Below are 144,179 nucleotides of genomic sequence, written 5' to 3'. Positions count from 1 at the left end.
TTTGGATGGAGTAATAAAATGTAATGGGTATAGTGGTTGGTGGGGCATTGAGCTAAGCGACAAAGTGACCCCTAAAAAAAGGGGCTTGGATTCTCCAAAATCATGCCAGAATCGTTTTTGTGCCTTTTTCTAATTGAAGGTATCCTGCACGTGATTTTTATGCAATAAAAATAGGAATACTATTAGATATCATGATTCATGATAACTTGCACAAGGCTTATGCTTATCTTAACCTCCTCAAATTAAATTATTTATTTATTGACATTAAACTAAACCCGCAGCCTCCTGGTGGACTTTTTTAATATAGCCGCCATGCGGGACCAAGATTGTGTTGTCGTTTTCAGTCGAACCATTTCCTTCTGGTGCAAGTTTAGAAGCACTATTAAATTAATGAGATTCTTTCAACAATTATAGATGCACCTTCTTTTCTTTTACTCCTTTATTCTGTCTCAAAATAATTTTCATCTTTAGGTTATTTTATATAACTTAAAAAATTATAAATTTTATTATCCATTATTAATATTATAAAAAATATAAGTAAATAAAAAAATTAATATTATATTAAAAACTAAAATAATAATTATTTTAAAATAGATTTTTTCTCTAACTAAATAATTATAATGAGATTGAGGGAGTAAATTTCTTGCAACCACCACATTAATAATAGATGGTAGAATTGCAAAGTAACTATATGAAACATTTTTATTAATTAAATTATAATAAGATTATAAAAGTTATTTTACTATAAAATTATCTGTTGTTTGTAATTATGTAAAAAGCACAGTTTGTGTGTATTTTATTTCGTATATAGTATTAAATAGTATAATAATAAATTACCAAATCTTAGTTTCTTCTAACTAGTTCAAAACTTCAAATCATGACAAAACTAATGCACAGATTTTGACGTGTAACTATATGTAGTAGTATCTACTGTCTTCAATTAAGTCGTATATTTTTCTCTTTAGATGGCCAAACATCAGATTTTTTTAGCCATATAAACTTGAATATTTGTCTTCATTAGAAATAAGTAAGAACATAAACTACCATAACAACAAATAATCGCATTTCATATCTTTCAAGCTTATGAGAAAAATATTTTTCTCTTGAGTATTTTATGATCATGTCACGATTTTAATTTGCTTTTTTGGCTGGATGTTAGCTTGGAAAATTTTCCAAACCAAAATAAATATGATTTTAGTTTTCATCTTTATTAGTGTAAGATTTTTTATTCCTATATGATGGGATGTTACAAAGTACAAATTATTTTTTATTAAATAAGGATCTGATTGTGATATTTTAATAAAAAATATATTTTGATCAAATTATTTTTTCTTATACGTAGAAATTAAATATTAGTATTAGAAAGTTTATACTTTATAATAATTCACGTACCATACCTAATTAATTGATCTATACTCAACTAATTGAATTAAATCTTTTCTATATTTAAAATATGTTTTAAAACATTATAGTAATTACTTCAATTTGTTAAAAAATAAAATAAAAAAATCAAAATAATTTACTGATTGAAGTAGTAACTTTTAAAAAATTGCATCTTACTTGAGTGATGAATGTGTTTGCTAGCTGATTTCTTAACTATTTGCCCCTTTTTCTTTTCCCTATACACGTTGTTGGCCTTTGTTAAACATTCAAAGTCCAGAGGATTTGATCTAGTTAACTACTGTTGACCATGGACTTTCCCTTCTTTCTTTACTCTGTTCTATACAATTTAAAGCCGTGGTAATGATAATAGTTGACTGTTGACCTTGTCATAATATGACCAAACAACGCTTATAATTTATTTTTATATATGCACTTATATTTCTCTGAACTCATATATAAATAAAAAATAATTAATTTTATATTAATTACAAAATTTAATTGATATTAATTATTTAATTTTTCTAATCTCAAATAAAGAATTAGATTATTTTTAAATTATCTTTCATTAAAATTTATTATCATAAATAAAAATGAATCATTTAAAAATAAAATTAGATGTAAATAAAAAATGTATTAAGAATAATAACATTAAATATAATAATTATTTAGTTCCAACAAAAAACATCACTTTTATATATATATATATATATATATATATATATATAGTGGGAGTATCACTTAAATAGTTTCATACATATATTATTTGCTTCATTTTATCCCTTTTTATATGATTGTTTTGTATTTTTGTGAGAGGACAAATTAGTACGTGTACGTGTTAGTGTACTTCTTCTTCATTCCTTATATACATTATTATATATATGTGTGTGTGAAAGAGATGACAATTTATTTTTAACTTCAGCAAAATCTTATTAAATCATGTTAACATTCTCATCTTTCAAAAAATTATTTAAAGAAAAATATTAAATATTTTTAGTTCTTTATTCAAGTATTATATAAAACACGTAGCAGGAATAATAGAAGTTCGAGAATCAAACTTAAGCTTTAAAAAGAAAATATATAATTATTATTTTTGGACAAACAAGGTGAAGTAGACATGTTGAATAATAGAATACAGCAATGGGTAGTTTGACTGCGATGTTCAAGGGTCAATATCAAACATTTAAACCAAGAAAAAGAGGTGCTCCATGACGCCACGTAAGAAAGAAACGCCATGCAGGTGGCAACAATTAAAGGAAGGTCAAGATAGTCAACAAATGGCCAATGATTCAAAACCCACGACCACAAGAGAGTACATAGATGAACATGTTAATTTTTTTTTTCAACTACTTAATTAGGACGTTTGATTTTTTGGATGGAACTCTGAAATATATCTACAAACTTTGGTCATTTTGATCTATAATAAGATTAATTCTCGTTTTGAAACTAAATAAATCTTAAAGCTTATCGTTCATCTTTCAAGATATATTATATGAAGATCAAATATAAGTTTTTTCTACAAATTTAGTGCGTGTTGGAATGACCCACAAATTTAGTGTTTGTTATCAACTGCATTAGAGTCACCGAACACCTTAATTGGATTGAAACAAATAAAAAAATAATACTAATAATAAAAAAAAACATGTATTTATTAGAAAAAGAAGGGTATTTTTGTAAGTAAAAGTTCACTTCAGCTTCTATATAAGGGACCAAAAAACTCTACGAATTACAACCACGATAAGCCTTGTGTTGTGTGTGTGCTTGCTTGTGTCCATTTTGGTGGCTGAAGAGAGAAAAGAAAGGCAAAGATGGGTATGCGAGTGGTGGTGATCACAAGAAGGGATTTAATCAACGACAATTATTTGTCCAACAGGAACATCGCTGGCCGTTTGATTCCCAAGAGGGGCCAAGTGAAGTTGGGAATTGTGGTGGGCTTGTTTCATAGAGTCTCCTCCGTCTTCTCCTCCATCACTACACGATGTGTTCATTTGTCTTGATTTTTAAGTTTCTTCAACAATTTTTGTTATCATTATGGAGGAATTGTTGTTGGAGACCCTGAAAGAAAGGATCATCAACAACTCAAGGGGAGGAGGAGTTTCTGTCTGAAGATTGAACTCCTTTTGTTTTGTGAATTACTAAAACAATTGTACATATCTCATAACTAGTTTATTTGTTGATTAATGCTATATAGATAATTTGTGTTAGTTTCTTTCTGAATATCATCCAACCAATAATTTATTGTTCTAAATTATACTCAAGGGTTATTTTGTAATCGAGTAAGGTTTATTCTAACACGAGAAACGTTTTGACCCCAATTCTAGGCCAAACAACCATTTATGGCAATTGAAACTAAAATTTGCTAATCGTGCCACAAACTTTTTCTATATCTGTTCTGATTTTTACCACAAACTAATTCAAACACAGTGAGTCTCCGATCTCCAACTCAATGTGTAACCAATTGCATTGGCAATGAAAGTGAGACTACGTTCATCATAATTAATTGCATTCCCTTATATCATGATGAGCATCAAATAACCACTTAAAAAAAAACCTCATTTACTCTGTTGTCACTACTCCTAAGATCTAAAATCACTAAGAAACCCCAAATCATAGTGCTATTTCATTTGTGACCATCACCATCCATCCATAGTATCTTAACTACAATAAAATCTTGTATCATTACATAAATCTTATGAATTTCAATGAAGGATTTTATTACTAAACTAAAAGCAATAAAACATTAAAATTGCCCACTTGTATTCATGAATTAAATTAATGATTTTTAAGGGTTTAATTTTTTATTTTTGGAGAAGTATTTGCGGGTGTACTTCGATGGGCAATTTTTAGTTTTAACTTAAACAAAAATTATTTTTGGCAGTTACTTTTTTTATTTAATAAATCGTATTTTTTTTTTTGCATTGAATATTTAATTTAATTTTAAATTTAAATATTGAATTTGAAATCTTGACACATTAGTTTATTTTGGTCAAAGTAGCTTATAAGCTGGTAAAAAGATATTTCTTTTTTTTTTGTTCTAAAAAGAGGACATCATTCCTTCTTTTTTTAAAAAAAAAATAAAGATATTTTTCCTTTTTTAGATAAATTAAATCTTGACACATTAGTTTATCATAATCTTAATTGATCTTAAATTGAATTAAAATTTAAATTTTGATGTACTATAGCAATAAACATTTATGTTTTAATTTAAATAATTTATTTTTATGTATTGTTAGTGTAATAAATTACCTACATGCTGTTGACTTAGACAAGTTAAACCTACTCACAAATTTTAATTTAATCATAATTTTATAACTCCGTTTCTCCTTTCTTTTTTTCTATTTCGATTTGTCAATTGTCATCACATTAGATGTCACACCTGATATTTTTTTCTCTATATATTTCTTTCTTCTCTCAATCTCTCTTATCTCTCCACCCAAGGTGGACGTTTATTATTATTCATAAAAGTTGGGTGAAATTTTTTTGTTGAACTAATTGTATGAACTCTGAGCGTTTGTTTGATTGGATGAAAATAGGATGGAGAGAGTAGAAATATAGCTAATGGAAATAATGTTGGCTTTGATATCAGGGAAATAGTGTGGAGTAGTCCAATAATAACTTGTCATTCTATTTCTCAATTATTTCCGTTCACTTCTTTATTTTCTTTTCTTAACTTTTCACATTTTTCTCCAACTAAACTCCTAATATTTCCTCTTTAATTTTTCTACTTATTTTCATTCATTCTATTTCTTTTCATCTTCTTAAACGTACCCTAAAGAAGGCACAGCAATATGCTTAATAACCCAAAAGTACTTTTATATACAGTAGGAAGACGAAACCAGAGAAGATTTAACTCATGGCTTTTAACTGTTCAAACAAAAGCCTTATAGTAAAAATAAAAACACCTTCAACCATTTGGGTTCTTGTTTTCACCTTTAGTTTGCAATTTCTTCCCATCCTTTGTAAAAAAAATTGTGAGGTTATCGGTAAGTCCCTTACAATGAATTCCGAAAGACATTTTTTTCTGTTGAGAGCTCAAAATATGAAGAATAAATTGTCGTAAAATATTTTAACCATGCAACTCATTTTTTTTATCTGTTATTATACAAATTCTCAGCGAATAGAAAGATTAAAAGAATGCAACGGCCAACAACTTAGCCAAAATAATGAGGCAAAAAGATTGACTGGTTTTGCTGCTTCTTTAATGAATGAAAATTTCAACCTATCCTGCTGTTGTCTCTGCCGAAGACTAATGTGGTGGCCCAGTTCACTGCCACGTAAAACCTGTTCCTCCAGCTAAGGACACGTGTAAGATATGCAGAGCGCCATATCATCCAGCTAACAAAACCAGCAAGTGACAACCCCTTTGAATCCTAAAAGTCATATATGTAGCACAAAATCATAAGCTGTTATTTTTGCTTTCCTTAATTTTTTTTTTCTTATATATGATTAAAAAAAATGACGGTTTTGATTTCCTTATATAATAAAAAAACTAACATTTAGATATAAATTAACATTACCTGCCAATTAAAAAAAAAAAAAACCTTGAAAGCTTAGTAAAGGTTAAAGATAGAATTAGAAACATTCCAATGTTGTACCTTTGACTGTCGTAGATCAACCAGTGCTTTGTAGCCACCTACTGATGCCATACTCCCAAGATGCCTATACACAAAAGGCTCTCCAAATGGCATGCCTTTTGCAGAATAAGCCTTGCCTCCATTCTGATTCCCTATTTCGTTGAACAATTCCACAAGAAACTTTCCCTGCCTTTCAGCAACCTGTAATAAACCAAATACATTGGTAAGTTCATGGGACATGAACAGCTCTTGATGCTAGTTTCTTCAGCACAGAGTGGAATATACTTTATGGAAATGTATTGTGACTAGAATACCTAGTTGCTGGTAATTACTATTTTTTATGTGCACAATGCCACATGAACAATTTAACACTAAAATAGCAATAGATATTCTGTGTGTGTTGGGGAATCAGATGAAACCAATGCCAAAAGACTTTCACATGAAAGCTACAACATAGTTGCTTTGGAAAGTGTGATTTTTCCGTTCAACGTGGTTCCAAAGGGTATCCAAACACACCCATAGTAGGCCTCCTGAGCAGCTACCAAGAGGGCACTCAGGAAGAGGTTTATATCATTCCATGCTCGGGAGTAAACATAAATAGATGTCAACTGCAATTGGCAAGTACATCCACTGTACCCTCTTTGGGATTTTTCTCATTGGATACAAGTACATTATAGATCAGCAAAGGTTTAACTTTATTTGGTTGTTTTCTTGATCACTTTATCGATATCATTTAGCAGAAACGAAATAGGTAAAGGCTAACCTGAGCTAGAGCTGGAAGCACAGGTCTTCCAGTGTGTTCAAGAAAACCAGCACAATCTCCAAGGGCAAAGACATCTTCCACCGAGGGAACACGCAGCCAATCATCTACACCAATTCTGTATCAATCAACAACATCAATTAAATGGAGATCACAATTGAGCAACAATGCTTTTTATTTTTAGGCAGCACACATACCTTCCACCTTGAGATTTAGGAAGATCTAGTGTTTTCACAAACTGAGAAGCACCAACCCCTGTGGACCAAACCAAGAGGCCATAAGGAACTTCTGTTCCATCACTCAGAATTATCTTTTTGGGATGCACCTCCTTCACTACACCTCGCATAAGACGGACCCCGGACTGATACAACAAACATTGAATGTATAAGGCTTAAACTTGAAAGTTGAAACCATGAGCTAGTTGCTAATCTAGACAGATTAAAATATATGATCAAAACTCAAGGTTTACCTTTGTTAAGTGCTTTGTTGCATATTGCCGTAGGCTAACATCAAAGGATGACAGTATCTCGTTTGCCTAATCATAAAAAGTCATCATAATGGTTAAGTATACCAATTTTAACCTCAACTCACACAATAGGCTTTCCTATATGGAAGTGAATTCAGCCAGGTCCTAGGTACCTCAATGAGTGTTACGTGAATGTAATCTTTGACATGAGTATAGCGCTCATGAACATCTCTCATGATGAAATCACTCAATTCACCACTAAATTCCACTCCTGTAGGGCCACCTCCAATAACTACACAGTGCAGAAGGCATTTCTTTTCTTCTTCTGATATGCCTGTTACATGAAAACGTTCTTAGCATATAGGATTTAGCAAGAAAATGACAACTGCAGAGTTATTAATACAAACAAAGTGAAACAATTGAAAATATAATGCTGTATAACAACTTTTAATGGCTCCTGCCGAAGAATAATACTAAAAGAAAAAGAAAGCTTAAAAGTGAATTAGAGGAGAAAATAAAGAGAAAACGGAACAGAATATGTGAATGACATATAGATGTGTTGCATTACCGTTTACAAAATTCTGTCAAAATGCAAAACTCCAATGAGAATACTTAAAAATAAACTATGATGGATATGAAATACCCACCTGGGTTTTCAGAAAGCATCAGATTAAGGAGAAGTCTCTTCCTTATTTCTTGAGCATGGTTCACTTCACGAAGAAAAAAAGCATTTTCCTTTACTCCCTTGATGCCAAAAGTTAAAGGCTCAGATCCTGTTGCAATTACAAGCTTGTCATAAGCGACTTTGAATTGGTAAGGCTCTTGAGGCAATCCACCATTGTTAACTGCCTCACAATAGATCTGTTGACATGAAATAAAAATGAGTAGGCATTTCACTAGAAAAACTTCTGCATTCTATAGAAAAACTTGGTACAAACATAGGTTTATATATCTCACATTGAGCATTCCATGACTACATGAATGTCCAAAGAATGTAAAGAAAACATAGGCCAAAGGGTGTATATCATTTCACTCACTTCATGTTTGCCTGTGTCAATGCCAGTGCAAGAAGCTAGAAAGAAGTAGGAGTTAGGGTCCCTTGCTAATGCATCCTGTATTCTGGATACAGGCTCAGTAACAGTTCTGAATTCCAGGGTTCCAACACACGTTGAAGCAAGCAAAGGAGTAAAGACCATGTGATTCCTTGGTGATATGCACACAACATCATAAATTTTGGTGTCTATCCCTTTGAGGAACCGACACGCAGCCCAACCCGTACCAAGAACAACCACCCTAGGCTTTTCACCTGGCTTTGTTGCCTCTAGTCCAGCATATCTTTGCCGATCATTCTCAAACTCATACTCAGATTCCTCTATAACCGTCTGTGTGCTAGCAGAAGGAAACTGATGGTGTGGCGTTCCTGATATTCCCCTCATTGAAAAGTTCATGTAGTTCTGTTCCTTAATTCTTGGAGCATATGAAAACTTTCCATCTGATTCAAAATTTGCATGGGAAGGTATGTTGCATCTGCTTGTGTATCCTCCTACATTGAACGTATCCTTCTCATGAGCATAACTGCCAAAAGCACCTCCTGATCTTCTCAGGTTGGCCCTAGCAATCCTTGCCAATGCCATTGTTAGAGAACAAGTCTTCTACACTTCCTAAACCTTCTGAAAAGATCAAAGTTCAGAGGTTTTAGTGTTTCCAAGTTTGAACAGCAATCAGGGGAAGGATGAAATGTTTTACAAGAAATAACAAGTTATATATACAAATTACGTGCTTCAGAGCATGAGCAGAGACAAAAGGGAGTTGAGGGTTGCAAAGAAACCACAGTTTGACAAGTTGGCAACCATCAATTCCAAGAATATTGGACAACAAAAACAAAAGTTAATGTAGCCTTTCTCATCAGCCATTGGCAGTTACAAAGAGCTCCATAAAGTTAAGAAACTCCCAAAATTGTTGCTGATTTTACATTAATTTCTTTACGCTAGTAACTGGCACATGGAATTTGACATTGACAGACATATGGAATATGATGGACACTAAAAACACGTCAAGATTTACTTTTTGATGATGCCATCAAACACATTTTCTGCAGAAAATGATCTTATTGAACAAAACACTAAGCGAGTTAGAATGTCATATAGATCCTAGAGGCTATGCTGTGAGTGATCATCATAAGCCAGACAACCATGGTTTTCCACTCTTGTAAGCTTATTCCACCCTTTTCTTTTAGAAAAAAAACTCTTACTGCCTGCAGATGACGGAGATTAAGATTGAAAGAATTTGTTGAAACTCTTTTCATGTGAGATTTGAATTCATCAAATGAGTTTGCATTGAAAATAAAGAGAAAAAAAATAAAAAAGAGTTTGCATTGACGAATCAATGCAAATTGATACTTGCCTACTAACAAAACAAAGGCATAGAAAGATCAACAATTTGGTTTGTCATGGCGACAACCCCGTAAAGTAACATCAATGCTCAAAGTCACAAGAAAAGCATGAACAAGGAAATAGAAATAGAAAGAGAAAAAAAAACACATTAGCAGAAACAGCAGCATCTTTCCATAATGATCAGTTTAATACTATGCAATTAAGCTTAAGAACCAAAAAATGATGAACACTTGAAGAAAATCAATATAACATGAGCAAATGAAAATAAAAAGCTAAGAATATTCATGATCCATGCTGTTTAAGAAAAGTAACCTTTGGTTTGGTAATGAAGTTGCTGGAGGCGAAGATTTAAGAATTTTTTTTCACGCTTTGTTGTTGTGTGCAAAATCTCGTATTTAGGTTGTCAGGGTTAAATATGGTACGTGTAGGCAACTTAGTAGTGTAAAGTTTATTAATACCCCATTCGCATGTGACACAGCACGCCGACTTGTGCCCCCAAGAAATTAGGGTACAATTGAGATTCTAGAAGGTCTTAAATCTATTTTTTTAACAAAGTGGTAAATGAAATAATAAATAATTCCAAGTAGAAAAGTGCCAAGGTTCTAGGAAGGGAAACAAGCACATTTTTTTTTTTTTCCTTATTCCTCCAAAAGGGAAGGGAGCGAATGAAACGGCGACGTTAAGTTATGTATGAAGAGAAATAAGACTTTTGCTCATTCCATCTTTGACCATAATGCCATAATTAATTACTAGAAACTTCCATTTCAATGTGTATTAGTAAAGTGGTCAAAGAAGGTGCAACAAATCTGTGGTGTTGAACTTTCATCAACGGTTGATAATGATTTATTCCTCACTGGGCCCCACATACTAGTAGTACTTCGATAGTTTTGGAGGTTCCGTGTCAAATGCAACGATTTCAGCTCTCAAGTCTCTATCTTCCCAAGCTCCTGTTATTGCGGAATCACTTTCCAAAATGTGTGCAGGCGTCAATTGGGCTTTTAGGCCCAAGGATTATTGCAAAGAAAAAAAAAACTTCTAAAGTAGTTGTTATTAAAATAATCTCATTTTTATAATTAAAATTTAAATAAAAACACTCAAATTCTCTTTTTATTGTGTATCGCACTGGTAAAAAAAACTAGTATGTATGTTAACTGGTAAGTGTATTTTACAAAAAAAAAAGACATTTTTGGAAAACAAACTGAAAAGAAAGATGTGTAAACAAAGAGGAAGAGTGAAGATAACAACACTACAATAAATTTATTTCTACATCCCCTGCCTTTTCTAATTTATTTATAAGAATGCCCTTAATTTTTGAAAACTAAATTTTATAAATTATTTTTAGTAATTGTTACAAGTTCTAGAATTTACTTTCTGAAATTTATTTTACTTTCAAAACTTCTTTTTTTTTCTTACATTCTACAAATTGAGTTTCGGGAATTCCCTCAGATCGGATCCAAGGAAGGTAAACTTCATACTCACATCTTTCTCTTTCAATTCTACTACTTGAGGGACCAATTATTTCTTTTACAAAGGTGTTGCCACTTACTGACTTACATGACGTCTAAGCAAAATTATTTAAACAAATTTATAATTTAGAAAGAAGTAATTATCAACGAGAGAAGTAATAACCAATGCATATTAGGGGAAGGGAAAGTATTAATTGGTCCATTAAGAGGTAATGACCCACGTTAATAAGGTTGTTAAAACAAGATTTCTCACCTCAAAAGGAGCCCCATTGCCAATCACATTCACACCACTTCCAATAGGTACAGAATGGTGGCTTCTATAATGGTCCAAAATTAATCTCACTAATCAATAAAGGGGTGGCAATCGTCTAATGTTGAATAATTTGGTGCATTGCATCGGTCGTCATGCTCGGGTACAGAGAAAAATGAAATACACACTTTTAGATATTATTTGATATAAAAAAAAGGATTCAAAAGAAGAAAAAAAAATGGGATGCATTAGGATCAATAATTCTCTTAAAGTAGATAGTAACACAACACAGGAAAAATTAAATATTCATGTCAGAAAGTAGATTTGAGTTTAACTCAATCCTACAAAACCACTCTGTAAGATGAGGATTGTTCTCCACTTATATCATTTATCTCGACATTATCTTTATTCGATATAGGACTTTAATATGTCTCATTTTTTCTCATGGTTATCCGTCATATGGAATTTTTAACACACCCTTCTATCTAGGTGTGACCACAATTCACTCAAAAGGGGAATCATTCCCTTTGGCCTTTTCATATCAAACAAGGAAAGTCCCTTGAAGCTAAGAAAAGCAAGGAGACACAAAAAACAACACTACCCACAAGAGGAAGAGGATATCTCTAGCTGAAGATTATGGAGTTTCTCTAATATTATGTTTTTAGATGAGAAAATAGGAAATACCTTCCAAAGTGCTTCCTGGTGTAGCATTTCTGTAGGCAAATTTGCATGCTAAGCTAATGTTTCAGAAGCATACCTGAATTGTAAATTGTAACCAATCAAATCATAGATGCAAATTCTTTATATTAGTTGTATGTAAGAAGTATTGTAATTGCTAGTAGTATGCTAATATGTCAAAACAAAGGGAGCCCCTGGCTATCCAAATGTACAAGCAAATGTACATATTAATTAATCAGTATTGTGAATTCATTATTGGTTAGGATAAGTATTTCAACTCTATCAATTCACAATGTTTTCAAGGAGCAAAGTTATGATAATGTGGCACAAGAAATTAATATAAATCTGTTTATATACAAATAAAAATATTGACTACCAAGCAATGGAAAGAGTAACCAATTTAATACTAAGAAACCAATCAGAGTATCAGACAAAACTAGAGAGTAAAATGATAAAAAGGTTGGACAGGAAATGTATCATGCTTATACCGATTTGGACAGGCTGTGTAGTTGTGGGCACAATATTCCCAAATTGATACATCATTTGGCCAATTATACTGCAGATAGTGAGTAAAAATCAGCAGTCAGCCTCTTGGCCTATAAATATCTATATTACAAGTCCAAGCAAGCAATAACCATGATGACAAAAGAAAAAACTTCATTTTCTCTATGCTGGGTATCTTTGTCATTTGAATAAATGGATTAAAAAATAGGGAAAAATAAAACTCACTGTAATATTCCTTTGAATGGCTTGTATCATAATAGAAAGATCAGAATCATAGAATGTTTTTAGAGCAGACTGAATAATCAAGTCATCCCACACCTGGACCAAAAATCCAAATCACTGAATTTAGTCTATTTATTGCATTATTGACAGAGACAGATTGCATGGGCATTATGGCCAACATATGAAAACCAAAGAAATATGTAGAAAATGTTAGTGACAACATAAATAAGAAGCAATATCAAAAGTGGGTGCATCTTGTACCTACAGTATGTGAGAACACAATAAGGTTTCTTTAAATTTGGCACCAAATGCTAAGTGTAGGAAATAGAAATCAGTGCAAACTGCAAAAGCATAAATGGAAATAGAGTTGAAATTGAAATTAAAATTCATTCCCTTGTTTTTAAAAATGGATAGAGATCCTGAATCTTTTCCTTGCCCATATGACCTGTTTCTCCCAATCATAATCAAGAAAGCAATAGCATATGAAATCAATAATCATTAATCATATGGAGTTAATATAGGTAAAAAAAATTCTTAGAAACTATGAATCTTTGATAAAGACCATTAAAAAAAAAAAAACAGACATTCTCAGTCAATCACAAACACTGGGAGAAAATGCCTAATACAATTTAGTTACAGAAGGCAACCAGCCTGCATCATGTCACCAACTAGCATAGAATCTGATTCTAGACACCTACATAATGAAGATTTGTTTTCCTTCAGTACCAACGAACTGTTATTGTGTTTCCATCTAGGGCTCCAGTGAAAACAACATGCAGGGGCTGCAAAAGAAAATGGGAATAAAAAACAATTCCTTTATAGCACAAGTTTGGAGAAGAAAAACACATATTGAACCATGTAACTGTAATTTTCACGTAGTACATAGGGAACAATATCATGACTTATTCGCACCAATTCTTGTTTTAAAGTTTCAAGTTCTCATTTCCCAACTTATCTACCCACAGGTAAACTCAAACTCTAGTTTGCTACTCATGCAAATCAAGGATAAAAGATATGAAAATCATATTTACTTTATAAACCAATAATAACTTCTGTTTTTTATAAGATCTTAAATAGGAACTAGGACGAGCAAACCTGATGAATATCCCCAACAAAATGTGACAAGAACATAAGTGCCTCTGCCAAATTATCTGTAATTGATAAAGGCAGAATCAGAAGAGTAAATTAAAGGAACTATCTTCGTATGTGACAAACAAATTAAGAATATCCTCTGTGAATGCATACAGTTAAATTCAGATGAAGTGCTTGCATCAGCTGATTTAAGTTGCATTGTATAGTTGTATATTGCTCCACTAACACACCTATGTTTATGTCTGTAAGAATCATGACAGTCTCCTACAAGAATCATGAAAAAAACACATCAGAGTAATTTGCAAAGTGTGTGGCCATTGAACTGTCTAAGGCCTTGTTTGGAAAATTTCTCAATAAGCATTTATAGGAGAAGAAAGTAAGAAAGTAAAATGAATTAAATTTTTCCCACAAGTTAAAATCAACTTATGCACTTCAACTTTTTTAAGAGCTCTCTCATTTAACTTTTCCAAAAACTGATTTTAACTTATGCACAAGCTAATTTTAACTTAAAAGAAGTTTAATTCATTTTACCTTCTTATTTTCTTCTCATAAACTGTCATTGATAAGTTTATCCAAACAAGACCTGAATACACGACAATTTCATCGAGGCCAATATACCAAACAACCGAACAAACTTACTGAAGTATTCATAGTTACACTTGAAATCCGGCGTGTCAGCATAATGTAAAGCGCTACACCAACGATAGCGGTAAGTATGGCCAACCTCATCAGCCCAAGAGCAAACCGCAGCAAGATCACCTTGAGCAGAATCTGGAAGCATTTGTGATCAGAGACTTTTCACACTAGTGAGTCAAAGAGAACTTTATGATTAGGGTGTTTGTTAATGCCTTATCAAAAGTGATGAATTGTTTGTCAATGGCTTTGAACAAGTTTAAGACTTTTTCATGCTAATTGACAAAACCACGTATTGAAATTGAGATTTTAATCTTAATGAACATGTTGAACCAATCAGATCACTCCCACCACTCATATATGACAACAATTAATATTGGGTTACTTCCACAAGTAATTGTAGGTGATTCATCTTTCTGATTAGTATAATCTATGGCCATCTACCCCAAATGTGGCAGGATCATCTCCTTCCATATATTATAATTATCTCCTCTAAGTTTAAGAATGCTACATTGGATATGAAAAAAAGAAAAAACTAACATATTGAGAAAACGTATAAAGATCAAAACCTTGTGTCAAAATTAAGGCGTACTAATCAAAATTATTTGTTTAACCAATGTAAACATGCCCGGAAAAAATTTGCAACATAAAAATGGTTTGTGAGCTAAGTTTTTTCTAAATCAAGTAAATCATTTTATTATTTTTTAAGCATTCTATATACTTGTCGTATTAATATGTTGATATCATCACTTTTATTCACACGCATTTACTCTTTCTCGTTAAGATGTGATTTAAATAATCCATTATCACGATATTTCATAAAATTATAACTTTGAGATAGGTAGACAAACAAAAAATATATCACAACTCCCATAAAATTTAATAACAAAACTAAGGAGAGTCCTGAAAGATATGAAATATTAAGAATCTTCTTGTTATTCCATTGTTATCAACTTCTTTGAATGTTCTAATTTTCATGATTTATAACTTTGCACAAAAATATAAAAACTATAGTCTCTCTCTCTCTGTATTGCAACTTCTCTAGTCTATTTTTGAAGAAGACAGAGATTGACAATCTTTTTAGATATATAAAAAAATAGTGTTTTTTTTTAATATTAATGCTGCTGCTAAAACGTCTAGGTTTAGTGAATCACAAAAGGAAGACCATGAACAAAAATTAGCTCACATGTGCATAAAAAAAATAGCTCACACTAAAGTATGATGTGAGTTTAATGTCTTAATTATAACCTACAAATCCAAATAGATGAAGTTGGCAATGTCTTGTCACTAAGCAATAATGCACAATAATATTAATCTTAATAGTGTAATCATCAAAGTGTTGGGGGGAAATCTACGATTGAATTGTTGATTTTTTTGTTAAGGAGGTCCCAAATTCCTATTCATTGAAAATAAGCCAGGTGTGATTCATGCTAGTGTAGCCGTGTAGGGTATAAGATACCTATAATGTGAACATGCAAGACAAAAAGTAAGGGTTATAATATTAGTATAATAATCTTTTATAATTTATTTTTCGTCACATTTAATTTATTTCAAATTTGTCTCTCTAATGTATAAAAAAAGTACAAAATTAATGTATAACTATAATGTCAAAAAATAATAATTTAGTTGCAATAGTTAGGTCCGGTTAGGTTGAAAATTTGAAAAGAGAAAATTGGTGATTTCATGGGGATGTTCAATAACGTGTTCCAACAAGAATATGTCCAATAGTCAAATACCGAACAAAAAAAATTATATTTTAGGTAATTATATTATTTTTTAAAGGAAGGACTAAAAATATTATTTATCACAAACAAATTACATATAACAATATTTATGTTTAATTGTACGTTGAACTCATAGTCGCACAAATTTCAAGATGAATCCAACTATCCATTGCAAAGATACAAACTAAATGAAAGGGGCTGGATTTTTTGCTAGCAAATGTTCGCAAACTCAAACAGTTACACAAATATATCATGTGCCTGTAAGATTTTTTAATGTTTCGTTAGATTCTTTGATTAAATAACAAGTACTGAAACTGTCACCAACATAGATGTTATATTTTGAGACTAAAATTATTAATAGAAGAAAAATATAATTTTGTGTCAAGATCAGATTTTATTTCACAAAAGAATGAGTTTCTTGTATGAACAAGAATAAGTAAAATGCAAAAAAATGAACTAAAACTGCACAAAACTCACAGTAATCACTTTTATTCAATCTCTGCAGTATTTTTTTCTTTGGTTACAGAATCTCTCTTATGATCTAGGCTATGCAAGAAGAAGAAATAGAAACACTATTTCAAGTCTAATCAACCTAACCAACTTAAAACTATCTAACCGTTACATTCTATAACAAGATAACAGAAAATAACTAAGTTGGTAAAGTCTAAAAGAATCTAACTAATGATTGTTAATGAACCAACATACAACAATTCTCCACCTTGGTTCAATAACAAAACATTAAAAAAAAAACAGTGGTCGCTGCAGAAACATGATTTAATCACCCTTCAGCTGAATTAAGTCCAAACAATGGAAAAACTTGCTGCTTGGAAGAGCCTTCGTGATCAGTTGAAATCTTCTTGACTATAACTTATCCTTGACCAATAACTTCTCTGACAAAATGCAGCTTAATATCAATGTGCTTTGTCCTCTCATGATGCACAAAATTTCTGGATAAATCAATGGCACTTTGGCTGTCACAGTGTATTGTGATCACTTCATTATGTATCTTCAACTCCTTTGCAATGCCTTCAAGCCACAAAGATTCTTTCACAACTTTTGTAAGAGCAATATACTCAGCTTCAGTGGTTGATAAAGCCATTACCTTTTAAAGGCTAGCTTTCTAACTAATTGCAGTGCTAAAAGCAGTGAACACAAATCCTGTGAGGGATTTCCTTGAATCTAAACAGCCAACATAATCAGAATCTATAAAACCTTCAATAACAGTTGTTCGTCTGCTATTCCTAGCTCCACCATAAACCAGAACTCTTCCAAGTGATCCTTTGATATATCTGAGTATCCATTTCAGGGTTTGCCAATGTGCTTTGCCTGAATTTGCCATGAACCTACTTACTAGGCTCACTACATGAGCTATGTCAGGGTGAGTACATACCATAGCATACATCAGTGACCCTACAACATTAGCATATGGAATACCTTCCATGTAAATTATATCATCATGTGTCTTAGGTGCTTGACTTGTACTGAACTTAAACTGCTGTGACATAGGAGTAGTTACAAGTTTAGAATTTGACATTCCAAACCTTTCAAGAACTTTTTTATGATATAATTCCTGGGACAGATACAACAATTTCCTTTTTCTGTCCCGTTTGATTTCTATTCCTAATATTCTCTTGGCTGCCCCCAAATCCTTCATTTCAAATTCCTTGCTCAGTTCAGATTTCAATTTTTCAACCTCACTCTTGCTGTTACTTGCTATCAAAATATCATCAACATATAATAGCAATATCACAAACTCAGCTTTAGAAGGAAATTTGAAGTAAACACAGTTATCATAGTGACTTCTATGAAACTGCATGTGAGCCATAAATCCAATAAATCTCCTGTTCCACTGCCTGGGGGATTGCTTTAGACCATACAGGGATTTGTTTAATTTGCAAACATAATCCTCTTTACCTTTGACTTCAAACCCCTTGGATTGTTTCATCAATATCACCTCATCAAGCTTCCCATACAAAAATGTTGTCTTCACATCCATTTGTTCTAACACAAGATCAAATTCTGTCACCATAGTCATAAGAATTCTGATTGACCTGTGTTTCACTACAAGAGAGAAAACTTCATTGAAGTCAATTCCCTCCTTTTGAGTGAATCCTTGAGCAACAAGTCTAGCTTTAAATTTGTATGGTTCAATTCCTTGGATGCCTTCCTTTTTCTTGAAGATCCATTTGCAGCTGACCACTCTAGAACCAGGGTTTTTTTAATCAATTCCCATGTATGGTTGTCATGGAGAGACTTAATCTCTTCATTCATGGCACTTAACCATTTTTCTTTCTTCTTACTAGCTAAGATAGCTTTAACAGTTTTTGGATCTTCCTCCAAAACTTCACTGGTAGCTACCAGAGCAAATGCTATTAGACCAGCATATCCATACCTCTTAGGTTGTTTGATTTCCCTTTTGGTTCTATCTCGAGCCAGCACATAGTCAATTTCTTCTTGTTCCTCTTCTTTAGATTTCTCTTCATCAAGAGGCCAATTAACAGCTTGTGTTTCAACATGTTTATCCTCAGTCTCCACCTCAAAATTTAATTTTTCATAATCAGTTTTCATACTCTGATCAGTGTTGGACTGAACCATGCTGGGCTTAGTCTTGTAGGCCATTTCAGCTTCATTGAAGACAACATCACGACTCACTAAACACCTCTTAAAACCAGCATCCAAACACCACAGCTTATACCCTTTCACTCCCTCAGGATATCCTAGAAAAATGCACTTGACAGCTCTAGGTTCCAATTTGTCTTGCTTGATGTGAGCATAGGCAACAAAGCTAAATACCTTTAGCTGTTTTAGACTTGGTGGGTAGCTAGACCAAATCTCCTTAGGGGTTTTGAAATTCAGAGTTGTTGAATGACACTTGTTGATGAGATATACAACAATCATTGCTGCTTCAACCCAAAAAATCTAGGGTAATCTTGCACTCAGCAACATACATCTCATTCTCTCCAAAATGGTCCCGTTGAATCTTTCAGCTAAACCATTTTGTTGAGGGGTGCCCACAACTGTCCTATGCCTTGCAATGCCATTCTCTTTACAAAAATCATTAAAAGGTTCAGAACAGAACTCAAGACCATTATCAGTATGAAGCCTCTTGATCTTTCTGCCTGTTTGGTTTTCCACAAGTGTTTTCCAGCTTTTGAAGTTATCAAAAGCCTCATCTTTTGTTTTATGAATGTAGATCCACAACTTCCTTGAGTAGTCATCCACAATGCTCAAGAAATACCTTGCTTCAGAATGAGAGGGAGTCTTGGTTGGACCCCAAAGATCAGCATGAACATAGTCAAGGGTATCTTTTGTTCTCTGTTGTCTAGCATTGAATTTGGCTCTGTAGGCTTTGCCATAGACACAATGTTCACAAAACTTTAATCTTTCCATTCTGTCCCCACATAGCAGCTCTTGTTTTGCCAATTCAATCAACCCCTTCTCACTTACATGGCCCAACCTCATGTGTCATAACTCAGTTTTTGATAAAACTCTTCCGATTGCAGTGGCTGCAGAGCCAATTACAACTTCACCATCTATAGAATAGAGGCCATTCTCCATAATTCCCCTCATGACAACCATGGAGTCTTTAATTACATTCAGTATTCCTTTTTCACCCTTGAACACATACCCTCTTTTATCAAATTCACCAAGAGAGATTAAATTTCTCTTCAACTCAGGTACATATCTAACCTCTGTGAGAATTCTTTCAGCCCCATCATGAAACTTGAACCTTATAGACCCAATTCCTTCAATTTTGCAAGGCTTGTTATCTCCAAGGAGTACTAACCCATCTACTTGATCAGAAAATTGTTCAAACCATGATCTATTTGGTGTCATATGCCATGAACACCCTGAATCCATTAACCATTTAGTTTCTAGATTCTTTTCAGACACAATCAGTGCCTCTGCAGATTCATAGCCATCATCTTGAACAATTGTAGCATTTCCTAAGTTCTTCTTCCTATTGTTACTGCCACCATTTTTCTGCCTTTCAGGACAAACTTTTCTTGTATGACACTCCTTTTTACAGTGATAACATCTGATTTTGAAGATGTTTCCTTCACCATTCTTCTGATTTTATGGCTTTTGCTTCTTATCAAATTTACTATCTTTCTTGAAGGTCTTGTCAGTTGCCTCTTGCTGTCAACCTTTCACCACTTGTAGAGGACTTTTTTTCCTTTCTTTCATTCAATTCCTTTGAATTCAAAGCAGCCTACACTTCATCAAGAGATATAAAGTCTCTTCCAAACAATAAAGTCTCTTTGAAATGAGAGTAACTCTTAGGCAAAGAGCACAACAATAACAAAGTTTGATCCTTATCATCAATAGTGACATCGATATTTTCAAGATCTAGAATCAGTTTATTAAAAAAATCCAATTGTTCTCCTACTGATCTATCTTTATGCATTTTAAATGAATACAAAGTCTGCTTTAGGTAAAGACGATTAACTAAAGATTTGGTTATGTACAAACCTTCAAGTTTTGACCAAATCCCAGCAACAGTTGTTTCCTTAGAGACTTGCCTCAACACCTTGTCTCCGAGACTGAGGATAATTGCACTGTGTGTCTTCTGCAGTAGTGCTTTCTTATCCCCATCAGCCATCATCTTTTCAAGTTTGGCTTCTCCATCAAGTGCTTCCACCAGACCCTGCTGAACAAGAAGAGCTCTCATCTTCAATCGCTATAGCCCAAAATCATTTTGCCTTGTGAATTTTTCATCCTCATACTTGGCCGAGCCCATTTCTTGAATCGAACTCAAAATCAATCCACGTTCACCGCACCAATTTGTTGTGGCAAAATCAGATTTTACTTTACAAAAAAATGAGTTTCTTGTATGAACAAGAATAAGCAAAATGCAGAAAAATGAACCAAAACTGCACAAAACTCACAACAGCCACTTTTATTCAATCTCTGCAATTTTTTTTCTCTAATTAGAGAATCTCTCTTATGATCTAGGCTATGCAAGAAGAAGAAATAGAAATACTATTTCAAACCTAACCAACTTAAAACTACCTATTTGTTACATGCTATAACATAATAACAAAAAATAACTAAGTTGATAAAATTTAAGAGAACCTACCTAATAGTTATTAATGAATCAACATACAACATATAACAACACAAGTACTAAAATTCTGTTTTTAAAAAAATAGACAAAAGCATATAATTAAATTAACCCTTTTAACCCGGTTGGAGGTAGATGTTGTATTATTAAACTATTAACTACTAATCAGAAAAAGAGGAGGCATTGAGATTTGAGCACTGTGTTGCTCATGAAGTTATTTGTTTTTCAACTGCTACACGTCGATGCCGTAAGCCGTGCACAGCAATAATAATATGTGGGAGCCCACACGCAACCCCTTTCTCTCTCTCCCGTGTACCGTACCGCACTGGATTTATGTCATGCAAGCCATTCCTTTCTTAATACAAACAAACCATAAACAACAACAACGAACCTCACTCGCTACCATTCGATTACAACGTCTTCTGGTTCTTGTAAGCCCCTCTCTCTCTCTCTCTCTCTCTCTCTCTCTCTCTATTTTTCTCCATATTTTGTATTCATATTTCTATATTTTTTTCTCTATTTTCTCTTCACTATTGCTATTGGTTTATGCAATTTTTTCTGGAATTTCGGGTTGCTTATGATTTGGGGCTGATTTTTCACATGGTTTTTTTTCTTCATTCCTATCTGCTGATTTGTATGTTAACATCAATGTTTATGCTCTCTTGTCGTCTTATGTTGTTTGGTTGCTGAGAAATTTTAGGAGAATTTCATAAACCTAGAACTTTTAATGTATTTATTGTTGTTACTGTTAAAACCGCTTTTTACCTTAATTTTCAATATGAAGAGACAAGTTTTCTGCACCCCAGAGTGTATAACCCGTGTTTAGTTCACTATATTGGATTAGTTCTTGTTTATTTGAGAGAAAGTTGAGATTTTTAGAGTTTTTCTTCTGTTGGGTCTCTTAGTCACTGTTTTGTTTTCGTTTTGGTGTTTGGTGTGTTGAAATAATGGTGTCAATTGTCAGATCCCCCTTGTGGTGTTGTGATATTAGCAGTGGTTAACATGCTGAGTTTTGGGTCTTGTGTTTTTCCTTCAGTGAAGAAGAACCCTTCTCTTTGCGCGTGTCCCGTTCTCTTCTCCAATCCTCCTCCATCCCCACTGTGTGATCTGATCCTAAATCCTATAGCCATGACTACCATGGAGGTTAAGCTATGGAATGACAAGCGCGAGAGAGAAATGTATGACAACTTTGGGGAGCTTTATGCCATTATCAAAGCCACTGAGAGGCTTGAGAAGGCCTATGTTAGAGATATAATCTCACCCCAGGAATATGAGTTAGAGTGCCAGAAGCTCATAGCTCATTTCAAAACCTTAGCTTCCACCCTTAAAGACACCGTGCCTAGCATTGAGCGATTTGCAGATACTTACAAGATGGAGTGCCCAGCGGCGATTAACCGTCTTGTGGTTTCCGGTGTTCCTGCTACGGTGGAGCATCGTGCGACTGTGGCTGCCTCTGCTTCCACCTCGGCTGCTATTGTGGCCGAGTGCGTGCAGAATTTTATTACTTCTATGGATTCTTTGAAACTTAACATGGTGGCTGTGGATCAGGTGCACCCGTTGCTCTCGGACCTTTATGCTTCACTCAATAAGTTGACTATCCTGCCACCTGATTTTGAGGGGAAAACAAAAATGAAGGAGTGGATTGCGAGGTTATCCAAGATGGGTGCAGCTGATGAGTTGACTGAACAACAGGCGCGGCAGCTTCACTTTGATCTTGAGTCTTCTTACAATTCCTTTATGGCAGCCCTGCCCAATGCTGGTACATGACTGAGTGGCCAGTGCTTGTACATTAAATCAGAATTTCCTTTTTTTTCATGTTTTTTTTTCTTTGGATACTAATCTGATGATTGGAAAGGAATTTTCTATTTGGTCACAGCTCATACATTTTTAATGCTGGATCCTGGATATTTACAAATGATGGCTATGTGCTGATCATTGAAGCTTTATTTTATATTGTGAATGTGCTTTCAGCTTTGGTTTTCTTACCTGCAGTTGTTTGGTTTGAGTTTCTCTGCCCACCTAGCAAGGGTGAAATCTTACAGAAACTTGATTATTGAGTTTATAGCTGTTTATCTTTGTCCTTTGTACCAATAAATGTGTTTCAGCACCACTCCTACATAGAGTGGTAGATCCTTCAAATAATTGACATAATTAATAGCTTTTGGTGTACAGGATATATGCATATAATCAGAAGCCTATAACTGAGTTGTGCAAGTAGAGTAGAAATGGTGGGGAAACAGGGAAGAGGGAGAAGAAATAGGTGAAAAATGAGACAATGGGTTGGGGTTGTTTGGTTATGTGGAAATAGGTGGGGACCACACCTCTTTATTTCCTCGCTGATATGTGTGGAAATGCTGCCGGGACATATTTTGTGATGGTTCACTAGAAATTGTGCATTTGTAGTGGTGGGTTTTTTGTATTTACCGGTATGAATGATTTTAACACACTTCAATCGAGTGTTTATTGCTAAAATTGGTTGACAATGGATCATTTTATTCTTGGTTTTGTTTTTTTTCCCATTTCTCTTATTTTCACCTATTTTCATTCAAATTCTTGATTTTCACCTATTTGCATTTATTTTTTTTATTTTCTTTCCTTTTTCTATTCACTCTAGTTTTCACCTACGTATTTTCTTACTAAACTCACCTAATGAAATAGTAGATACTAAAGATGCACAAAATTACTGGAAAACCCTCTACGATGCTCTATTTTATTGTAGTCAATACCAAAGATACACACATTTCCATTACCTTGTATATAAACCAGTCAATAACAAGAACACAGGGCACTTTGGTAGCATGGTTTTTCCAAGCATTCAATATCTGAATGATCTCTGCAGTCAAATGTTTGGAAACTTTTTACTGGTTTTCCATACTTATGCTTTGATATCATCTTAATTTAATTGACAAGCATAGGATCATATATATTTCCTTCTTATTTCTTTTTTATTGGTTATTTTAATTGCTGAGAGAGTTAAAGATTATATTAGTAATAGGTTTTCATGACAATAATAAGCTATGGTTGATACACTGGTACAAATGTTGCTCGAGTGGAAAGGTAGGGCTGTATAAAAGATAGTATTCTGCCATAAATTCCAGCCATTATCCACAGTATTTCAGCATGAGACCCGATAAAGTGATGACTTTATATCAAGTTCTGAACTTCTGGTGTTGAAAAGATTCAAGAAAAAGAGTTGGTACATGGTATAATATTAAAAGGAAAACGACAGTTACCTAGAATTTGTTTGAAAAATTGCAAGTCAAAAAGAGTTGGTATATCCTATACCTGTTAATTCATGGTTATTACTTTGTTTACCCCTATGACAAACTCGATTACTTTGTTACTTTCTTTACTTGTGGTATAAAAAATGACACTAGTTAATCCGCTATAACATAAAAATCATAATTTTTCGTCCATTTTCAACAGAAGACGGTTACTAAACTAAGACTTTAACAAAAATTGTTCTCTGTGATGACCAAAAACTGTTAGTAGTGCTAGTGACAATCAATTTATTTTTGGCTAATTAGTAGTAGTATCTAAATGAAGAGAATGATTGCGTATATCATTTTAAGGACACTATCGTTAAGGACCTGAAGCTGAGTATCATTTTACAGAAGAAATTATTTAGGAATTAGGAGTTGGTAAATGCTTGTCAGTTAATTTTGATAATCAAAGCAAAGGTATGACCATGAAGTGTGATAATAGAAAACACATTTTAGTTAACAATGAGGCTCTGCCACAGATCACAGATCTATGTCACAAAGAAAATATGGCTGCAGCCGGTAGAAATGCAGTCATTCAGTATGACATTTATACAGAAGTCTTTCAAGCATTGATGGAACCTTCAGTAAGCCTGCCTAACACAGAAGCTTGAATGACAATAGGCATTGTCACCAAATTAAGGTCAGATCCTTTCAATAAGAATATTGAGTACACATTCATTTTTAGGTTGAATTCAGATTGACTGAATTTCCATTCACTCTTTCAAATTGTAAGCATTAATTACTTTAGTCTACGCATATTCCAACTTTAGTTTCTAATTTTATAATATATCATTCACTTTATTCCTTTTTTACGCAAAATGACAATGAGTTTAAAAGGTCTAATATAAATATTTTTTTTATAAATTCATGGAGTAAAATGATAATTTTGTAAAATTGGAGACTAAAATATTTAACACTTACAATCTCTAAGACTATAACGAGGATTTACTCAATTCACATTTTTTTACCTGTGAAAGGTAAGTGATAGTGATAGTCTTTCAACATGGGTATAATTAACATATAATCACTCATTAAGCATATGGTCAAATGTTAAATTTTCAAGTCAGCTAGGAGATACCCTAAAAATTCCATATAAAAATTCATCTTAAAACATGTTATTTTGGACAACAGTGTAATCTATCATAGGGAGGTGATTAGTAAAAAAGGAATTCAAATAATAATTGCCCTTTATTAATCAATCATGTTATTTTGGACAACAGTGTAATTTATCATGGTAATAATTGCATGGCTTACTAACATAAAAATCTATACGAGCACTTCCCATCCTTTTATATATACTTTTCAGACTCAATATCAATATCAGCAACCAGACCTGAAATAAAATTAAAAATTTTCAAACATGCTAATTAACAGCGAATATCATGGGCAGAACCAGATGCTGGCACAAGTAGCTAGCTTATATGCCTTTTCACATCCACATTTTGCCAAAATACAATTATGGTGACAGTAACTTATAATTACCCCATGCAAGCATCAACCACTGAAAAATCTGAATTCTCCTTGTGTAATGATGGCCACACCAAGTTTTCGATTACGGCCTGACAACATTTAATACGAAGTTAATAATTTTCATCAGCACAATGAAAAAAATAATATTGGTCACAATGTGATAAGTTTGAATGACAATGAATTGAAAGTTTGAAACCTCGTATGATGGCAAGAACAGCATTGGGTACTGTACAAGGATGACCAACTGAATCAAGAAGAGATTTTGCCATGCCATTTCCCGTACCTTGATATAGAATCAATCATTTTATATATAAACATTATGGAAGAGAAAATTAGGAGATTCACATAACAAAATTTGTAGGACCACTCATCATTCACGCGTTTTAATATATATATATAACCTGCAGGAACTACTCCAAGGGGCATCTTTATTGCAGTGTCCCAGTCCTGGCTCTGAAGCAGTCCATTTACAACCCACTAAAAATGTGTGACGCTAGTGAGATTATGAAAGAGAAACACAGAAAATGATGTGTACAAAAGAAACATCAAAACAATCATTAGTAGACAGCCATTACCACAATCATAATGGTACTTGGTACGAACTGTAACCAACAACAACAATGTCTATGAACTAACCTCTACCAAGATCCCATCTCCACTAACACAAACAATCCCATCGTACTTTGAAAAATCAAGTGACTGAACAACTTGCTTTGCGTGGAGCTGATGTTTGGTTTCTGATAAATAATAACAAAAAAATAATAACTTGAATGTATAGATTGCATAATTTTTTTTTATTGTTGTCGTCAATTTCTATCAGAAGGAATTATAATAAAACTATTTGAATTTTGTGATAATTATTATAAAAAAAATTCTTATTGATTTTCAATATAAAAATATATACACTCATTAACATAATAATTATAATAACAACAACAAACTGTTTAATAAGAAGTTATTATTAATTCGGGATCATCATATGTCAAAAAGTTAAAGAATAATTCTAGAGGTGTTGAAATTTATTTGAGGGATTAATTTCTCTTAAAATATATTTTTCATGTATTACAAAATTAAGTTTTTCAATTTTAAAACAAAAATATTAATACTTGGGACCACCTAATAATTTTACTTTAACATATTTTTTTAACACATTCTTTTTAATTCATTTGTTTATTAATTAAAATTTATTCTAAATCACAAAAATGTATGAATGTGACACCTTAGTTTTGAATGAATTTCTAATGTTAAGAAGTGAATGATGGGCATAATTTGTTGCTAGCTACTAGCTAGTACTCCTATTGTAATAATAATAATAAAAAAAGAAAAGGAATGAAGGGATAACCATAACCTTGGACTGTAAGCTGCACTTGTGCGTCTTAGGTCGTCCTGCCCCATTCATATTCTAAATCAGAATTCGCCACACAAAATATTTGACCACACAAGCAACAAAAAAAGATTCCAAATAGATAGTTACATAAAGACATAAACTGGGTTGAATGGTTAAAGGAAAAGAAAAAACAAATCTGATTTCCTTTGGTAACAAAACTAACATTCTAATAAATTAACATTTTTTATAAAAAAAAAAAAATAGCTAGTTACCTAGAGAATCGCTTCTATTTTCATTTTCTATTCTTCCGGGCCTCATGGCTTCTCTTCTTCGGCACTCTCACATGGAACTTGATAACGTTGATAAAGTGATTACTACATATTCGTTCAATTTATTTATTTAGTTTTGTTGTATCCACCCGCTCCATCAATGATGGAATTATGGGTTGCTAACACTACATTTTGTTGATTTCTGCCGGCGAAGTTTGAAAAAACAGAGTATTTTTTGAATTTCGAGTTTTGCAATTACATTGCATGATTTTGATTATTGCATGCTTGAGTGTTTAGGGGTCATATGTTCTTCGGAGGAGGATTCTATGTCTGTGGTAAATTGTTCCGATTGTTGTTGTTCAAGGAGTTTAGCAACTTCTCGAGATGGGGAGTGCTTGGAATTTCGGGTACTAAAATTTTGCAGTGTTGCATGTTCCACTCTAATTCTCAAAGAGGAAGAAGAGTGTTTTTAAGTGGTTTTTTTACAGGTAAGAACTTGATCACGTTATTACAACAGAGTTATGTTCTTTCTTTCTTTTTCTCTTTTATCATTTTTATTTGTTCTTTGTTTAATATAGGATGTGCTATACTGCTATTTTATTTCATAATGACTAATTTTATGTTTAATTTTTTTACAACAAATTCATTGTTATTAAAGAAAATTTAGAATTGAACCACACACAACATTGTCCAAATTGACATGACAAATATAAAAAATGTTTACAGCAAAATATCAGATGATAACATACGCTTGAAACCTATATTGGTGATAAGCCAAGATAGATATGTAAACTACTTGAAAATCATTCTTCTAAAGAGTACAATAAATTTTGTGTTTAATGATTTAGGTTTTCTCTTTTTCTTTTCTTAAAAATAAAGAGTTAACAACATAAGTTCTTGGATGGAAATAATATAATTGTAATATTTTTAATAATTTGAGATTTTTTTTTCATCACATGGTCAATTTCCATATCAATAATTTGTGTTCAGTTACCATTTCCATTAATGTTGGAGTTAAGGATGAAATTACTAGTATGTTGTTAGGAAATATACTAGGATATTCGGATTTTAATTTAAAAAACGACATCCATTCCATTTTTGTAACTCTTTAATTAACTCCAGCAAGTTTTGTCTCAGTATTTGTAACGTTGACACTTTGTGTTACTCTTCCATCTTTCTCTTTTTTTTTTTCTATCTTTTCTTTTGTAACAAAATTTTCAAATTGTTAATTTAGATTTTATTATTTATCTTATCGACAATTAACAACATTTCAAATTATCGGTATTAAATCCTATTTGATTTGGTAAAAAATTTGATTACAAGAGGAATTTGTTTACCCTTATAATTACTTAATTTAAATTAAAATTAAAAACAAAGAAAATTAGAAAATTAAAAACTTGTTTACATGTTGGGCGGTCAAGAGCCAACATGAGAATAAAGTAGGTGTAGCGGAGATGAGGATGTTGACTATGTAGTGAGGAGAGTAGACCAGAAGACAAACAATTCGAGGCAGAGGAAGACCCAAAAAGACAGAGAGGTTATAAAAAAGGATCTCGAAATTAATGGTTTGGATAGAAGTATGGTACTTGATAGAACATTATGGCGGAAGTTGATCCATGTAGCCGACCCCACCTAGTGGGATAAGGCGTTGTTGTTGTTCTCCCTTTCTCCGGTCACCCGCCGGCGACAGAGACAGACAGAAAGGTACCATAATTTTCTATTCATTTCGCTTCATTTGATTGTTCTCTGTTTCATTTTTTGTCCATAGGGGTTGAGACACAGTGCTGCGTGTAGCGTGTTACATAAATAATACGGCAGAGAAAAACGGATTGTGTTGTTGCGACAATCGCAATCGTGCGTGTAAGGCGAATAATGGGTTAAGTGATGGTTAACAAATGCTGATCATATTCATGATCAATTTGTTCTTTTACGTATTTTTGTGGATTTTTTAAATTTATATCACAATTCCTGTTTTATTCGAAACAGATAGGGTGTTTGGGGAAAGGTGCAATGCAAAGCAGGTTTATGAACAAGGGATTAAGGAAGTTGCCCTTTCAGTACTTAGGGGTATTAACTGTGAGAAATCTTCTTTTTCTATGATTCCTGATTCCTGATTGTGTGATATGTATATTTCTGTGTTGGCTTTGAGGGGTTTCTCTTTCTCATTGGTGAAACTGAAACATAATCTTAGCTAGCATTTTTGCTTACGGGCAAACAAGCAGTGGAAAAACACACACCATGTCTGGCATTACTGAATATGCTGTGAGGAATATCTATGAATATATAGAGAAGATACAAGACAATTCAAATCCTGGTTTCACCTTACAGTGAAATGGATGATGATGTTCTTTGATTGTGGTCAAACGTTGACATTTTGTTGTTGCTTTCAGCACAAAGACAGAGAATTTGTTATCAAGTTCTCTGCCATGGAGATCTATAATGAAGCTGTCAGAGACCTTCTCAATGCAGGTGCTACTTCACTAAGAATTCTAGATGGTCCAGAGGTAAATTTAGTGACATAATTTCCCTGTTCTGTTAAAGAGTTTCTTGTTTAGTTGTTTAGAATGGTTGAGCATATGTGCACCTCAAAGAGAAATGGACCGTTGTTGAGAAACTCACAGAAGATACACTGACAGAGAGGAGACAGTTGCAGCAACTCCCCCTTTTGTTTGGCAGTTAGTGTAACAAGTGATCATATGTTCATATTCTTAGAATTTAATTAGAACTTATGTGTATGTTGACATTGTTTATTTTTGTAATGGTTATTATAAAATTCTTGTACAGAGTGATCTCTAATTAGTTGTATATTCTTATTCAACAGGCTTTATTTTTTTTATTTTTTTTCATATATCAGTTTAACTTTGTGAATTGTGAAGGTGTAGTTTGTAATGTTATTATGTAAGTTGGTATGAATATGAAATAAAGGGATTTGTCAGTTTGGATCATATTGCTGCTTAATGTTATTATGTAAGTTGATATGAATATGAAATAAACAAATATTTTCCCCAAAGGAAAAATGTTATCAAACACGTGTTCAAGTTCACTTAATACGTAGTTTTTGGGTTCGATCTCAATATTAATGTGTATGAAATTGATAAGGCTCTTCACTCATTCATATATATAAAGCGATAAATTTAAATTTATATCATTGTGTATCAGTATAACTTACTAAATTCTTTAGTAATTTTAACTTATTAAATAATATAATATGTTTTTAAAAGCATAAGTGTTGACCTTTAGTAAAAACAATAAATTAAATTCAGAAGAAGTAATTTTAGTTAAAATCATATGTAAAATTTAAAATTGTTTTAATTTAATTTAATTTTAATAATTATTTTTAAATGTAAAACTAAGATTTACTATATCACACACTCATATTAATATTTACAAATATTCTGTTAATATTTACATATATTTCTTAAAAATTTGTTGTCAATCTCAAAAGGTTAGTCATTAAGAATAAATAATATCTTCATATTTTATGGAATTCTTTATTCTTTTCATTTACATTATGAGATCATTTTTTATTTAGACATGAAGAGATAACAATTTGAGTGAGAAGTTTTTAATAAGAAGAGAAGAGAGAATAACAATTTGAATGAGAAGTTTTTAACAAGAGAGAAGAGAAAATCAAAAGGAACAAGATGTTACTTAAATTGAGTCACAGGTGAGGAACAAGATGTTACTTAAATTGAGTCACAGGTACTACATGAGTCAGGTATATCAATAAAGAAATAATGATTTTGAAGAAAGAAAATAAAAAGTATAAGGATATCATTTATTCAAGTCACAACAAACAATGTGAGAGTGGTACATAGAAAGAAACAATGATTTTTTTTATAGAAAGAATGTTGAAATCAGAAATTGGTTTAGATAGAAAGAGATAATGTGAGTCCATGGTACCAATAAAGAAACAATGGTTAACAATGAATGTTTTTTTTTTATAGAAATAATATTGAAATCAGATATTGGTTGCATTTATATAGCTAAATCTTTTCCACAAATTAAAAAAAAAATATTGCACCTTCTCATAATAGAGGTGACTCTATAGAAATAATCTATTTTATATTTTATTATATTGTATAACAAAATTAATTTAAATAAAAAATGTAATAGCTTAATAGAAATTCGAATACACAGCACCACAACACCTATGTTTCTATTAGGGTTCTATGGGGTTTAAAAAATTGAGAATCACCAAAAGAAGAGAGAGTTTCTTCAATGTTTGGAAGAATTATTGTGTCACATATATGAAAGTTTTATTCTAAGTTATCCTACCGAGAAATGGTTATTTTTTATTATGTTAATAATTTTTTTACATTAATTCATTATATTAAATTATTCAGAGCATGTAATGTGAAATTATTCTAATTTAACTAAAGTTCTGATAATCAAGATTTTAATGAATTATTCAGAGTTTTTCCACTGAATAGAGGTGCTCTGTTGACGCAAGTTATTTATTTATTATGTTTGAAATTATTTAAGAGGTAATATTTGGTAAGTTTTCTTAGTCAATTAATTGAAATCTGAAAACAGCTGTAGAAGCTCACATGAAATAAGGATGTCAACCTTTTTTCAATCCAAACTTAGGCACTTGGGTTCTTTTGTTCTGAAAAGTAATTTATATCTTCATTTCTTATGAGTTTTCCTTAATTAACTTAATCATGCAATATTAACTAATTTAGAGTAAAATATATAATGATCTTATATGTAAGTACACTTCAATGCATATAGTAATATAAATTGAAAAAGAAACCCTTTAATGAGTAAAATATATAATGATTAATATGAATTTTTCCTTCTGATATATTATTGCACTCTAATGCATATATTAATGTAAATTGAAACAAATATTTCAATTTTAATAAAAAAAATACGATAATAAAATAGAAATACAAACATACATATATAAGAACCCTTGTGTAATAATAATAATAATAATAATAATAATATGAAGCAGTGAAAAGAGAGGGAGTTGGGGAGCCATGACATGTTGTGTAATCTAGGTTTTGTTTGATTGCGGGATGGAAGCGGAGACAGTGCAAGAACAGCGCAAAGGCGCGCAGCTGAAGAAGAGGGCTCTGAAGAACAAAGCTTTGGGCATCACCTTCAACGAGAAAGATCTCAATGACTATGTCACCGGCTTTCACAAGCGCAAGAAGAAGAGAAGAAAGGAAGCCCAGAAGCAACAGAACGAGGCTCTGCGCCGCAAACGCAACGACGAACGCAAAAGGGTACTCTCCTTCACTCTCTCCATTCATATATTATTAGGGTTTCTAGAAATTAGTATTTTTTTTATTTGTTTTTTCTACCATTTCTTCTATTCTTCTTTGTTTAGTTTTGTTATCTGTTTTATTGGGTTCACTTTGTAGAGGAAGTTGGAAAGAGAACATGTTCTTAATGGAGGCGTGCCACCTGATGAAATTGATGAGGGCCAAGAAGAAGTTGAGGAGCAAGTTGAATCTATTGCTGGTACATTTTCTCTACTCTTTGGCTCTGTCTATTGGAATATTTTTCTAAATTGCAGTGTTTGCTTCTTCACTTGTTGATTTGGACTCACTTCTAACTAAGCACTTATAGGAGGAAAAGATTAGAAGGTAAATGAATTAAGCTTTTCTCGTAAAGTTGCTAGGATTAGTTAATACATATGTTAAAACCAGCTTTTTGGTTATGTGTAAGCTTAATGAGAGAACTTTACCCAAGCAGGACCTAAGCCATGCATTCATGTTGTGCTTTAGCCCGTTGTGTTACTGGGACATAATTAACTTATAGTGTGTTTGGATAACATACACGATTTATTTTATCCCACAAAGTCATGGTGATACCATGAATGAGAATGTAGAAGTAACCATTTGTTGCTTTACCTTCACCTTGAGAAATTATTTGATTATTTCTTGGCATGAAGCTAATACAAACACGCTATTAAAAGTTTTGAGTAAAACCTGTCCGAAGTTTCTTTACTTTTGTTATGAATATGAGGCTATTTAGTGGAATTTTAAAATGTTATGTGTGATTGATTTCCTTTGTGCTTTTGGGTTGTGACTCATTTGGTGATTGGAATTACATTCTGTTGTTGAAAGAAATGAAGACATACGAGAATGATGATCTGAAAGTCACTGTTGTAACAAGTGAGATCAACCCTGAAGACGAAAGTTATCCTAGTGAGAGGAAGGAGGCAGCAGTGATCCCTCAATCTGTTGTGTCTGATAAAAGGCAAGGGGTACCCATAAGTAACAAGAAATCTTTCAAGAAGGTTGCAAAACAGAGGTCTCGGCCAAGGCCATCAAGTAAGAGAGATAAAAAGAAAGGAAAGAAGCGAGGCAAGAAGTAATGGCAGCTAAGCATCTTGCGTCTTCAGAACATTCCAAGTCTACAATGAAGAAGGAACTGTGTTTTTGTGGAGGTGCTTGTTAAGTGCAGTAATTTGGCTATACCTAGAAGTGAGAACTCATGCTTGCATATTGCAGGATTTGGACGTGTTTCGTTTAGTTGGTTACCTACCTGGTTCCTACTGTCCATGACAGGATTTTCTTCTTCAGGGCTATTCCTGTCTTCCCATTTTGGGGATCCAAGAGTTAAGAAAGAAACACCTAATTTTTCTCCTTTTCTTTTGGTTAATCGGTAATTCTATTGTGTATTATACATTTACTTCATTCACATATTTAACTTATTACTTTTTCATTTCTTCTCTTTTTATTGTCTCAAATGTTAGTTTCTGATCAAAAGAGAGGGCTTTCAGATTCTTTTTGGAGCGCTATGGTTCATCCTTATATGGAGTTATAATGAATCAAGACCTCTTAAGGTTTTGTTTAGTTAGATTTCTTTATGAACACTTATAATAGAAGATAAGATAAAATGAATTGAGCTTATTGTGTAAGCTAACTTATGCACTTAATTTTTCATTTGACTTCTTCAAAAGTTAAGGGTTTTTTTTTACACATGGAAAAGTTTAAATACTTGTAGAAAGTTTATCTAAACAGGATTTTAACCATGTCAAAGCTTTATTTTACCCGTTACCGTAGGAAAGTTAAATTTGATGAGTTAGGTAATTTATGTACTCTGATAAGCCTAATAGTAAGTTGCAGATGGTTTCAAGATCAGACCTGTTGCCAGTTTGTTTTATTTAAACCTTAACCAGGAATGTTCAAAGCCTTATCGCCCAAAACTTTTAAAAGTTTAGTTGAAAGCTTTTAGAGTATGGCGACTTGATGGCAAATTTGATAAAACTACGTCTACGAGGATGTTATTTTACCTAAATTTAAATATATTTGTCTTCTTAAAGCTTGGTTCTTTCAAAAGTGAGTTGCATCATATGCAAGGGCATGATAGGATCTTTTGACAACCATTGCAGGTTTAAATGAACCTCAATTTGTCTTTAATTTTGCAAGAATGGACTAAGAGAGTTAGCTATTCAGTGAATGTTTATGCCCACTAGGAACCATTTGTTATTAATCGGGAAGTCTTTTTACCTGGGACAAAAATCCAAAAAATAGATAAAGAGAGGCCGACATAAATAAACTCTAAATTTACATTGTAGAAAAAAATGTCATACATACATTAACAAAGAAGAAAAACAGTTAGGAGTCAGGCTTATTTCCATTAGTATAAATTTTGTTTAACCGAAATTAAATTGTTAATATAAACACAGTAAGTAGTATAATTCATCATTCGAACATAATGAAACAATATTGTCAACAACAAAAAAATAATGAAGCAATACTAGTATATTGATTTCGTTTATCATTAGAATTGTCTATCAATATGCATCATACTCTTTCAATTGCATCAAGAGTATACCAATTGGGTATCCAAATATTGCAATTGTAACATTTTGGTCCCTCTTTTAATTCTTAGTTAAATATTTAACATTTCTTGTTAATATGGTATTGATAATGACATGTTAACGATATCATAGTTGACGTGTTGCCTAATACATATGCTAATGTGACTTAATTATAATTTTAGTTACTTAAGTATCACAATCATAAGAACCAAAAGTAAAATTAAATCATATCAGTAATATATAAAATTGCCATATCATTATTTAGTGTCATGTTAATAAAATATGTTATGTGTTAACACAAGAGAAAACAAATAGATTCAAATTGTACAATTATAATATTGAAGAATTCAATTTGTGCAATTGAATTTAATAGACTAAAATAGCTTTAACACTTGAGATTAAAACTATAATTAAGTTTGGATTTTTATATAATATTTCGAAAGAATTAGGATATAGGGGAGGGACCATCCTTGCCCTCCTGCAATCCATCCTACTTTGTTTTAATATAATGGTTCTAATGAACAACTTACCTTTATCATTATATTAAAAGAAATAGAAAATATACCAACAAGAGAAAGACTAGACAAATTAATATTTAGAATTTCATAAAAAGAAATTTCATAGTAGTTAGATAAAGGGTTAATTAGACCAATTTTATGATTATCTTTCTGTACCACCAAAATTTGATAATAGCCTAATTTTATATCAAATTTCGAACATATTGTTGTATCATTTAGTCTTTTTATTAAACCAAATTTATTGGGTAATGGATATTTTATCCATTTTAATTCTTTATTTAGAGGTTTGTAATTTATAATTGATCTTGGAGTCTTTCTTTCTTGTTCTAATTAAAGCATTCAAAACATAAAATTTGAAACAACTCCAAGGGACTTATTTTCTGTAGTTAGTTGTTGGCTTAGATTGATGTTTTTTTTTTTGGTAACTGTAGGGGCTTCAATGGTTTCTATTTGACAAAATGTTTGAAATTCCTTTTTACTATTTGTTAATTTTTCTTTACAAATTTTAATTTGTATTTGAAAGAAGTGCAAACTTGTATTCTAGTGTCTATCCTCATATTATGTATTTGATCGATCGTATGTCATATTTTCATAAAATATCGGGTTTCTATATATTCTTTGCAAATTTTCTTAACCTTTTTAGAAAATGGTTTTGGAAGTGCAGTTATAAATCCTTCTTTTCAAATCGTGCTTACCCTATCCTCTTTGAGGATTAATTTTGAAAAAAGAAAAGAAAAGAATACATATAACCATATCTTATTTATCATTATCCTCCCTACCCTACTATATCTGTTAACAAAATCTCTTCATTTCTATAAAAGCCAATTGACAATTTAATGTGTTGTGACCTTTTATGTGTGTTTGAGTTCGGTATAATTATCACCCATCGCCTTCAAGGCCCGCTCTGTTTTCTAAAAGATTAAAGGATCACACAACACATGCTTGCATGCATGGCCAAATCTTGCATTTCTCATTGCTGTTGCATGCACTCAATTATTAAGTTGATTCCACAAAACTATGAGATATCTTATAGTGGCTCCATATAAGGAATATTATTATCTTCACTCGGGTAGGCATGATCATTCGTACAAACCTCAATCATTCTCATTCTCTCACTGTTAATTTGTCTTGGAACGTTTTTTTACAAGTACCTGTTAATATAATCCACTCAAACAACGATCAATGATTTGTTCTACAACACATGAAAGCAAAATCCAGCTACCACTAATAAATCAACATTGTGAATCTCTTAACTCGTACATAATGAAATAATAAAATAAACGATTCTATAAACTATAATCACGCATCCCATGTTAGTTTAGAGTAAATCACCTCTTGAGGTTTTTTCTTCATTGTTGTTGTTTTATCTTTTATCTTATATATATTGTTAATTACTATTAAGAGTAAAGAAACTATATCCTACGAGATAAATTGATGCTAAATAGTAGCTAACATTAATTATCTGTTTTTTAATTTATTTTTTAGAAATAAGTATTTAAGAAAACTCTTTTACAAACAAAATATATATTTAAACTAATTTAAACACAGATTTTTTAATCGCTGTGCTTCATCTCTTCTGAAACAATTACGTACCATGTTAAAATATTACATAAGAATTAGAAAACAATTTTCTTAAAGTTTATATAAAAAAAACCTGACAATCTCATTATATATTCTTAATATTTCATAACTTAAAAATAAAAATAACCTTATAATTACATAAATAGAATTCCTAAAAGATGCAGAGAAGGAAGTATAAAATTTAAAAATATTTTTTAAATATTATAAAATGATAAATAATCTTAAAAGAATAGCTAAAATGGCCATTGCAGAATAAAAGGTTTATTTAAGAAATATAAGTATAAAAATTATTTTTCTTTAAAAGAAACTATAAACATTCTTTTCTTTTTCATCCATTTTATTTTCACTATATTTTATTTTTATCATTTTCCTTATCTCATCACTTATTATATTTATCACCTTTTCTTTTAATTTTTTTCTTCTTTTTATCTCTTTTTTCTTTCACCATGCTTCACCTAAAGTAGATGTTGAGCATCTTCCACTTTAGAACCCTAGAAAAGAAAAGAGAAAGAAGAAAGAATAAAGAATAAAGAATAAAGGGTGTATCATTTTTGCTGTAAAAAAAAAAGTGTATAATTATTATATTAGTAAAAGCGTAAAACTAAAACCAAACCTAGGACGAGGTAAATAAAACAGAACTACAGAAAGATCTGAATTATGAGATCTTACGGCTGCTACTGCAACACATGGCAGGATCCAAGCAACCAAACTTCACCACGTGGAAGAATCTCAAAACAACAAGAAAGATTCCCCACCGAATGAAAGCCCAACAAAGCGAGAACAAAGGAGAGATTGAAAAGGAGGTTTGGAAGTGACACGTTTGTTTTGAGGCATGCGACAAAATAAGCGTCAGAGTGCAAAATAGCGTTTGTGGCCCCCAAAAAGAAAATTCTGAGACGTTTCCCCGAAGTTTCTCACATTTCGTACTTTTCCAAAGCATGCACGCCCTGTTTGGCTGCTCATAATAAAGCGAAACCAAAAGTGGCGCTAACTAACTCGCATCGTAACATTTTCCCTTTTAGTAGTATTTTATTTGCCGCTTATTTATTTGTTTAGGTTTCTGAGTCAAACAAACAAACTGAATGAAAAATGAACTGTTGAAGCTTACCTGACTGAGAAAACCTACTTACTCGCGTTGTGTGCCGCCGCCGCCGCCGCCGCCGCCGTGCTTTTTTTCTTTTCTTTTTCTTTCGTTTTCTCGGGAACCAAACACGTTTGCCATTGGAACAATGCACGGAAGGGCGCGAGAGAAGCGCGGTTTGGATTCGGCTTCCGCTGAAGAAGGTCAGCCTGATCGGAAACGACCTGCCTTGGCTAGGTAAATGAATGTTAATTGCGTTTTCTTCTTCCGTTTTTGGATTGTTTTGTTCCTCCGTCGTTGCTAGGTCTTGTCGCAGTTGCGGTTTCGTCGCTTTTATTGATATTGCGGAAAATTGTCGATAAATGCGACTGATTTGGCCGTAATTGTGGTCGTGGACACTTGAAAAACCTTCCATTGTGGCTAAAATTCCAGTAACATACTGCTGTTTTTTAAGACCTTGAGGTTTAGTTTAGAATGTTTGCATGAAAATTGATAGGCAAGTAGTGCATTTGTGTGAAAATTGATGGAGAAGAAGAATTCAATTGTCACCTTATCTGATTTTAATTGCTAGGTTGATTGTTTTTAAAAGGAAAAAAAAATATGGGAAATGTGTGGATTTTGCGTGAGTCTGAAATTTGTGAGTAAAAATGGTTCTAACAAACCAATTGTGAAAAAACGTGAATTCAACTTAGTTTGTGTTTCTATAAATGAATATGTAACTAAGAAAGGAATCACTAAGGAGGCAGTTAGCTTAATTTGGTGTCTTAAACTTGGCTATGAATTTGTTTATTGCTTTTATTCATTTATTTATGTTAATTTGCAGTGTAATTGTTGAAGCCCTGAAGGTTGACAGTCTGCAGAAACTTTGCTCGTCACTGGAGCCTATTCTACGCAGAGTTGTAAGAAAATTCAGTTCATTGTGGTATTAATTCTAATATGTTAATCTGATAATTTTGTGAAATTTTTAGTTGATTTATTGGTCAATAGTACCTGAAGTTATCACTTACATATTCTATTGCTCACCTAATCAGCCACATAAACTACAACCTCTGGCTAAAATTTACTGTACTTCAAGCTTGTAGTCCTTGACTTGATCTGAGGCTTAAATAGAATAGGGTAGGAAATTAGTGATCTCGGATTCAAAACTGTAGAAGTTTATGCATTTCTTTTCTTTTTTCTCATTTACCCAACTATGAAAGGAAATGTCCTCTCACATCCTAAAAACAGCTTTCTGTGCTTGTGGGGGTAAGGCTGCTTATACCCATCCCAAGCCTCATTAGGTGGGAGCCTTATGCACTAGGTCACCCATTTTACTCATCCATCAGAGGCTTTCTGGAATAAGTTGTCCTGCAGTGTAGGTTTGAGTGTTATCAAATATAATATAATGAAAAATAGCTTTATAAATAAATTGAATGCATGCTACTTTTACATGAATAATGTTTGATCAAGGACATGTCTTATTTCTTATTTTTATTCTTGCTGCTCAACAGGTTAGTGAAGAAGTTGAGCGTGCTTTGGCAAAACTAGGCCCTGCCAAGCTTAATACTGGCAGGTGTTTTTTTGTTCCCTCTTGTTAAAGAAAATGTTTATTTCAGATGAATGTGCATCACACTTTATTCTCCTGCTCTTTTGCTGCTAATGGTTTCATAGCAATTAGCAAGATTATATCCTGCTATAAGCCTATAACTTGCTTTGCTAGAGTTTGGAATGATGAATTAGACAGATGATCTATGTTAATGGAGATACTGTTACATTTTAAAGTCTAAAATTTAGTGACCCATATCTATTCTGTGCTTAGTGTTAGGTTCAGCTGATATTATTTATCGCCATGAGTTTATAATATCTATAATTGGTCTCTCTAATACTCAATGTAAAATTTAGGTCTTCCCCAAAGCGGATAGAAGGCCCCGATGGCAAAAATTTACAATTGCACTTCAAGACCAGGCTATCCCTTCCCCTCTTTACTGGTGGGAAAGTGGAGGGTGAGCAAGGGACAGCCATACATATTGTTTTGATTGATGCAAATTCTGGCCATATTGTCACATCAGGGCCAGAGTCATGTGTCAGGCTAGATGTTATTGTACTAGAGGGAGATTTCAATAATGAGGATGATGATAATTGGGACGAAGAAGAGTTTGATAGTCATATTGTGAAAGAGCGGGAAGGAAAAAGACCTCTTCTAACTGGTGATCTGCAAGTCACACTGAAGGAGGGTGTAGGAACACTTGGTGAGCTTACATTTACAGACAACTCTAGCTGGATAAGGAGTAGGAAGTTTAGATTGGGGCTGAAAGTTGCCTCAGGTTGTTGTGAGGAAATGCGTATCCGTGAAGCCAAATCAGAACCTTTCACAGTTAAGGATCATCGTGGAGAATGTAAGTTCATAACTTCCTTATATTTGTTATATCTTTCTAGAGAATTGTTGTAATGAAACTTCAATTGAATCGTAGTATACAAGAAACACTACCCGCCTGCCTTGAATGATGAGGTCTGGAGACTGGAGAAGATTGGCAAGGATGGGTCATTTCACAAAAGGCTAAATAAAGCTGGAATATATATGGTTGAAGACTTCTTAAGACTTGTGGTCAGAGACCCTCAGAGATTGCGGAATGTAAGAATCCAGATTTTTGTCCATTTAGGATTTTAATGTCAATTGATCTAATGCTCAATTCCTTTTGGTTTGTATTTGAATCGATGATATATAATTATTTTATGGATACTTCTTATTGTAGATTCTTGGGAGTGGCATGTCAAATAAGATGTGGGATATTCTTGTTGAGCACGCAAAGACTTGTGTTCTCAGTGGAAAACTTTACGTATACTATCCTGAAGATGCAAGAAATGTGGGTGTTGTTTTCAATAATATTTATGAATTAAGTGGCTTAATTGCCAACGACCAATATTACTCAGCTGATTCTCTCTCTGAGAATCAAAAGGTAAGAGCACTATCGTGGAAAATTTTCCATTTGTGGTTGAATTCAGACCATACTGTTGAGTTTCTTCCATAATATGATTAACCCGATTTCTGATGCCGTATAATAAAAGTTCTATTTTTCCTTTCAATCTGGTTATTTGCACCAGTAATGTTGAGAGCATCTAACTAAAAAACATTATACACATAATTGGCTTCCCAATGTTATTAATATAAAAATGTCCTGTGCTTGGCTGCAATATTTTTGCTTAGTTTTGTTTTATTCTTGGAGTCTTTCTTGTGGTCTGAATTTTTTGCTAGCCTTTAACTTTGTTCTCAGGCATATCAACAATTATTGTTGTTCCTGAACCTTTGTGTGAATAAATCAGCTTGGCAGTTGGCTATATACAACTTATATATATACCACTTAATATAGGCTTATAAGTGTTAGGAAGATAAGATGGGGATTTTTTTTCCCCATAAAAGAATAAGTGGAGATTACAAAGATGTTAAAAGTTCTTCAAAACTAAAGGGAAATAAAAGATGAATTTTCTGAAAATTCCAACAATTTCTGTTGTAGGTTTATGTAGACACATTGGTGAAGAAGGCATATGATAATTGGATGCATGTTATTGAGTATGATGGGAAGTCTCTGATAAATGACAACGAGGATAAGGCTTTGGATACCACTCATCCTCAGGCTCCAATGACTTCCCATGAATATTCAAACTCACTTCAGCAGATATCCATCCCAGCTTTGCCACTTCCAGTACATCCTGGCCAGCCTTCAATGGATTCAGGAGTAACAGTTGGAGGTATATATTTCCTATTAAAAAAAATTTTTAGCAACAAAACCAAAAGGTTCTTGCTGTTATTTCTGGTTTAAATTTTTTCTGCCCCCCCCTCCTTTTCATTTTTTTCCAGCAGTTTTTCTTTTCTATATTTTTTTACAATTGTTTTCTTCATTTTGTTCATACACCCAGTACCCATAATATTGATCTCTTCAAAACCCAACTTCTCTCAAAGTGGAAAGATTTAGATATTATAAATTTTTAATGCCTCACATGGTGAAAAATTGAACACATTTGATGTTTGTCAGTAGAAGAGAATGACAGCATCACAGAACAATGCAGTGAGCTGTATACATTCCACATTAATCTTTTTAGACTGTCTTCCCTATGAGAATTTTTTGATTGCTGACCACACATAAATGTCTGCAGGTTATCATGATGGGACAGCTTCTAGATTCTCCTTGCAACCACATCCTAATCTTAATTCTTCCATTCAGTTTGATGATAATGCATTTCCACTACAAAACCAGTTGATGAGTGCTTCACACCATGCCCAACTTCCAAGAAATGAAAATGGGCAGACTATTGGTCCTCCACAATCATCCACGCACGGCTTTGAGCCTGTCAGCATTTCAAATCCTACATACAGAGGAGTTGAAGAGTACTTCCCAGAGGAGGAAATTCGTATTAGAAGTAATGAGATGCTAGAAAATGAAGATATGCAGCATCTACTCCGTATTTTTAACATGGGAGGCCAACCACATCCCACCTTTAATGCTCAGGATGATGGATACCCTAGTTCATCTACATACATTTCTGCAAACCCCATGGGCTACAATTTTGATGATGAACCAAACCGTTCCTCAGGCAAAGCTGTTGTGGGCTGGCTCAAGCTGAAGGCAGCTTTAAGATGGGGTATTTTTATTCGAAAGCAGGCTGCTGAGAGACGGGCACAACTCGTTGAATTGGATGACCCATAGAGATCTTGGGGGGCATTACTGATCTTTAGTGATCTGAACAATAATTTTTCTGGTTATAGCATCCAAGGCTTCTTAGTCTTTCCTGACATTCAGAATTGGTGTCATGCTGAAATCTCATAGCAGGAGCAAGGATATAAAATCTGGACTGAATTATTTGGTGCAGACTTAACTCAAAGATTCAACTGTCCCTTGATCCATAAACAGTTGGGCATAGACTTTACTGCTTTGCTTGTGATGTTTTCACTAAGCATTCCTGTATCCAAGTTGTAAAGTCTCTGATGGTCTACTTGTTTTTAAACTGAAGAGTGCTGTTGCAATGCTGCTTAAACTTGGCAAGCTCCAAGTGAAATTCACGGGGAGCTACTAGGATCGTTACTACATTTATCAGGTTGTATTTAATTCTGTATAGTAAGCTAGCTAGATGATTTTCAACCCAACTGAAGTTTAATGTTTTATAGTTGCTGTGGCATTATAATTAATTTGAACTTTTTATGTGCTTTCAGTACTTCTGTTTGTTTATGATTGTTTCAGCATCTGTATAACTCTGCCTAATGACGTAGTGTTTGATTTGGCAGTGCGTAAAAAAATCGTGTTCATTTTCACGTTTAGTGCAAAGCAACACTGAGCTGCGTCAGTCTTATCATCAATAGTATATATATAAAACTGTACGGCCTTCAAAAAGTTACACGTGTTAAGGAGTGTTTTTTTTACTTTTTCATTTCTTTTGCATTTTAAAAAGTACGTGACACTGTTTTGTGTCTGCAGGCCCTGCAAAACGGGCAAATTGCTCTCATGTATTTTGCGTGGTTTTAGTTGCCTACCGTGGAACCCACCACCAAACCAAACACCCCAATACTCTTTATCAAATATCAACTGAAAAAGATGCTAGATTTGACTTCCTGAATGTATGAATGAATAAATTACAATCATCTTAAATGGAGGATAACACATTGAGTTTACTTTTCAATAGGTGCAAAGATTTTTACAGTGTTAACTAATTAAATATGATCATAACACTATTTTTGAAGTAATTATAAAAACTAAAAATATTACTATTCATGTCAATTCGTAATTTGATGGCTGTAAAAACAAATTACAATGAGAAAACATTCTCTATAAAAAAATTTACAAAAAATGTTAATTCTAATAACATTTCAGTTCATGAGTAGACTCAGCTTCTAGAATGTAGTGGCAGCTAGGCCAGTTTTGGAAGTTGCATGATTACGCGATTGTTTAGAACTATTAAGAAAATATGGAATTATTTAAGGCCGATGTTCGGTACAGAAGAATTAAGTTTAAGATTCAAAAAGACAATTGTGGATGTATGTACCTCCAAAGAAAAAAAAAATAATACGCAATTAAACTTGATAGGAATACAATAAAAAGGGAAATTCTACTCCGAGATCATTTTATACATCAATAATAAAGCAAGTGATGTAATGGGGAAAAAATGAATTCTAAAATTGTTGTGAAAGATTTATGTAACAGTATTTAAAGCAAAATGAAAGTATTACCTCAAACAATTAGCAAATTATTATTAATGGGTACTAAACTCCAGTACTTTCGGTCTTTTACTCTGTTTGATCTTTTTTACTTTTTTGGGCTTAACTGATTACTTCTATCTTAGGAAAAATAATTAAATTAATTACGTGTTCAAGTGAACACTAATAAGGGATATGGACATTCTACAACAATGTTTTTCAAGGACCATTATGAAAATGGCAAATGATTACAACCCCTCAACCACAGCCAAAACAAAAGCAAAAAATGAAAAATAAATTAAATAGCAAACTATTCTACATCCGAGACCTCATCTTCATCTTCCTCCAAAATGTAGACTAGAGCACGCTTTGTTGCAGCAAATACACAAGCCACGCCTCTTGATGCTGTTACCACAGTGCAGACAGAACCAGTTAAATGGCTTTTACTCAAATTAAAACAATAACCAGCACGACAGTAAAACTTAAGAGTTATCTTTAAAGGAGGGGGGACATTCAAAAAGATTATCGTTATATATAGTTCAGAAGTTTATCACTTTGAAAGGCATTTAAGTTGAAGAACCGTTCGATTGATCCTTAAATATAACATGTGGATCCAACCTATATCCATTACCAATTATATTACCTCAACTTTTGTACCTCTTGATATAGACAAATGTTGACAAAAGAGTAATTAGATAAAACCATTGTTCAGAAATTCGATTAATTTTTTACCTTAACCGGAAACCTATTTTGCTAATTTCCTAATTTGGAATTCTTGAATCCACAATATGCATACATGCAGTCATGCCCAATATGCATCACCCATCTTTTCCTTCTTATTCCTATATATTAGTTCATAAACCAAATACAGTGCATGTAATTAAACTCTAGGTGCAGATATCCAAGTATAATCAGTTCATAATTAATGATTAAAATTGTATAAGATCCACTAATCTGATCCTTCCTAGGAACTTTTGCTACGCAAATTCTTCATATACAAGCTTTAATGCATGTAAGTCATAGGTAGAGAGAGAATACTCACCACTAACTGCCAAGGGAGCAATTACAGAATGACGAATGGTGCGAGATTTCTCATCCCCAATATTCAGGTAAGCGACAGAATCCTAAATGAACAACATAATTGCATAATATGACTATAATGGAATATAAAAAATTATAAATAGCTTCCTGAAGGAGACATTTAGGTAATTTACTATATACAAGAATGAGTACTGAGATTAAATGAACATAGGACAACTACCTTTAGTTCTGGTAACCTCCAAACATCTATACAAGCAGATCTTGACATAGAGACATATGGTAGATCACTTACTTGCAGAATCATCATACAACCATCTCCAGCACTTTCTGATGTATTAGTAGCTTTGTTTAGTAACAGGACGATTTGACTATCCTGTTTCAAACATTTTAAAAAAGGGAAAAATCTCAAGATTTGCTAACGTTGAAATTGAAACTATAAAGGCTGTTCGAAATATTTCTAACTTTCTCAAATCTTACCTTGTACAAAGACAGATCCACACATTGATAATCAACAGGAACACATAACAGTACAGCTTCCAAAGAACTATACCCCTTCTTTAGACAGTCTGAGTCATGCATGAATCCTCTGACTATGCATATACAATTTACAATATCTGAGAAACACTCATCAGGTACTTGGAAAGATATGTAATCAATAAACTGGTTTTGACAAGAGTAAGGTGGCACAGAAGCTCTAGAGGGATCCTACAGAAAAAAAAAATAATAATAATAAAGCATTTTAATAGAATTAGTAACCAACTTACATCAAATTAAAATGACTCTAGATATAAGTCAGAAAAAGGTCTCTCACTGACTAGATTAGAATATCAGGAATTAGTAAAAATGTTCATTCCATGAAGTACCTCATAATATGATACTGAAGTGGGAATCCACATGGAAGAAGATGATTTTGGCAAAGATGGAAGAGGAAACAGAGGTAGTATATCCTCACAAAGTATCTTTCTTGATATTGTGGTAAAAGGCATTTCAAAAGCCTCTTTAAAGCTGAAAAAACAGGTCACAATGGAAATCTTGAAAGAAATACAGTGAGATGGCAAGAACAATGTGAAAAAGATATATATGCAATTTACAAGACCTGGCTTCTATTATCTTCTCAGCTGAGGCTAAGCAATAAGTGAAAGCTTTTTGAGGTAAATCAATTTTTGAACAAAAGAAATCTTTTAAGATTTCAATTGAATGAGTCATAATGCTTCAGTGTTCATAGACGCCAACCCTCTCAAAGTAATATAAATGGGAACAATTCCGTATTTCTTTTCAGTATATGGAGCAAGTAATTTTACACAGACTGAAAACAGATAGTTTGTTTGTGACATTTTCTCAAGATTTTTGTAATCTCATTCATAATGACTTACACTATCATCACTAATTTGACTGATGAGTCCAATGGAAGGACAATGCCAACAGAAACAAGGTCTTATCTTTTTTTTATAAAGAGGGAAATACAAGAACAGACAGCAGAAAGCAAAGGAAAACTATGGCCTCACATACAAGTGACCCATTCTATCAGCTTCAAAAATTGACGAAAGAGCTGCTGGGCAGTGAGCTAAAATCTGCAAATCATGATGCAAAGCTGACCTTTGGCCAGACAACAAGGTCTTATCTAAATAGCAAGAATAGAAGGGCAAAAAGAAATACCTTAATTCCATCAGCTGAAATTCTTTAACCAATGTTCTCCTTAGATATTCAGTGTCAGCAAATCCCCCAAACTGAACTAATTCTCTAACTCTCTGCATTGTTTCCCTGAAGAATTTGACAAAATTACATTTAAAATGAGATTAATCTCAGAAATTCAGAATAACATTTATTTTAGGAAAAAATATTTTGAATCAGAGGTTCAAAATCATATTCCTTTACAGGATATGGTTTGAAGAACTTAATTCATATCTGATATCCTAGAAAATAGAAATATCTAGTGTGAAGAGTCAATAACATCCAATTCCAAAGCTCTACAAGCTACAGTAGAGCCTACACTACAATGAAACAAAGATACGATGTGATGTACAGTTCAAACTGACGATAAATTTGGAAAAATATTAAAGAATTGAGTGTGGAAAACAAAACCTACAAATCAATTTCAACTTCATATTCTGTTTCTGATACTTCCAGCAATTGTTTAACTGGATCTTGTTCATAGAGAAACTTCAGGAATACAATAACAAGTTCACTGCCAAAACCAAAAGTTTAATCAGAGACAAATAGCATCTTCTATAATCATTCATAACATTAAGGAATGTTTAGACGAACCTGTTATATGGTAGAAGCTGGTCACTTGGTTCTGACATGAGTAATTTTATACACTTCAATAGCCAGTTGAAGAAGTTTGAGTACTGGTTGAAGAAATGTAAACCAAAAATTAAAAAATAAATGAAATGAATGGACATAATAGTCTTTTATAAAAAAGCATTCCTGTATATTTTCAAACATATTTTTCTGTTCAGACTAGTGAAATCCAAACACATGTGTTCTTACATCATGTCAAAAGAAGCCAATTACAAGTTTATCATTGGATCCTATCCTCAATATTACAATATGATTAACCATTGCATAAGAAATGGTGTCATATTCAGATTAAAAACAACTTCAGACAAAATGAGATAATACGTGCATTTTCATCATTTTAGAAACATGTATTCATCCACCTAAAAAATGTTGCTTCTAACTAGATGGAAATAAGAAGTAATAAAAACTTTGTGAAGACAAGTAATTTTGTCCTTTCACTGGATACCCAAATAGGCACTTGAAAGTTAAACTGGTTTACATGTCTTAGTTAATTTAGGAATATTTCGAAATATTTGCAAGAATATACTAGTAATTGAAATTTAAATTTGATGACTAACTGAAATATTGATATTTGAGTTTTCCCCTTTGTCCATTTCTTTCCTTTGTTTCCCACTAAATTTCTCCTTTTAATTATTTTCTAGAAGTCAGTAAATATACTTTGGTCATAGAACTATATACATCAATGTTTTTAAAACTAGACCAATTTTTGAACTGATGAAGGCCAGTTCACAGTTCATAGGTTGAACCACGGTTGAGTCAGAAATACTTAAAATATATTTTTGATATATATAATATATTAAGTAATAAACTAATATAGAATTATAAAAGAATTAAGTTACATAAAGCATAAAAGGATCATATTATATGTCCTACAACATAAAAAAATCATAATAAATAGTCAAATAATAGCAATACATATTTAAACCTCATACATGAGCCTTTATTTATTTAAAAATGTTTTTGAATAATTTTTAAGAAAATATATATTTTTAAAAAACTGATTTGAACTGGTTTTTTGCCACCAGTTTTTGACAGATTTTTTTTTTGCTTTACAGGTTTTCTTGATTTACAACCGGTAAACTGACTGGTTTCAAGTCATATTGGCTGGCCCAGTTTTAAAAATTATATACAGATTTGTATTATTATTGTAGCTCTCATGAAAGAATATAGTTGATAACAATTTTAAAACTGTGAGTATTAAAATATATAGATATTGATAGCAACAGAGCATACATTGAAAAATAAAGCTACATTCTATAAGATTCATTTCAAACTTATAAAAGGCACACCTGCTGCACAACAGATGAAAGAACCCTCATAAATCGTTCAACTTGTACAAGTAGCATACCAGCCTTTTCTGTTGCATTGTTAATAAGTGATTCATCCAAGCCAATGCCGTGATAGCGTGCACGCCATCTTGAAAGCCCTCTTAGTTCTCCTATTCTGAATCCAATCACTTCTACAGCAGGCTAACAAACATTTAAAATTTCATATGAGAGCTTGCGGTGAAGTTTGTTCAAATACTTTTTGAGTAGATTCAAAAGCAAATGAAGTTCTGATACCATGTCAATAATGGAAGAGTAAAACTTCAGTCGATTACGTGAATGCACATGAATGTTTAATATCTTGTAACAACTTATACAACACACTACCATACACCTTTTGTGAGGCTACACATTTTCTTTTAGAAAGGTTAGAGAATTATATTAAAGTTCCTCTGTGACAACTAAACTGGAACTTAGTTTTAGAACTATAATTGCAATTCTTTCAGAAGACATTGAACTTGAGCTCCTTCAAGCTGGCCACTGGGTGACAGCCTCTGAAGTCCCAAATCATTGTGCTAGGAGCAGGCTTGCCTTCAATGCCTACTTTGTTAACACATGGTAGGAAGGCAAAAATGACCTAGTTCAACACCACTAATGGGATTGGGATTTGGGATTCAACAAAAAGTTATAGAAGAAAGCAAAAAGACCTTAACACGGTCTTCATTGATCTAGGAAAAAAAACTATGACAGGGTCGCAATAAGAAGCTATTTGACATGAACATTAAAAGACCTTAACACGGTCTTCATTGATCTAGGAAAAAAAAACTATGACAGGGTGCAATAAGAAGCTATTTGACATGAACATTTTTAAAATATCTGCTTTCAAACAATAACACATTTCTCCTTATCAGTAAATATTGCTGTACCTGGAGGTGGTCCAAGACAATACGTTGAAGTTCTTTGCCTGCACCGGAGAGAACCTTTGAAATACGCTTAACACCCTGTGTAAAGCAACAAAGTTCAGAATGAAACTACATTCATAAAGAAGGGGAATACAACTAGATAAGGCTGTATACATACCACTTCTCCAAGAGTGTTAACGAGAAATTGATGAACTGGTGGGCTAGTCCTTGCACCACCCAAAAGGCTCAGAAACTCCTCTTGAGGTGACGAATCAAGTCCTAGTAACGGAAGATGGAAACAAATGAATTAAAGGGTAATAACCAAAACAATAAATAAATCCATAACTGTTATTGAGTTACCATGATTTATTATCAGAGTAGACAAAGATCTGAACTTCTCCTGAAATGTGTTCATGGCATCAGACCATTGCCTACACATAACTGATAATGATGTCCGAACAACCTCAGTCAAATCCTCTATGTTAGAAGCTTGTTGAGCTACCTGGTGAAGCTCATTTTTCCTATACAAAGGTAGAAGGAACTAAATTACAGAAATGAGACAGACAGAATGTCCATTGTAAAGCATGGCCACATCAATGTCATTTGGATTCCAAGACATAAAGATTTTACATGTTACAAGAATAAGAATGTAACAGTAGAACATCCCATTTCTGAAAGAATGTTTACCTATTCCAAAATATAGCTGTGTTCAGTGCTAAGCAATGCAGACCATGCTCATTGTTCCCAACCATTTGAATTTCTCCCAAGTCATCACCAACTTTAACAAGGTCTCCTGAGCACGTGACTATCAAACGACAAAGATCTTTTGATAAAGCAACCTAGTCACAAGTAACAACATCAGCTTCCACAAGTACTTACAAGGGAAGAGATGTAATATTAAACCAGTTTTTTGCCTTTATTTATCAGCTTAAACATTTAAGAGTGTCGTTTTATGCATGATATTAGAACCTCTATGATTGAGTGATCTAGAATTTGATCCTAGCTACCCTCATTCTCCTGATAAAAAGGTCAGATTCACCACAAGGAAAGAAGGCTTACACATTATCCACAATTCAAGCACAAAAGGCTCTTGCATTATAGGTCGAATTAAAAATGTAATATAAAGACCATACGTGTTGCTTCACCTAAAGCATAAGCCTTTTGAGGATATGGTCCATGATAGGTGTTAATTAACTTATGCAAGTTGAAGCCTTGAAGGTTCAATACTTTTCTTCACTGATTCATTCATGCTTGATGCATCAAACACATAATGAACATGGAATCTCACTTTCACCACCTACTTGTCTAAAGATTGAGTGAATAGAATTAGATCCACTGATTCATTAATCATTAATCTTTTGGCAGAATTTCAAACGAAGATAAGATAGCTTGCCATCCTTGATGTAGTTCTTCTGCTGCTTTGATTGTATTTTAATTTTCTCTTCTCATATTTCAAAAATTTAAAATACTGACTCACATATTAATTAGTTGACTAGCTAATTTCAAGCATCAAACTGTAGTATAGGGTTTTCCTAACTCCGTTCAAACTAAAGGGAAGTGGATCAGCAAATGAAATTCAGTGTTCAAAATAAAAGAAGGACCTACCTTGTGTATCAAAGCATTTGAAACTCCATTACTCATTTCTGAACCATCACAGAAAGTAGGAAAAGTGAGGTTGTGTATGTTCTGAAACACCAGCCACCATAAGAAGTTTTAATATTTATTGCAAAAAGAAACTAAGAAGCAAATAAAAAATATAGGTAACAAAGAAACAGACAAGGCTAACTTGATATTTATGTTTAGCATTAACTACTTGTCTGTGACAGACAATGACTTACAACTTTCCCTATAGGGAAGATGCCAAATATACTAAAACAAATGTTTCCATCTTTATCTGCACTGCATAGGATGTTGAATCGTTGGTGAGAAGAATTTGACAGCTCCTGAAATGAATCTTCGCTATCATCCATGAAGCCATTATCCCCAGATACCAATCCAGGCATCCGAGGAACTCTTGGAGCAGGAGGAAAGAAACGAGAGGTTCTATCTTCATATTTGGAAGTGTGACCAAAGTCATCCTAGAAGAAAATTTAGGGAGAAGATATTAAAATAGAAGTAGAAAAGAAAAATAAAAGATTCATCCAGTCAAGACACACAGATTCATCATATATAAGAGCCTTCACTGTGTACTGTGTAGTCAAGTCACGTAAATTTATTCACATGTCCTCCCATTTTTTCTCCCTCTCAACACCATCAATTTAAGAAGAACTGATGTGGAATGGTAATTATGTATATTTTCTGTTCAAGATATAATGTGTTATTCTAGTTTGGAACAAACTTTGAATAATCAAGCAGAAATATGAGAAACAATAAACCAAAAGAATGAAATTGGTGTTTAAAATTTTGGCATAATTTACCTCTTGCTTTTTTTAATTTAATTCCACCATACATTTTACACATTCTTCCCATCCAACTTAAATGATATCCATTTAGAGCATGTGAGAATTGAATCTACGAATTAGAAAATGATATCCATAGTTTAACAATGGCTAAGTATCATATCTCACTTGGACTTTGCTAAATAAAGTTACATATAGAAACCATATTTTAGTAGATAACAAGTATCTACAAGACATTCCAATGAATCAAAATTTACCAATCAAACTAAATATCAAGAGTAGCCATCAGACAGGAAGAAGCATACTGTAATTAGCTGACTCTCCTCCTCCCAGTTGAGACATATAATGGCAGCGCAATGTGATTTTAAGCTTCTTAATAGCTTTCCATTCTGCCGTATAGAAAATATCAAGAATTAGTTGTCAGAAAAAAATTAAAAGAAAAATAAACCAGAACTCTATCCACATACAAACAGAGACATATAAACACCATTGAAAAACGAACAGATCTACTTAGGGCCCCTGTTTGTTTTATCTTCAAAATCCTCTCACCATACACATGTTCCAATGCAAAATCTGTGGCTAAGATTAATTTCAAAACATATCCCAATTAAATTAAACAGTTCAAAATCATTAACATCAAAATCAATTCTACCTAACTTTAAAACATACAGACATTTTATCTATCAGGTAAACATTTTCCAAAGATTTTATCCCATCCTCCTAGGAAAACCAAAAAAGTTATTGACCAATGTTGGATTTTTTATTTATAATCCTCCCTCAGATAGAAGAATACCCTATTGCTTACTTGTTAGACTAGCAAATTTCAAAAATCTTATTACCAAAGTAATCTTAAATAAGTAGAAACTTTGATCGACAGTTATGGCCAGTATAGATACCCAATAATGTCACAATGCTAAAAGCACACAGCAAGAGGCTCAACGCTACATGAATTATTATATGTGAAACTAAACATTAGAGTAACTTGTTTAGTCTGGTATGCCTCAAAATAAATAGTCAGTCCAGGAACTCTTAGAAGTTCCAAACATACATTTTTCCCTTTAGATTTCTCATGGTAGCATACCATATGAAATAAAACATTTATTAAAACATAACATAATTAGAAGTGTAGGGAAAAAACAAATCAGGAACAAGTGAACAACTGACTAGAAAGATTAGTTCTGAACAAAGAAACCACTACCCACCTCAACATCATGCAGTGACAATGTCCCGTCATCAAGCCCAACAGCAATTGCTTTTCCATCAGGACGCCAACACAAAGATGTTATGCATCTTCCTACAGGAAAAAAAAATATCCCATTAACACTAGAGCACTGCAATTATAGCAAAATTCAATACACCAGAACAACACATGGCTTATTGTTTCAAGCCATTTCCACAATTTAACTATTTTACACAACATTAAAATAGAATTGTGTTAGTGGTATCAATTGTGGATTGTGAAAAATAGAGGAAAGCCAATAATCCACTATATGATATAGCGGTTAGTGTCGCAGGCATATTGTGGAAGTCACATAACAGTTGATTGGTACGGAGTATCTATTAGCTTAGAAGATTAATTTTCTCGGAGAACCTAATTGGTCCCCTTTAGTGGGTCTCCCAATCACATTTTTTTTTTCATTTACAAGGTTCAAACCCAAGACCTTGCTTAAGGGGACTATGCTCAGTATCACTCCGACCAACGACTTGTTGGTACATAACAGTTGAAATATATGATATATATGAATATATCAATTAAATTATATATGCAGAAAAAATTAAGTTTTTGTGCAAATAAAAGTAAAATACATCAAAATTGGCATTATATTAACTCAAAAGTTCAATTGGCTAGAGACTCGCCAGAGATGACACGAGGATGCAAGACACATGTTGAACAATGATAGCGGCCGCAACAGCGGGCAGAGTCGCAATTGCGAATCAAAGAAATTCACCTATTGCATAGCGCTATAGGGGCTATTTAACAACACTTTATTCATACAAAAATTTATACAACTTTTTTTCTCCCTATTTCTCTCCATCACACCATTAATTGCATCTCATAATTTTCTCTCTCCTCTCTCCCCTTCTCTCTTTTTATTGTATGATTTGTACAAATAACATTTCTCATATATAAATACTGCATATTCAAGTATATAAGCAGTTTTTACCATCAATTCAAAAATAGGTAAAAATCGAGGAGAACTAGTAAGGAGAGAAAGTGAGACCTGGAGTAATGGTCCACAAGCGTTGCCAATTGAAACGATGGAGCAAGATCTTAGAATCGTCAGTCACCATGGCGAGCAAGTCCTTCTCGGGATTCCACTCCGCAATTTTGATCTACGATTCCAAAATTCATTCAGCAAGATATAAATTCAGCATGGATACATAATTTAACAGTAACATGAATGGGAAAGTGAAATTTATTTAAAAGTAAAAAAATAAAAAACCTGAGAAGCGAGGGGTTTATCGAATTGAAGCTGAAAGGGAATCACGCGAGAGGATTCGTCGGTTTCCATGTCTAACAGAAACACTGAGCTTCTCAGAAAGTTCAAAATGCAGAGTGATTCAGCAAAGAAAGAATGGCGTGAGTGCAAGAAAACCCTAAGCAGTGAAGTGAGGGTGGTAAAGGAACGAGAAATGGGAGATTAAATAGTGAAATGACGGAATGGAATAGAAGAGAGGAGAGAAGAATGACAGAAAGTGATTGCGGCCAAACTTCCTTCTGCAACCTCACTATAAATTGCCTTTCACGACCTGGGTGTATTTAGGGAATTAATTCTAGATATATTTTTATATCTTTAATTTTATTAAAGAATTATTTTAAATTAAATAAGTTTTGAATTGAATAAAATTTAATATTAAATTTTATTTATAATAAAATGTCTAAATATAAATCAAATCACTTAAAAAATAATTTTATCAAATTAATTCATTCAAAATTAATTTTACATGAAAGACACACTTCCTCAACAACGATATCTTCAACTTTCTGATAGCTCCAATCGAACCATAACTCCATAAGCACCAATTCTCCCACACATGAACCCTCCACAAGTTCGTGGAATTTGTCGTCGATGTCAAACTCTCTTACCACCTCCTATTCCCCTCCTCGCCATCACCCCTAACCTTAGAAACACCATCCCTAATTTCCATGACATCCTCCAATGCTTCACCTTTGACAACATTTGCAAAATCACGTCAAGTACCTCCCCCTAAAACCACCTTCGTGATGGCCTTCAACGATGGAACCCGAATCAGTAGCAAGAGATTCAACATTGTGTTCCCGATGGTACGTTATAAAAGAAAGGAGAAGATAAAAAGTGGAGAAGGAAGAGAAAAATAAAAATAAATGGATAGAACTGTACAAGTAGCTGATTTCCGCCATAACTTTTTGTATTGCAAGTTTTTTGTGTTCGATGTATAATACAAATAATTTTATATTGTATCTTGTTTTGATGTGTTTATGTATTTGATAAAATAATAAAAATTTTACTATAAAATTTTAGGTGCATTAATAACACATTAACATCGTTGAGACACCTCCATGGAAGTCCGGGTGCAGAGTCTGACGGTGCGAGGCCGTCACGACGACGCGACTTAGCTTCGCTAGAGTTTATCAAACTAAAATTAAAAAAAAAACATAATGAGAAGGAGAAAGATGACGATGAGAACATTTAAATGTAACAATGAAAAGAAAAAAAATAATGATAAAAAAGGAAAAGATGTCCATGTCAACTAACAAGGTATGACTATACTAAATTTAATGAGTTAGAAGTTTGTGAGTATTTATCACAATATCATTCTTTAATTTGTATTATCTCTCAATCATCCTTTGAATCAAATGTTGAATAAATATTTTTATAATATTGAATCCCTAGTTTTTTAGGGAATCAAACTCACTAAATCATAATCATTAATTTTCAAATTGTTAACCGAACTTATATAAAATGTTTTTTAACTAGTGGGAGACATCTCCAACCCTAACTTGCCTTTGTCCGTTGAATAAATAAAAATTATGGATTTTTTTACAAAAACAATAACAATTCTATGTAATGATGAATGAGTAATTTTAAGATTTTATATTTAAAAAATAGGGTTTTAAATATGAGGTTATTTATAACTATTTAGAAATGTTTCTTATTTTAAAATATTTCATTTGTTTCGCTCAATAAAGGTCTTATAAATTTTCAAATTGCGGCCCAAAACGAAACGACTTAAGCATTTATTTGATAGAGGAGAAATAGAGAGAAGGAGGAGAAATAAAAATGAATAGGTTTTAATATTGATATTTTTTTCCTTCATAAAATATTTCAAAATCAAGTCGTATGCATCCTAAGTCCTAACTACACAAATAGCTCATTTTGCAGGATAAGAAAGAAGAAATTAAAGGTTTTGTTCTATTAAATTAAACTCATATCTCACTGGAATTTGGGTTTAGTTCTCATCCGATGTGAAAACTTTGTCAATAATATCTATAATTATTTATTAAGTTTTGAGGTCTGTTGTAATATTGATAGACTCCCGTTATCTAACTAACCAACTAAACTATGTGGTTAGAAAGAAAAATGTAAGCACCACCACTTCCCCCAAAGATTAAATATTGCTTTTCAAACATTCTCACCGCCATAAATACCATTAAAGACTAATCACGTACATTTCCTCCCATGGTCCTGCTGTCATTTTTTCTAGTTACACCCTCAACACTTTGCCTCAAAATCGGTATTAATTTCAACATGTGTTGATTCCAGTAGAATTAAGTTTAAGTTTGAATATAGTAAATCTTACAAAAGATGTCAGCTAGATTCTCAATAAAAAATTAGTCATTAGCATATAAAATTGATAAATACTGTAATGTAAAAGTTATACCATATACCGTCACAACTCACACGACATCAACTTATGGTTGTGATTTTTGTGAGTGTTATATTCTGATTTTATATAGTTGATATATCTATTTATCTTCTAAATGTGAGAGCGGCAATGGCCTGCCACAAACAGCATGCATTGCAAAAATGTATCCATCAATATGCCAACAATATCCAATGTAATATATATGTTGCTGCCTAGAAATTAACATTGAACCGGTTTTCATTTTAAAATCTAATGACTTGCCTCGGAAACTAGTTTTCTAATGCAGATTGAGTTTTCTTAATCTTTCCTATATAAATGGCAACCACAAAATCTAAAGAAGGATCACTGAAAAAAAGGATTGGAAGAGAAAGAAAAATGGCCAAATCTACCATCACCAGTTTTGCTCTGATATTCTCGTCTCTTCTCATTATGGTGCTTATAGCTGAAAGTGGATCAACTCCAACCGGTAAATCTTCAATATATTTCGAGTGTTACAGTGGTTTAATGATAATTTTTAGTATAATGTTCTCATTTCCTATACTGGGCCACACATGATTTATTCATATAGTTTTAATTTTATTTAGAGAACTTTTAATTGTTATGATGTTTATCTGATTGCGAGAGACAGTGAAAGAAGTGTGGTTTTAGAATGTAAGGATGCCATGCAGACTATAATGATGATATACTAATAAACCACTATACAATGTATATTTGCTTAAATTTGCAGTTGCAGACCCAATATGTAACACTGTTCATGGTGTGGAAGAAGCTGAAACTTGCACCAGCATCGTTCAAAGTTTCAATCTAGATGAGCGCCACTTCCTCGATATCAATCCCAATATCAACTGTAACCTTATCTTTGTTGGTCAGTGGGTGTGTGTGGATGGCAAAGTGATTTGAGTTTACGTACCAAGAATCCAAGTATCGATCCAACTTTGATTAAGTATAAGTGAATAAGTGTATGAAGAAATAAGGAGAACCTAATTTTTCCTATTTATATTATTCTATCATCACAATCAGAAGTTGTATGTTTGAATATTTGAAGAATGTATGAATTTGCTCATATCTAGTGCAGTTGTTAAATTGACGTTCGAATTCTAAATTAGTTCCTGATCGATGTTGAAACGATAGCCCGCATCAACTGCAACGGTGCAAGCAAGATTAATTATTAACATATTTTCCCACAACTATTAAACAGATGGAGAATAGAAAAAAGACATAACAAAAGTGATCAAATGCAAAATAAATGAAAAAGAAGGAAACTAAAAGGATGGAAACATAGAAACCATAGACGCACGACATTTCAGCTCATAACTTGTCGCCGGTTAATTTCTATCCTACGCATTTTGGATAGAAAAAGTTATTATAGCATCTAGGAAAATCTGAGATTTTTGGTACAGTTATTCTTTGGATTAATAGTTGGATAAGTCTGAATACACCAAAAGAAGAAAAAAAATTAAAAGTAAGGAAGTCTAAATCAATTCATTAAGTAAAATATATGAGTTGATATAAATTTAAAAATTATTTTTTCTGTGAGAGTAACAAAATGGTCTATAATATTTTTACAAGACGAAAAAATATAATAAACTTTTAGAAATACACAATCGCATCATAGAAAAAATCAAAATACTTTCACAGGTAACTTGATTTCATTTTTTTTATTTTAATTTGATATCCAAAATTCAATTCCTTCTTCTAGTATTGTAGCTTTCATTTTCCTTTTTTTTTCAGTTTTATTTCAGAACTACCTTTTCTACTAATTTATTATGCTAAAGAAACAAAAGTACTTTCACGATAGATTCTTTAGTTAGACAGGTAGATCACCTTCACAGGCAACTTGATCTCATTTCCATTTTTTTATTTTAATTTGATATCCAAAATTCAATTCCTTCTTCTAGTATTCTAACTCTCATTTCCTTTTTTTTTTCAGTTTTATTTCAGAACTATCTTTTTTACTAATTTATTTTATCAAAGAAACAAAAGTACTTTTCACGACAGATTCTTTAGATAGACCAGTAGATCACCTTCATAGGTATCTCAATATCATTTCCATTTTTTATTATTTTAATTTGATATCCAAAATTCAATTGCTTCTTTTAATACTATAACTTTCATTTCAAATTAATGAAGAAGAAGAAGAAGTAGTACTAGTAGTCTAATTTTGTGTAGCTAAAATAAAAAGAAAGAATTAAAAATAAAAATGAAAAAAATATATTTTTTTCAGACCAAATCCACTCTAAAATGCATGCTTTATTTGTATAATTAATAATCCAACGGCCAAAATTCAAGGCTGATGATCTTTCGTAGAGTTTGGCGTTATTAAACCTCATCGAACGCATGAATTAATTAATACAAAATTATTTATAATGATATTAAATTTAAGTTATGAGTATACAATTATATTAAATGTTTAAAAAGAAATTTATTATTTATAATGATCATATTCAACCTAATCTTGGATCATTTGACTTTTGTTGTTGTTGATTTTCAGAACGAGTTCTTGATGCAATCTGGCTAGGATCTTTTTAGATATATTGAGGATGTGTGTTCCTCTAAAAGTTGTGAAGCTATTTTATTTGCTTTGGTGTGTTCTTCTTGTTTAATTGTATGGTGGAAAATGGGCTTTGTGTAGCTTTGTTTGTTAGGTGGAAAATGGGTATTTTTCTAACTTTTACACATCTTGTGCATGGAGTTGGCGTTAATAATATTTCTGATTGTTTTTAAAAAAATCTTATTTGATATGAACAAGATGACTTCCAATAAAAAATACTTGTAATTCATAAAAAGAGATAGATGAATAAATTATGTTTTAATAATATAAAATAATTTTTCATTATCATTCAATCACAAAATTATTATATATAATAAATTTATTTTTTTAGTTTTAGGTTAGAGATCATAATTCTCCAATTCATTTGGTCAAAAATTAATTAAGTTCGTTGATTCAAAAAAATTATATACAATAAGAATCGAATACAAATTCTCTCATAAAATAAATTATTTTCACTCATTTATATGAACGAAACAGAATCATATACCAATACATTAATCTTTTGTGTTGAATGATAAGTTTATTGACTTTTATATCAAAGTGTTGAATAATATACTAATTTAATTTCTTATTGGCAACAATAATGTAAACTTTATATTATTAATAGTGATGACCGTTAAATTAAAAAAAAATTTGTATAAAACAAATTAAAAAGACAATTTTGTAACTCAGGATATTGGCTCCAAAAAAGTGGGCTTCTTGTACAATAGTCAGTCACAAGGTTAAACAAGGGGAGAGAAGAGGCATCAACGTGTATGACAGTTAAATGCAGTCGTCTAAGGACAATCACCATACTTTGCACTAAGACATGCATGCACACGCCAATGCAAAAAATATACAAGAATGTGCTTCCTAGAGAATTAACTAATATATATTAAGGTATAGCCAACTTTCTTTTTAAAACACAATTAATGCATGACATACCTCGAAAACTATTTGTCCCTATGCAGATTGGTTTTTTCCTATATAAACTAAAAAAGTTCAGTGTCTAAAATCGCAACACTAACTTTAGAGACACGTAATTAATAGAAAAAAGGGGATTGAAAGAGGAAGAATGGTGAAGTCTACTAACATCAATTTTGCTCTCATCTTATCATTTCTTCTCATTACGATCTTTATAGCTGAAAGTCGACCAACAGCAACAGGTAAATCTGCAATTTCATTTTTAATTTGTTAGTAATATATATATTTGACTTAAATACTTTTTCAATCCTTGCAATTTGAGTCTTTTATTAATTATTTTTTTTGTTTTTAATTTTTACAATTTAATTATTCAAAGTGTCATTTAAGGAAATTTAAGAACAAAAAGTAAAATAAACATAGTTTATAAGAATTAAAAATAAAAAAATAATTTTATAAAAATAAAAAAAAAATATATTAAATCACATGGACTAAAAATATATTTAGATGAATATATTTTGAGTCATTTTCACAGGTGCAATTGGCAAAACTTGTCTATAGCTTTTATACAATGTACTTTATTGTGGGGCTATAAATAATTATGGTAACAGAAATGATTTAGACACAATTCCTGTCATGAGGCGTGTCTAATCTTAATAGTTTTTTTTTGTCATTTATCATAATATTGATGCGTGAAGTGTTTATCAGACTAATTTCTATAAAAAAATTGATTGGTTAATTATTTTCTAATAATATTTTTTTATTCATAAAATTTAAACTCAACACCTTATTTAAAATATTCAAACTCAGATTCAATCAAACCTTATTATCATCTGGTGACTGGGGAGCTATAGTCCGAGAGAAGTGAGAGTTTAGAATTAATGCAACAGTGAGATATCAAGACTATAATAGATTATGTAACGATAATAATAAACCACTATCTAATCTAATAATTATTATATAAATTTTGCAGTTGCAGACCCAGTATGTAGCATAATCCATGGCGTAGTAGAAGGTGAAACTTGCTTCACCATCATTCAAAGGTTCAGTCTTGACCAACGCCAACATCAATCCTAACATCAACTGTAACACTATCTTTGTGGGACAATGGGTGTGTGTGAACGGCAAAGTCATTTGAGTCGTGTCAGCAATCCAACATATATATATATATATATATATATATATATATATATATATATATATATATATATATATATATGTCTAATTGAATAAATGTATAAAAATAATATTAAAATATTTCCTTGGCTTTTATGTTACAGTGTTGATTACTAGAATTAGCAGTAATAGGTAAATGGAAAGAAAAAAAAAGTTTTTTTTTTTTTTTTTGTGAAGGAAGGGAGGACACTCCCAACCAACTAACCTTAAAACCTGCAAAGAACACGATTGAACTTACATAGGCTATGGCCTAAGAAATAAATAGAGTGATGATAAATTCATTTGTCGGGAGCAAAAAGCATTTACTTTGAGCAAAATTGTATTAGAAAGTGTTACTAATAAATATTTTAACTAAAAATTTAGCACTCCAGAGACTAACTAAAAATCTGTACCTAACAATTCGGTTCATTTTATGAGTATTTTAAATTTGAATAAACAATAAAAAAATTATATTTCATTTATATTTTTTAAGTTTTGGGTCTTTACTTCCTGCACCCCCAAAAGATCCTAATGGACACAAATACTCCTCACCACCACTGACTCCCTCCTCCTCCAGGGGACAGCCGCCACCCTCTTTGATGTTATTAGGTCACTCAGAGTCACCATAGTGAACACCCCTCCACCATATTCCAAAATGGACTGGGGGAGTTGGCATCGTTGGTAGGGAAGAGGGGTATTTAACTTTTGGCTGTTTGAGGCTTTTTGGGGGTGCAGGAGGCAAAAAAAAGTGGTTGTGGGAAGTAAAAGCCTAGGTTTTGTCATCATCGATGCGTTAAGAAGCATGCTCTTCCTATCCCCTCTATCCCTCCGAAACGCAAAGCGCAAAGCGCAAAGCGCAAAGCGCAGTTGTTGCTCTTTGAACTCGAACGAAGTTCTCCGAAGTCGAAACACTCGTTCGATTCGCTGAACTCTGAAGTTAATTTTTGTTGCGAAAATGTCGGTGGCGAAGAAGTTGATTAGATGCGTCATCCTTGACTTGGACGGCACGCTGCTCAACACAGGTTTGTTTGTTTTGTTTGTTATCATTTGCTCACTCAATCGAGTAGCTGCATATTTTTCTTTGTAATTGGGGCTTTGATGCAGATGGCATCGTAGGCAACGTTTTGAAGGTTATGTTAGGTAAATACGGAAAGGAATGGGACGGAAGAGAAGCTCAGAAGATAATTGGAACGACGCCGTTTGAGGCCGCTGCTGCGGTTGTGCAAGATTATCAACTTCCCTGCTCCGCCATTGAATTCCTCTCCGAAATTTCGCCACTCTTCTCTGACCAGTAATAATCCGTTACATCATTGTTCTTGTGCATATGGATCTTGCGTAGAGATATCTTGTCAATTGAGTTTTGAATGTGGAATCAGTTAGTTAATAATACTTGATTACTGAACTTTTAAGTTAAGGAATACACTTTCGTGACTTAAGGTAGAGGTAAACACAAGATTCACCTCTGGATATTTATTAACCCATAATGAAGCCGATATCTTAGGAAATTTGTCTTTAAACAATTAATTTGTTGTCCGAAAGCTTTGCTTGATTTGGAGATATTGAACTTAATTTCTGAGGGAACTTTTCTCTTAAAGTTTTTGCTCTGTTGGCGTTTTAGGTGGTGCAACATTAAAGCACTTCCTGGTGCTAATAGGTTGGTTAAACATTTGAAGAGTCATGGAGTTCCTATGGCCTTGGCGTCAAACTCTCCAAGGGAAAGCATCGAAGCCAAAATATCCTATCATGATGGTTGGTTTATTTCAGGAATTTTAAGCTTCTTTTGTCTTTGATTGTCTTTGTTAATGCAAGTATGGGCTTGTTTCTTCTTTTGTTTTCTTTGTGTACAGGATGGAAGAATTCTTTCTCTGTTATAATTGGTGGAGATGAAGTAAGAACAGGGAAACCTTCCCCTGAAATGTGAGATGCAATGATGTATTGTCTAGCCTTGATTACTGAGGAGTGAGCTCACTTGACTACTGTATTAGAAAGATCTTTGTCTTCTAAAAAGTTTTATGTTTTGTTTTATGATGTTAGATTCCTTGAAGCTGCTAGGAGGTTAAACATGGAGCCTTCCAGCTGTCTTGTTATTGAAGACTCTCTGTGAGTTCCTTGATTTCTGTCTTTCTCCTGGTACCAATTCCTGTTTCATATGTTTTCCTATGTCATCTCTAAGTCTTCTTTGCCGTTACTCTTTCTGATGGATTTTATTTTCTTTTATCTCTACTAAATTCATATAAAGATAACCTCTTTTCCTTTTGGTCCCTACTCTCTTCACAGGAAAAAAAAGTTTCTAAATTTTTTGGAGAATCTCTAAATATCTCTCTTTCCCTGGAGATTCTGTTTGGATTTGGTAGCCTAAGGCTTGCAATTTTGATCTTGTAATTAGATGTTTGGTTTTGAAGTAATCACATATTGGCTGAGGACGACTGTCATGTTGATAGATTGTCCAGCCAATATTACATGCTTTTTACTTGTGGGGATGGTGGCAAATTTTTGAGGAAGTGAAGCACACATTTATTGTATTTGATGTGATTGCTGAGTGGTTAGTCAGGTGCAGTGTCTATATGAATGCGTTTAATTTGCTAAAAAAAAGGACTGGACAACACAAATGCTTGTTCCATGATCGATTTTAAAAATCTTCTTGTAAAAAGAATAAAACAAAAGATGAAGTGTAGGAAAGTATTCTAAATATTTATTGCTCAATAAACCATGGAAATATGGGACTTTTTTGTCCCAGCACCCCACTACTCAAAACTGAAAAATACTCATCAGTTTGGCAAAACCCCATTAATTCCAATGGGGAACAATTAGCAAGCCTGACCCAAAGTTATATTCAAACATGGACAGAAAAAAAAGTGGTATTGTAACTCCTACTGTGTTGCTTTGCTTGTACTGTCCCTTGATGTATATCAAACACACCTTATGTGATTGATGAAGAGAGACTGAGTGTTTTGGATGCAATGGGACTCAACTCTTGTGATAGAAATTTGAGAGAATCCATGTAATATTTTTTTTACCCTAGCTTTACAATAGCCGAAGATTGCTTGCTTAGTTCCTACAAGGTTTCTATAAATGGATGGTGATTTTAATCCTAGACTTTTTTCTGTCTCTACTTGATACTTCCTTTTCTTCCATATCTTGTTTCTAAAATCAAGTATACTTGGCTACTCAGACCTGGGGTTACTGCAGGAAAGACTGCTGAAATGGAAGTAGTTGTTGTACCATCACTTCCAAAACAGTCGCATCTCTATACTGCAGCAGATGAGGTGATCAATTCCCTACTTGATTTGCGACTCGAAAAGTGGGGTCTGCCTCCATTTGAAGATTGTAAACCCCAAATACTTTAAGATAGTCCATTTTGTATGTGTTGTGTTTCTTTTTATTGTATGTCATTTATATTTGAACTATTATTTTAAATTATTGCAGGGGTGGAGGGAACTTTGCCCGTAGATCCCTGGTATATTGGTGGTCCTGTTGTCAAGGGATTTGGTCGTGGCTCAAAGGTACTTGGGATCCCTACAGGTTTGTTTCAACTTATTTCTTGAACAACTTTTGGTCTATTATACTGTCTTAAACAATCTGTGATAGATTATTATACTAATGGTAATTTGTACTTTCTTCCAGCCAATTTATCAACAGAGGGCTATTCAGATCTCCTTTCAGAGTATCCTGCAGGTGTTTATTTTGGTTGGGCTGGATTGTCGGCAAGAGGTGTTTTTAAAATGGTGATGAGCATTGGTTGGAATCCATATTTCAACAACAAAGAAAAGGCTATAGTAAGTGCTTTATTATATACCTCCAGCTATAACTATTTACCTATGAATTTTCATATTATCTATGCCTTTTTGTTTCAGGAACCATGGTTACTCCATGACTTTAATGAAGATTTCTATGGGGAAGAACTGCGGCTTGTTATAGTTGGTTACATACGTCCCGAGGTACAGCTGAATGAGTATTTTTTTTCTATAATTTTTCTCCCTGTCATCCTTGTACTGTCCCCCATATACTTTTCAAGTTTCACTAAAATTGGGCATTGTGCACAACAGGTCAATTTTTCATCCCTTGAAAGCTTGGTAGCTAAAATTCATGAAGATCGAAGAGTTGCTGAGAGGGCTCTTGATCTTCCCTTATATTCAAGTTTTAAGAATGATTCGTATTTGAGAAGCTCTTAGTACAATTTTTTTTATCCCTTAGCTTCTTGTCGAATAAAACCCTGGTGTTAATTGTTGTAAGTGCAAAATCCAGTTATTCAACTCGAAAGCAGTTCGCATATTATACCCTATGATTCATAATCATGCCAATGCAATGTGATTTGGAACATGCATAAAGAAATACTGAAAAAAAATAAGAGTCATTGTTTGCATTTTACTATCTAAGTGCCTATTGGGGATTTTGACCTTTAATTGAGTTCCTCACATATCTTAAAGGAGATTTGCCAAAAACTTTCATGTATCCTACGTGGGTTCTATGCTCTCTATTAACAAGGAAAGGTCGTGAATCAAGATAGGGTGTCAAATGGATACCAAATTTTAAATTAAATGATGGGTAAAGGTTAAACTATAAAAACTTGTATTCAACCAATGAATTTTGAATTATTTGGAATAATGAGCTACAAAATATGTTGGATGAACCATTACCTCCGATAACAAATGGCGACAAAATTCAACGAATTTTGATTTTTTATTTTATTTTTATAGTTAGATGGATTAATTGGATTTGTACATGGATGAATTGAATGATTAGTAGATAAATGGATTGAATTCCATCTCCTAGGCCACTTTACATAATCCAAATCCGTTAATAATTTGTTAAAGTGCATTCCAGGTTAAATCAACATTTTATATTGTTTGCTTAGTAATAAAAGCTAGTTTTTTTTTTCTTTTCATGGCAGTAAGAATTTATTAAAGGACTTAGTTATTTTCACATCAACTTTGATACGTTGTGATTATACATTCTTTTATTATGGAAAAGTCAGGGTGGTTTTAAGCAGTGTCTTTTTGTGCATATTCGTAGGAAATCAAAGCAGTTGGCTGATTCCTTTGGGAAGTATGGTCTATCCTTAGACAATGATGTTTGTTTCTTCCTTCCAAAAAAAATTATGTTTGTTTCTTTAATTTTGCTCCTTATTTTGTCGTTCAGTCCTTTATGGAGGATGTTGGTGTATGTATTTGCCAAGTGAATATAAATTAAGCTTTTTAGGTCATGGCGTGTCTGCCCAACCAATTCAGAAAAAAAGAAAAAACTTTCTTTTAATAGAAAATCTTGGTCAAGAAAAAAAAAGTGTACTGGATTAAAATGAAAGTGATATAACAATAGTGACAAAAAAAATTGTGAAAATAGCATTTTCAAAATTGAATTGAATACGATATACCATTAGCCACTTAAAAAACAAATAAATGTCTTTTTGTTCCCCTTCATTCATACCACAAATGCCACCAAATTGAAGTCATAAAACACTTGTGTTTGACATAAAAATAGGAATCATGCTTCCAAGTTCCAACATCATCCGAAGGAAAACAATTGCTCCTTTTTACAAAGATGTTAATTCAATAATCTTATTTTGTTAAGCTTCACCTTGAAACTTAAATAATTGAAAAAGAGTTTATAGGAGAATAACAAAACCACTTTCATGAACTTAAATCAAATACCTTATCTTATTTTGTTAATTCTATTATCAGTTCAAGCTGACATAAAGTTAGCCTCGATCAATCAATTGCGTGTTACAAACTCATATAACACAACATCCAAACACATACAAGCACACAAACAAGCCACGGGATAACCTAATGACCTTAATGATGTTTCCCCCGAAAGACTTCAATAAACAAAACTTTTTATCTGACACATAACTCAACTCTTTCATTCTTTTCACTTCCCACTCACATACTAACTTTGACATCGAAGTCCTCATAGATTGTACCATTAGAGTGTCACCCATCACGACTCACATGTACTCTATTCTAAATTTCTTTGAAAAATTTCAATTTTTGACAGGACCTTCTTGACCCCTTTCGAGAATACATGTAAAAGTATTTTTTTTATTTTAAAATTTAGTTGTAAATACAACCTTTTTTAGAAATGACCTAAAAGAGTTATTTTTTCAATAATCACAATTTTTTTGTTTTGATTAAAAATACCATTTTTATTATAAAAATAATGTTTGAAAAATTTTGTTCACAAAAGGGGCTGAAACCATTAATCCAATGGACTTCTAAGCTCAAAATTTAAAAAAGAAGTAAACAAAAACAAAATGTTGCAAGCGTGAGGGAGTGAGTTTTTGGCGCTTATAATGAAAGCTTCGAGCACCAGCAGCGTGGTTGTGGCAGTAGCGATGGGAGAAGAAGAGCCAGAGGTGCTTGAATCGGAATCCAATGTAGTCAACGCCAACGGTAACAGCAGCAACAGCAACGAAGAATATTCCTTCCCCGTTCTTCGTTTCGATGTCTCTCCTCACAGAACCTACCATTTCCACCGCCAGTTCATCACTCCTTCCAACCCTAACAATTTCTTCAAGGCCGTTAAATGGTACTCTCACTCTTCTTCTATATCTTCCACTACCTTTTTCTCGATTCCAAATTCAACTTCTGCTTCTCTCTCATCTTAGGTCACCCGATGGTTCCTGTTTCCTCACCTCTTCCGACGACAACACTCTCCGCCTCTTCGCGCCGTAACTTGACCTTTCAACTCTCACTATCTGCTCTAATCTAGTATTTCCCTACAACTAATTGATTCACTTTCCTTTTCCCTTCTGCAGACCGGGAACCGAAAGCGACGCTCCCGTTGCTGCTTCCGGCCACGGCGACGGTAATCACGAGAGTTCTTTGTTTGTTGCAGATTCCTTTGCTGCAAATGTAGTCATGCATGAAGGAGAGTCTATACATGATTTCTGTTGGTATCCTTACATGTCTTCATCAGGTCTTTCTTTTCTCTTGGAAAATGTTTGCATTTTTTTTATAATTTAATTCTGTTTTCTCTGCTTCTTCTACTTTGATAGCTGATGATAATGTGTATGTCTATTGGTCTTTCTTGTTGGATGTTTTCAGATCTGGTGACCAATGTTTTTGCGACTACTACTCGCGACCATCCGATTCATTTATGGGATGCTACCTCGGGCCAGGTACTTCCTTTGTTACAGATTTCAGTTTTGCGCTTGAAGTGTTCTGCACAGAAGAATCTAGAAAATAATCAACATCATCGCTGCTAAGAGCCCTAGAAAGCTTTGCAAAAGTGTCAAAATTATAAAATGTAGGAATGGAATATTGAGGAGCTAGAAATTTGTAGCACCGATTGAGTAGGGATATAGCTTTTCTTGAAGTGTCAGTAATGTTACAAAGATTTTGAAAAAACTGTCACTGTCATGGTTGCGGTTTCATTGTGTTCCTTGATATTGTGAGAAATTGCGGACAAATGCGGCTACAGTTGCAGTTATGTTGCAGCCAGAGACACTCCAAAAACATTGACATTGTGGCCGAAAACATGGTTGTGGACCATTTTTTAAAACCTTGAATTTTACTGCTAAGAACTAATATTATCGGTAGCATTAAAGATACATTGTGGTTTTTGTACTGCTATTGTGGTTTCTGACCATTTGATGAAACTTGCAGTTACGTTGCACATATCGGGCATATGATGCTATGGATGAAATTACAGCTGCTTTTTCAATTGCTTTTAATCCTGCAGGGACTAAGTAAGCTACTTGTTTCTTTTCAAGGACCAATAGTTTGCAAATTGTAGATACACGATGCAATGTTTCTATGATAACTTATATTTCATGGTCACAAGTCCCACATTTTTTTCCTCTTCAACCTTTCTTAAGCTTTCTTCAGGACATTTAGGCTTGCATATGTTTGTAATCCTAGTAAATATGGCTAAATTTGTTTGTGGTCTTTTGAATTTTACTTATTTTTTGCTGGTTTTAGTCCTCGTAAATTTTTAAATGGACTGTCAGACTGTCACCATTTTTAGTGATGAAGTAGCCATGCCACATCAATGTCCATTCTAAGGTGATGTGTGTTCTGATATGCTTAGATGCATGTCACGTTATCAATAAGTGGTGACAAGGATTATTTTAAAACAAATTTTATAGGGACCAAAACCGAATAAAAAATATTTTGGAGGATGAAAACCAAATTTAACTATATTTACAAGGACTAAGCATATATTTGCTAGGACATTTAAATATATTGTCATCCATTGGGCTATTATGTTCAAACTGTTATTGGCAAATAAATATACCTTACCTAAGTAAGTTGACAGGCTTGTTATCTGACTGTGATAATCTGAGTCAACATTTAATTCTTCCTTGTTTTTCAAAATGTGGTGTATTTTTGGTTTACTTTATTGGATTGATGAATGTGTGATCGTGTAAGTTATTTAAACTCTTGCCTTGTCTTGTAGGATATTTGCTGGATACAACAAATGTATTAGGTTGTTTGATTTACATCGCCCTGGTAGAGATTTTGAATTGTATTCTACAGTAAAAGATAAAAAAGAAGGCCAAACAGGTAATTTTCAAATCAGGGCTGTTGATTTTTTTTTTGAGGGGGAGGGGGGTTTGGCGGTGGCAATGATGTCTATAAAATATACCTCATCTGAGAAAATTCTCTGGTTCAAACGGATGCATATAATTCAGTTAATATTAATGCAGGTATTATATCTGCTATGGCTTTTTCTCCATTTCCTTCTGGGATGCTAGCTTTGGGTTCTTACAATCAAACTACTGCTATTTATAGGGAGGACAACATGGAACTTTTGTACTTTTTGCATGGTCAAGAAGGTGGAATTACACATGTAAGTTAGAATTACCTGTAAATAATTGATTCTCATTATAAAATTGAGAAGAAATCCTAAATTTTTCTCTCCTTCAGGTCCAGTTTTCCAGAGATGGAAATTATTTATATACTGGAGGTCGGAAGGTAAGATTTGCATGTTTTCTTCTCTAGGTCTAGAGTTTGGTCAGGTCTATGGGTCATATACTTGTCACACAGCTGATTCTTACTTGAAGTAGTTCAATGTCTAACATTCATTATTGCTTGAAGGATCCTTACATACTCTGCTGGGATGTGCGCAAATCTGTTGATTGTGTCTACAAGTACCTACTCTCTCTCTTCACTTGACTGTGGTTTATCTTTGAATATTTTGTATGAATTGAAGAAAACTATTATGTATACGATGTTTGGAAAACTTAAATTATGGAAATTAATTTTTTTCCAAGAGCTCCCTTGGGAAGCCGTAAAACAAAACTATTTCCCCCAAACAAGATATTCCAAACATTTAATATGAAGTATACATTTTGGAAACAAGACTGAGGTAAAGTTGTGATTCAAGAGAGTAATGAAAGTAAAGCCTACTGTATAGTAAAGCCTACTGTATAGTATTGCCCTCAAAATAAAGGATTGGAATTCCTTATTGAGTTTTTCATAGACTTTCCATTTTTTAACAATCAGAGGGAACACATAATAATATGCCTCTCAAAATTCCAAAGATCCTGCTTTTTTGCATGTGAATTCCAAAGCTAAATTCCCATATCTCATTAACTGCTGATGTGTGCACTATATAGTCAATCCAAAGATCCTGCTTTTTTGCATGGTAAAGTTGCTGTTTGCTATCATATGTTTTTGTATATTTACATTATTATACTTATGAAACCTTAATTGATTCCAACTACATCGTTCCTCTTGTTTTATAGATATTTTATTTATAAATGCACACTTTTACTATTTATTCCATAACTTACATGCTGGAAGCTGAGTGGATGCATCTTTTCACCTTGTTACTAGGTTATACAGATCATCAGAAAACACCAATCAGCGGATACTGTTTGATATTGACCCTTCTGGAAAGTATCTTGGTACAGGTGGCCAGGTATCTTCTTCCTTGAGCATTCCTGTTATCTAGCAATATCAATGGTCGTCAATTAATATCCAGTTTATGTTTTTAAATTAATATATTTTCATTATTTTTTGGTTACAGGATGGTTTAGTACATATATATAATCTCCAAACTGGGCAGTGGGTGTCAAGTTTCGAGGCTGCTTTAGGTACTTAAGTTATTTACTCTTAAAAGATTCTGGTGTTATATTTTGTCCCAATCTTGGCTTTGATCTCATTTTTCATGCCACCTTTATCATATCTATTAATTTCTGAAGTATTTTGCCTTATTCAGAACAACATCTGCAATATATTTATTCTCAGTGTGTGTTTCTGTAGTACTTCAAATTGTTTTTGGCTTCATCTTCCACTTTTCCACTATTTCTTGAAGGCCATAGTTAAACTATCTAAACTTTTGTATTGCGGCAATTATATCTTTGAGACCATCCCAATTGCCAAATTTATTGTGATTTGTTTCAACTTAGCTTATCCCACCATTTTGATAATATCCTTATTTTTTACAGTTATTCCTCGGGTTGTCTCAAGTTCACTTTCCAAATTCCTTTTTTCCCCCCTTATTATGCTTTTGTTGTTATCCTCATCCTCATGTTTTAACAATGTAGTGATCAAACTGTTGATGACATTCTAAGTACAAATGATTTATCTGTTTAAAGAGATGGTCATGGTACTTGCATGATCTGGTTGAGTTCTTAGCAGTATAATCATTTCCTTATCTGCACGTGTATCCTACATTCTTTGCTCTCTTCCTCTCTGGTTTTTAGATTCTGATCATCTTCTAAATGTCAGTCCCTTGTAATGTAAAGAGGCAAGATTTTGCTACATGAATTAATATTCACTATTGTACTTTTTGTGGGCGAATGTTTACATTAATCCAGACCCATGGATGCTTAATTCTTGCAATATAGCCTGTATTAGGACTTCATAGGTATTTACATAGTATTGAAACAATGTATATATAACAGGACCACTTGTACTAACTTTATGACTATAATATATATTAATTTTGCTGATAAAACAAATATTCACTATTGTACTTGTAACATATTGAGCAGACATCAAATTAGAAACCCTGTATTTTCTTGAAACCTCTTCTTACATAAAGATATTCAATTTTTTGAGTAATATGCTGTTTACGAGTTAGTAATCAGCAGCTGATAGTAGATTCTGTGTGTACATATAATAAGCTTTACTTTTATTGTTTGTTGTGCAGACACAGTTAATGGTTTCTCATTCCATCCATTTCTACCCCATGCTGTATCATCCTCAGGCCACCGAAGATTTGTAATTCCAGATGATGGCAATGAAGAATTTTGCTTGACTGGTATCATTAATATAATATTATAAACATGCAGACACCCCTTACCCCCCAAGGGTTTTCTATTTCTTTTGTTTCATCATTGGTCAGGTTTATTATTGGCATGGTTTTAAACAAGTTACCTAATTTTATATCATTTCGATGGAACTATAGATTTCAGGAAATTCTGAGAAAACCTTATATTTTTTCTGTGCTACTTAAAGTAGTTTCACAAGTTTTGCTGGTTTTCATTGATAATTTTGTCCATGTTTAATAATATAGGTCGTGAAAACTGCCTCTCAATGTGGACTTTCTGTTGTGATTCAATGATGGAGACAGATTTGAAGAACGATGGCAGTTTCAATAATCAGTCTGAGAGTAGGTGCTTGGACTGAAATTCATTAATGTTTTTGCGGCCACCTTGTACTGATTAGGTAAAAGAAGTTTGTTTTGTAGGCTTGTAGCCAATGATCAAAACGGTTCACTGTTCAATTGTTCCGTGTTTGACAAAAAAACCAAGCTAAGTTTTGCATATATATCTCATTATCCTGTAAATGTAAATTTCTAATTGATTGGACTTATTTGCCTGTCATTTTGTTGTGAGATGTTTGCTACTGTTTTTTACTTGCTAATCAAGTTTCACCCCTCACTCCGGCCGGCAATACGTTTCCTTCCCTTTTATGAGAATCATTTTTTCTTTAACAGTCACGTGGAAAGCTGTCTTTATACTTGGGATTTAAAGTTGTCTTCGATTATTATATACAACAAGAAGAAACACTGGTGAACTTAGCCAAAGAAAATAATGGTAGGCATCTGTTAGTTGGTTGACTAGACGGACATGGACGTGAAAGTATTATTGAGGCCCTCTCGAGGATAACCAGGACTGCTTTAAGAGCATTTCACTGTAACATGCTAATATCTAAATATACAATATTATTAGGTTTATTGGAGATTAGTGTCAAAAGTGGTAAAAGGAATTCGATCCAGCAACTAACCCTTTATTTCTGCACTTTACGGCAATATTTTATGCTGAAAAAAGTCACATACATTATTGATCACTTTATAAGGTCGGTGGAATCTGGAGGAAAGAATATTATGGTGACTTGTACAAACTCAACGGATGCATAATGTTTTGTTGACTCCAGAATATTGCAATTACAATTACAGGATATAAATTGTTTTATTTATTTATTTTGAATATGATCTTAGAGCTTGGAATTTTCTTTTGTATAGCCGTCTCTCGACATTTATGATTAAAAATTGAGAAGTTAATGCGGGATAATGGTTATGGATAATTGAATTTGTTATTAAACAGGTTAACTCAAAATGTGATTTTTCTCAAGTTGTATGAGAAATTTTAGCGAGTTTTCGGCAACTTCATGATTCTTTCCTAGTGGGTATTCTCTTTCCGTGAAGTTTTGTAACAGTTGCGAACGGATCTTCATTTAACATTTATATATTTCTATTTCATTATAAATTTATCTTCATGCTACAATATTTAAACATGCTTTATGATAAATCATAGAATTCCTTTAAACATTTAAATGGTACGAGAAAATGGTGGGAAACAATAAGAAAAGAAAAATAAAACAGAAAAGCAAAACGTGAATAAGAAAATAGAATAGAAAAAAGGAAAATATCGTTCGGTGTTATTTGTTATCCTGTTAGAGAAAGAAAAATATTGAATTATTTATTAAAAGTGTATAAAATAGGTTCAGTGGAACCCTTCCAAAAGTGAGAAAGGATATAATGTGGGATGCGTGAAAATAAAATAAAAGTTCTACTTTTATGGTGCAGTCATGAAGCTAAATTCATTTAATTGGAGTGGTCACGAAGAGTAATTAATCTCAAATATTTTTTTGGTTTCTAATATATATATATATATATATATATATATATATTAATATTTATTTACTTTGTTAATCTTATTTCTTTATAATATAATTGTTATTATAATATTTAACCTATTACATAAAATATATGTATAATATTTCTTATCGAATAGATGTCATCGTAACTAATATAATCAGTGTAATTAAAATATTTACTAAATTAATAATAAGTCTAATATAAAGATTTTAATATAAAGATTAAGATAATTTAAATATAATATTAAGTTAATCTTGACTATTTAGATTACTCAAATAATATTTAAATCTTGAATTTGTTTACTGATTAATATTTCGTTTCGTTGTTCTTTATTGACAGAACAATGCAGAATAATGATCAAATGTAAATATAATTTTTCATAAATTTCTCCAAATCTATAGTTTTTTAAGTCATAATAGTTTATCAAGTATTACTATATTTCATTATTTGTTATTTATTTTAACTATGATAAATTTAGAAAAAACAATATGATCCATTTTATTTTACAATTAAGAAAATATTATTATAATTATGATTTAAAACATATTTATTGAATTATTACTTTTTCACTTTTCCTTTAATGAGGCTGTATTGTATGATTGAAGGATTCAACGTTGAGTTATTATAACCATTATTTTAGTTATTTGTTTCTAGTATTTGTTAGTCATATGAAACATAAAAGAAAGGTGAAATAAACAAATTGTTATTATGTTTTGAATAATGTAATGTGTTTTATTTTACCAGCAATTTCATATTTATTATTTGTTTTCAAAATACAATAGTTCTCAACAAATTGTTATTTACTGTCAAAGTACATGCAAAACAAAATCACAGTTGGCAAAGATTTTCAAACACTCTTAGCTTGTATACAGCACGAGTAAAAAAAATAGTAATATATATAATATTATAGAAAAAATAATTGAACATATTTCATTGCTTGTACAAAAGAAAAACAGATCCCATTTTTTAAATTATTAGATTTTATTTCAATCAAATTTGGATTCAAGTAAACCAAGCAAGACTAAATTAAATTCTTCCAAAACTACCAAGTAAATAGAATTTCTCAAGTGACATTATTATTACTAGTTGGAAACATACACAAGAAAAAAAAATCTTAGAAATATTTCAGGAATAAAAAAAAAAGAAAAAATTATGTACAGTACTATGATAATTAATAATCACAAATCTTCCTTAATTAAATCAAACAATATATATATATATATATATATATATATTTAAGAAAGCGTACCAACAAAATAATAAATATTAAATTTGAATGATTTTTTACCTTTAAAGAATTCTTCTTAATTCTTTATAAAATACATCATCTATAATTTCTTGTCTTTTCAAAAATTACAAAATAAATCATACAATGTCATCTATATGTTGGAAGGTGATTTCCATGTAAATTAAAAGTAGTTAGTTAAAGAATTAAATAAATCTCAAAAACCAAGATTCTTTGTTTTTATATGAAAATTGCTAATATGACATTTATTACTTGATGTTATATTTTATATTGGAAAAAAAAACTATCAATTAGAAATGATTAAAACTGTCAAAATTTTAAGACTACATGTATGCATTAAATTAACACAAATAATTATTTTAAAATAATCTCATTATATTACCTTATCTTTTGATAGTATAGTTTTTTTTTTGCCATTTTTTAAAGTTAAATTTTATCCACTCTTACATTTATATGAAATCTCAGTCATTTAATAAATTTTATGAATATAATATGTTTTTATTATACATTGGATATCTTTTTTTATGCTATTATATAGTGGATATTTAAAAGAATGAAAGGTGAAATAATCACTTGACAATATTAAGTTTTTTTCTCTATTTTTTTTAAAGAAGATTTCTTCCCAACTCCAGACCCTTCTTTGATTGGAGTCAATAAATTTGCATGAGGCATGTGATTAAAAATAAAATAAAAAAATTCTTGTTAACTGTGGTTAATGCACCTTCCTTGTTCTTTCTCACTAGACTTCCTCCCCCACTTAACACTTCATCTTTGTTTATCATTACATCAAAGAAAGAACAAATGTGTTGCTTTGTTTTTTACAATGGTTTTTGAGTCCCTTTGACCAAACAAGAGACAGTGGTTGAGAAAAAAAAAAAAACATAAAAGCCCCCAACTTGGATTTGTAGATGACAGTAAAAATGGTGCAACCAACCAAACACAAAACAGCAGCCGCCAGCCGCATAATAAACTCCGTCAAACCACAAAGATAAAATATTGATTGTTTTTCATTGGGCCCCACCTACTCCCATGTTCGGTTACCCACTTTTCACCGTTGATCAAGCAAGCCATCACACACGTGTTTCCCCAACAGGCTGTGATCCACTGCGGTGACGGTCCAAGATACACCCACGCGGTTACGTACACGGAACTCGCACCCTGAAAACAACCGACACGGCCGACCAAGCACCACGTCATTGACCACTTTCTTTCCATCCTCTATCACACCGCCACGTGTCCCCTTCCAACGGCTAGTTTTTGTTTTTCCCTCTCTCTATTTTTTAACCGCCATATTGCAGATAGAGAGAGAGAAAAAGTAACCTTCGATATTTCGTTCGAACTTTCCATAATTTTCTCCACGCGTATTTACTGTCATATATTATTTAATAGCCCAAAAAAAGGGACAGAATAATTAAAAAATATTTTTTTTTTTGTTTGGTGGGTTCATATATATAAATGGTTCATTCACCCATTTTGTTCCCAAATTCTTCAACAGCTTGGTAGTTGCATATTTGGCATCAACAATCAACAATCAACAATCACAAATAGAAACTCACTCTTTCGAAAAAACCAGGTTAGTTACGTGTCTCATTTTATATCTGTTTTTCTTCTCTTCATTCTGTTACGCTATTTTTGAATTTTCCCCAAAATTTCCTTTTTAGTTTTTAGAATATTCGGACCATTTATTTGACCTATCCCCTACAAATAATTAGTTTGTTTGTTTGGTACTTTCCAGATCAGGGGAAAAGTTTGTTATATCTGTTAAGTTTTCGTGTGTGCGATTTTTTCAGAATTTGAATATGACGTTAGGGTTTGAGGGTTATAGTTATACCACAACACTTGGAAGGAAGAGGGTCGTGTTATTACACAATGAAGCTTCTTCTCTCAACTCTAATTCGGCGGTGAATCCATTGAAGAGAATGTGCAGCGGAAAATTCACTTTTGACTCTGAAAGGTCTCGCCTTGAGGCCCTTCCTCTTGATGTTCTGGTGAGTATGCCGATTTCAAGTTTGATTTTTTTAACCTGTCCTAATTTTGTGATGAGTATTCTGAAATTTATGTATTTTTGTTTTTTTTTTAATCAATTGTAGATTAGGGTGTTGTGTGGTGTCGATCATGAAGATTTGGAGCAACTTGTTCGTGTCTCAAAAACTGTTAGAGAAGCGGTAAGTTCTGGGGTAATATTCAGCACTGTGGTCCATTTTTGTTTCAAATTCGATTTGGTTGTTCTGAATTTTTGTTTCAAGTTCGATTGATTGTTCTGATTTTGGAAGTGTTGGGTTTTGCTATTGCAGGCTGAGATTGCTAGGAGAATGCATTTTGAGTATAGCACTCCAAAGAAGAAAACTTTTGCTCTTCCTAAACCGTTTGATATAGAGGGTGCTGGTGGGTTTGAGGAAATTGATACTCCAAATGCCCCATTGAGGAAACCTAAGTCAAAGCTGATTGGAAAGAATCTGGCTAGCATCTCAGTGGCATTGTTCGCTTCCGCTAATTAAGAAGAACAGTGACTGGACAAGGAAAAAGAAGCAACTTGTGATGGCACGGACAATTTCTCTTGTTTTGGGTAGTTCTGTGAACAGATAGTATTAATTTGTTATGTGTATATTAGTTGGTACTTGGTAGATTAGAGAGGGACTTGATACATACTTAGAAGATCTCACTAGCTGATTTCACACGTTTTGAAATAGTCTTTACAAGCTAAATCTTCTTCAATTCCTTCATTGAAGATTGCTTTGACTTGTTTGCAATCTTTCTGTATATCTATAGGACAAGTAGAAAGTGGGATAGGTTATAGATGATTATTTGGAGGGAAATCCTTGGCCCTTCTAGTGTGATAAATTTAACTGTGCACAGTCCATTAAGCATAGTTTTGTGCTTCTCTAATAAAATGAGTAAAGTTTCCGCTATTACGATTTGATTAAATTTGTAGCTTTGATTTTCTTATTTACTTTGCTTTTTCCTTTGATATGATAGATTTATTCTGCTTACACGGTCCTTGATATAATAAATATTCAAAACTAAAACAGTTTGTAAATGTGGGGTATATTTCTCTTTTTGGTAGAGGAATTCTTATTAGTAGCTAATAGTGTATGCACCACTTATCGTAAAGTGGGGGGAAGTAATTAGACATATCAACATCATCATGGTCCCCCGAAATTAGTGGGAAATTTAGTTTGAGATAACCTGAACAGGTTTGAACATCTGTAGAACTAGAAGACACACTATTACGGTGTCCTTGGTATATCAGAAGCAGTGGCATTCTTTCAGGTGTCCTTGGTATATCAGAAGCAGTGGCATTCTTTCAGTTTTATTCCAAGATATATCTGAATAACTTGTGTAAAGTTTATCCAATTTCTGACTCGTGAAAGTGGATTTCTTTTGTTTGACTCTGAAAAGAGGAACGGAGGCTTCTTTTTTTTTACCCCCAGTGATGTCAGATACTTAATTGACAAGTAGTTGATTGGTAGCTTCCCATTATCTAAGTAAATTGTTAACTTAATTGGTAAGCATGCAGAAGAAACATCTATATTCAAGAATATGTTTTTACCACTTGACTTTTGGTATGAATGCAAGTCGCGTAATAATTCTATGAAATTTTAACGAATTTTTCAAAAGTTTCGTAAGCTGATTATATACTTTTAAACTTTAAGGTGTGTGATTTGCTTAGGAATCTAAGTTGAAAGGTGCAAACAATCTACCTTTATTTTTCAAAAGAAGACGATTTTTTTTTTTTTTACAGGATTACTGACCAATTTCAGTTAGCTGAGGTTGAGGGAGACTCGATTTTTTTAGAAGCCAAGCAAATGTGAACATTTTAGGTTATACCCGTATCTTTTACCGTAAGCATGTATTGCAAATTGCTATCTAGGTGCAAGATATATTTTATCCATTTAGACTTATTGATTAAACTTTGAAAAAATGACAATAATTAAGGTTTTTTTTCACGAATAACGAAGGTTGACTGTGCGGATCATACGATACCATAATTTTTTGTCCCATATTAAGATGGAGATCATTTACCTCTAAATTTCTTATTTGACTTATACTGTTTTTCTTTGATATCGCATTACCTATAGTTATTTCATTATTTTCCATATAATATCACCTTCCTAATTGGTGTTTTTACATGTCTTTTGTGTTTATGATCAAATTATTTAAGACGAGACTATAATTTTTGCTACAATAGTGGCTACCCGCACTTCTTTAATGAATTTCTAATCCTATTTTGTCTGTGTACCCACTTATCTATCATAACATTCTTATCTTTTTGACATTAAGCCTACTTTCCTTTTGACTATTCACTGCCTAACCTTGCACTCAATCCTATACAGCATTGCAAGTTCTAAAACATCCCATGGTAAAATTTCCTTGTAGTATGAGTGATATTTTCTGATCACATCAAAGTTGATGCTCTGTTTCATCCATCCTGCTTGGACCTTCTGATTGACATCACACACTCTCTCACTATCATTTTATATGATGAAACCAAAGCACTAATTAAGCAAAAGGATTTAAGACAGCACAAGGGATTCTCTTGTGGACCCTGGCTAAGGTTTCATTTACAATCAGCTGTTTGATTTCATATTCTCTTAAAATGACTTGAACAGTCGCATCTAATTTTATTAGCAATCAATGGTTAGGAATAAAGATGAAACAATTAGTGCAATGATTGATTTTTATTAATGAAGAATTTAAGTTTAATCATTCTATAACCTTAGACCAACTTTGTCTAATAGTTTTGCTAATTAACTATGGATGGCTACTAGTTAATCAATCAACTGAGGTACATTAAGAACGGTCAAATTTTTAACATGCATTTAAGATAATAAAACAAAATCAAACGAAGAAAACAAAAAAAATAATATTAAAATAAAGTATATTGAGAATATCACCAGCAAAATACACGATTCGTTGTAATTATAGCAATATAATTTAAGTACTCACATGAAAATCAAGACAATCCACAGAAACATCTGAATCCAAAAATTTTGTTAGGGGATGCGAAATAAAAATTCTTACTTCATGTAAGAAAGTAGTATGATAAAATATTTAAAATGAGTCAGGACGTAATAGAGTCTATCATTACACATGGACACACAGTTGCTGTAACTGCCAATTGGTTAGGCAATTATGAGAGGTGATTAAGAGATTTTGTTGTTGTGACTATTTGATGAGTGGTAATGAAAGAGTTGCAACTATATTTTATAAATGTATAACATTTATACTATAACCTAACAAAATTTTGATAAAGTAGTATTAACTAAAGCTCTTTAACCCCTTGCGGATGAAGAGATCTATGATGCATTACAAACTTAAAATGATGAAGAAAGGGAGTGTCTTGTGTCTGAAGATTTGGCTTTCATAAGGCAGTGCAGGAAGCAGTGATGAAAAACCTTGTGTTAAAACTTAAAAGTTATAACCATCATGAATGGCAAAAAGATCATTGCAGTAGAAAATTAAAACCAAAAAATGTGAAGGTGTAGAATAACGACACTATTATTTAAGCTTGTTTTTCTCTAACACTGCATTTTCCAATTTTTTAATTCAAATTCGGACCACATAGTTCTTTGTGCATCACAATTCTAAGACAACAAAACCCAAGAAGCTACCATCATTCGGTACTTATTACCATCTAGGGGGTTGGCTAATGAAATTTATCAATTGACTCAGAAAAATCAAAGAGTCAAAGTTGCACCTAAGTTCATGGAGAAAATGTACAAGTCTTCTCCCATTGTCAAGCAAAATAAAAAAATAAGTCAGAGATGATACTACTAACGATTTTGCCAAGTATTATAATAAATTATCGTATCCCTTGGGCTGTGTTTGAAAGGGGGAAAAGAAATGGAGGAAGGGGAGGTAGGTGGGTGAGAAAAGAAAAAAAATAGAATAAAAATTGAGATTGTTTGATTGAAGAGAAATAGGATAGAACAGGAAAAAAAATTGAACTAAAATTGCTTGATGAATAAAAGAAGAAAAAAAAATATTAATACTGAGTAGAAGTACAAAAGGGGTGAAAACATAATTAGTCATACGGCAAAATTCTGCTGCATGGAGTCCATGAATTTAAAAAAAAAAAAAAAATCTTATTTCTCTTTTGCCAAATTAACCGTGGAAGTTGTTTCCATTCCAACGCTCCCCTCCTCCCTTTCTCTTCTTACTTCTATTTGGACGGTTATCAAACACACCATTTGGAAATATAGTGATGATTACCAAATAAATACAATACGGTTATCTAAAGTCACCTAATTTGAATTTGGAATAAGGAAATAAAATGAAATTATAAAAAATAATAATAAATTATACTCCTTCAGTCCTTAAATAAGATTTTTTTAATTAATTCATTTTCTTTTAAAAAATAATTAATTTAATTAATACTTTGTTAATTAATTTTATTATCATTCTAAAATTATTATTATTTTCTTTTTTATGTACTTAATTATTTTTTATTAATATTTGAAGAAATAATAATTAAATAAGAATATAAGAAAAAATAATTAATGTATCTAAAAATTTAAAAAAATATTTTATAACAAATTACAAATAAATTTCTAAAAAAAAATCATATAATTAAGAATGAAGGGAATAAATGTTAGAGATTTTATGTTGTTAATTATATAACTAGATAAAATACATAAATAAAGTGTAATTCTTAACTTAGAAACTGATTTTGTAAGATTAAATTAAGAATAATTAGATATTTAAGATCATTTTTTAACTTGTCCTCTTTGATTTATATATCTCGAAGGTCAAGTCAACTCTATGGGATCCGTCGTTTCTATAAAAATGTTTCCTTGAGTGGTTTTTTTTTTTTTCTTGGACTTCTATAGTATACTTTTTTGGGCTCAAATAAGTGAGAACATATTAATTTTTGCTGACCCTTGTCACGATCTATGACCACAGGAAGATTTATGAACATTGCACAGATTTCATTGATTAAGTAACTTTCAAGAATTTGATTCCCAAACCTAATTAACTATTTATGCCCCTTTAGTTAAGCTTTACATGCAAATGCCAAAAAAAAAGTAATAATTGAAAAAAAAATCAAATAAAGACATAAAATTCTACCTGAGAATATAAAGTCCATGGTATTTGATACTAAATGATACTCACTCCACTTCTTTGTATAAAAACAAATGATAATATAAAATATATTTTTGTTTTTTATATGATGGACCGAAGAGAATATAAAAATTGTATCTGTATTTCACACACATCATATGTTGATTTAAGTTTATTTTATAATTGATATATTTAAATTTATTTATTTTATTATCCTTTTTCTTTAAGTCTTTTATTTTAATTATGAATTGCTAAATCAGAAAAAGGATTATGTATGGATAAGTGTAATACAGTTATTTAATTATAATTTATCATATATAATAAATTTATTAATTTTAAAGTAATTATTTTAAAATAATTTAAATAATGATTTGTGCTCATAGTCATTAAAGTTTTACTATATTTAAATTATAAAAGTTTTTCAATTTTGAAGAAGCCGCTGTTGAATAAACAACATCCATGTGCAATAACTTATTTTTTAGGAATCTGAAATAACTTTTTTAAAATTAGATTGTGTCCCGAATTTGGTATTATTTTTTTTTAAGATTAGACTGTGTGTGCCACAGCTGCGAAATTCAGATTTTTTTATTTGTAAGAATAAAAGATAATTCAATTTTATTTTAAAAAATAATTTTTTTAATATTTTTTTTCTCAAAAGATCACTGTTTAGAGTCCAGGCTTAAAAAAAGTTTATAAAGATGCTACAAATTACCTACCGATAATATTCTCCCATTAACTCAATAATTCATGTCCTCACGTGATAAGAGTCAATTTTTTTTTTTCAATTGAACCAACCTCTATTAATTTTTTAAATAAATAAATAAGAAATCTGTATGGAATAATAACTAAAACAATCTCACATTAATAATTTATTTCAAAATAATCTTATTTTAATATTTTATTTCTAATTTTGTAAGGGTTTAATGAATCTGTTTTTCAACGTCAGCAAAGAAAAGGAATATGTTTTTCAAGGAAATAAAAAAAAATAACTCGAAAAAATTTGGGGCATTAGATGTTAACTTTATGACCTTGCAGTTGCTTTCCAACTGCTGAAATTCTGGGTCCGTTTTAAAACATCCATTGTTTTTAACATACCATTTAACATTGCAGAAAAAAAAAAACATACCATTTAATATTAACGGAAATGCATTAATTAGGATTGAGTAAATCATATAAAAATTTTATTTTTGGCATATGAATCGTATATACATGTATCTAAAAATAGAATAATCTTTTAACTAATTTACACTCTTTTAAAAAATTGTCTAAAGTTAATAATATTAAATTTGTTAATAACTTGTATTTTTATTTCAAAATTATCCTTAAATTTATTGGGACTCATCATATCTTTCTTTTAACTTAATTATTTATAACCTAATTAACTAATTAATGTGTGTTAGTTTTCTTTTTCAATCCTAAAAGAGAATGTAGCTAGTATTTATCTTTTTAATTCATAATATTTATTATAAAGTAATTAAGGATAGTTTGGTTAAAAATAATTAATAAAAAATAACATAGAAAGAATCTTATACAGAGGGACCAATAAAATGAAAAAAAATGATTTTCATATTTAGGAACAGAGATAGTAAAATTCATTAAAATCAATTTTCTGCAATCACTTTTGTAACTGCATAAAATCCTGAACATTTAAATCAAATTATATATTATTTAACTCGAAAAAATTTGGCGCATCATGTTAACTATATCACCTTGTAGTTGCTTTTCAAACTGCTGGAATTCTGGGGCCTTTTTCAACATCCATTGTTTTTCACATACAATTTAATCCTAATGGATATGCATTAATTAAGATTCAGTAAATCGTATAATTTTTTTTATATATGATTATCGTATATAAATAAAGAAGAGAAATCAAATTATTTTAAGAATAATTTAAAAAGATTATGAAGGGTGGATATTTTATGTAGTTTGAAAAAGATGAATATAAGAAGTAACTCCACAAGAGCTACTCATAAATAAATTTTATTACATAAATTAAAAAGTAACGTTTGCCGTGATTTGATATGTTTAAATAAATTTAAGGTAAAGTATTGTTATTAATTAGATTTTTTATCTCTAGTTTCTTATAAAGATTTTTTTTTTAATTTGGGTACGTGGGTAAGTTTCTTATAAAGAATAAGTAAAGGTATTAGTTAAAAAAAGATAAAAATATTTAATACATAAAAACCAAAAATATTTAATATTTCATAAATATATTAAATGTTTCATATTCATTTTTAATACCCTTTAATAAGACATTGACAACTCCAAAAAAAAAAAAATTAAACTGCATGCGTTATCTAGCTATCAGCAGAGTTTTCGTATTAAACAAAGAAGTTCTATTTTATGTAAAAATATAAACATATATATAAAACTGTCCTTTCATTATTTGTAGTAGTAACTAGCTTATCAAGGTAGCACAGTATATAGTAGCATTGTTTGATTTTTATCAATTTCAGCTTTGATATAATCAACCGTGGCTTCTTGAATGCAACTCACAAATCACTGAACCGACAAAGATGAGCACTATCACACCGTTATGGTTTCTCCTCACAACTCTAACCTTTCTACTTTCTGCAACTTCGGATTCATCACCCCTTGAAAACTTTCTCCAATGTCTTTCAAACCATTCAAGGCCCTTCAATATCAAAAGCCATTTACACCCCAAAAAATCCCTCACTTTTATCTATATTGCACAAACACACACACACAACCACAGATTTTATGCACCAACAGCACCAAAACCTTTGGCTATTGTGACGGCTCTTGATGAGTCACATGTGCAAGGCACTGTTGTATGTGCCAAGAGCAATGGAATTCAGATTAGGATCCGAAGTGGTGGCCATGACTGTGAAGGCCTTTCGTATGTTTCGGACGTGCCCTTTGTTGTTCTTGACATGTTTCATTTTGGATCAGTTGATGTGGACATTGAAAATGGAACAGAATGGGTTGAAACTGGTGCAACAATTGGTGAGGTTTACTATCACACTGCAGAGAGGAGTGGTGTTCATGCTTTCCCAGGTGGGGTGTGCCCCACTGTGGGGGCTGGTGGCCACTTCCTGGTGGTGGCTATGGAAATCTCATGTGTGGATAATATCATTGATGCAAGATTGGTTGATGTAAACGGTAACATACTTGACAGAAAGTCAATGGGGGAAGATCAGTTTTGGGCCATAAGAGGAGGTGGTGGGGGAAGTTTTGGTGTCATTCATTCATGGAAGATCAAGTTTGTTTTTGTGACTCCAAAAGTGACTGTTTTCAAAGTGATGAGAAACTTGGAGTTGGAAGATGGTGCAAAGGGTCTTGTTTACAAGTGGCAATTGATTGCAACAAAATTGCATGAAGATCTTTTCATAAGAGTGATGCATGATGTGGTTGATGGCACTCAAAATGCCAATAAGAAGACCATTCAGGTTACTTTTATTGGTTTGTTCTTGGGACAAGGTGATCAAATGTTGAGTTTGGTAAATGAGAGTTTTCCTGAATTGGGTTTGGAGCAAAGTGACTGCATTGAAATGCCATGGATCAACTCCACCCTTTATTGGTTCAATTACCCAATTGGGACCCCCATTGCTTGATGTGCCCAAAGAGCCCCTTTCACATAGCTTCAAAACCATGTCAGATTATGTGAAGAGGCCCATTAGAGAAACTGCTCTTAAGTCCATTATGATTAAAAGTGAGAGAGAGTGTGAGGATGGAATGGAATCCTTATGGTGGAAAGATGCATGAGATTTCACCATCAGAAACTCCATTTCCTCATAGAGCAGGGAACTTGTTCTTGATTGAGTACTTAACATCTTGGGGGCAAGATGGGGTTGATGCAGGTAATCGTTACCTAAACATTTCAAGGTCATTCTATGAATTTATGACTCCATATGTTTCACATTCGCCAAGGGAGGCATTTCTCAATTATAGGGACCTTGATATAGGTGCCAATCATCCAAGTAATGCAACAAACATGAACATTGCTCAATGAAATGGGAGCAAGTATTTCAAAGGTAATTTCAGAAGGTTAGTGAGAGTGAAATCTAAGATTGATCCCGAGAACTTCTTCAGACATGAGCAGAGTATACCACCTCTTTCCCATTAGTCGGAAAATCTATTCCGTAATTTATTTTTATAGTTGTCGATTATATGTCTTTTTTTTTTTTTTGGAAGGCAAGTTGTTGATTATATGTAAGATCAATTAGATTATTTTAATCATTATAATGGCTAATGGCTTTAAATAAAAGTATTGGAGATCAAATATAAAAGTCTGATATTTGGTGAAATAGAGAAAATTAAATATGAAGTGTTTGAGTTTATTAACTCTAAAACATGTGCTATCTTTCAGACTTAAGCACTAATTAGTCCAATCACAATTTATAATTTAACATGGGAGTTGCTATTTACACTCCCTTGTTTTGTTGTTTTCCCAAAATACCCTGGATTTCAGAAATTAAACTTCACTGTTGCACTCCCCCTTCTATTGCTCATATCATATGACTTTCCTTTTTTGTGAATGAGAGGGGCAAAAGCCAAGCCCTAGGAAAGAAACACTAAAAATCACATGGAAACATAGTGGAAGAAACGTATGCCAAAACAGCAAAATACCGAAAGGAAGGAACAAATTCAAAATCTTCATTTGACCCTCCATAGAATAACCTAAGTTGTCTAGCAAATCCACAACTTGGTTGACTTCTCAAAGTATGAGACTATTTGAATCTCCCACCAATCGAACTAAAACCATCAATTCTTTCAACTTGCAAGTATGGGATTCAGGACAACCATGACCAGTAAATTAGTCGCCTCCTGTGAGTTTGATTTCACAATGAAGTTTTTGAAACCACGACTCTAAGCAATATCGATGCCAATGGATATCGCGCACAGTTTTGCATGAGTAATGCTACATGCTCCAATTTTTGCAGAAAAAACAATCAAGACAAAATGATTATTATATCATCTATTATACTTATGTTTTTGTTTCTTTTCTCTCCCTTTCTCACTACATTATAATAGGATTTTGGGTGTTCAAATATATTTATCCAACTTCAAAACCACAGTTATTGGTCCTTTTCTTTGTAATAGAAAATATATGTTTTTGCTTCTTTTTTTTTTACCGTTCTAAGGATACATTGATTTTTATTTTAAAAAATCACTACAATAAATTGCACTTTCTCATAAGGAAAACATATATAGGAGGAACTTAAAGAATATATGTACATCATCGTAGATACACTCAAAGCAAGTTACAGAGGATAAATAAACATTAAGACTATATTTAGATTTTTTTTTGAAAGACAAAAGAATATTATTGATGATGGTTTGGCCCACAAGGTGTACAAAAACATGAGGATAACAGTTTTTCCTCCCCAAAACAAAAAGCTCGATGCACCATATGACTGAAAAGTGAAAACAAGACATATACAATGCAATTTAAATTTAAACATATATCTCTAAATGCTGCAACTAAGCCCGGAAAGTCAAACAAAAGCTAACATATATCCATCTGCAGAAGCCGCAATCCTATGCCAGCCTTGGAGTAGCAGTTGGGAATTCTTTCATAAGCTTTGTTGACAGAAAACGTGTTGCTATAACAACACCTCAGCATTCGATAAACCAAACTCCAAAACAATAACACCTACTGGTACCCCCAATAGTAACCTTTTCAAAACCCTAACTAAGCTCTTACTGGGCAATCGGGAGAGTAAACACAGAAATTCTCACTAATAAATCATAATTAAACAATCAAATAAGTGAACTTAAACATTTAATAAGATTTAAGTTTATAGATCTTTCTTTTATTTACATGATATTCAATCTTTTCATTCCTATCATATATGCATTTAACATCTCACACTTGTATTAGAACATACATTTGTGATGAATGCACTGACAACGAATTGGCCCTCTAAGAAATATCAGCATAAGACTTCTCATACACCGCCAGACTTGCACAGCAAGTATTTGAAACCAAACCCAGCAATCCAACCTCACATGCACCTGCGTAGCCATCATATGAACATATACCAGAAACACATCCAATAAAACTCAACCTCTTCACATTTCACAGACCAGAGACACTACCACACCGGATTGCCCCCTAGACACACCAAGGGATTCGCCAACCATTCCGACATGGAATAACAAAAATTAATTGTTTTTTTTCTTAACTTTCATTTCTCCTATGCATTTTTTTTATACTACACTATTTTATTTTAACTATTTTACTATTTATAATATTTAATTTATTATTTCAACATTATTCTTCACACGAAATTAACAATAATAAATGTTTTATTTTTTTCATTTTTTGAATAATTTTATTTTATATGATTTATTTTAACTATTATGTTAGTTAACACAATAAAAATATAATGTGTACTTAAGTGTATTTTTTTTTATTTTGTTTTAAGCTTGATCGAAAACAATTTAAGATATAATATATTAGTAGTAGAATATAAATGTGAAAAAAAAATGTGATAATTGAAACTAAAAATATAATGAAAGTAATTTATTTATAAATAGAAAATTACAAGATTTAAAATTAATTAAAAAATAAAATTATAATACCTCAGGATATATTTTTATCCATAACATAAATTTAAAATTTATATAAAATTAACATATAAATATATTTATTTTTGTCATTTTAATTTTTTTATCTATTTTAACATATAATTTTATCAAAAAATTATATGATTTATTAAGTTAAATTTTTAACTTTCAATTATTAAGTATCTTTTTAGTTTTCAAATAACTTTTTAGCTTTGAATTAATTTTATCACCATAGCTGAAATAAAAAAAATGTATTCTATAAAAAAAAAAGATGGATTACAAATATCAAAATTTAAAAATCAATTGAAAAATTATTAAATTAATTTGAACAATAAATGATAATAGTTAATTGTAGCAATAAATTAATCAATTATTTTCTTTTTAATATACAAATGGATAGAGACAAACAAAGTCTATTTAAAATATGCTATATTAATAGCAAACAGTAAGATTATAGACAACTAAGATAGTCTAGCTTACTCTGTGTTGTTTTTTTCTTTTTACTATTTGTGGATAATTATAATTCATGCACTTTACTCAATTAAACTTTAAAAATACAAACGCAACGTAACTTAAAAAAAACTAATAATTAGGAAACGTTAGCTTTTCCCCAAGTCAAATTTTCTCTCCAGTTACTATTGACATTACTGTGAAGGATAAAAATTGAATATATATTTAATTAAAGTATTATTAATTTTCACTCCAGTTGCTATTGACATTACTGTGAAGGATAAAAATTATATATATATATAACTTGTCCTTCTTTCTTGTTATGTAATAAGTATCCAACTGCAAGAGTTTTATTTAATTAATACACAAAATGATTATTATTATTTTTTTGCTAGAATTAAATTTTTGAGCTCCTCACATAACAAACACAGGAGGGCACAATTGAATCCAATGCTAACTCAAGAAGCCACATGGTCCCATTCTAGTATTCTACCATGAGAACAATGGAGTGTTTTTCTTTTTTCCTAACATCCCTAATGCTCATGCTGTCTGTTTTCCAGGCAAATTCACAACATTATTCTCAAGAAATCAAACCATTAATCTCTTGCTTTTCACACTATCCTCAATCTTGAAATGTTCTCAAGAAATCAAACCATTCATCTCTTGCCTCTGAAATCATATACACCCCACAAAAGAATGCCACTATCATTCAACTCCACCTTGAACTTGCACGTTCACAACAAGAGGTTCAAAACGCAAACCTCACCAAAGCCTCTGGCCATCATAACTGCTCAAGTGAGACTCATGTGCAAGCCACAGTTAAATGTGCCAAATCAAACGACATTCAAGTCAGAATCCGAAGTGGTGGCCATGACTTTGAAGGCCTTTCATATGTCTCAGAAGTGAATTATGTCGTGCTTGACATGTTTTCTCTTCATGAGGTTGATTTGGACATAGAAAGTGGCATGGCATGGGTTGAGGCTGGTGCAACACTTGGTGAACTTAATTACCAAATAGCAAACAAAAGCAATGTACATGCTTTCCCAGCAGGGGTGTGTTCTTCTTTGGGCACTGGTGGCCACTTCTCTGGGGGTGGATATGGGAATTTGATGAGAAAATATGGTCTTTCTGTGGATGACATCATTGATGCCAAATTGGTCAATGCCAATGGTGTTATTTAAGACAGAAAAGTCAATGGGGGGAGGATCTGTTTTGGGCCATAGGAGGAGGTGGTGGGGCCAGTTTTGGTGTCATTGTTGCATGGAAGATTAAACTAGTCCCTGTGCCTCCACAAGGACTGTGTTTGGAGTGAAAAAATCCATAAAAGAAGATGCAACAGATGTTGCCTACAAATGGCAACTTGTGGCACCAAATTTGGACAAAGATCTTCTCACAAGGGTCCAACCTAATGTGGTCAATGGAACAGTGATAGTCTCTTTCATAGGCCAGTTTTTGGGCCCAATTAAAAGGCTTGTTCCTTTGGTGAGTGAGGCATTCCCTGAATTGGGTTTGAAGCAAAGTGATTGCTCACAAATGCCTTGGATCAATTCCACTCTTTTTTGGTATGATCTCTCCCAATTGGCACTCCTATTGAAGCCTTGCTACCAACACCTCAGGAGCCACCTTCAATATACTTCAAGAGCAAGTCAGATTTTGTGGAAACCCCCATCCCAAAGGAGGCTCTAAAGTCCATTTGGGATTTGATGATTAAATATAACAACATTTGGATGCAATGGAGCCCTTATGGAGGGAGAATGGCTGAGATATCTCCACAAGCAACCACTTTTCCTCACAGGGCAGGGAACTTGTTCCTCATTCAGTACTCTGTTTTGGACTGAAGATGGTGCTGAGGCCAATAATCGTTACATGAACTATTCAAGGTCATTTTATAAGTTCATGACCTCTCATGTCTCAAGCTCTCCAAGGTTTTCTCAATTATAGAGATCTTGATATTGGTGCCAAACATCCAAGTAATTCAACAAACTTCGTCCAGTCTGTCATATATGCAAGCAAGTTATTTAAGGAAAGTTTAGAAAGATTAGTGATTGTGAAAATAACTGTTGATCCTAGCAATTTCTTTAGTTATGAACAGAGTATACCAACTGATAATTGATCTGGCTTTGTTAATAATACTATCAAGAGTTAATAAATACTATCAAATCTTTTAGCTATATGTTTCATATACTTCTGGCATTTTCTTTTTCCAGTCAAACTTTGACAACTTTTTATTGTTGTCAAACAAACGCCTAATGATTCTCAATTTTTAGTACGTTAATGATTATCTCATTATCTTTTTGGCAATGCTGAAGAGTAGTATCATTTAACCACTAAAATTGATAACAATAAATTTCAACGTTCCAAAGATAGTGTTAGAGTGTCCTCGCTATCAAATTATTCAAATGTATGTTGGAAGTGGTTGTTGCGTTTTAGGGGGTTTTAGAAACGTTGCAAATTCTTTATTAAAATAAAGTCCTATTATTTAGGATTGTTTTTTTTTTTTATTTATTTCTCGTAGTTGTTACCACGAAATGGGTTGTTTTTCTCTCTTTTCAGTTTTTGTTTGAGTTATTAGTCGATTGTTATCAACATACCATTTTTGTTTTTTCCCTTACTGTTATCAATAAAACACAAAAGTTATTCAGTCAATTATTTGAGTTTTCTTGTTCATTACTTTTGCTCAAGTTAATCCTTACAGTGTAATGGCAAGTCAATTTGGAATCAACGAAGTTACCCCACAATTACTCACAAAGTAGAGAAGACAAATTTCATGGTCAAACCAGCAAAATCTAATATAACACTTATTTTGAAATATTTTTTAAAAATACTAAAATGAGATATTAATCTAACAAGTTACACTTAGTTTGTAGCATTCAACTATCAAATTTTTAACTTTTAATTAGTTTTTTTAGTTATTTTTATAAACATAATACATAAAATATAATTGAACAAATTACACTCACACTTCCTGAACTTTTTTTAAATTATATATTACTCCACTTTTTTTTTCTTTGTACACTAACTCTCCTTATGTTTGAAAACATTACAGCGATGCCTCTTTATATGTTACAGTACATCCCTCTTAATACTTGAAAAGATTAAGCTAACATCCTCTTATGTATTAGTACACTCTAACACCCCTCACAAGAGATTATTATAATGGTTTGAAAAACAAAGAATGTTTGTATAATTTTACAAAATTTCAAATTTCAAAGGTGATTAGAAAAATACCATGTCATCAAGGCTACATTAGCAATTACACGTCATTGACATCATATCATCATTATAATAGAGGGGCAAAAATAAAAATAAAAATGATAACAAACTAAAAAAAATTATGGAGACTAAAAAAGAAGAATTTATAAGGAAAAAATGAAAAATAAAAATTACATTGAGTAAAAAGAAAAAAGTGACAATTTAGCATACATGAAAAAAATAAGCCTTAAATATAATGTATAATTTTAATTAAAAATTAATATATAATAAAAAAATATTTGTTGAGAAAATGTGTAATTACTAAAAAATACTTTTATTATTTAAGATTTTTATTTTATATTAATTTTAATTAAAATCATACATTGTATTTAAAACTTAATTTTTTATGCTTGTAAATTTGCTACTTTTTTCTTTTACTCTATGTAAAAAAAATAGTTTATGTTCCAATAATTTTTTTTGTACTTTTAATTTTAATTTTATTTTTGTTTTTAGTTCTTTTAAATTTTTTATATTTAATCCCTCTATAGTAACATGATGTGACCTTATTGATGTGTATTTTGCTCATATGAGTTTTATGATGTGATATTTTGCAAACCTCAGCAAAGTAATGGTCATAATGTGTAATTTCAATAATAAGAACTAAAAATAAAACATTTTACATGAACAAAAAATACTAAATTATATGTAACAAAACCTTATTTAAGCGGAAATTTTGTTTTATTTTTACGCATTTTCTTACAAATTTTGTTTAGTATGAAAAATTCAACCTTTCTTGTGAATTAGTTTTAAAAAAGTATAGATAAATTTTATGGAAATTATCACAAATTCTTTCTTAATCACTCATTTGTAGAAGTTCATGCCTTCTCAGGGTCTGTAATTTCACCTTCTTGAGTTTTCTATCCCCTGCATAGGATTTCTCTAGAGTATCTTATGTCTTCTTTGCAGTATCAGGAGATCTAATTTTCTAGAAATTATCTGCTTCTACACACTGATGAATAATGAACAATGCCTTTGTATCTCTTTTTATCAAATCACGACGAGCCACCTTTCATCAATTGGGTTCTTTTCAGGTTCTTGAACCTCTTCTTGCACCACTTCTGTCACATCGTGAAATCGAAAGGTTACCTTCATCTGAGAATACCAATCATCATAGTTATTGCCTATGAGAACAGACATATATGTTGGAAAATTTCCATTCGAGGAAACCATCTCAATTTTGGTATCCAACAATCTTGAACCTCAGCTCTGAATACCAGTTTGTTGGAACAATAAAGTTCTCACACATACTCACACTATGCACTGTCACTCTATGTTAGAGAATAAGATAAGATGATGAAAGAATTGATTGAGAGAAAATAGATGAGACTTAGAATTCTGAAGAAAAAAAAACCTTATGCACACTCTTCTTCTCATTGATGATCACTATTATTTTTATACACACTGCACATGTAGCTATAACAAACTTCATAGTTGTCAAACTAACTTCAAAATGAATCACTAACTAACTCCTAACTAACTAACTGAATTACAACATACATCAACAGAATGGAACGTGAAAGCACCGTTAGAAGTGATATATGAAGAATATGGGGAAGGTGAAGAAGTAGGGGATGATGCAGACGATAACGTGGGTATCATGAGGTACCCTTCGTTGTCACAATTTTACCCGTAATTCGATTCAGATAGCAAATTGGAAAGTGGGTTTCCAGCTATCGGAGACTCGAACTCGCCGGATGACGTTGAGTTCCGGTGGGGCAAAGAAGAAGAAGAATAAGACAGAGAAGGGTTGATTGAGATAGCTCTTGATGGATGCAAGAGGAAAAGAGGCTTGGAGTTTAACTTTGATGAAGAGAATTTGATTGAGATCGATATATCTCTGTCGAGGTATAAAGAACTTTCCAACGATGACGAGGTGTTTTCCGATGAGATCAGCTGCAACTAATGTGACATTAATTCGAGATTGACGTAGAGTGGATTATTGTGTTTTTTGGGGGTTGGTGAAAGGGGAAACTGGAGAATAGAAATGTGTGTTTTTATTATTAATTTTTTTGTAAAAATTTTAGTAGGGTTTTGGTGCTTGCCTGTTTCGGATGTGGTTACCGTTTTATTAAATTTATAATCCATGGACAATAAACTTACGAAACCCAAACTTTCAAATGTTTCATTAATAATATACTATTCTTGTGTAGGGTTGTTGCACTCATCTCGGATCCCTCCTTCCATATCCAAATAATAATAATGTGTTACAGGTATACGTGGCAATTAGCATTCGTAGTAGTGAGGATGGTTATACATTATTCAACTATTCAAGCATGAAACGACATCTCCATGAAGTGGTTTGTATGTTCATAGGGTTGTGGAAAAGTTCATAACTATTGATACTTTACATCAACATGTTGTACAAACACAATAGAATTTGATTTATTTTTCCCATGATTGCACGAAAGAACATAAAAAGTTCATAATGAATCACAGTTCATTTGATGGTCTCACTTACAACACTAGTGTAAGGTACGTATATGTGCATAGTCCCACTAGGGTGCAAGGATGTTGGGTCAAGATTCAAGAATGTAGATCAACAATTAGGAGAAGAACACCTCTTCCAAGATTGATCTATTTTGTTCATAAGGAAGGGTCTTTAGTTGGAATATAAATAAATTATTTCGACTGCTCATAAGTATATCTTCATATAAGTTATTTGGGACCTAGGGGAAAATTATTGGTTTTACACTTATGCTTAATTTAGGGCATGCATCATTTTATTTTTCAAAATTATTTATAGTTTCACATAACCATAACTTGGTTGAAATAGTATATTTCACCTTTTTTTTGTATTTTAGGTAACTTGATCCATTCAGAATCTGATGATTACTTAGTTAAATAGTGGGTTAAGAAAAGCATCTAAAGAAGGAGTATTTTTTCCCTGCACTTCCAAAATTATTTCATGCACCTTTTATATTGTTTCTGGAATGACCATTCCAAAAGTAATATGAAGAATGCACAAAACAATTTGGATGATGTAGGAATCAATTGTCAGAACAATGTTGTAGTGTCACACTCATGGGAAAATTGAATTTTCTTTGACAAAGTTTCATTATTTATAAAGGGAAAATTATTTAACACACCCCATTTTTGCTTGGTGCTCCTCTAAATTGTTTAATATTTCCTTTTTGTCCTTCTTCTTCTCTCCCACCACCTTCATCAGTCACGTCAACGACTCCATATGCGCAACCACTACCACTTACCCCATTTTTCCTCCTTGTCGAGCCATCACCTCCATCCCCAAGATTGACACGCATGCCACCCAACCACGACCCATCAATCGTGTCACCACCTCCTCTACCACCCCAAATCTATGTGCAATGGCACCATCGTCATGCGTGACTATGGTGGCACCATTCACGATCGCCATGAACAAGCAAGACTAATAACGAGTCAAGCTCAATTCAAATAAGCACAAACCTAATCTAAATGGAGTGTCGCCCCCGATTTGTGCACAAGGGTGTTGCCTTTGCCTCGAAGCATAAGCCTCTCCCTCTCACTTTCTCTTTCGTCACCACTTTCCCCATTAACCTCCTTTTCCTTGTCCCCACCCCTTCCCTCTCACTCCTCCACTTTCAATCACAACTCTATAATTCCATCAATAAAGAAAGTATTGGATGCGTGTTCAATTTCCAGATCCCTTATTGCTTGGCGCACCATGCCCTCGTCAACCTTAAACTATGCGCACTTCACCATCCCCAATTAATAATTGGTCAATCTGTAATACATTGATTAATCGATCTGTAATATATTTTTTTATTACATATTAGTCAATCCATAATACAAAAAGTACATCATTGAATTGATCAATCCGTAATACATTAAAAAAAACATTACGAATTAATTAATCCGTAATAAAAAAATACAATTACATATTGGTCAATCCTTAATACAAAAATACATTTGTATTATGGATTGATCAATTTGTAATTGTATTAGAAGAATTATGGATCAATTGGAGGTGTGATGGTGGAGGCATGACACTGAAGCCACAACAAAGGAGATTTGGTAGCAAGATCTGAAGATTTGAACGAGATCTAAGGATTTGAACAAGGTGCAATGGTGGAGTCATGACTTGGAAGTCGTGACGTTGGAGATGCAATATGATCAATGAAGGTGGAAGCGTTGGGTGGTGGTGTTTGGAGAAGAAGGGTAAAAGGGAGATTTAAGGAAATTTACAGGTGCACTAAGAAAAATTGAGGTGCGTTAAAGAATTACCTTATAAAGGGAAGGGGATTTTTCAAACAAGTATAGATTTGGGCTTCAATTAGACAACTTAAACCCATCAACCCAAGAATGTGATACCCAACCCATCAAGCTGGACATCAGCGAGGCCCATGTTTGGTAAATGGTTGTTTCAGATAAATAAAATCTCTCAAAAAGTTGTTAAAAATAAAACAGTTGGTTTTCAAGAATGAGATGAATCAAAGACACATTTAATTTATCACTAAACACGTGGACCAACTAATTTCAAGGAAAAGTTTTTCTGTTTCTAGTGATTTTGTCCAACTTAAACATATTGTTTCTTTATTTGGACAAAAACATACTTAATTTCAGGATTACTGTATGCTTTGGACAGTGATCTCTAATAAAAATTACATTTTTTTTTATAATTGGCGCAAGCAAAAGGTCAAAATTAAAAGTTCACACTTCAAGTATGCTATCAAAATTAAAAGTTTAACATGACCTTTTGACATTATCAATTGCCCAACGAGGCATGAAGAATCCCGTTGAGTTTTTTTTATGTAACAAGTAATCAAAGTTCTCCCCAAAGTATTGGTTGAATCTTCAGGAGTGTCCAAAATTGTTGGCAAGCCTTGCACTTGCTGCAAACAAGGTCATGATCATAGTCTAGTGAATGAGTGTGCAATAAATAATTGGTGGCATTTGGCAAGCCTTTCTCTCTAGATTTTCGATCCAACAACCTATCATTCTTCTAGAAATCATGACCCATTAATTCCAGTCAATTCATACAGCAGCCAATTGACCAAAACCTCCCTAAATTATTGTCATTTGTTGAAATTATTTTCAATGTAACGTGAGTGAAAGAATTATATTATTGTTTAGCAAAATAGTATTATGTTATTTAATACATTTTTATATTTATGAGGTATTTAAATCACTGATAGAATCATACCTCATTAATTATAAAAAAAGAATAACACGTTATTAAATTGTAATATAATGTTAAAGTATTAATTTATCAATATAAAATTCATTTTTACTTAAATTCTAATCCTTGTTTTGATAATAATAACAATACACAGACAAAAGAAGTGTCCTTCAACCAAGAAAATAATAATAATAATTTGATATTTTATCATTATAATGTTTTATATTATTAAGTATTAACTAGTTAGATAATATTTTTAATGATTTAATAATCTATGATTGATTAACAAATAACAATACAACATGATTGGGTAGGGTTATTGTTATTTTTTCAAGATCGTAATCTGATTGATTGAAGCCGAGGCATAAATCGTAAACGTGTGTCATATGTGACACGTACTTCCTTCGCTTGACTGCCAGCCTAACATGTAAAAACTAACAATCAATCAAAGAAGAACAAATCAGTATACCAAAAAAAAAAAAAATCATATATATATATATATATATATATATAATAATTTTGAGTAATATTACTCTTCTAATAATATTTTTTATAAATCGTCTTATTGAGTTATTGCTTTATAAAGAAAGCATTAAGTAAAAATTAAATATATTAAATATCTTGACAATATAAAATGCATTAATACTTATAATTTGAGAATTTAGAATTGTCCATGTATTTAATATATTATTAACCTGCTGGCTGCTACTTTACTTTTTACCTACTAATTTCTTTTAAGAGAAAAAAAAATAGACTATACACTAATGTTAGTTCATAATTAAATATTTTAGGGTTGTTTGAGCCTTCCCAATTTTATTGTCTTGTTGGTTAAGTGAAGAGACATTTATAAATTCTTATTAATTTTGATTCTTAAGTAATATAGGATTTATTGACATATCAAAACAAATCTTCAAGGAAGACTAAGTGATAAAAGTTGTGGCCTTATTTCCTTGATGGATGTGAATGTCTCCATTTAACATTAGCATTGATCTTGATTTTATTCTTAAAAGATATGTGTTAGTGAGTTAATATTTATGAAGTCTATCTCCTCGAGTTACTAAAAACTAAGGTTTAAATATATATCATTTTTTTTCTTTTACGTGGCAACATCATAATTTTCAGGAAAGTATTATTTTTCAATAAAATAAAGCCATCACCTCACGCGGTTCCTGCTTCGTAACTTCCATTTCGCATACAAAGACATAGACCAGACCCCTCTCTCTCTTCCTGTAATTTCGGGCAATCCGCACGAAACCTTGCAGTAACAAAAAATGCGGAGTTTCACTTTCTTTGATCGAGTTTCTAGAGCTTTCCGCGATCATGGGTCCAACTTCAAGCTTGTACTCCTCTGCACCACCGTAAGGTACCATCAACTTCTAACCCTTCCCTTCGTTTCACTTTTTTTCTTTTTCTTTTCCACAAATAGAAATTGTTTTTGTTCTCTGTTTTCACTTTTCGTCGTGCTTCCTTTATCTTATTTTTCACCTCTGGTTCGGTGAATTTCGCTTTTAAGGCAGATCCACGTATTGCAATAAAGCTAATTTTTTCTAAAATATTTTGAAAATTATTCTCCGACCCTCTGCATCAAACTATGCTCTGTTCTGTATTCAAGATACAACTTATGTTGAATATGTACATAGAAAGATATTTCACGAGTGAACAGATCTACGACTACGAGGCTTATGCAGAACTGTAGAATTGGTACACTATCTTATAGAATTCAACCCATATAGGAGGAATGTATCTTGTGTTCTGACATGGTAAAATGGAAAGCTGTGATTAATTTTGATCAGAAATTAGTACATGGTATAAAATTATTATGATCCGATCAATCTTTACCTGACACATAATTGAATGTTACTAACTCTTTTTTATAAATTGAAAATCTCTATTATATGTTAGGTAAAGATTAATCAACACTTCAACTCTATGGACATACATTGGTTCAAAATCATGTAATAATTTCTTAGGTAGTGATCTGAAATTAATAATTATCATACATTCGATTCGGTAAATATAACTTTTAAAATAATTATCATACAAAATCAATAATGTTATTATACAATCCATAATTAAATGGCAGTTACAATACAATGGATTTTATTTGGGTGATTTGTGAGACACAATACTATGAGTGAATGAAAATTTGAATCAGTTAATGGTTTGGTTGATGCAGTGGTGGAGGGATTGTAGCTTACGGAGAGGCTGTTGCCGCATCTGAAGCAGCGGCGGCGGCGACGGAGAAGAAAAAGGTGGTGGTGCTGGGAACTGGGTGGGCTGGCACGAGTTTCTTGAGGAACCTGGACAACCCCAAATATGAGGTTCATGTGGTCTCCCCTCGCAATTACTTTGCATTCACTCCTTTGCTGCCTAGTGTTACCTGTGGCACCGTGGAAGCTCGCAGCATTGTCGAACCCGTCCGCAATATTTTCAGGAAGGTGATCATCAAAACAGAAATATTCACTTGCTCTTTGTTTCTTACTGTTGCATAATGAGATTGTTGATTAATTTTAAAAGAATACTTATAAATAATTAAAGAATAAAAAAAAACCACCAAACACAAACACTGGATTGTTATCTAGTGGCTTTTGAATTTGGTAGGAGAGCCACTATCATTGTTCTACCTTACTTAAATTGAATTAGTCGGTTTTTAGTTGTGATGCCAGCGATGCTTGGTAAACGCAGCACCTCTTAAAACCTTTGCTTTTTATGATTTTTTTTTTTATCAATTTTTAAGAAGAGAAATTTTTTTTTCAAAATAATATTACATTGAAACTACGAAAACAATGTTTTTTAATCCTGAAAAAAATTATTTTTGATTTATTAGCCCATGCATTTCTAAACAAGATGATAAAATTATTTTTCTTATATATATTTAGGATATTCAGGGATTTTTTTAAAAAAAATTCAGAGAGGAGGGAAGCAAATTTTATTTAACCTTTTCAATATCCGATTTGTTTTCCTTTTATTATTATTATTTTCTCTTGCGAAGTATTTAAAGAGAAAAATTTCTCCAAACAGATCATATTCCATATAAATTTCAATTTCAAGCCATTCCCCCCTATATCGTTATTTACAGAGATTGATCACTGTTAACAGTTAACCATAAAGTGTTGGTTTCCCCCAACTTATCTTACATGTACAACATGCATTTATATTTTGTCTGGAGAAAATACATGGGCAGGTGGGTACATGCATTTTCTCTGGAGATTTTGTCACACCAATGTGTTATATTTTCCCTGAAACAACAGAGCACACTTTTATGAGATTGTGCCACGTGATAAATGACTATGTTGGTTGGTGAAGAATTGCTAGTAGCCACTAGGAGATACATATTCTGGTAAATAGATTGCCAGTATAGAAATTTGCTTAATGCTATGTTCTTTACTGGTGGATGCGATGCAACTAAATGCTTTCCTTGTTATCCTTCACACAGAAAAAGATGGACATGCAATTTAGTGAAGCAGAATGTCTCAAGATTGACGCAGCACACAGGAAGGTTTACTGTCGATCTAATATAAGTAATAATTTGAACGAGAAAGAAGAATTTGTGGTGGACTATGACTACCTAATCATAGCCGTGGGAGCAAATGTCAACACATTTAATACTCCCGGAGTGATGGAGAATTGCCATTTCTTGAAGGTAACTTCTTTCATCATATTGTTCATCATGTTGTCATGTATTTATGGTGTACTTTATTTTTTCAAAAAAGCAATGTTCTTCATCCAGTTAAGAAATAGTAAGGCGAGTAGAAGGGGTCAAATCGAATGATAACTTAATTCTTAGGTGTGATTGGATATTGTTTATGCACAAAGTTTTTAGTTATCTCAAGGACATGTGTGCGTACTATGCAGGAAGTTGAAGATGCACAAAAGATTAGAAGAACCGTTATTGACTGCTTTGAGAGAGCAAGTTTGCCTAGTGTAAGTGAAGAAGAAAAGAAGAGAATTCTTCATTTTGCTATTGTTGGAGGTGGTCCAACTGGAGTGGAGTTTGCAGCCTCACTACATGACTATGTCACTGAGGATTTGGTCAACATATATCCTGGGATAAAAGATCTAGTTAAAATTACCCTTCTGGAGGCTGGAGATCATATTTTGAGCATGTGAGCATGAAATTCTCATTACACCTTTCTCCTTATTAGCAAGTTACTTAACGATGCTTTGCTGTCCCTTGTTTGTGTTTATCAGTAGCCATTTCCACATTCGAAAGTATTTGATTCAGTCATGGATTTTTTACGTGTGGGTGGGTCCATGGGTGGGTGGTTTAAAAGAGAACGTACTTAGACGTTTTCATTCTTATGCTCATTTTTCAGGTTTGATAAAAGAATTACTGCTTTTGCTGAAGAGAAGTTCGGAAGAGATGGTATTGATGTGAAAACTGGATCCATGGTTGTGAAGGTATCCGAGAAAGAAATTTCTACTAAAGAAATGAAAAATGGAGGAGCAATTACTACAATTCCATATGGAATGGCTGTCTGGTCAACTGGTATTGGCACTCGTCCATTTATAAGAGATTTTATGTCACAAATTGGTCAGGTATGTCTTTGGGAAATTTGCCATTATATTGTTTTGATTCAATATTCCAAATCATGTTTCTCTTGTAGTTTGTATTCATTTTTCAGCAAATCAATTTTACATTCATTTATTATTTACTCGACATGAATTATTCTGAACAGACTAACAGACGTGCCATAGCTACTGATGAATGGTTGAGAGTTGAAGCAACTAACAACGTGTATGCACTTGGTGATTGTGCTACAATAAACCAGCGAAAAGTCATGGTATTTCTTCATCATTTATTTAATTAATATTGGACGTTGTTGCTAGTGCATGTTTTCACACATGTGCAACACACCGGCTATATTCCATTCTTATGGAGACTTATCCGTATCAATACTGTTAAGTTTGTAACATTACACTTGGCTTTTGTTTCTTTATTGTTCTTCATTGAGTAATAGATCTATTTAACTTTGATGAAATAGTAAAATCTATATCATATTATTTATACACTTAGCACGCATCTTGGTTAATAACTCTGTCCTCACCAGTACTTATTGCCTTGCCAAGCTAGCTGAATGTTTCATAAGCTAAAATCTATCGATATTCTAGGACTTGCGTGATTTTTGCCATTTATTAGAATTTCAGATGTTATCTTTCGTCCTGTTGTTGATTGTTATTTGAGTTTTGGCATTTCAGGAAGATATCGCAGCAATATTTAAGAAGGCTGACAAAGACAATTCAGGAACTCTTACTGTCAAAGAATTTCAGGAGGTATTGGATGATATCTGTGAGAGATACCCTCAGGTAGAGCTATATCTAAAGAGTCAACAGATGCACAACATTGCTGATTTGTTGAAAGGGTCCAAGGAAGATGTTGAAAAAGAATCTATTGAACTGAACATCGAAGAACTAAAAACCGTACTCTCTAAAGTGGATTCCCAGATGAAATTTCTTCCTGCTACAGCGCAGGTGCATGTCATGTTATTTGCATGTGGCATTCTATTATCTGATTTTGTCTCTTCAGTTATATGACTTCAGGTTTCTTAAACCGCATATCAGGTTGCATCTCAGCAAGGCACCTACCTGGCCAAGTGCTTTAATCGGATGGAAGAGTGTGAGAAAAACCCAGAGGGTCCCATCAGGTTCAGGGGAGAAGGGCGCCATCGCTTCAAACCCTTTAGGTAACATGATCATATTAATTTACTAGCTTTGCTTTTATGTGCTCTTTACTTTCACATGATGATGAAATGATCAATGGTTCTATGTTTTTCATTGGTTGGTCAATGTTTTTCTAATTTCTCATTACTACATGGTTGATTGTTCCTCAAGGTACAAGCATTTAGGTCAATTTGCTCCTCTAGGAGGAGAGCAAACAGCTGCACAGCTTCCTGGGGATTGGGTTTCAATTGGACACAGCTCTCAATGGCTGTGGTATTCTGTCTATGCAAGGTAGTGAGTTTCCTTTTGCTTAATATTATAAAAAGTTAAATACAAGACTCCTGAGGCATTCTGATTATCAAGTTACTAAAGCTTTTCATTAAATGCTTTGAACAGTAAACAAGTCAGCTGGCGCACAAGGGCGTTAGTAGTATCAGACTGGACAAGACGCTTTATTTTTGGGAGGGATTCAAGTCAAATCTGAAAGAGTTTCAACGTTTTCCAGAGTCTTGCAGTGGCAATGTTGCAGAGCTTGTCGATCTTGAATTTATACTGATGTAGGGAATTTTGTTACTGATTCCTGATTCTTTGAATAACACAAACAGACTCCTAGAGGGGATGTCCAAGATGGGATTTGGTATCATGCTTTTGCTGGATTCAACTTTATGTATGAAATTTTTACATACCCCTTCCCCTTTTCTTTCATGCTTCTGGTATTGGAATTGCGGCATTAGTGAATCTCCGAGTTTTGCAGATTCATTTCGGAGATGCTCGGTGATGTTAGCTTCTCACGCCTAATCATTCGAGCTATATATGTTGAATACTTTCAAAATATTCCCTTTTTATAATTTCTGTTCAAGGAAATAATTGTAATTGGTCAATACAGTGTGACATGAATGGAAGATATGGATGATTTTTAAACATGTAGTCAAAGACTTGATATTTAGACTAATATACCTTGAAGTTTTGTCAAATTTCTCTTGATACTCTTCGTTTTTCTACTCTTGTACGAACTCCCCTCAGAAGTCATTTGAGTTGGATCTCATCTGCGGTTCATCTCAAAAGATTTGAGATTAGCACCTTAGTCTTTAATGCATATTCAGTTCAAACTTTTAATTAGTTATTTGTTTCTGCATTTGAGGCATTCATGTTTGATTGGTTTATCAAGAGGAGATCTTTTGAATACAAGTTATATGCTAATATAGGTTATAATGTTTAGTCTCTATGCAAAGTAGGAAGATCTTTTGAATATAAGCCATATACTTCACTGTCAGATGAAGAGTGCCTTTTGTGGTGTAAACATCTACATATTATCATGTAGACTTATTCGTTTACAAGTAAATCAGGTTGGGACCTTTAACCCAATGACTACCAGTCTATTAATTGTTTGTGTTTTGTAAAGCAACAAAACTGGTAGATAGGTGATTAAAATTAGAAAATTGTTTCTGTTTTACGAATAGTGTAATTGGGTAACTTTTTTGCTTAGGGGGTGATTAAGGGTTATAGTGGGATTTTGTGCTTAGGGGTTTCTGTTTGGATGTTTGTTTAGGGTGAATCAACATGGGATGCTAATTCGCGAATTAGCTAATTTACTTTGTTAGTTGTAATTATCTAACTTCTTACGAATAGATTCTCATGAAATAAGTGTCTTTGGTCTCTATGATTATTTTTCTGCAGTTCTTACTATCTGCTATAGAGTTGCGACTCACTCTACACAAGCAATTGTTGTTAGTTGGGTAATTTGATACTAATTAAAATTGACAATTACTCAAACCAGTAATAGTGACATCTGTTTAATGTATAGCATGCTTGTCTTGCTTATATCCGTATTTTAAATGATGGGATGCAACATGCAGGGAAGCTAATATATAGCAATTGGGGTGCTTGAATGGATGATAAGCCTAAGCATTGAAGAACACTAGGTTTGCATTTGGGTTGGAGTTTTTCTACACCAACATCTCTCCTTCGTATATTAGCTTGAATGGAGTATTAGCTTTACATTTTTTGACATTAATGTGCTCTATGATGTTGCCACTGTCTTGGAAGTTCTTTCTCTACATGTTATTTTATTTTAGGCTATTGAAAGTAAATGTCTGTTAAAACAATTTGACAAATATCCATTTTTGTCCTAAAATTAACTTCAGGAGTTAATTATAACATTCTAAACTAATCAAACATACATTCCCCAAAATCTTAAGCTGATGTAGATAGGGATAAGCCTAAGCTACTGATTTTTTTTAAAAAAAATCACAAATTGCAATACATGTATTCTCACATACAATAATATGCATAATTGACTTTAACGAAGGAAGAAAGGACGAATCTCATGATTTTCAAGTTTGTTTGTGTATATGGAAAAATATTTATGGGTAAGGTTAATCTCTTGAATAAATTTTGGTACTTTGATAGATTGATCTCTAGCTCTCGGACATGATACTCATGCACCCAAAAAAAAGAAGGGGAGAAAGCTATTGATGATGATTGATATTGATACTATTATTATGTAATTTAATTATTCAAGTTGCTTTATAATTGCAACATGACATCTCATCTCATATTAGCATTTATATGATTCTGTTGTCTTTGAATTGTTTTATGGAGATTCTTTGTGAATTCTATATTGACGTGATTCTTAGCTTTTGTCCATAATAAATTAATTGTATGAATCTAAAAGCGATTCTTTGATACCCATAATAAACCTTGTCTAGTTAGTAGAGTTTAGATTAAATTTCATACAGATTCAATGTAACAATTATCAGTTTGTTTAAACTTAAATAAATAATTTTAAAGTAAGCCTTTAAAAAAAAACACTTATTTAATAAGCAAATAAAATTTATTTTTTAAAATAAGCAGAAAATTATTTTTTAAAATAGAAATAATTTAGACAAACACTCTAAAAAAATACTTTTTTTAGTAAATAACTTTAAACGAATGGATCCAAAATCACTATTGCCAAATGTATAAGGCACAAGTGAGGTGATCCATTGGTTGAAAATTCTCCATATTAAAAGGCACAAGACTTGCCACATATGTGTGCAATGGGTCATGTAAACATGGTCGAGTAACTTCATTCTTATTAACATCCCATTCACATACATGAATAGTTAGTTAATCAGGTGGTTTTGGCAAATAATTAAAAAAGTTTGTTCCTACATTCTAGAGTGGGTGCTACTGCTAGATTGGTGTGTTTCTTTATGCTTCATGCATCAATGATCAATGATAGGATGCAATTAATATATAGTTCCCTCCTCCTTATTCCTTAAAGGTGCCAAAGAAAGAAGCTCTGGCGTTGCCGACAAAGGATATATACATCACCGAAAACCATGAATTATGTTCTGCTATGTTCATATGTAGAGCTTGTCCACTTGAAATGTAAGGCCAATTTTCAAGAGAGGAAAAAGGAACTAAAACAAAATTGATGTTGATAAATGGGGTCTTGTCAATCACAAATAGTGGGATATTTAAGCATGGATGGTGATGAGAGGAACCATGAAGAAGCTAGCCTTCTGCATTGTCTGGTCAATGCACATAGAGAATATTGATGGTGTAGAGACATTAGAGGTTGTTGCAACTGGTTGGACCACTGCTTGACATAGAATCATGTTTGTGGGAAATTATTTTGAAAGGTGGTTATATTATAGTAACATATGCATATTATTCAACCATTTGCAAAAAATATTAAATAAAGAATAAACTTCTAATTTAGTCCTTAAATTTGTGAGAAGCAGTGATAATAGTCCCTGAAATAAAATAAAAAAATCAAATAAATCATGAAATTAGAACTCATTAGTCATTTCAGTCCCTGCCTTAATTCTGTTAGAAACTATAGTGACAATAAGATAAAAAATTAAGGACGATAATGAAAATAAACTTTGTATTTAAAGGACTAAAATGATAATAATTTCAATTATAGGGGTTTATTTAACATTTTCTAATTATAAGATTTATTATGACAACATCTCAAATATTCAAGGAATCAAATGAAAGTTTACCCAATAAAGAAAGTTAAAAAAAAAAATCACTAGCCTAAGAAATTCTTAGGTGCAGCTAGCAAGTGTGTCTCACCCGACATATTTCTTTCTAAAAATGAATGTGACCATTCACATTTAGTTTTTTTTTTGCTGTGTCATAGTTTAATTGATCAAATATATATAATGCACTCCGCATATTAAATATTTTAGTAGCAAGATGATATATCTTATTAGTGATAATAAAGGAGGTGTATGGTTTGTCTTTAGACTTTAGAGACAGACATTGTCAGTGGATAATGGTGCAGAAGCCCAATGCTACGGATCACCCCAAATTGTCTCCACCATGCAATTTGTCCTCAACTCATTAAAATATAATACAACATACTTCATTTTATCACAATATTCAACCCTTGGCTATTTAATCAATAATATATACACTTTATCCTCTACAAGTACATTCTTTCACTTACGTACCTATTAAAAAAAGTTACATTCTTTTACTTTAGAGAAGTTGGATCGGTAAAATATATATATATATATATATATATATATATATATATATATATATATATATTATTTGATAAGAAGGACTTCTTATTACTCACAAGTTGAAGCTCACTTAAACAGTAGTTTCCCTAGAGTGGTCATGTGTTAACAAAACATACTGAAAGATTAAGTAAGGACTTCAGACCCAAAAAAAAGTAATGTCATTTAATAGAAATTAAAGCAGGTTGCATGAGTCACATTTTAATGTACCAAAATTTGTTTTACTTAATTCGAATTAATTTTTAGACTTGTTTCAAATTGATGGCCTTAAATGACCCATATAAGTCATTGATTTGGATGGGTATTTACATTAATCTATAGATATTTTTGTCAGACAGACTGGACGCACAACAATGAAATTGAACACTCCATCTGCAATGAAGTTACCAATAAGACAATTAATTTGACCCATCCAGAAAACGATATAAACATTTTTTCTGTTTTTTCTTGGGGGCATGAACAAGTTTAGTAGTATTTGACATGAAGCAAATCACCAAGTTGACATGAAGCATTACCCAGCACATGGCCCACGATGTGCAGTCAAACCCAAGACTAATGGATTATGGATATCTCACTTAAAAAGATACTCTTTCTATCTCATTATTTTTGAATATTTTTCTATCTCAACACTTTTTTTTAGTGTAAAATAGTCATACTGAATTTAAAATTTATGACTTTATGCATGCTATCCCACCCCTCACCACTATTTCTATTTCAATATGTTTTTAATTTTAAAATATAAAAATATTAATTATTTTTTCTAATGAAATCCTTATTTACTAATATTTCAATTCATTAAATATTAATGAGTGCTTTTACTATCAGCTAACTACTATTAAAACAAATAAGAGTATTTTAATCTTATAATATTATTTTATTATACTAATCGATGCTATTAATTATTTTTTTAAATGTATATGTTACTTTGACGATAAAAAAAACGAGATGATCGAATCTCCCATTATTTAGTTTCTCTGTCAAAATTAGATAAATTGAATGGCTTTGAAAACAACACGTGTGTTTGGATCGAGTCTCCAACGCTGGTATTTTTTAAGTTTCACGTCAAATCAGTATAAAAACGCAGAAGTTACGTATACTGGTTTCAAATTGAACCTGATCCATTTATTCACAATCTTAAACCACACACAAAACACTTTCATACAAAACTTCCTAAATATTTAACCCTTTTCCTTAAGATGAGATCAAATTAACCTCAAGCTAGCTAGCAATTACTGTCACAAGGTTCACCAAACAAGTACTTTGTTATTTATACCCTTAAGTTACTCATAATAATTAATATATTCTTCCTATAATCCTATGTGCACTGTAAGATAATTTACATTAAACATTTGTTTAATACTAGTTAATAATACCCTTTTAGAATTCCAAAAAGAGCATAGAAAAAGAGACGTGTGAATGAATAGCATTTAAAAGCTGGACACGGATGAATATACTTATGTGCTAATATATATAGGAGGGGTCCTGTTTATCCAATAGTCAAAATGGCCACGTGTAAACCCTGAAACTGAATCACATTCTAGGCAACAAATAGATTGGATATGATATGGATTGAAAGAAAAGAGGGATAGTTGGGGAGAAGTAGAAGAACATGGGGTTCTTAAGCTTTGGGGAACAAATGGGTAGGGGTCCATTCAATTGAAAGTGAGCCATAACCTTTACTTTTCAATAATTTGTACGTGGTACTGTTTAGAAGCTTATTGGTGTTTATTATGGCTAAGGTCAAGAAATTGATCCAACATAAACCCTTTCAGATCTTATCTTTTACACCAAACTGAAAAAGCATTGGAGACTCGACAAAGGCTGGGCCTATTAACATCTATAACCACCAAAATTGCAAACAAGCATTAGTGAGTTGGAATTAGACTTGCAATTACATTTCAATTAGCTTTCAAAACCTTATCCCCATAGTGTTGGTGAAGATGTTATTCTGTTGTTACCTAATGTTCACCCAAAGCTTCACATAACAAAAAATGATGCCAATTCCAATCAGTCAATGGAGAGAACACAGGCTTTTTTGTCACCACTTGCATTGCCTATAGTGCTTTAATTAATTGAATAATCTTTAAAACAAGTCACAAGAATGATTTGATAGCAAGGATGCCAATATATTGAGACCACCACATTATAGTGGAGCTCCAACTTGCAAACGGGCAGGGATAGCATTTGGTTAAGTGAGTATGTGCTAATGATTTTAGCCGCAAGATCACTGACACCACTAAAAATTTAACCTAAAGAAATAGATGTGTGAATTATAATATAGACCTTTTCATCTTATAGGGAAAGAACCTAGAATTCCAAAGAAGGGTTGGGTGCATGTGCTTTCTTTAACATAACCCTACCTAATTCAATGGGGATCCAATTGAGAGGGAATCCCCCACCACACCCACATGAACTCACATTGCATATGCCACAGTTTCCATTACCTTTTTTTTTCTTTAATATGGAATATTCAACTTTCAGTGCCCTGGCTAATATTTTATATTTCGACAGATGACGTTAAACTTCAGTAGTTCAGCTGGCCAAGTTTCTAAATTTTATTATTTTTCTTCTTCTGTACATGTTAGAGATTGAAGTGGATGGAAACTATTCAAACGAATTTCTTTTTCTTTTCCTTTTTCCGCATCTTCAACACAACTACATTTATATTGACACAACATCAATCTCTTTTAATTGAGATGCATCTCGTCTCACTCATTTGGTATGAGACAAATTTCGATGTCTTCAAATTTTAGAAGAAAAAAAAATCAGATCTAACGTGTTCTAGAGACAAAAAAGTTTTGTTGGTGAGAAATATTATTAGTAATAATATCGACTAAAATAGACGATTCGTATTCAAGTGATTGACTCGAGAAAAAAAAAGTTGTTCATTGATCAGGTTTTTAGTCTGCTTCAAAAAAACTTTCACCAGTTGTAAATCTAAGGTTTTTATGCTAAACTACTTTGCTATGTGAATTTGTGATAAATAAAAGCTGTAATAGACTAAATGTAAAGTGCATGAAAGGTAAATAAAAGTAATAAAGACACCGAAAACACTAACCTTATGTTTGGATTGGGAATTTCAAAATTTTATAATACGATCAAAAAAATTATTCGATCAAAAAATTAATGCTATAAAAAGTTCATAATACGATGTTAATTTATAGCTATATTATTATTCTTAACCATAGATATTTGAGGCTATTAGCTGTGCCAATTAATGATTTTATATATATTATTTATTGAAACAATTATATATATATATATATATATATATATATATATATATATCATTGTAATTTATTGAAAAAAGGGGGAAAATACAATATAAAAAGTCAAGTGGCAGAAGCATGAGCAAAATAAGCAATAACGATGACTTTACTCCACTATCGTCTATCGAGTCCTCAGCTAACTTCAAAGGTCAACATACTCGTGAACAAAGTACAATAACGAGAGAAAGAATAACATTTTAGAAAAGCTTATTTTTCAATTAAAAAATGTTAGAAATAAAGTGTTACTAAACAGTAAAGCCAATAAAAAAAAAAACTTGTATAAAAAACACGTTAAGAATACATTAAAAAACATTATAGTGACTAGTGCATTACATATTTCCATGTACTAATATAAAATTTCAACATAACATTTGCTGAAGTCAAAACTTTTTGAGATAGAGATTATATGAGTAGAATAAAGCGGATAGAGTTCTAAATATTTTCCAATAGAGTTTTTTTTTTTTACAGAAAATATTTTCCACTAGAGATAAATTAGTAATTATGAATATTATAAGACTTTTATTCTATTAAGGCAATAAATTACAGAGGATTTCACAAGAAAAATAAATGAAAATAAAGTTGATTTGCTAATATATTTTTTCTTAATCAATCACATCTTCTAATCCTATGAGCAATCAATGATCATAACTCGCTGGTGATTTTCCTTATTCAAGATACCCATTTTGATTATGTAAACAAGACAAGAAAAGGCATAAAAGAGCCGAAAGACTTGTAAATTTAATAAATTTAATTAATAGCTTATTGAAAATAAAGAAATGAGGTTTGATAATGCAACAATTCCTAAATTTTGATAAAGATAGCTTATAAATTAGTTGATTTAATGTGTGTTTGGACCTTCAATGAATTTGTTATAGCACGTCCTTTGAGATAAAAACAAGGAAGATGTTGTTTCCTCTGAAATAAGATTGAATGCAAATGAATAGCATCACCGACAATCAAGATCGTGCAATAAATCAAAGGAGAAGTAGAAAAAAATTTAACTAAATATTAAACAAACATATTAAATCATAATAGTTAATAAAATAGAATATTTAGTATTAAAATTAACTAAAGAATATAGTATTAAATTTTTGAGTAGTCATTCTCTCAATATATCAATTAGAAATTTATCTTTTATCTTTTTTAAAAAAAAAAATCATAAGTGAAAACGTTCTCTCGATTATAGTAATATTACGATGGGAAGAGTCAATACTCAACAAACAAATTAAATGATTAATTAAAAGATAAATCATAATTTTTTTAGTAATTATACATATTATAATAATTTTTGCAAAGAAAAATAAAATTATAAAACTAATAAATAACTATAACTTATATATAAGAATGCATATGTTAATAATACAATAATACTAATATTAATATATATATATATATATATATATATATATATATATATATATATATATATATATGAAGATAAATATTTAGATTCTCTTATCATCTCCTTAACAAATATGCAATATTATAGTTATGAAGGGGAGGAGGGGGGCTAGGACTCCTGTTGTTCCCCCTTAAATTCGTTTCTGCCAACAATCCAAACACGCCCTTAAAAAGAGTAAAACACAAATATTTTTGTAAAATTATTATTTTTTATTTATTTATTATTTTTTGTGTATATAAAAGACCTTAGGAGATAATTATTTTGAGAGGGAGAAAGTAATACTTAAACAAGAAAAAAAATTAATAAATGGCTGGACATAACCATTTTTTATAACAAAAACATGTATAAAACTAAAATGAAAGGAAGAATAACATGAATGTTTCAGAGTTAAGACCAAATTACTTCAAAATGGATTTTTTTTTTCAAACTAAGAAAATTCAAACATTTTTTCTTGAGGAAAATATTAGAGTTCAGTCCAAAAAAAGAAATAAGAAAAGATTGTAGTTTATCAATTACAATTGGATTGGATAACGTGTTTCTTTACAAATTTACTTTCACTAATTATAGGCACCTTTACCAATAAAATCTGACATAATTTATAAATGTTTATACTAGAAGAAAAAAAATTGTCTATAGAGAGGAAACATTTGCTTTAATATTCTCCTTCTCATAGTAATCATAGTATGAAAAAAATTATCTAAAAATAATTATCATTTTAATATTTTAATGTAATAATAGTTATTTTTTTCACTTCTATCATTTATAATATTAATAATATGAACTGTGAAAACAAAAAAAATAATTAATGATTATAAAATTAATTTTGTAAGATTTTTATTCTCTTTCATTTATTTATTAATTTTTATTTATTGTATAAAAATAATTTAAAAAGATAATTATAATGCGACAAAAAAAACATATATTTTGAAGGAAGAATTAATAGTTACTTAAATATTCATTAACCGTATTATAATATTTCAAGAAACATATTTAACCAATGTATTTAGTTTAAACATAAAATTTCTAACATTATAGATAGAGAGAGAGGGATAAATTGTAATTTTCTTTTTAATTAGTTTTAAAAATATCCTTATCAATTAATAAATAAAAATATATCTTTTTTTAATATTAAATACATTATTTTCATTTAACATTTCATCTTATGTTTTTAAAAAATTAAGGAGCATTACTGTTGTGAACATAGAAAAATGTAGTCCAATTATTTAAAAAAAAAAACAAATTAGTCCAATATTTAAAAAAATAAGTGTGACAATTCATTCAAGTTATTAAATTGATTTATAAATATCAACGGGTCTAACTCAAGTAATTAAACAATCAATTAATTTTTAATACTTCTCTCTGGTTATCATGGATAAAAAAGATATTTTCCTTGATAGTTATAATTTTTAGTGAGTGCTTGAGTTCATGATATAAAAATTTTTTGGCATGCAAAATGTCCGGATAATATTTCAAAAAAAAAAATGTAATATAAGTATAATTCACGCTTTAATTAATGAAATTAATTGAACTAATAATCAAAGTGTAATAATACAATAATAAAATAAAATAATATCCAAACTAATCAATACAATCCAATGTTTAAAAGTTAAAGAATTAATCTCCAAAATATGCTAATAAAATCATTAGTGAAAAAGAACAACAGGTGAAATCATCAGAAAAATAAATAAATAAAATGAAAGTTCAAACGGGTTAAGAAAAGGTTCGGTGATGCCATAATAACTGGCTGAAAAATTTTCCGCCTATATGAGCTGTCCCGTGTATGTCGTTAAACGTTTTCCAAAAAACTAATATTTTATTATGTGCATTGTATAGGGTAAATTTATTTTATATAACTAAAATTTGTAATTTATAAGAAACAAATAAATGTTTTTAGATATATAAAATTATATTTTAATTAAAACCACTAGTAAAAATACCTTAACTTATAAATTATATTTTATAATTATTATATATTAATTATTGATATTTTTATAAAAATATTCAAATTCACATTAAAGATATTAAAAATAATAGATTATAAAGAAATAAGAAGTTTAATTGTTATTGATATTAAAAACATAATATAATATATTAGATGCATCTGAGGAGTGTATTTAAATTTTAAAGATAATATATATACTTTTATATTTTTAATATTAACTCAATTGATATATTTAACAAGTCATAACTGAATAATATACATGCATATATTTAAAATTATAAAATTGGAATATTTCATTCAAGTACGGTTTGTTAAATATATCGGTTGAATTGATATTAAAAACAAAAAGATATATTACATGCATGCTGTAATATAAGAGTTATAAGAGACTGTGCTACTAATTTTTATATTGGCTTCACTAACTCGATCTACATTCAATACTCCAGCCGCAACTTGAGAATTTCCACCAGTACAACAATTATAAGGACAAAGTTGATTATATATGCACCACAACAACCTCTAAAATGGACACCCTTCCTTGAACCCTACACTTAGCACTTGAGTTCAACAATTACAAAGATTAAGCTAATTATGTTTGTACCATGCAACCTTCTTTGAACCCTAAACCTAGACCTTGAGGATCACACACCCTAATGACTCTAAAAAGAAGCAACAAGTTTATTATGTCGGCACAATGACAACTTTTGAGGGAAACCCTTGCTTCTTCTCAAATCTCAGTCCCTCAAGATCTGAAAAGTTGAATAACAACTAGTTAACAATCATTCTTAAACGGTGGGAATAACTACTCACTTAAGAACTTAGCACTTTTTAGGCGCACACCAATGATACACCCGACTTCTCTATTTTTCTTGATTTTGGTACTAAAATTTTGTTGAACTTTTTTATTATGTCTGGTGCACTTGCTCTATGAGTGAGACATTTATTTTATAGCGCGTGAAGTGTGGACTTTGACTTTTCAAAATAGATGTCTAGTTATTTTTATTGTTTTTCCTTTCCTTTGAACTTGTCAAAGTTTAAGTCTTATTTTGGTTTCAAGAGTATGAATTCTTTGGATAATGAGCATGAAGTGTAGGCTAAAATTCAATGGGAAGCACTTGCTTTGAGTCTCTAAGATTGCATTGAATCAAATTAAAGCATTAAATGCAAGTAATTGGAACATAGAGTTAAGAAAATGGATTTTTTGGGAAAGGACATCAAAGATCACTAATAAGTAACAACCCATAAAACACTTTATTGTGAACTAGTTTGTTTGGTATGCCCAAAGGCATGACAAAAAGGATCTTAGCCAACTAGTGAAACATCGCCTACAACCATTTTTTTTTGTTTTTGTATAGGTCCAAACTCTTGGTAGCCCAATAGTTTGAATTTAATCTTTAGGTTATGTTTAGACAGTTTGAACCCCATGACTAGTGACAATTATGGATTAAAGGTAAACATTTTATCTTTCTCAATTTCATACAGGGTTGATGTTCTCCATTTTGTCTCTTTGATTATCTTTGTTTTAGGATTAAGGTTTGACCCTTGACAATTACTAATGTTAATTGAATTATCTTGATGTTCTTTTAGTATCTCTCTTGATTTTTGATTCTTTATGTATTGTATTTATTTATGTGGAACAATATGCCTATTTTTTTTATGATCTTAGATGCTTAGAGAATAACTAAAATGTGAACCTTAATGTTGCACTCATAGGGAAGAGACTTTAAATCACATAATTAGGTTTAATAATTCAAGGATAAAACAAATTAATAAAGATTGTAAAAAAGTTAATTAAAAATATTTATCATGGAAGTTAGGATGTATTTAATTAGATACACTTTTGTTGCCTAAAAGAAAATAGAAGTTTGTGAATGTATGAATACATGATTTTGATGATGCCAAAGAAGAATCAAATAAGGTTACTTCAAAGGATAAACAATGCTTCAAGATTAATACAAGATTGTTTCAACAAACAAAGTTTTGCTTCAAGATTAACTCAAGATCAAGTCTTGTCTCAAAACAACGTGTTTCCAAGACATTCAAGGCTCTGGTAATCGATTACCAGGTAGTGTAATCGATCACTAAAAGACAATTTTAAAATATAGTTGTTAGAAAAAGGTTTTGAATTTGAATTTTGAACTTGTAATCAATTACCAGATGTTTGTAATCGATTACCAGCAATAGAACTCTTGAAATTCAAATTCAGAAGTCATGACCCTTCAAAATATAAATGTGTAGTCGATTACCAGAAACTTGTAATTGATTACCAATGAAAAAATTCAGAAAAACCTTTTGAAAAGACGCATCTCTTCAAACTATTTTGAAAAGGCACGAAGGACCTATATATATGTGTGATTTCAAAAAGAAAGAGAAAGATATTCCAATAAAACTTCATTGTAAAATGCTCTCTCAACAACTCTTGGACAAACACTTGCAAATCTAATGAGAGTTCGTCTAGGAACTTCAAATTGTATTATCCACTCTAAAGGAGAGTAGTATTTCTGTTCTTCTCAGAAAATCAATTGTAATCAAAAGACTGGTTGCGAGTTTCCTGAACACAAGGGAAAATGATTCCTTGGGTGTTCAGAAGTTATAAAAAAGATTTTTACAAAGATAGTGAAAAATCTCAAATGAGTTTCTTGAAGACTGGACGTAGGTACGAGAACTGACTTAACTAGTATAAATCAAGTTTGCATTTTATCCCTTTACTTATCTCATTTATGTTATTGCATCAATTTTGTGTTGCATGTTTTAAAGAACATTATTAAATTAATTGTTGTTTCTTTTTCTACATTCACAAGTTCAATAAGGTTATGATTAATTATTTTTCTTTCAATATATTAATTTTTCAAAAAATAATTAAAGAAAAGAAGCAAAAGGCAAAAATAAAAGAATCACGATTTATAAATGAATTTGGCTAAAACTTTCAGAATTATTAATTAAAAAATTAACTATCATGAGTCCACACACACAAAAAAAAATTAGCTCAATAGTGTACATAATTATTATAAATTTCTGAATGTCTTATTCCAATTTCTATAAATAAAGTAAACACACTCTAAGTCTAAATGAACCAACCAAATCTATCTATTATTAGTTATTACTACTATAAATAACTTCCTGCACCCGCAGTAAGAACATCCTTAACCTCTTTCTATTTTTTATCTTTTCAAAACAGTATATCAATTACTGTACTCCTTTAGTACCTCACACCAATCATGTTCCAAAATGAAAAGTTTATTATCTCTTCTGTCCCTTTTCTTCTGATCCTTCCTTTTGCTATAATACGCCGTGGGTGATGAGTGATGTGTTCGTTTAGCCTCATCACTCATCATCATCATAAGGTAAAAGTGATTTGAGAGCTTTGGTTCAGGGGGAAAGATCCCAGTTTTCAGTGACCCTTCTAATCTTTTTATCTTCTCTTCTCTGTCCCTCACTCCTTCCTTTTTCCTCTCTCACACATATAAATATATAGCTTCTGGATCTTCTTCCACCTCTTAACGGATCTCAGATTCCAAAATCTATCTCCTTTAGGCTCTCCAAATTTTTACTTCAGTTCTTAATCTCCTGAAATTCTGTTTTTTTTTTTGTGTGTATGTGTGTGTGTTCGAACTTCAAAAAAAAAAAACATGAGTGAAAGCATGCAACTTTGTAGTCAAAGAGTGAACGGCACATAGCAGCAAGTTTTCAGCTTTGGAAAGTTCACTTAGCTAATTGTTTTTTCCCCCTTTAGCTGCTTTATATTTTTCCTTTTAGTCTTTGACAATTGGCTTTTCTCTGCAAGCTCTTTTCCTTGCACCTATTTATTTAATTTTTTTTCTGCACCCTAAGTTCAATTTGTTAGAGTATTCCTTTTTCCTTGGTCACTTTACCATGATTTAACATGGTGGTGATTGCTTTGAATTCTCATAGTTGATCCATAAGGGAGCTTGAAAGTTAGTCTCTTTTTTATTTTATTTTTTTGGTCTTTCTATTTTTGAGCTGAGGATGGAGTGTAGGAGAAAGAAGGAGAATCAAAAATCAAACTCCACTTTCCCTGATGAGGTGTTGGAGCGAATTCTTGGGATGTTAAAGTCCCGCAAGGACAAAAGCACGGTTTCTTTGGTTTGCAAAGAGTGGTTCAACGCAGAGAGATGGTCAAGGAGGAGTGTGTTCATAGGTAACTGCTACTCTGTGTCTCCTGAAATCTTAACTCGCAGGTTTCCAAACATTAGAAGTGTTACACTGAAAGGGAAGCCTCGTTTCTCTGACTTCAACTTGGTTCCTGCCAATTGGGGTGCTGATATTCATTCTTGGCTTGTGGTGTTTGCTGAGAAGTACCCTTGGCTTGAGGAGTTGAGGCTCAAGAGAATGACTGTTACTGATGAGAGCTTGGAGTTTCTGGCTCTCAAATTCCCCAATTTCAAAGCCCTTTCCCTTCTCAGTTGTGATGGATTCAGCACTGATGGGCTGGCTTCAATTGCCACTAATTGCAAGTAAGGATCATTTTTTGCCTTTAAACTCTTGTGTGTAGTTTTAGTCCATAAAATACAATAAATTTGTGATTCATTAAGGATTTTAGTTTTACTTTTGTTTTGCTGTTGTTAATCTTTTTGTTTGTAATATACATGGTGTGATTGAGGGCAAGCCCTTACACAACGGTAAAGTTGTGCCTTGGTGACCTGTTGGTCATGGGTTTGAATCCGGAAACAGCCTCTTTGCATATGCAAGGGTAAGGCTGCGTACAATATACCTCCCCATACCTTCACATAGCGAGGAGCCTCCGGGCAATGGGGTACACTAGTTTATTCATGGTGTGATTGGTCTGCAAGAAAGAATGTGGTTCTTGTGATGAATTACTGGTGGTGCTAGCTTGTTTTCTGTTCATGGGTTTGCTTTTCTTATCACTTTCTATCAATATGGTGATGTTACTGTTTTGGTATGACATCTTTGCTTTTAACTGTTGGATGATGTAATACAGTTAATTGATGGATTTACTTGTTAACAGTTTTAAAAATTTGCTTTGATCCTCCAGTTTAGATTGCCTCTTTTAACCATTTCTGTCTACTCTTTAATTGATTCATTCTTTTCTTAGATTTTTTTTCTTTCTTAAGTGCCTTGTTGTTTGACATGTTCACTTGATGTGTTTTGTTATGATATATTAGTGGTGAGATGTTTGTGAATTTTGTTGCAAGTGGAAACAGAATCTGCTACAGAACTGTTTTTTATGAGGGCCACTTCTTTTCTGTATGACGAAATTAACATTTGAGCATCGATTGAGTGGGAACATGGTAATATTCCTTATTTATGCCAAATAAAGGCAGCTAAGACACAGGGAATCGATGGACTTTTATTTCTCTAGAAGGTGGCCATCTTACTTGTGCTGCCCAGTATGAGGATAGACTTTAGCTAATATTGATTGTAATTGCATGCCTGAAATGCTATTTATTCTCTAGCTGGAGAAAAGTTGATGACTATTTCACCATGAGAAAAAAATCTATAATGCTTGTTAAAGAATGAGAATTTCTGATTAATTCATAGATGGGTTTTTTGGAATTCACTAAAATACAGTGCATTTATAAACATTCTGTAGAATTTGAGTTTGCTACAGTTACATACATATATTATGATCTAATAGGGTAGGCTTCATATTCTGTGTTCAGTTGTTTAACCATAGATATATATATATATATGTTGGCAAGGGATCTTGCATAAGTAGAACAAAATTATGACTGAAATCATAAACAGTGTGAAAATTGTTGATTACATTTTTAATCTTTCTTTTGGATTTCAAAATCTCAACTCATGGTACTACCATATTGAGTAGCTGCAAAATAGGTATTATTTTCATTATGATGGCGTTCTTTGCTTAATCTTTCATTTGACCAATACATAATCTTCTTCATTCCACTTGACGGCAGGAATTTGACTGAACTTGACATACAAGAGAATGGTATTGAGGATAAGAGTGGCAATTGGTTGAGTTGTTTCCCTGACAGCTTCACATCATTGGAAGTATTGAACTTTGCCAATCTGCACAACGATGTAAATTTTGATGCACTCGAGAAACTTGTCAGTAGGTGCAAATCATTAAAGACTTTGAAGGTTAACAAAAGTGTGACACTAGAACAGTTACAAAGGCTTATTGTTCATGTTCCTCAGTTAGGTGAACTTGGTACTGGCTCCTTTTCACAAGAGTTGACATCACAGCAGTGCTCAGATCTTGAAAGTGCATTAAAAAATTGTAAAAATCTTCACACCCTTTCAGGGTTATGGGTAGCTACAGCACAATATCTCCCAGTTCTGTACTCTGCATGCACGAATCTAACTTTCTTGAATTTTAGTTATGCACCTCTTGACAGTGATGGCCTTACTAAGCTTCTTGTTCACTGTCCTAAGCTTCAGCGCCTCTGGGTATGACTTTTATTGTGTTCTTCATTGCATGGTTTCATTGATATTGAAGTTTCCACAAACTACACCACACATGTTTAAGTTTCAATTGTCCCACATGGTTACCATCCGTGAACAAAATCTAGACTGATAAATACTTGGAAAGAATGTCATCTTTCTCTCCCTAAATTTATGATATTATTTTGTTAACCATTTAATATTTACCTTCTTAAAACAAATTGTCATTGATAATTCTAATTTCTACTTTCAAATAGATATTTGTCAGATTTGAGTGCCTGCTAATGAAAATGTATTGAAACATGTACCTTACTCATTAAATAACTGACACAGGTTGTGGACACTGTTGAAGACAAGGGACTGGAAGCTGTTGGATCACACTGTCCATTACTTGAGGAGCTGCGTGTTTTTCCTGCAGATCCCTTTGATGAGGGCATTGTTCATGGGGTTACTGAATCAGGGTTTATTGCAGTCTCTCAAGGATGCCCGAGACTTCACTATGTTCTCTACTTTTGCCGTCAAATGACCAATGCTGCTGTTGCTACTGTTGTCCAAAACTGTCCTGACTTTACTCATTTCCGACTCTGCATCATGCACCCTGGTCAGCTAGATTACTTGACCCAAGAATCAATGGATGAGGCCTTTGGAGCTGTTGTTAAGACTTGCACTAAACTCCAGAGGCTTGCAGTATCAGGTTATCTGACTGACCTAACTTTTGAGTATATAGGCAAGTATGCAAAAAACTTGGAAACTCTTTCCGTGGCTTTTGCTGGAAGCAGTGATTGGGGCATGCGCTGTGTGCTGGACGGCTGTCCAAAGCTGAGAAAACTAGAGGTAAGGGACTGTCCATTTGGCAACGGAGCTCTTCTGTCAGGCTTGGGGAAGTATGAGTCAATGAGATCACTGTGGATGTCAGACTGCAATTTGACAATGAATGGTGTTAGATTGTTGGCCCAAGAAATGCCTAGGTTGAATGTTGAAGTCATAAAGGAAGAAAGCTATGAGACTCATCAGGCTAAAAAAGTTTATGTTTATCGATCTGTTGCTGGGCCAAGAAGGGATGCCCCTCCTTTTGTTCTCACTCTCTGAAATGCTATCTCTACTCCTACTTTGAAGTTCAAAATGTCCTTGGTAATCTCTCTCACAGATAGAGAGCCTTGCACTCACATTGAAACATGCATTGCATCTGACACTCCACAATTACCCCCATTAATAAGAATCAAGTGACATGAGCTAAATTTCCCCCCCTCTAGAATATGATTAAAAGATTGTCCTTGGTTTCTAGTTGCACTATCATTTTTTGGGTCAACTGATTTGGTGTATAGATGTATGCTTCTATGAGTTAATTGCAAGTGTCCGTGACGCATTATCTCTTTCCCAACTGCATTACTTAATAGTTTTGTATGATCACACCAAAGCTAATACATCCAAAAGTAGTAGCTTTTGCTCCTAAAATTTCTGTGCTGGCTACATTGGAATGTCAAACCTTCGACAGATTTATCCTTCATGACTCAGTCCTATTGAAGATTGTATTCTCTACTAATATGTGTTAAACTTAAAATCATTTTGTTGTGCAGTCTTTGGTTGTCTCCACAGATGGCAAAAATCCATACTGATATTCAAGACTCAATAATATGGCAGGTGGGAGGAAGAAAGGGGGATTCTGCATAAACTATCCAGGAAGTCACTGCAAATGTGAGCTAAATTAATGGATTCCTGAGCAATTATTGTGAACAATATCCATATGCATGAAAAATATTGCATTGATTACAGACAGAAAGTTCTATAATTCAAGAGGATAATGTATTCATGGCAGAAGCCTGTACTTATCTGTGGCTTTTTGTTCTGATTGAAATATCTATTCAACAAAATGCAACATTCCCTTCTGAAAATGGCGAAAATCATGTCAATGGATGAGATTAAATAAAAGTGATTCATGCTTGATTGGATAGACTGTACCAGCAATTTTTATCCATATGCAGATAAAAAAAATTTGGATTTTGATAATTAAATGATTTCATGAAATGAAAATCATTTACTGGGCAATAGTTAATCTTTCTATCCTCCATCATGAGTATACATTTACAATAAGGGAATTCTCGAACTACATAAGGTGGATCTTCCTCGTGTTAATACAATACCTTTATTTCATTATTAGGTGCACCATTTTTAAATTTTTAATACGTGAGCCTTTTTTTGTGTGGGAATTGACTATTTAGCATGAACTGTGGCCGTGGATCAACTATTGAAGAATTTTTATTTGGTTGATGCATTTAGTGAGGGGAAAATTCAAAGAAAAACAAAATGTGAAGGCATGGGTTTGGTTCCCAAAACCCCCCAATACACTTCCCAATTTCCTATCAGCAAAGCAGATCCCCTTCTATCAGTAATACACAACGACTATATTATCATTTCAGTTTTGACGTAATGGTTATGCAATTAACAGATCTAAAAACCCATAAGTTGTGACACAAATAACGTCCTTTAAGCATATATCAGGTATTCGAAGCAACACGTGGAGAGAAGAATTTTCTCTTATTGAGGGATTACACTCATGAGTTTTGAATGCGGGGATACCTTGTAAAAAAAAATTAAGGGATTAAAAGTTTTATATTGACATGCTAAAGATACATATTGTCTCCCAAAATGAACCTGAAACATAAGGATATTAAAAGCAATACCTATTTATGCCTACTTATTACTAAATACACACTCTTTCTCCCTTTGTATAATAAAATTTCTTAAATATCCTTTTTACCTTTTTCAAAGTCTGGTGGAGGAACTCTTTGGGGGGGTGTTGGAAAACGAATAAAATCTATTTGATTGACCATCGAAAACATTTAGATTTATGTGATATTTTTACTAATTATTTATCAAATTAATAAGAGTAACATGATATTTTTATTCTAGTAAAAGAAAAATTAAACTCAGGAAAGTAAGATTCTCACCTCCTTCATGGAAAAGTTGTCGTGAGAAACTTGTTAAACAAACATTTAAGGAAACATTGAATATTATTCATGAGGAATCTTATTATTTAAAACAAATATCAAATATGAGAAACTAAGGGGGTGTTTGGTTTGGTTGTTTTCTGTTTTCATTTTCACTGAAAACAGAAAACGGTGATGAAAATGTGTTTGGTTGGATTTCTGAAAACATTTTCAGTGAAAATGAAAACAGGAAACAACCAGAAAATGAAAACAATAAATTCTCGTTTTCAGTGTTTTCAGTTGAGAACAGAAACCTCATTTCGGGTAAAATGAAATTGTGGTGGCAATGAATGTAATTTTAAGCAAATCTAAAAATACAAAAAGACAAGAAGTCAATATATCATAAATTTTCAGTATTTTTATTTCATGAAAACAGAAAACAAGAAGTCAAACCAAACATGTTTTCAGAATTCTAATCTTTTGAAAATGAAAACAGTTTTCCGAAAATAAAAACAGAAAATGAAAATGCAAACCAAACACACCCTAAGATTCTCAAGAAACTCAAAATTCTCCCCTATCAAATGACTCCTTATTGCTTATGGTATTTCATGTCCACATACAAATAAAAAAAAGTTGTAACAAGATTAAAAAAATTTAAAAGTACCAAAAATTACTTTTCAGAAAAAAAATATAGGTATTTGGAAAAAGTAATCTACTGAATTATGTTTTGACAAAAACAATGTAGTTTCAAAAAATTACTTTTTGGAATAGGTACATACTTTTTCGGGAAAGTAATTTTTGGTAATATTGCAATAAAAATAAGTTGAAACATGTTGAAACACAATGTCATGTATCACATACAAATTTGATGAAAACGCACAGTGACTTTGCCCGCCTGTTGTTCTCAATCACAATGTGAATGCTTGACGAAGGAGTAGAAGAGCATTTGTTTACATATGCAAATGAAAAATAAGATTTGTTTGATTATAATAGAATTTAATTATTTTTATAAAAGAGAAGGAAGAAAATAGACGTAAAGGACTTAAAGAATAATAAAGACGGGAGGCACAAAATTAGGATTTTTTTTCATATAAAGCTGGTCAGCGTTTGAACCGCATGGCAAAGTGTCTAATGATCCCGACTAGGTTGGCACCATCACACACAATGATCCGATGCAGAAAAATACATTTCAAAATTGTTATTTTTTATAAATTTCAACCAAAAAGAGAGAATATTCAAGAGTATGGCAAAGAGTATGTTTCTAAAATTTCTTAACGAGTAATGAAGATGGGAGGTGTAAAAATAAGATTTATATTATTTTCATATCAAAGGGTATTTTTATAATAGAAAGTATAAAATGAGGGAACTGGGTATATTTAATACTTAGGAAGGGTGTAAATAACAAAAGCTGCCACAAAAATTTGCCGTGGCCCATGTACGAAAGCAGACACGCTCAGAAGAGAAAACTGGGCCTTCAGTTCATGTTGCCATAATTGGGCCACGAGGGAAAAGTTGCATGTTATTCTTCTTACACTCAACATATTTCTTCTACACCCAGCATATTTAAAAAAAAATTCAACTTTATCTTTTTTTTACTTCTTCTTCTTCGTTCCTTCCTTTTCTCCACATAGCCTACAGATTGACAATTCATAAAACACTGTTCATTTAGAATTTTTGGTGTGTTCATTGGTCTCCTCTTTCTCCTTTGTGAAACTGGTGTTGGTATTGTTTGTGGTATGTGCTTGCTGTCTGTGGCTCATCCCTAGTTTCTCCTTTGGCAATTCCTTGTCGTCCTCCACGAGTTTCCTCTCCTCCGCCGCTGTGAGTAGCGCTTCGTCTTCATTGACAAGTTTTTTTTGCCCTCGTTTAATCCATACGGATTGCGGATTGCAAATCCGTATGAACCATACAGATTGTCAATCCATATGCTCATATGGATTCCCTCATGTACCATACGAATTGTCAATCCATATGATTTAATGCAGTAAAGAACGAAAATACATGAAAGGGGATACTCACAGTGAGGACTCACGATGAAATGGAAGAATGTAGGTTGATTACGATAGAGAGGAGGGACGGACTCTCGGCGCAACAGGGAGGGGAAGGAGGCGTCAATGGTGTGGGTGATAGGTGTGGGGAGGGATGGTGTATATGATTTTAATTGAAGGGTATTTTGGTCTTTTTACTATAGTTGTTGGACATAGAAGAAGTTATGTTGGGTGGTGGAAGAAATTCCCAAGTTGCATATGTTAATGTGTATTCACGCTTATCATCTAGACTCTAGAGGGGTTGAGTAATGAGTTATTATTATTGCTAATATAAGATTACCCTAGAGAATAGCATAACACCAAAATAAAATTATCCTAGAGGGACTACCCTAGGTCCATTAATTAGTTTCATTATGGGGGAAGTGAGATTCATATGATATGGACCCTCATTCTCCGACAAATAAAGTGATAATACCTAACAGAAGGGTAGCCCAGGAACACGAGGCACAATGATTGTTGAACTAAAATTTCTGTTTAATGTTACTGGTCCATTTAATTCACTTCAAGGGTCTCAGAATCAATCATACAAAATATCCTCGTTCTACGCTTACTACACAAGTAGTATTATGAAACTTCAAATATTGACCATCAAAGAAAATGTAAACACTATCCTACTGCAAATATAAGTTTGAGAAAAGGAAAACGCATAGAATAAGATAAATGTTTGGTAATGTGCTTATTGCTTTTTGATCATATATGAATCTATGACCCTATTGCTTTATTTATGGTCATATACACGTTCACAAATATTATCATCTAAGAAATGAAGCGTAAGATCAAAGCTATTTATACAGCGCTGAAAAATGTTGCTTTTGTGGGAGATTTTTAAATTTAATGAAGATTGTATTTTTTTTCGTGAAAATAACAAGTAGAACTTCGACATGAAATTCTTATTAAATGCCTTAGAATGATAAAGGAGGAGACTTCTATAATCCTAGTTATTTTGAGTCTATTGGTATAATTCATCACCTTATTCCAGAAATGGTAAATGTCATGATCTTATGATATTCTGGTCTAGTAAAATGATATATTGAGGAGAAGATATATATGTTGACATGATACATATTAAATAAAGTTTCAAATAAAAGGAAAAAGATAAACCCCATATGAATTTGAAAAAAAAAATAGAAATCCTAATCTCAACTACTTGAAAGTGTGGAGTTGTAGAACAATAGTAAAGGTTTATGAACCAAAATGAAAGAATAGGGTGAAAGAGGAACTGAATGTGTATAGAATAGCACAACTTACAGAATCATGGTTATATAGAATCTAATAACTCATGCCATATAAATACAATAATTGAGTTTAGAGATGCAATTTTTCAAGAAGATAGATTCCAAGACTCAAGAGTAATGTTCATTCTAATGTACAAAATTTAGAAAATAATGTATCTTTTGGTATGATTAGAACTTAGAAGAAGAAAGAGGGCCAAGAAAGGGAGAATTTACGGACCAATTTTTTTCTTATTTCTTTTTGAAGGAACAATAGTGTCCATAGATGGTTATGGACTAATTTGCTATAATAAAAGAAAGCCAATCACTCTTACTCGAGCATTGGTCAAGAAAAACTAAATATATACAAGTTCTGAAATGAATAAAATTCTAGTGAGTTTAAGTATGTTAACACAAGTTAGATATTCTGATCGTGCCTATAAAAAAAACTTTATTAGGTGAAATAAAACCAATTTTGATGATTTTTACGTCTCCACACTTAATCTCATAGTTTTTAATTATGAAAATATCTTATTTTCAGGAAGAAGAAAAAATCTCCTGTAAACAAAAATGAATTTTAAGATTAGCTCAAGAAAATTTTATACATAAGAGTTTGTAAAAGTAGCGCTACTATATATATGTGCAAGATGTGAGATTAGTTATTTTTTTTCGATAAACAGAAGGAAATCCAGATAATATAATTAACATGTTAACATTTTGTCAGTGATGATCTTTTGTTTTCAATCCTCCCGGAGAAATCCTCCCCAAGTTGAGCAGCAACAGAATATCGTTGATTACACAGTTACAATATCAGTCTGTTGCTCGTACCGAAAATTCATATGCCCATGTCAAATGTATACATACAAATACATACTAATTAATCACTGTTTTGATATCAAGAACTTTTTATACAATGATTACTTGTGATGCTTAATACATATGCAGGGTCTGATTCTATGATCTGGCCCCATATTTATCACTTCACAAGTCCCATTCTCTAACTCCAATATAAGGCTATAATAACTTGAAAGTGATGTTTGGTAAGAGGTCTATTTTTTTGTTTTCTGTACACATTTGCATTTCATCATGCGGCAATTAAATATATATATATATATATATATATATATATATATATATATATATATGTATATAATTGACAAAAAAATTCTTTTAAAATGAACTTTAATGTAAAATATATTAACTAAGGTGTATTTTTTTTAATTTAATGATTTAAAATTATGATATATTATCAATTAAATTAAATGTACATATACACCATTTATTTCTTGACAAATGTTACAATGTGTGTGGCTGATGTTTTTCTAAATCTATTATACACTAAATTTTTTTACATCTTAATAAATTAAATTTTTGGTGGAAACAACTTTCCGGTTCTGTGAATGATGACATGGTGTGAAAAGTTCTGGTAAGCCATCCTTCAAAATTTGTAGCTAATTATTAAGCATATCAGCCTTTGGGTTATGCAGGACCCATGCATGATCTGTAGTACAAGACTACACACATCGTTTTCTTACAGTATAAGTCGTAAAATAAAGCACTCAATCAAGATAGTCCATACTCTATAGCCATTATCAAGCTAATTGGTCAAGATAGTAAAAAGGAATAGGGGTTGATGCACATTACTCCACTTGGTGTTCTTCCAATCGAGTCACTATTTTTTTTTTCATCTTTTAGTGGTTGGACATCATGCTTGCTTCACGCATATGCCAAAATAGGGCAAGTAAATCAACAAGTTAGAAGAATAGAAAAAGAAAATACATCATGATGCTTTGTATTTGTTCTTTTAGATAAAATGACAGTGATGATAAATTATTCAAATACCACTGATGTTATTGACATAAAGAATTCGAACCCTGTCACTATAGGAGTATGGAGCCAAAATTCTCAGATCAGTTGAGTCAACATTTTTGTCTCTTCGATGTTTAGTACTGAGTAATTAGGAGGTGACAAACTTTGAACAATTAAAATATGAAAAAATATTTTGATAATTTGGGGGGTTGAAGTAGACACTAGACATTTCTTTTTTCTAATTGAATTATTAAAAGTATGTTATTTATAAATGGCACATGTGAAATGAAAGTGATAGAATACAGAAACTGTAAAAATCTTTTAAAGTGGCATCATACATGACAATCATCTCAATTTTATACCTAAAACAATAATCCATTACTAGCCATATGTATTCTTCAGAAGTGTATCTTCATAAGTGTAGAGCAAAATTCTTGAACTAGTCGAGTCAATTTTTGTCTCTATAATGATTTGTACAAAGCTGAAATTTGAATTTGTTTTCGTTACCAAACATAATCTCATAAGTATATTTGGGAAATGAAATAATTCTTTCTTTTGAGACTTTTTATCCTCCAATAGGTCATTCATTATGGGTCTATGTTAAATTTTTATCATTATCGAAGATCGATCATTGGAATAAATTATAAATAAAAGAGTAATAAGTTTAGAGAAGAAATGAAGATTAAAAAAAGTAAAGAATTTAAAGATAAATAAAATTGTAATTGAGATAGTGGTTGAAAATATTATCCTATCATGTGAACTTATGACGATACGAAGGTGTTACATGTTCCAACTCTTATTACAATGATACAATCTTGTATTTAAAGACAAAAATTCCTTATTACTTGTAAATTCTAATAACTTCTCCTAATAATTTTCAATAACCTACTATTAACTTTCAATAATTTACACCGTTAATGACTTATACTTTAATCTTCATCATTGATGACTTGTATCTTCAATCTTTACTATTGATATATTTTATAATCTTGATGCTTATTGAATTTTCAATTCTTCTATCATCGTGAAATTAGTCAAAAGACTATATTATAACACTTAGTCTAAATAGTCTATTAAAAAATTATTTCTCAATATTTAATTGAAGATCGAAAAATGATGATTTAAAAATAATGTAACTAGGAGATGACACAAACTTTGTAGAAGTAAAACATGAAAATGTGCGTCGATTAGTCTGGGGATTAAAATACATATTTTGGTACTCTAGTTGAATATTAAAAAGCGTGTTATTTTGCTGAGTATGCATCAGTATCTACCATTAAAGCTTGTAAGTTACAACTGTAAGCTTTCTGTAAGAAAAAATGAAGTAGGGAAATGATGAGGTTGTTATTGTCTCTGTTCAGTATTTTTCAGAGAATTTAACAATTTTCAGTTTTGAGTTTTATTGTATTTAAAGAATGTTGGTATCAACAAAGTTGTATGCTTCAGTCTTTCATAATTCTTCTCATATCCCTAAAATATTTAATGGTTGAAAGTGATGGGGTACAGAAATTGTAATGCCGAAGAGATAAGAGACTTACGCTACCATAGTTTCAGCAATCGTATTGGTACAAAAGAAATAAGGAATTGTGATCAAATTATAAAACTTTGAGCAACATGCCTAAGAAAAGGCATTTTTTTAAATTTATTTTATTACAAATCATTGGCGTTTTGTTCAAACAAAATTTGATTGCTTGGACCCTAAAACAAAATTTAATTTACGTATTTCTGTAAAATCCATGTTCCATGATACGTGGAATGATTGTTGACATATTGTTCGTATTATAAAGAATTTGTAGTAGCCACATCAAGCAATCTTCTGTAGCATTGTTGTTTCTCAATTTGCTCATATGTTAAGAGTTGATGAACATGAAGACATTATTTTTGATATCTACTTTTCTCTTGAAAGCTAAGACATTTTCAAACTTTTCTACTGTCTTGAATTTCGCTTCTTCTCCACTCAAAGTCACCGTGGTATGGCTTTGGCATATGAATGGCATTTTACACCTAACATATCTATAAAGACCAAAGAAAAAAACTTGTGCTTTTTGACCCATATGGAGAAGGTAGGCAGTAACCCCTTTTCACTCCACAGTAAATTTGAGACCAAACTTATGAAAGTGATCATGATTACAAGTTAAACTTACAACTTAAAGTGAACGAGGAGAGCTAAAATTGAATTACAATCTAGATGCATTTATTTTGATTAAAAAAAAGTAACTTAATTAGGAGTGCACATAACAAAACAACAAAATTAGAGCAAAAGATGCCACATGCTTCCATTAATGGAGTGGCATACATGCCAAATTCGGGTCGCTGACCCCTGAATTGAGGCATGTGCTGATTCCAGATTACAAATTGCAATTGTATTATTGTTTTGGCACAACCAGCAGGTTGGTCGTATGATCAGAAATATAGTAATTACTTAGTTTCGTAAAACAACCAAGCTGAACCTATTTTAGTTACTATTTGTGGTCATATTACATAAGATAAGAATCCGTGATCAGCAGAATAATGGTATTTTGATCTTTGATCTAACCGTGTTCGTAAAAATTAGACACCAAATGACATGATGGGTCATTGAATTTTGTTTTGCCTTACTACTAGTATCTGATTTGTCTTGTATTAAGGTTTAAAAATTCATCTTGATTCTCTTTACCCCTCTTGATTTCCCCAACACACCCCATAAATTCTGGGAAAGTTCATCTTCTAGGTAGGGATTTAATGCTTTTTTAGTGGGGATTGTCATGACATGGGGCAGCTTTACTTTTTTGCTTTGAGCTTGAGCTCTGGCTATTACCATTTGGATCTCCTATTCATGATTTCTCGTGAACCCTCCTTTTGTGTCTCGAAACCGTGCACACTATTTGAGATATATATGCCCCATTTAATTCGGTGACCTGAACAACCAACAATAGTTTTTTTTTATGAATTTTGATCGATGAGAGAAATTAAAATTCGTTACCTCACTCTTCTTTTATTCTTACTTTTCTTAATTCAATGGTTGATTCAATCTTATTTTCCTGAATGAACGAACAATAGTTACATATAAATAATAACGAATTGTGTTTTTCCATCTTTTTTACTTATATATATATATATATATATATATATATATATAAAAGGAAAAGTATTTGATGTGATTTAAGAATGTTTGATTTGATTTTTAAATAAAAAATCATTCAAATCAACTATAAAATAAAAATGTAGTGCAATTCGATTTCATTTAAATATAACATTAATTTCAAATCACATCAATCGATTTTATTCAATTTAGTTTTACAGTTTTTTTTAATATATTATCATAATTTAAATTTATCAACTAAACTTACCTAATTATTATATATGTTATATAATTTTAAAAATAATATTTTTATTAAATTTTGTTTAACATATATTTTAGTTTAAAATATTATTTTCACTTTTATTTAGCATTAATATAAAATAATATTATCAATTTTTTTAACAATATTAGCACATTCTTTTTAACATATAAAAGTAAAATATATATATTGATTATAAAGAAAATAAAAGATAAAAAATTATTTAGTATTTATTATTAATTATCACAATAAAATTTAATATAATTATAATATGCAACTTGTTTGATTTTATTTTATTTTTTATAACAAGGTCCAAAAATCGAACCAAACCACAAAAAATATGGGTTTTTTAGTTTTTGCGGTTCGATTTAAGCGATCTTGGGTTTTTTAGATTGGTCTGACAGTTTACAAATAGTTTAGTTTAATTTTAAACACCTATAATCTTATATATGAAATAAATTATGTTGGGAGAAAAATATTTACCTTATATGTACTCAAAGTTTTTAAAAGAGATTAATTAATATTTGTGATAATGGATACTTCATACCAATCTCATCCTAACAAAAATAAAATTGATTTGGAGCTGATCATGTGGCTAGGATTTGATTGCAATGTGAAATTGCATGTATGTAGCGGTTCCTCTCATTGGCTTTTGTTGGACTCTTCTTTACTATATACGTTTACAACCCACAAAAAGTGTTGGAAAAGAAAGCAACTTTCTCTCAATTAGTTATGTGATTCACTCCCCACCACAATTCCTATTCAAAAGGTCACTGCTTGCTCAAGGCATCCAACAAAGGGTTTCACATGGTGGGGTGTGCCAAGTGTGGCCGTGTCATTTCCATTCCAAGGGCATTGAAAGCTACCAACTTTTTATTTTGTTCACGAAATTAAAGCTGTGTCCTCATTAAGGCGTGGTCCATCTGCACTTTCATCTACTCTCTGAATACTAATTCACACCTCTGACTATGCTTTTGCTCTTGTTTACTAGTATCAACTAGAACTTAAACAAGATTCTTATAGCTGTCTCATTGCTTATTTTCTTGGGGCCTCGAATTCATTTACAGTTGGCCAGTTGCTAGCATTAAAACGACAGGAAATATAAATATGTTATCCTTTGTATTCACTCATCAATTTTGTGGAAAAAATGCAGTTGAAGAAATTTCAAGATGGTGTTGAATTATGATATGAACTGTAAAGTGAGATAGAAATATAATAAACTCTTTCCTTATATACTTAAAAAAAGCAGGCAGCTAAAACATTATCCATAATTTAAAGTGAATTGCATGACAATTAAACTCTTTTTAAAAAAAATGAACACAACTAATAAAATAAGAAATGTATGAATCGTATGCGAATTAAAATACTATGCCATATTTAAAAAAAAAATTATTATTTGATTTGTAAGTAATTTTGAAATTGTTAAAAATTGACTATTCTCACATCTGATCCATTGCGAGATACTGCTAGGGCCCGCCTCCAAAATCTTATTAATTGGACTCGTAAGCTAAACTGAAAAGTTGGTTGATTAATTTATATTGGTGATGTTGTGTTTAATTAATTTAGTGTACCCAAAGTTGAAAATGCATCATGTTTATTATAGACCGGGTCCACGAAATGAAAAAGATAAGGGGTACTTTATTATAATGGTTAACAAACCTTATGAACCTGAATATACCATTATAAAACTTTCATTCATTATTGTTAATTTGCAATTTCCTACTTATTATTCAAGACTTTATTTTATAAGTCCAATTATTTAAGACTTCAAAACCAATTTCATGACCCCTCCACCCTGACCAGGTCTAAAATCGAGATCAAAAGACTAATGTTGTATGTTACACTGAATACAAACTCATGAAGTTCATAATGCCATAATTTACACCTCTTTAATTATGTCAAACTTTTAATTAAAGAAAGTAAAAAAGAAAAAAAGAAATTAAGGATCATTATTAAACTAAAGGAACTACCTGCAACCTATGGCTTCTGCTAACACAAAAAAGCAACAATTAACTAATAAATAACTAATGCTAATTAAAATATTAGCAAGTTTTGTAGTAATTCATGCCTTGCTTCTACCTCACCTTTTGTTTGTCCTATGTTGAAGTATTATAAATGTATATTTTTTTCATTTGTATATACGGACAAAATAAAACCATGTTTGGAAACATGAACTACCCACCTACACATGATTCCGTCTAAATAGCCACAACTTCTCTGGGCCTCTCTTGTCTCCCTTCAACACACCCCTCTAACTTCCGATCACTGCACCATTTGCAATTACACAATTGCAGATCAACACTTCACTCCACAAAACAGATTTCAGAAGGGCGTTTTGGTACTTTCACAAGCTAAAGTCCAATTGGACCAGTTTGTGTATCAACTGCAATCTAAGGATAAGCATAGATCTGCAGAAACCGTGAAAACACTGAAACAAGAAACAGAAAACACTCTCTTTCTCTCTCTTTCTTTAGATTATACTACTATCATAAGATCGTTGTTTTACTTAGAATCTGAACTCAACTCGCCGGAGCCAACAAATCTCGCCGGAATATTCCTCCGGGAAATGGGGTTTCTGAAAAACTACTGAGAATTAACAAAAAATGGGTGACGAAGAAGTATTCGCCGGAGCTTCGGGTCTCCGGCGAGCGGTGGAGCTAATCTTTTCCGTGCTCTCACTCTCGCACTCGATTCGCGTCTTCGCCGGAAAATGGCAGCTGATTCGGGCCAAGCTGGAGGAGCTCCACGGCGGTCTAATCGCCGCCGAGAACTTCGACTCCGGCGACAGCCCGTCGCTGTCGAGGCTGGCGGAAGCGGTGGCGGTCACCTCGACGGAGTGCCGCGATCTTTGCCGGCGCTGCGTGGACGTGTCCTACAGCGGGAAGCTTCTGATGCAGAGCGATTTGGACGTGGCGTTCGCGAAGCTCGACGCGCACGCGAAGAAGCTCAGTGAGATATACAAGACTGGAATTTTAACAAATGGGTTCGCGTTGGTGGTTTCAAAACCGAACCTTGGCGCTTCAAAAGAGGACATGAGGTTCTACGTGAGGGACTTAACGACGAGGATGAAGGTTGGGGATTTGGGTATGAAGCGGCAAGCGCTGAAGAATCTTCTGGAAGTTGTGGTGGAGGATGAGAAGTACGTGAAGGTGATTGTGGATGTTGGTGACGTGGTTCATTTGTTGGTGGGGTTTTTGGGGTCTAACGAGGTGGAGATTCAGGAGGAGAGTGCTAAGGTTGTTTCTGTTGTTGCGGGGTTTGATTCCTACAAAGGGGTTTTGGTTTGTGCGGGTGTGATTGCTCCTTTGGTTAAGGTTTTGGATTGTGGAAGTGTTTTAGGGAAGATTGCGGCTGCTAGGTGTTTGGTGAAGTTAACTGAGAATTCGGATAATGCTTGGTGTGTTTCTGCTCATGGAGGGGTTAGTGTGTTGTTGAAGATATGTGGTGGTGGTGATTGTGGTGGTGATTTGGTTGGGCCTGCTTGTGGGGTGTTGAGGAATCTCGTTGGTGTTGAGGAGATTAAGAGGTTTATGGTTGATGAGGGTGCTGTGGTAACATTCATTAGGCTTGTGAGGTCCAAGGAGGAAGCGATTCAGGTGAATTCGATAGGGTTTATTTTGAGTATTGCTTCTGGGGATGAATTGGTTAGGCAGATGGTGATCAAAGAGGGAGGGATTCGCGCTTTGTTGCGTGTTTTGGATCCTAAGTGGTCTTATTCTTGTAAAACCAGGGAGGTGACAATGAGGGCTGTTGAGGATTTGTGTTTTTGTTCGCCTAGTTCTGTTGGGGTGTTGATGAATTGTGGTTTTGTGGATCAGTTGATATATTATGTTAGAAACGGCGAGGTTTCGATTCAGGAGTTGGCATTGAAGGTGGCGTTTAGGCTGTGTGGAACATCGGAGGAGGCCAAGAAAGCAATGGGGGATGCTGGGTTTATGCCGGAGTTTGTTAAGTTTCTCAATGCAAAGTCATTCGAGGTTCGCGAAATGGCGGCCGAGGCACTCTCTGGCATGGTTATAGTGCCTAGAAATAGAAAGAGGTTTGTGCAGGATGACCATAACATAGCCCTTCTTCTGCAGTTGCTTGATCCAGAGGAGGGGAATTCAGGTAACAAAAAGTTCTTAATCTCTATATTGATGTCCTTAACGAGTTGCACTAGTGGGAGGAAAAAGATTGTTAGTTCCGGATATGCAAAAAACATAGAAAAACTTGCGGATGCTGAAGTTTCTTCTGATGCCAAGAGACTTGTCAAGAAGCTATCCACAAACCGGTTCCGCAGCATGTTGAGTGGAATCTGGCACTCGTGAATGTAATTCATTTTTTCCTTTTCTTCACCCTTTTTTGAACTGTATATTTACATAAGTGTCTTACAAGTTTTGCTAATTTGTGTTCACATTCTCCATATGCTTTCTGTTTTACTATTTCATTGGCCTTGCTTACCACCACAAGAGTAGCACAGCTTTATGTTGAGAGATTGTAACCAGGTGTAGTGATAAGTGATACCATAAAAGCCTTGTTGTAGATTTTCTTGAGGATACGCTGCCATTGCTGTTAGGCCATTAGCCATGGCAGATTGTACCAAAGAAGTAAAGAATTATATTATGTTATATAAAAAAAAGAAGAATGTAATTACTAGTTACGTACAGTTATTCTTGTTTCTTAATTTCTCATTCACCTACCTACCTTAGTTTTATTTGGCAGTGTTCCAAAAATATTATAGTGTATGCATTTGTGTTGTGGTACCACATGTTGAAGACGTCAATCCTTGGCAAAGCATGTGAGTAGTGTAAGCCTTGCTTTTTCTCTATCCAACATTATATATAAAAAAGATAGCGATAGATGAAGTTTCCATCTGTATTGCTTTGTCTTGTAGTAAGGCACTGTCTTTTGGCTATAGCTACTTCCTAGTTGTTAATGAAGAATGTGTGCACGTGGCAATTGCCAATTGTTGATATCATGTTGCCCGAGAACTCTTGAAGATAAGAGAACAAAAATGATTCCACATCATTCCCCCTTTGTTTATTCTTCTGTTTTAAGTGGTTTCAAGTTATAAAATACCATACTAACATGGGGAAAGTGCAAGTTCCTAAATCTGGGTAAAGGTTTATGCACTTGGATTCCGTGAATGAGTGGAAATCTATCATATATCATCTTGGTTGTGTGGTGGTTGCACAGTGTTTGTGTTGGCTCTTGTTCTCATGTTGCGTGTGTGCCAACCAATGCTACATCACTATAGAATGGGAAACATGTGATGTGACTTGTGAGTATGCAAATCAATTGGGTTGATCTTGGGAGGTGTTAATTGAAGCTAACTAGACACATGAAACTCACTATTCTTCCAATGTCCATTTTTCATAACTTGATAATTTTGCTAATTGAAGCCTTCAAAATTAAAATGTTGGTTTTTAGCATAGCATTAAACAACATCTTAGTGTATGTTGGGTCTGCGGTTGAAAATGTTGTGGTAAGCGTTCAAAAATATTTTTGTCTCAAATGTAATTTTTCAACAGCAATCCAAACATGTTCCAATGGGGGAAGAGTAGTGCATTGTGGTAGGGGTCCTCTTAACTACGCGTATGACTGATGTGCACATTTTGTTACTTCTAGTGTTATAGACTGTGACTTGTTGTAAATGCTACCAAGGAACGAATATCAATTACAGGGACAAGTCATTTTTAGTTGAACGGTTGGATTATGACAGTTGCTATTGCTAATTTTCGTTTGTTATAACTTATAAACCGTTAGCTGCATACAATGGAGGTTCTTTCACATTGATCATTAGTTTTGGGTGAAAATGTCAATATGACTTTCCTTGAAAGGATTATAACAATTGAATAAATAAAGGAGTTTTTCTTGTGGTTACACCAAACTTACAAAGATAATTTTTTATAACCTTTCTTATGTGCTTTAAAAACAAAGAATCATAAAGTGTTTTCATATCAATAACCAAGAGATTAAACAGCATTTTTGGAAAAATTATTTTTCCTTAATACAAAGGGAACGAAGTGGCCCTCCTCCAAAAGGTTTTAGTTTAACACAGGTTATAATATTATTTGTGTTTGTCACTTTTGCTGCTGAGAGGCAGAAACATCTTACAGAAAGAAATGTCTCCATCGATCTACTGTCTACACCAAAAATGAGATCAAATATAAATTATAATCATACCCCAGAGACTTCATTTTCTTTCTTTATTGTTATTGGAGGTGTGCAGTCACAAATCAATACGAAAATAATATACAGAAATATGAAATGAGATATATTCAAAAAAGGAATTGTTGCCTTTGATAGGGTTGGGGTATAGGTCTTGTTTAGAATATGAAAAAGGCCAGTCTTGCTTATCTATGCTATAAAGCCCATATTAGATAAGGTTTGATGGAATGGATCGCATCATATCAAAAGAGCTAACAAAAGCTTAGCTCAATTTACCTTTGTGAGTTGCTATTGGCCCCCACTTCATTGCCAATGGCTCCGATAAACAGGGGTGAATTATTTCTTTCAAAAATATTCTTCTCACCATTCCACAAAGGAAACACATTTCAATTGTAGTGTAAGGGGTGCGGATAAATTTACAGCAGAAACATGTTTTCGTTGAGCATTTTATACGCGAAAATGCATTTTCATTGTATATTTTGTACACACCCCTTGTAATACAAAAATATGTTTTTGTTGTATATTTTATATGAAACTCTCATATGACAAAGAAAACATATTTTGGTTGTTGTATACACAGTGCTTACAAAATACTCAATAAAATTGTGATTTCATGGACAAAATCTGAAACAGAAATATGCTTCCTTTGATTATTTTGTATGCACCCTAATACTACAAAGAAAACATATTTCTGTTGCAGATTTTGTTGTAAAATAAATCAATTGAACTCATTTTTAAAACATAATTTTTCTCCAATGATTTAAATTTTTCATTTTATGTTAACTTTAAATTGTTTGTATATGTTATACGATAATATTTGTACTTCCCAGCTAATATGCTACAAATATTAATAACCTTTTTTCTCGATCCTGAATTGTCATGATTTTTACCAAAGTGTGGTTGTGTGGTTTGTGGTTGCGTGGTTTCTAGAAGGGAATGTGGTGTATTATACCATCTTCTCTTCTTTTTTTGTGAAAGTGTACTATACTATCTCAATTCGATCTAGATTTTGTATGCGAAGTCATGTTTTTATTGAGTATTTTTTTAGACTTAAAAAAATATAATGAAATCATAATTTGGTGTATTTCCAATAAAATATAAACGTGATTTCATTATAACCAAAGTGAGAGAAAAATTATAAAGGGACAAAACTGTCTTTTTATTCCATTTTCAAAATTGGATAAGGACTAATATTAACTCCCTTACCTATTTTGGGTCAACAATTGATCCATGAGGTTGATCCACTAATAAATTAAACAAGAATTGTTAAGAGTTAATTCATTGAGTTTTGGTTGTATTTGATTTTTGTTACTTGGTGTAAATTTTTGTTTTGAGTTTCTTACGTAATACATTTTTTCAATATCGATTACCCACATCATTCTCTCTTTTTTATTGATATGAATTATTCTATTTCTATTTCCTTATTATTTTTAAAAATTATTTATGCCTATTCCTTAAAGATTTAAATTCTTTTTTATGTCTTAAATATGCTTTTAATCTTAAAAAGTTAGTATTTTTTTTTAAGTTTGTAAGGTTTAAAACATATGTAGTTTTAATTTATATATGTTTTTCAAAATTGGATCATATTGCTAAGTCTGACAACAAAATCAGTGAAGTTGTTGAATGTTCAATCACAACCAAATCTCGAGAAGAAGAAAAACTTGGAGAACAAGTAGAAATTGGAAAAAGAATTAGTTCACTGGGAGTTGGTGAGAATGCTTAATATGACATCATTTTATTTTTTAAATGAAAAATAAACCAAATATATATATTTTTTTTAAATAGACTTGTTATTGTTAAAAAGGACATTATTTCATATCGTCGATACTTAAACCTAAGTATTATAATATATTTAATTTGAATTTTCACTTTAAGTGTTAAAAACCAATGTCGACAATCAAGATTGATTGTATCTCTATTCCTCTGTCAAAATTATAGTTTTGTAATATTTATGTTTGTCTTGAGATGCAAAAAAAGTCTTAAAAAACTGGTTTTAGGTCATTCATTGGTCTTGATGGTTGTTTCACTGAGAGAGATATTATAGTAGGCAATTGCTTTGTGCAATTGACTAAGATGCAATTAATGGATAAAAACAATTGAAAGTTGTTCTTCATTATGCTTCATGAAGACTTGAGTGATTACAAACAACATGCTTAGGTCATTCACCAAATTTATAACCATTAAGAAAAAAAAAATAGACATAGTATATTTCTTGTAATATACTTTTATATTATAATTATATATTAGAATATACAACTTGAAGAGTGAGACTCTTACTCTCTCTACTCTTTTAACTAAGCATTCTGAAAATATTTTTTTAATCTAATTTCGATGTACATTTTATACACAACTAAAAAAAATCCTTTCCTCAACCATTTCGAACTACCAGTCTTTTTAAGTTTTATATAACTTTTGTTCAAATTAATGACTAACTCTTACATTTCCTTCTTAGATTTGTAGAGAGTATTCCTTAAAAAAAAGGCTTATTTTAAAAGGTGAAGAAACTGTATTCCCATTATATATGTGGGATGAAATTGATTATTTTGTATTTGCAAGCTGCTGTTAAATGTCATGCAACCAGTTTTATCTTTGTGAAACTATATCTTTGTATGTTCTTGGTTAGGTATTACTTGTACCTAATCCTATTAATGCTATTTTTTTATTTGCAGAAAGAAGAAGAAGAAGAAATAAACAGTTAATATGGACATAGTAGTGGACATGGGTACTTGTTCAGAAATGGGCTTGAGGTTTCTGATCAACCCATAGCCTTTCTGGGCTATTACTTCCTGCACCCTCATGTTATTTCCTGCACTTCCTTTTTTCTTTCAGAATGTAAAATTACATTCAGGAATACACTCCCTTTTTGGCTTCCAAAATACTCATTCCATAAGGTTAAAAAGCATTCCGAAAGAGTGCAGGAAGCAACATAGGAGTGTAGGAAGCAGTAGCCGGCTTTCAGCTTCTACAGTTCCGGTTCTTTTTTATGTTATGATTTGAATAAAATGAATAATATGGACATTGGGTTCTTATGGACTCTTATTACTGTTTGACAAAAAAAGGACTTTAATCAGTGCTTACAATTAATTTTATTGTTTGAATTTTACACAGAAAACTCTAAAATAATTAGCAAGCTTAACTTTACTAAAAGCCTAAAATAAACAGGGCTAATGATGCTTTAGGCTATTGTCACTAGGTGTAATGGTTAGTTGTAATTATGTAAATAGAACATGATTTCTGAACTTTGTCATATTGTTTAGAATAAATTATTGTTTTGGTTCTCTAATTTATTTTTAACATTTGATTTGGTTTTTTAATTATTAAATAGTTGAATTTAACCCCTTGCTCCTTTCTTCTTCTTCTAGTCCAATTTTGTCCCTCGTTCTCTGTCGACATCCGCGAAGAATAGGGATGAGATCTTGGGGTAGTGTTGGGTTTCTTTACTGTGAAAGGCTGAGAGGAAGAACAAAAATGGTGATGAAGGTGGAAAGGGAAGAGGCACAATGGAGAATAATGTTTTCTGTTTTCTTGCATGAGGAAAAAGATGAAGAAAGAGAATAGGAATTTGAGTTTTCTTTTTGTTTTCTAATAATTCAATAATAATAGTGATAATTTTTGGCAATCATTTTGTTAAAAATTGCTCAATGACATTTATTAAACTGCTAGAGAGCGTATGCGTGCCACATGTTCTCGTGTTCTAAACATCGTTAATCGTTAGTCTCAAATTAAGTGTATTGGCCTAATTGAATTGATCTTAAAAATTAAAATATTAAATTAAATCATTTAATAATTAAAGGATGAAATCAAACTTTAAAAACTAATTAAAGGAAAAAATAGTAATTTAATTATAAGGGGTGAAGTTTCTTTTATTGCAATGACTGTCCCTATCGCTTTATTTGATAACGCACTTATTTTAGTAGTATTTCTATTAGTAAGAAATGATTACACATGCAGATTGCAAAAGAAGGAGAACCAAATTACTTGTTTACAGTGTGGGATAATAAATATGGGCCTTTTATATATAAATAAATATGTTTTGAAAACAAAACAAAAAATTACAATAACCCTAAACGAGGCCTAAAGTTTTTTTATCCCTTGATTTCAAAAATAATTTTTTAGTTCCTCCTACAATAATAAAAAAAAACACCGCAAGTTATACATTTAAATTGCCAAAAACAATAAAGAGAAACTAAAAAAAGATTATTTTTCAAAATGAGATAAAAAATAATAATGATCCAAATTTAAAAGGTAAAAAACATAGTTAAGTCTATTTGTAAATATAAACATGCGTTCCATAAAAAAATAAACATGTAATTTTATTTTAAAAAATATTTTATTATATCAAAAATATTTTTTCTACTAAAAATATACAAATGCAAAATATTACACATGAATAGACTTTTTTTTAAGAAATTAATTTCTTTTACTTGAATGTTTTTTTTAGAATGGATAATATGAGAGACCTAACTCAAGGGGTGACTCTTAACACGCCCCCTCGAGCCAGGGCTCATCACTACAAAGCCAGGACTAACAACGACACTATTCACCACACCATCGGACATAACCTAGCTCCAATACCATGTTAGATTTCTTCATCTTAAAATCAATTGACATTAAGTGAAGTTGTCCAATAGGTATATAAACTGTACTTCAAGGAGTGAGACAGCTGATGTGAGACTTGGATATTTCCCAACAGCTTTAATTAGTTGGAATTAATAAGTTAAAGGTTTTTTAAAAAGTCGACAAAATTAAGTTATTATTAAAGAAGTCAAAAACTTTTTTAAGAAATCCAGTGTTATTTT

General features: G+C 32.1%; 11 protein-coding genes and 4 pseudogenes across 19 annotated transcripts; 11 read left to right on the top strand and 4 right to left on the bottom strand.

Annotated features, from left to right (window-relative positions):
- Positions 1-5,051: 5,051 nt before the first annotated feature.
- On the bottom strand, positions 5,052-12,522 carry LOC100814927 (internal alternative NAD(P)H-ubiquinone oxidoreductase A2, mitochondrial). 5 transcript variants are annotated; one of them, XM_041017342.1, is made up of 10 exons: positions 12,456-12,522; positions 11,974-12,046; positions 8,218-8,850; positions 7,828-8,041; positions 7,354-7,514; positions 7,184-7,249; positions 6,912-7,075; positions 6,718-6,832; positions 5,976-6,155; positions 5,052-5,750 (listed from the first exon to the last, which is right to left on the bottom strand). In XM_041017342.1, exons 3-10 carry the CDS (start codon positions 8,812-8,814, stop codon positions 5,595-5,597), a joined length of 1,653 nt encoding a protein of 550 aa, XP_040873276.1. In that variant the 5' UTR covers positions 8,815-8,850; positions 11,974-12,046; positions 12,456-12,522; the 3' UTR covers positions 5,052-5,594. The 5 variants fall into 5 exon arrangements, with proteins under 5 accessions (XP_040873276.1, XP_006583797.1, XP_040873275.1 ...); XM_006583734.3 differs by lacking the exons at positions 11,974-12,046; positions 12,456-12,522 and adding an exon at positions 11,293-11,431; XM_041017341.1 differs by lacking the exons at positions 11,974-12,046; positions 12,456-12,522 and adding an exon at positions 11,293-11,424 and having other exon boundaries at positions 8,218-8,847.
- LOC100790452 (endonuclease 4-like) lies at positions 11,911-14,566 on the bottom strand (annotated as a pseudogene).
- Positions 14,567-21,466: 6,900 nt separating this feature from the next.
- Positions 21,467-23,192, top strand: LOC100814037 (vacuolar protein sorting-associated protein 28 homolog 2). Of its 2 annotated transcripts, none has more exons than XM_003529252.5 (2): positions 21,467-21,638; positions 22,244-23,192. In XM_003529252.5, the coding sequence occupies exon 2, from the start codon at positions 22,336-22,338 to the stop codon at positions 22,972-22,974; it is 639 nt and encodes a 212-aa protein (XP_003529300.1). In that variant the 5' UTR covers positions 21,467-21,638; positions 22,244-22,335; the 3' UTR covers positions 22,975-23,192. The 2 variants fall into 2 exon arrangements, with proteins under 2 accessions (XP_003529300.1, XP_014633596.1); XM_014778110.3 differs by having other exon boundaries at positions 22,172-23,192.
- Positions 23,193-32,475: 9,283 nt separating this feature from the next.
- LOC100500570 (ribosomal RNA-processing protein 17) lies at positions 32,476-34,217 on the top strand. The gene is made up of 3 exons (XM_003529251.5): positions 32,476-32,770; positions 32,909-33,008; positions 33,617-34,217. The coding sequence occupies exons 1-3, from the start codon at positions 32,561-32,563 to the stop codon at positions 33,865-33,867; spliced, it is 561 nt and encodes a 186-aa protein (XP_003529299.2). The 5' UTR covers positions 32,476-32,560; the 3' UTR covers positions 33,868-34,217.
- A 4,172-nt stretch (positions 34,218-38,389) lies between these two features.
- Positions 38,390-43,683, top strand: LOC100812605 (calmodulin-binding protein 60 B). Its single transcript, XM_003529250.5, has 8 exons — positions 38,390-38,736; positions 39,323-39,398; positions 39,990-40,051; positions 40,381-40,874; positions 40,950-41,110; positions 41,232-41,435; positions 41,991-42,225; positions 42,631-43,683. Exons 1-8 carry the CDS (start codon positions 38,648-38,650, stop codon positions 43,179-43,181), a joined length of 1,872 nt encoding a protein of 623 aa, XP_003529298.1. The 5' UTR covers positions 38,390-38,647; the 3' UTR covers positions 43,182-43,683.
- Positions 43,684-44,804: 1,121 nt separating this feature from the next.
- LOC100527617 (anaphase-promoting complex subunit 4) lies at positions 44,805-55,355 on the bottom strand. Its single transcript, XM_003529249.5, has 19 exons — positions 55,015-55,355; positions 54,793-54,904; positions 53,773-53,864; positions 52,876-52,959; positions 52,010-52,249; positions 51,777-51,857; positions 50,859-51,010; positions 50,532-50,692; positions 50,350-50,450; positions 50,196-50,270; positions 49,294-49,473; positions 47,969-48,051; positions 47,790-47,888; positions 47,360-47,464; positions 46,567-46,708; positions 46,181-46,408; positions 45,924-46,076; positions 45,705-45,786; positions 44,805-45,067 (listed from the first exon to the last, which is right to left on the bottom strand). The coding sequence occupies exons 1-19, from the start codon at positions 55,081-55,083 to the stop codon at positions 44,973-44,975; spliced, it is 2,334 nt and encodes a 777-aa protein (XP_003529297.1). The 5' UTR covers positions 55,084-55,355; the 3' UTR covers positions 44,805-44,972.
- Positions 55,356-62,834: 7,479 nt separating this feature from the next.
- Positions 62,835-66,395, top strand: LOC100811525 (bifunctional riboflavin kinase/FMN phosphatase). Of its 2 annotated transcripts, XM_003529248.5 has the most exons (10): positions 62,837-63,046; positions 63,129-63,315; positions 63,643-63,773; positions 63,872-63,941; positions 64,059-64,124; positions 65,197-65,351; positions 65,451-65,546; positions 65,649-65,800; positions 65,879-65,962; positions 66,071-66,395. In XM_003529248.5, the coding sequence occupies exons 1-10, from the start codon at positions 62,980-62,982 to the stop codon at positions 66,194-66,196; spliced, it is 1,134 nt and encodes a 377-aa protein (XP_003529296.1). In that variant the 5' UTR covers positions 62,837-62,979; the 3' UTR covers positions 66,197-66,395. The 2 variants fall into 2 exon arrangements, with proteins under 2 accessions (XP_040873274.1, XP_003529296.1); XM_041017340.1 differs by having other exon boundaries at positions 62,835-63,046; positions 65,649-65,962.
- Positions 66,396-67,945: 1,550 nt separating this feature from the next.
- Positions 67,946-73,800, top strand: LOC100810983 (telomerase Cajal body protein 1). Its single transcript, XM_003529247.5, has 13 exons — positions 67,946-68,549; positions 68,629-68,691; positions 68,779-68,939; positions 69,068-69,141; positions 69,629-69,711; positions 70,422-70,528; positions 70,672-70,814; positions 70,892-70,939; positions 71,063-71,115; positions 71,804-71,888; positions 71,997-72,063; positions 73,125-73,235; positions 73,491-73,800. Exons 1-13 carry the CDS (start codon positions 68,314-68,316, stop codon positions 73,601-73,603), a joined length of 1,344 nt encoding a protein of 447 aa, XP_003529295.1. The 5' UTR covers positions 67,946-68,313; the 3' UTR covers positions 73,604-73,800.
- Positions 73,801-77,645: 3,845 nt separating this feature from the next.
- LOC100810449 (F-box protein At1g61340) lies at positions 77,646-79,232 on the top strand. Its single transcript, XM_003529246.5, has 4 exons — positions 77,646-77,896; positions 78,114-78,311; positions 78,414-78,488; positions 78,618-79,232. The coding sequence occupies exons 2-4, from the start codon at positions 78,123-78,125 to the stop codon at positions 78,819-78,821; spliced, it is 468 nt and encodes a 155-aa protein (XP_003529294.1). The 5' UTR covers positions 77,646-77,896; positions 78,114-78,122; the 3' UTR covers positions 78,822-79,232.
- A 6,603-nt stretch (positions 79,233-85,835) lies between these two features.
- On the top strand, positions 85,836-87,472 carry LOC100789396 (berberine bridge enzyme-like 17; annotated as a pseudogene).
- Positions 87,473-90,905: 3,433 nt separating this feature from the next.
- LOC102664663 (berberine bridge enzyme-like 17) lies at positions 90,906-92,482 on the top strand (annotated as a pseudogene).
- Positions 92,483-94,608: 2,126 nt separating this feature from the next.
- Positions 94,609-95,706, bottom strand: LOC113002164 (uncharacterized; annotated as a pseudogene).
- Positions 95,707-99,906: 4,200 nt separating this feature from the next.
- Positions 99,907-105,321, top strand: LOC100809915 (external alternative NAD(P)H-ubiquinone oxidoreductase B2, mitochondrial). The gene is made up of 10 exons (XM_003529245.5): positions 99,907-100,100; positions 100,914-101,175; positions 102,174-102,380; positions 102,593-102,843; positions 103,054-103,276; positions 103,417-103,521; positions 103,937-104,209; positions 104,300-104,421; positions 104,570-104,689; positions 104,795-105,321. Exons 1-10 carry the CDS (start codon positions 100,009-100,011, stop codon positions 104,880-104,882), a joined length of 1,743 nt encoding a protein of 580 aa, XP_003529293.1. The 5' UTR covers positions 99,907-100,008; the 3' UTR covers positions 104,883-105,321.
- A 13,430-nt stretch (positions 105,322-118,751) lies between these two features.
- Positions 118,752-123,730, top strand: LOC100788342 (protein TRANSPORT INHIBITOR RESPONSE 1). 3 transcript variants are annotated; one of them, XM_006583732.4, is made up of 4 exons: positions 118,752-120,003; positions 121,429-121,921; positions 122,249-123,046; positions 123,557-123,730. In XM_006583732.4, the coding sequence occupies exons 1-3, from the start codon at positions 119,516-119,518 to the stop codon at positions 123,002-123,004; spliced, it is 1,737 nt and encodes a 578-aa protein (XP_006583795.1). In that variant the 5' UTR covers positions 118,752-119,515; the 3' UTR covers positions 123,005-123,046; positions 123,557-123,730. The 3 variants fall into 3 exon arrangements, with proteins under 3 accessions (XP_006583795.1, XP_003528427.1, XP_040873273.1); XM_003528379.5 differs by having other exon boundaries at positions 123,493-123,730; XM_041017339.1 differs by having other exon boundaries at positions 122,249-123,730.
- An 11,647-nt stretch (positions 123,731-135,377) lies between these two features.
- LOC100809382 (uncharacterized) lies at positions 135,378-137,869 on the top strand. Its single transcript, XM_003529244.5, has one exon. It carries the CDS (start codon positions 135,834-135,836, stop codon positions 137,535-137,537), a length of 1,704 nt encoding a protein of 567 aa, XP_003529292.1. The 5' UTR covers positions 135,378-135,833; the 3' UTR covers positions 137,538-137,869.
- The last annotated feature ends 6,310 nt before the right edge of the window (positions 137,870-144,179 follow it).

Source organism: Glycine max, chromosome 7, assembly GCF_000004515.6.
Source record: "Glycine max cultivar Williams 82 chromosome 7, Glycine_max_v4.0, whole genome shotgun sequence".
NCBI lineage: Eukaryota > Viridiplantae > Streptophyta > Magnoliopsida > Fabales > Fabaceae > Glycine > Glycine max.
The sequence above is the reverse complement of the archived record's forward strand: the minus strand, read 5'-3'. Positions and strand labels throughout refer to the sequence as shown.

Coding starts and splice junctions, on each gene's coding strand:
- LOC100814927 (XM_041017342.1), bottom strand. CDS start 8,814: ATGGCATTGGCAAGGATTGCTAGGGCCAACCTGAGAAGATCAGGAGGT. Junction 6,156..6,717: donor TGCTTCCAGCTCTAGCTCAG/GTTAGCCTTTAC, acceptor GGTTTATTACAG/GTTGCTGAAAGGCAGGGAAA. Junction 5,751..5,975: donor TTGATCTACGACAGTCAAAG/GTACAACATTGG, acceptor TATGACTTTTAG/GATTCAAAGGGGTTGTCACT.
- LOC100814037 (XM_014778110.3), top strand. CDS start 22,210: ATGCTGAGTTTTGGGTCTTGTGTTTTTCCTTCAGTGAAGAAGAACCCT.
- LOC100500570 (XM_003529251.5), top strand. CDS start 32,561: ATGGAAGCGGAGACAGTGCAAGAACAGCGCAAAGGCGCGCAGCTGAAG. Junction 32,771..32,908: donor GCAACGACGAACGCAAAAGG/GTACTCTCCTTC, acceptor TTCACTTTGTAG/AGGAAGTTGGAAAGAGAACA. Junction 33,009..33,616: donor GCAAGTTGAATCTATTGCTG/GTACATTTTCTC, acceptor TGTTGTTGAAAG/AAATGAAGACATACGAGAAT.
- LOC100812605 (XM_003529250.5), top strand. CDS start 38,648: ATGCACGGAAGGGCGCGAGAGAAGCGCGGTTTGGATTCGGCTTCCGCT. Junction 38,737..39,322: donor AAACGACCTGCCTTGGCTAG/GTAAATGAATGT, acceptor GTTAATTTGCAG/TGTAATTGTTGAAGCCCTGA. Junction 41,111..41,231: donor ACCCTCAGAGATTGCGGAAT/GTAAGAATCCAG, acceptor TTCTTATTGTAG/ATTCTTGGGAGTGGCATGTC.
- LOC100527617 (XM_003529249.5), bottom strand. CDS start 55,083: ATGGAAACCGACGAATCCTCTCGCGTGATTCCCTTTCAGCTTCAATTC. Junction 52,250..52,875: donor AGGAGAGTCAGCTAATTACA/GTATGCTTCTTC, acceptor ATTTTCTTCTAG/GATGACTTTGGTCACACTTC. Junction 51,858..52,009: donor TCTTCCCTATAGGGAAAGTT/GTAAGTCATTGT, acceptor CTGGTGTTTCAG/AACATACACAACCTCACTTT.
- LOC100811525 (XM_041017340.1), top strand. CDS start 62,980: ATGTCGGTGGCGAAGAAGTTGATTAGATGCGTCATCCTTGACTTGGAC. Junction 63,047..63,128: donor CGGCACGCTGCTCAACACAG/GTTTGTTTGTTT, acceptor GCTTTGATGCAG/ATGGCATCGTAGGCAACGTT. Junction 65,963..66,070: donor TTGGTTACATACGTCCCGAG/GTACAGCTGAAT, acceptor TGTGCACAACAG/GTCAATTTTTCATCCCTTGA.
- LOC100810983 (XM_003529247.5), top strand. CDS start 68,314: ATGAAAGCTTCGAGCACCAGCAGCGTGGTTGTGGCAGTAGCGATGGGA. Junction 69,712..70,421: donor TTTAATCCTGCAGGGACTAA/GTAAGCTACTTG, acceptor CTTGTCTTGTAG/GATATTTGCTGGATACAACA. Junction 70,940..71,062: donor TATATACTGGAGGTCGGAAG/GTAAGATTTGCA, acceptor TATTGCTTGAAG/GATCCTTACATACTCTGCTG.
- LOC100810449 (XM_003529246.5), top strand. CDS start 78,123: ATGACGTTAGGGTTTGAGGGTTATAGTTATACCACAACACTTGGAAGG. Junction 78,312..78,413: donor CCCTTCCTCTTGATGTTCTG/GTGAGTATGCCG, acceptor AATCAATTGTAG/ATTAGGGTGTTGTGTGGTGT. Junction 78,489..78,617: donor CAAAAACTGTTAGAGAAGCG/GTAAGTTCTGGG, acceptor TTGCTATTGCAG/GCTGAGATTGCTAGGAGAAT.
- LOC100809915 (XM_003529245.5), top strand. CDS start 100,009: ATGCGGAGTTTCACTTTCTTTGATCGAGTTTCTAGAGCTTTCCGCGAT. Junction 103,522..103,936: donor TAAACCAGCGAAAAGTCATG/GTATTTCTTCAT, acceptor TTGGCATTTCAG/GAAGATATCGCAGCAATATT. Junction 104,422..104,569: donor CATCGCTTCAAACCCTTTAG/GTAACATGATCA, acceptor TTGTTCCTCAAG/GTACAAGCATTTAGGTCAAT.
- LOC100788342 (XM_006583732.4), top strand. CDS start 119,516: ATGGAGTGTAGGAGAAAGAAGGAGAATCAAAAATCAAACTCCACTTTC. Junction 120,004..121,428: donor TCAATTGCCACTAATTGCAA/GTAAGGATCATT, acceptor ACTTGACGGCAG/GAATTTGACTGAACTTGACA. Junction 121,922..122,248: donor CTAAGCTTCAGCGCCTCTGG/GTATGACTTTTA, acceptor TAACTGACACAG/GTTGTGGACACTGTTGAAGA.
- LOC100809382 (XM_003529244.5), top strand. CDS start 135,834: ATGGGTGACGAAGAAGTATTCGCCGGAGCTTCGGGTCTCCGGCGAGCG.